Source organism: Notechis scutatus, chromosome 1, assembly GCF_049901735.1.
Source record: "Notechis scutatus isolate UNSWTSFEM ecotype Mainland chromosome 1, rNotScu1.2, whole genome shotgun sequence".
Lineage (NCBI taxonomy): Eukaryota > Metazoa > Chordata > Lepidosauria > Squamata > Elapidae > Notechis > Notechis scutatus.
The window spans coordinates 257,950,557-258,094,735 of NC_142009.1; the positions used below are offsets into that span (position 1 = coordinate 257,950,557).

A 144,179-nucleotide genomic window follows, 5' to 3' on the forward strand; every position below is an offset into this window, starting at 1 on the left:
CCACATCTGCCGTGGGTCACTGTCAGTAAAGTGGCCCTCGACCTTCCTCCTATACATCTCCTTAGCATGTTTGAGGCCCCTTCTCAGCTCAGCTCTGGCAGTGCTGCACTGTGAGGTGTCACCTGCTCTGAAAGCCAGGTCACGGGCCCTGATCAGAGTCTGGACTTCGCTGGTCATCCAGGGTTTCCTGTTTGGGAAGGTCCGTATGCGTTTGTCCACAGTGACATTTTCTACACAGGTCTTCATGTAGAAAAGCACAGTCTCTGTGTATAACTTGAAGTCCTGTTGTTTGAAGATGCTCCAATCTGTGCGGGCAAAACAGTCCTGAATCTGGGAGAGGGCATTTTCAGGTAAATGCCTGTATCTTAGGATAGGAAATAAGAAATTCATTCCATTTGTTCGTCATCAGCTAATCAGCATCCTTAAAATATTTTATACTTTCCCTCAAAAATGCTTTTAATTAGCTGGATAGGATAATTAATAAAGAAGCATATCACTCTATGAACAAGGCGTTAGAATAATCTAGATTGGCTGATTTAGGCTAAAGATTCCCAGTGACGAAAAGCTGTTTGATGTGACTTTGTTTCTTTTTTGCAATATTTATGGAGCATTTATACATATTTAGTCCTAAAGGGGTTAGGGCTATATTTCTAAATAAATAAATATGTGCATTTATAGGTTATTTTATAAAATTGCTCCTTCTCAAAATCATATTAAATCATAATATGATTTTGAGAAGGAGCAATTTTATAAAATAACCTATAAATGCACATATTTATTTATTTAGAAATATACTGAAGAATAAATTAATAAGCATACTAAATAAATTAAAATAGAAGGAAAACAATTCAAAACCTTAAAGCAAAGTTATATTTAAACTTATTGAAATGTCAAATAGGATATATTTGAGCCTTCTAAAACCCCAAAGAAAGGATATAAATTATACTTTTTGGCAGAAAATTCCATAGCAATGATGTGAAAAGGCCCAACCCTATTAATCTTTTCTTTTTGATACACAACAGATCTTAACTACTGGTAGACTCATTCTAGAAAATAAGAATCTATAGTTTTCCTCATGACAAACTACATGTTTTCATAGGTAGCCATGATTATGCATTGTGCCTAAAACAGACTATAAGGCCACACAGTTGATATGCAACTGAATGCTGTGGTTCATATAAGAAGGAACCCGACTCTTCACCTCTGCATAAAATGTATTGCAACTCTGCATAGAGTGTATTGCAATGCTCTAACTGGAAAATGATCACAAATAGATCTCTAATGAGCATGTGTACCTTCACTGGAAATAGATATAACCAGGCAAAGGCATAGGCACTTTTGACCATTGTATCCTCCTGATCCTCCAAGAGGAATAATGACTTCAGAAATAAAGTATCTTCCAGTTTTTTAAAATATGATCCTTCAGAGGAAATACAACCCTTTCCAGATCAGGCTGTAACCTCAAATCTCAGATTACTTTGTCTTTCATGCTTCTGCGTTTTATGTATTGTTCAAGATGAGCACTTCATATCCTCCAGATTTCCTTAGGTTGTGTGGGAGTTTAGCATACTTTGCTTTGTTTATTCACAAATGCTTGGCTAAGTCTAAGGGCTAAGCTCATTAATTATGGACTTGTAACTTAAGGGAATTTATGAATGAATGCGTGTGATCACTCTTCCTTCTAAGCCTTGCCTCACCCAACTTGGTTAAGAAATAGGAAGGAGGAAGCACACAGAGTTGGCAATTGAATTTTCCTCCTGGGTGTTTCTTTAATCAGTGTCTTTCCTCTATTGTTATTTTCTCCAAGTAATTCTTGCTTGGTATGTGTTTAGCAAGTTGGTATTTGTGCTAAATTTTTGGCCTGATGATCTCTTTTCTCTTTTATAGTTTTTTTTTTCAAACTCGTCTATGCTTAAATGCATAGAATTTCCATTGCAGTTCTCTTCTAAATATAACACATACAATAGTAAAATAATTTTCAAATTTTCCACAAGTCTTAAAGTTGCCAAGTTTGGGGACCCTTGTTTTAGATGATAAAATAACTTAATTATCTACAACAAAAAAGTTGTAGATAAAGATTTTGCCTGTAAAGTGATATATATTGTAATTAAATGTCATCTATGTGATTGGTTATGACTTTTCAAAGAGAATGGAGAAAAATCATTCAGACGTACAGTACTGTTTCATCCCAAATCAAGAGAGGGGGACTTCTTGTTGCTTGACAGTGACAACCTTACCGGTATTATTTTTCGTCTCTTAATGGAGACCAGCAAATGGAAGAACTAACAATAAAAGCAGAAATAATTAGAAATCAAGTGAAAAGATTTAAAAACTGGACATGTCCTGGAAATGATGAATTGCGTGGCTGATGGCTCAAATATCTGATGAATAGAATGCTGGCAAGGAAAAGCACTACAGTCAACTTCTACCAAAAAAGGAACAACAAAACAAGGGGAAAGTGGATAAAGATAAAAACCAAGCAAAGGCGTACAACTGTAAGATTAAAAGAAGAAACTGAAAACTTGATTTTGGCTGCTCAAGAGTAAGTTATTTGAACTAATGCAATCCAGGCCGGAATTGAAACATCATCAAATGATTCAGATTATGCACAGAAGCAAAGGGACAGTAGATTATATACAAAGCTCGTGCAAGAATATCACACAAAGTGATTATCAATAACTATATCACACAGACTCTTAAATGAAATATCTGTAAAAATGATCATAGGCCAATAATGAATAATTGGTAGGAACACTGAAAAAAAATAGTTGAAAATGAAGATGTTTCTCATCCAAAAAGTTTCTTCAGGTCCATATGCAAATGTGTTTCCTTAGCAATAGAAGCATTTCCCATTTACCTCCTTGAGTTAAGGTATAAAGAATCTCTGATAATAAAAACAGATGCTGAGGTTTTTCTCTTGAAGACTTCTTAGTGAAAGCTACATTTTAATTTTATTAAACTCATGCCCCATATTTATAGATGCACAAATAAACCTAACTTAGTCCTACTGAAGCCTGCTATGATTAACATGTGCTTTTACTGTAGATCATTTTTACAAAGTACCAGGCCATTGTATTAGCATTTGTCGGTCCATTTTGAAGGATTTGAAAGGTGGATAAGGGGTTAGTAAGTTCAAACATATCTTTTAACTGCAATTTTAGTGGCAATAGAAATGTAAATCATAACTGGAAAAATCTTGGGAAAGAATAGCATATAGAACGTGCTTACTTGAAATAATTATGATTTTTTTTTCTAATCTTCCTTTTGTTTTGGTCCTTTTTTAAATCTTTGGTCTTCCCTTTCTTTCAAGTAAACAATGCTACATTGAGATTTTTCTTCTTCTAATGCCTATACCTTAGCTTTCTTACATCTTTGACCTCTTGTGACTCCTTCCTTCTGGGAGTTTTAATTCCAGACATACTGGCTATATTCACACAACATGGTTGACTGAATCAACTACTTCCTCCCTTTCCAGGTTAAACATTTATTGCTATGTGTCAGCAGTCCATGGTCACCAATATCCCAGTGAAAGAGAGAGAGACAAGTTTTGAGGTCATTCCAGATGCTGCAATAGTTGAGAGGACATGATTATTTGTGGGCCAGCAATGTCCACAGAGTAAAGAAAAAAGAAGCAATAATCTGTAGCAGATTATGTATTATAATCAGAGTTCCTCAAAAGTTGATGAACTGGAGAAGTTTGTTAAATCTCACCCATTGCGTTTCCCATGCGATTAGTGACTAGTGGAATTAGTTTACTTCCAAATAATCCTTGGGCTGTTTTGGACAGAGTTAATTTCATTCTGAGTTCCTGGTTTATTTGCTTGTGCAATACACTTACCATTAAACATTAGCTCTGTGAGGCAGTCCACACAAGAAGCACAACCAGGGCTCAAACTTCATTGTAAGGTTACATTAAGTTGTAAATGTAAAATCAATTGTAGTACGATAACAATTCATCTTGCAAGAGTGACAGTATTTCTCCCCTAGTTTCTATCTGGAAAATTAGAGAGGATCTCTTCTGAAATATTTTCCTCATCTTCCCTCCCTCTGCAAGCTGAGATATCTTTTATACACTAATGGTCCAGTCTATGGCTCTTCATTCTGTCTCCCAAGATCATTCCCACATATCATTACACTAAGTGTTGTCAAGTGAACAAGACCAGTGAGAACTTTTGTCACAATTGTACGTTCCTCATGCAACTGTGAGGAATCTTTGCCAAAACTCAGTCAGTTATTTGTCCTAGACTTTGATGCCATAATAACGAAGTGTTTTTCATTCCTGTTAGTATCATATGATGCAATATAGAATTGGATAAAAAGTATCTTCACATTGTCTTCACATTTTTTTCTCAGTTTGGAAAAACAACTTTGATAGTCTTTCTTTTCACTTTTGTCGTGATTGTTCTTTCTCTACATTTGTAACTTTGTAAGTTATTTGTTGCATATTAAATAGCAAGCATGTGCTCTGTGTCCTTCCAGCTCAATGTAACATTGAAAGAATTTAGCAGATGTATAATCACCAATGCTTAAAACAATTGTTGACTTTGTCCACATTTCACATTTTGTTCTTTGCAGATAAAAATTCTTAACTTGGCTTTTAACAGGAGATATTTAAAAGAGTGTCTTGTTTTCATTTGATAGTGCGGGGAATTGTGGGACTTTATGTAAATATTCTGAAATGAAATGCCTTTACTTTTCTATATTGATAAATGGCCATGCTGAATAATAAATATTGGTCACCTAGTCTTTAAGGATCTAATAAAACTTTAGTTCCTATATTAGAGCAAAGAAACTTGCTCCCTGTTCTCTTTTCACTTTCCCTGAATATGTGAGCCAAAATGTAAGTTAAATGTCCAATTTTCTTATTCTATCAATATTTTTATGCAAATATATTTTCTTTAGTATTAATCTGGCTACTTATTTCTACTAAATTAAAAAAAAAGTTACATACTTTACTGTTTACTAGACTTTATGTATATATTTTGAAAAGGATGGAAAAGTTTTATTAATAGTGAGTAAGAGTAGTAGATTATGACTAACAGCTTATATATATAGTCATACTAATATAGGAATAGTATACATTTTTCTTGTATAGTGTAAAATCTTGTAAAAGCTCTTTTCTCCTTCCACTGTCTTTCTTTAACAAATTGAAGATTACTAAATATGTCGTTGCAGTTTTTTAAAATGTAAAAGAGATTATCAATATAATTAAATAATTGAACTTGGACCAGAGAAACCCAGATTCATCTCAATCATACTGTGCATCATTGAAACTTACTGAGTAACTACCTCACATGGAGTATTAGTCATTCCACTTTTATCTGGGAAAAATGGCAGGATAGAAATCTAACAAATAAAAAAAAAAATAGCAGAGAAGCTATGATGAAATTAATCTTGTGCAGAGATTACTCTTAAGGTCGCAATAGCTGCAACGTTACTGCTGGTCTATAATGGAGAAATATACAAATCTATTTTCATTAAAAAGGGGCAAGTAACTATATAATTTGGACCTGAGTCAGCATCAGAGTGTTCAGAGTTTTTATCCAGATGAGAAAGTGCATCCAGAGTAACAATATGCCCAGATCTGCTTTGATGGATCAGAATAATGATGTAAAACGTGGAGCTATTGCAATTACTGACAAGTTGTGGAAAGACTATAAAGGGCTACTGAAACCTGTGCTTTCCTCTCTAAAAGCAACGAAAACAGATTCAGGAATGTCTCATCCCTTGGATAAATGAGATGACCATAAAAATACAGTATGTATACTGTATATGGTTCTGTTTGTAATGTACATATAGATGTATGTATATTCACAACACACACACACATACACACACACACACACACACACACACACACACACTCCTGATAGCAAAGTGTTTATTGGTTTGTTTGGCTTTCTGTGTAATATCATTTCATTTTTAATTGTAGAAAAATTAGCTTAAATTCTAGGTATCCACAAATATAATTTATTTATTTCAAACATTTTTATACTGATTTCTCAAATGTTCATAGTGATTATAACCTCCTGCATCCTCAGAAAAACTGTTCAATTTGAAGTCTTAATGAAATGATCATGCAGGTGACAATTTTCTTACCTCTTCTTGGGTTTGAGGAATCTTGGCAACAAAACTTCTCCCTCTAGCTTTGGTTTGCACTTGTGAAATAGACATTTAGGCTGATTTGACTTCACTTGGTGGGATATAGTCCTACCTCCTGACTTAGAAGCTCAGAATCACTGACTTTGAAACTAACTTCTCACAATTAACTCTTAGCCTGGAGAGGATGTTTCAAAAAGAGCTATTGCTTGTGTCCTGCAGGGAGTGATATCACTGTAACACCAGCAATACCAGCATCCCATGGCCTTAACTCTTTGCAGAGTGTTTGATGGAATAACAGTTTTTCTTTGGGAGAAACCCTCCAACTGTCAGTTTTAGTTCTACACTGAAGTCTGTCAGCTCTTTCTTGGTAGCCCTGCTATTCCCTGACACCCATGGCATTACTTGATGTGATACAGACCTCACTGTGACTATGTGTGCTGTGACTCAATTCACTGCCAAACTAGGAAATGAGTGTGTTAATATTTACATAAACATTTATTCCTACAGTTCAAGGACAACAAGCATTGGGAGGTAGAGGTACCATGGTAAATCCTATAACTAAGATATCAATTTGTATAGTCTCCCACTTGCTAGAGCAGCTCTGGGTGCTTAAAATGAAATAAAAAAAATAATAGGCAACAAACCATACATAGGAGAACAAACCCACCAGGACTAGATTCAGCAGTCCACCTGCATTTAAAAAACAAAGGCCACTCTTTTGAAGACAGCAAAGTCCACATTTTGGACAGAGAGGACCGCTGGTTTGAAAGAGGGGCCAAAGAGGCCATCTAAGCCAAATTTAACATCCCTCTCTCAACAGAGGGGAAGGGATACAACATCATCTATCAACAGTCTACAACACAGTCCTTTTATCAGTTCCAAGAAGGCTCCGCACCCATTTGCACTACTCAGGTGACCCTGAGGACACAGATAAACCTCCAAGTGGTCTCAATGACTCTCTAAAAGAATGCAAATAACTAGCTGTCTGCAAGGACTATAAATCCTTCCATTCCCTACCATCCAGTCACAGTTGAAGAAGCTTCTTGGACAAGAAGCAAAATGTTTTCAAAGAAAAACAAGTCCAGAAAGAACTGATGAAATAGCTTTGACATCCATCACTATACCATTCTAATCCAAATTTGCTTCAATATTTTGTTTACCTCCAAATAAAGTGTTTAATTGTCTTTACATTTCCTTTAAAATTTATGCAGGTTTGAAGCAGTGTTTATGCCAGTCAAAAATGGTCAAAATCAATTCTCTTTAGGAATGTTTTCTTTTAAACACTTACATAAATCTTTCCCCTCAAACTTGCTTTCACTTAGTATCCCTGAAAGATTTTCTCCTTAAGAGAAAGTGAACAATTTTCTTTCCAAGATTTTAGATTGACATGAGTGTGTGTCTGTGTGTGTTTGCAATTGTGTGTCTGTGTGTGTTCTTGCATGGGGCAGCGTGCTAATTGTTGACCAATGCATTTTGGGAAGTATCTGTGCTCTGATTTTCTTTCCCTTTCTTTTTCCTCCCTCCCTCCCTTTTCAATTTGTCTAGGAAAGGGGAAAAAAAAGGTTTCCAGTGTTGTTTCCTGCAAAGACCATTCTTATGAGTCCATTGGACAGTGTGGGGGGCGACTCATACCTAATTGGCTTAAGAAAGGCTCTGATTGTCTGGAGAGGGCTGGAAAGTGCCGCATGCGCTTTTGAAAAGGAAGAGGGAGAAGGTGCCTGGTTTCGCTAAGCAGCTGCTGTTGGAGATGTTTGGAGATTACATCAGCACTGGAGGAAAAAAGAACTGAAAAAAACAACCCAACTTCAGAGAGAGCGCGAGTGAGTGTTTATGGAGGCCCCCCATTTTTCCCGTTCCAAAGATCTTCTGACAATACTGTTATTGTCAATATAAGAGTTCTTAATTCTGTATGAATAGTGCATGGGGCCTCTTGATTAAATAGTGTATTACATGTTCCAAATCTGTCAGCTGCACTCTTCTCTCACATGCTAGTGAGATCACTTGGAATGGAATGTTATAAGAACAGCTCCATTACATCACCAAATAGGACATTATATAATTAGATCACCAGAAATAGTGTTAAAAAAAAGAGAGAGAATCCAGTGGCTTCTTCATTCTAGCTTCAATATGGAATCAGGCCTTTTGTTGACTGCGCTGATTTTGATAATATTAATGCGATTTATTTTATGGTCCTGCTTCAATGTTTATTTGGATTACAAGCTGGCCCAAAGACGTCCTGAAAAAAGGAAGGACTCTTGAAAGGGTTTATATGCATCTTCAATGATCCAGTGACACCTTTTGGAACAATGTCCTAGAAGAAGATGAATTTTTATCTTTACAATGGGTGATTCGAATAGTCTCTCTCTTTTTGTTTTGGTAGGACCAACTGAATACGTCTGCATGTTCAAATGTGCATGTGGCAGTTTTAAAGAGTTCTAGCCTCTCATGAGACACAAATTGCAAATTAGTCAAATTAAATGATATTCTTTGTAAAATAGTTCGCGAACTTCTTGCTGGAATGAAACTGCAACCACTTGCTACTTAATTGCTTTAGTCTAGCCAAGTGTGACTTTGTTGTTGAAAGCCTGGGCAGCCAATCAGAGAATTCCACAATTTTGACAAGTTATATGGGATCACTTCCTTGTTGCTGGACCAAGCTGTTGACCTGCTGCTTTTGCCTTCAATAATGTCTGCATGTAAACACCAGCACATGTCAACTTGAATCATGAAGACTGGCATCCATCTGAAGAAATGGGTGCCTATCGTTTTCAACAACCTGTTCTTTAAAGTGATTCTTCAGAACTGTTTATATTAAAACAAATTTCAGTATTTGAGTCTAGAAACTTTGCTTGGTACATTCTTTTCCTTTAGTTTCTTAGTTTTGGGGAAAGAATAATATCTCTGAAAATAATAATACAAATTAGGTAACCCTCCTTTGAATGTAATCAAAGGTCTGTTGAGCTCAAGAATTCTAACTGCTGTAGTACATGTGTACCACATTCTTGCCCTACAGTGCTTTGCTAAGACCCTTTAACAATTTATTTCAGAAATGAAAACAGAGAACACAATTGCTGCCATTGTATTAAGATTTAATAAATCAACATTGCACAGAATTTAGCTTTGCCTCTTTTTGAGAATGGGATCTTTTAAAAAAAAAAGGCAATAAAATTTAATGATGAAAATGTTGGGCCCAAATTCATGTTTCATTGACTACCACCAAAAAAACCAATGGATAACTTTAGGTTGGACATTCTGAGCCCAGTCCATCTCACAGAGTTGTTGTTAAGTGATACAAGTCAATAATCTGCCTTAAGCTTTCAAAGAAAAAGCAGGATATAAAAGCAATGAGTGAATTAAGGCATTGTATAAAAGTGTCAAAGCAGAATATCTGCCTATCTTCCATACTTCTCTAAGCTGCAACTTTTCAATTGTATTTGACAATAAGCCTCAGAAACCTGACTGAATTCTTGAAGAAAGTTTTTCTAGATCAGGAGTGTCAAACTCATGTCATCACAGCAGTGTCTTGTGATGTATTGGGATTTCCCCCCCCCCCCTTTGCTAAACTGGGCATTGATTTGTCCAGTGTGTGATGCATCCAGCCCACAGGCCAGGAGTTTGACAGCCCTGTTCTAGATTATCTGTCTCATTGCTCCACTACAGAAGCCAAGCTATGCATTTTTAATGTATTTTCAAGGTTTAGAGCTATCTAATATTAATGCCTCAATTCTTTCTGGACAGTTTGCTTCCAGATTTATCCTATAGCAGCTTTTTCTCTGGGTGAAATAGAATACCCAAGAATTGTAGTTCCAATATACTTTGGAATTATCCAGTTAGAGGGAATGTCCTGGAAGTTGGGAGCCTTATCAGATCTGCAGAACATCTTGTAAAAGGGCAAATTTTTATGTTACCTCAAATGGTTACACTGATTGTAGTGGGAATTAATACCTATGTTAATACCTATGCACCTATGTTCCGGAATGCAATGTCACATTAGCATGTTTTAGTAGTGATAGCACATTGCAATGCCCCTATTACAGTTGTGCTATTTCACATCGTTGGAAAAACATGGTTAAACAGCACAGGGGTTACTCTGTTTGATTTATAGCTATTATTATTTTCTGGCACAGCAGTTTATGTGCTCTGTGAAATTTTCAGTCACAAACCATGATGTTACATAACAGGGCAGTGAGACACATAGGATTCATCTTGAGTGGAAAATTCCCACAGAGGCAACACATGCATAAAAAAATCTGATATGCCACAAATCCCTTGGAATGTAGCTTTGTGTGACAAATGGTCATAAGTTATAGTTATTTAAAACATTGAATTTGTACATATTCTCATGTTGTTCCTTCCATTCCATTTCTAGTTTTCCTGTTTTTGAAATGTAAATAGTAACAAACAAAAATGTTTTGTGCAGACTTTAAGAAATACACTTACTTATTACACATTTGCATTTTTACTTATGACCCCAAACTCTAAAAAACTGGAAGAATACATGTAAAAAGCTATTGATTTTTGATATTATTCCTTTCCTATACAAATATAAAAGACAGAATTGACATCAGTTCCATACTGAAGTAAAGGAGAACTAGCTGCAGCCTACTTGTACACAAACAAATAAATACACAATTATTGTTTCTATTACCAGTTAAAATATAACTATAATTTGCTATTTCATTTTGAAGGCATCTGCTTGAACAATTACTATCAAGACATACTGTATATCCCTACTGAATGGGCTTCCATAAACAACTTTGGCAATGCGGTATGTGGACCAATTATTTTGCATTATGGTAAAGAATTATGAATATTGGGGTGAGAGTGTTATAATTAAATTGACTCAGAAGAAAATTAAAGAACAAGGTCAGGATTGTCTTGTACCCCACTGTACACAATAAACTGCCCCATCACAAATGAGGGATAGTGGCTACAATTGACAAACAGCACCGTCCTTTACACTAATAAAATAATAAAATAAAGGGGAACAAAAGAAAAAAAGAGAGTATAATTTGGATGCTTCTAAAAGCCTTGTAATGAACAATGAGATGCTATTGGTAACTTACCTAATGAAAGAGTACAGTATTAGATGTAGGACTTCTTCTTTTGCCTCTACATTTTATTTAAAACAACAACAACACCCTTTTTGTTATTGTTACACTGTGAATGGATATGAAGGCCTTGTGTGTTTTGGAGAAATGGAGGATGTCAATGAAGCATGTCCAGATCCATGTGCTCCAAAGCATGACTTATTATTCCCTGATGGGATAAAATAGTTAGATACATTAATTTGTGTGAAGCACATTTCATTCCTTTTTTAAAAAAAAGACTTATGTTTTTACATTATATTCCAGCTGTTGGGCTTTTTTTTTTTTTAAGTAGCAACAGGGATGTGTGTGGAAATATGTATTACTTCAAAACCAGAAGTGGGATTCAAATATTTTTACCACCAGTTCGATGGGTATGGCTTGGTGGGCACACTTTGTGTGTGTGTGCAACCCTTTGCATGCACGCACATGCCAAACGCGCACTTTGCACAGGTGCAGAGGCGTTTGCACAGGCACAGAGGTGTTCTAACTCACCTCCTGCAAGCCTGCACAATCCCGGTCGCTTTAGCAGCTGCCGCGAGGAACTCTTCTGTGCTGCGCAAAGCAGCTGCGCTTCAAATTCAGAGGATAAAGGTGAGTATGTGAGCCCAGGTGAGTGGGCAGGCCCAACAACAGAGCAGTGGAGAGAACCGGTTCGGTTTCTGCTGCTCATCTCTGCTACCGGCTCTGCAGAACCAGGCTGAACCGGTAGAATACCACCACTGTTGAAAACCTATTAAACATTTGGAAAATTAACAATTGATTAGAAGATGTGGATGCTAGAGACTGATTCCGATACACATACATAGGGATAGGAGAAGATGCTGCTGCCTTTTTTTTAAAGTGAACCAACCACAATAGTACTCCCAACATTAACATAGAATGCAATAAGTTTCGGTCAGCCATCAACACACCCCAATCAACATCTAAAAAGCTACTTACAACAGGCACTATAAACACCACACACAGCACACGTTCTGCTAGAGAGAAGTTCCCTAAAGATGGGCTGGATGACAAAACCTCAGGTCTTGGTGACTAACCCAGATTGGATCTTGCAAGTTTTGGTGTTTACAATTCTCCAAACTCTCAGCTAGAACAAACAATGTATGCACCTACATTTTTATTTATCAGATGAAAACATTGTGTAGAAAAAAAATGTGATTTATTTTCATATCGAACATTATCAAAACTTCCCATCCTTAAACTTTAAATATTCCTGAATTTCTTCTCTGCCTGCTGTCAAATACATTAAACTATTCTACCATGATCAAAATGACTTTAGCTTCTGCATTTAAAGTATCTTACTATAATAGTTTTTGAATAAAATTTGACAGAAAGTTTAAATTAGCAATGAACTGGCTGTACAAATAATCAAGATGGGTTGAGCAGCAATCATTATCTATGCCAGCAGTGACCGGTGAAAAGTATGAAAAAAGACTGAAAGGAATCTGAACACTGGCAATGTATATCTTCTTGTGCCTGCATTTAAAGTCATAAATATTAGACTCCCTATGTGCCATTTACTTAGGTATTTAACTTCTTAAATCTTAAGAGTTTTTAGGTTGGTCAAATCAAAGCAATAATCAACATATGTATCTGTTTTAGGAACTCATGGGATTTATGTGCCTTAAACTACTGAACTGCAGGTGGAAATGTTTTACAGAAGGACTTCAGTGGTTCTCTCTGTTACAGCTCAGCTTTACTTGAGCTACAGACTGTTTTCCTGAGTCCCTGTTTGCTTCTTCATCTTAGCTTCTAGCTTTGCTTTATGGTACCAAATTCCAGTTTATCTGGCAGGACCTGTCAAGGGCATTGCCAGAATTAAGGAAGCCTTGACCAGATGATCTCTGGATGTCCATGTTTTACTGGGTATTCTGGTTTCCTAGTTTTTCTTCATCAACATAATAACAGATAACAGATAATCAGAGTTGGAAGGGACCTTGTAGGTCATCAAGTCCAACCCCACCGCCCAAGTGGGAGACCCTACACCATTTCTGACAAATGGCAGTCTAATCTCTTCTTGAAGGTCTCAAGTGATGGCGCTCCCACAACTTCCAAGGGCAAGTTGTTCCATTGGTTGATTGTTCTCACTGCCAGAAAGTTTCTCCTTATTTCCAGGTTAAATCTCTCCTTGTTCAGTTTCCATCCATTATTCCTTGTCTGGCCTACAGGCACTTTAGAAAATATCTTGACCCCTTCCTCCCTGTGGCAGCCCTCAAATATTGGAAGACCACTATTATGTCTCTCCTGGCCCTTCTCTTTACTAGACTAGCCAAGCCAGTTCCTGCAACCGTTCATTGTATGTTTTAGCCTCCCTAATCATCCTGGTTGCTCTTCTCTGTACTTTTTCTAGAGTCTCAACATGTTTTTTATAATGTGGTGAACAAAACTGGATGCAGTACTTTAGGTGTGGTCTTACTTTATAGAGTTGTATTAGTACTTCCCTTGATCTTGATTGTATTCCTCTGTTAATACAATTTAGGATTGCATTAGCTTTTTTGGTGGCTGCTGCACACTGCTGGCTCATATTTAGCTGGTTGTCCACTAAGACTCCAAGATCCCTCTCACAGTTACTGCTATTGAGCCTGGTTTCACCCAGTCTATATGTGTACTTTTGGTTTTTCTTGCCTAAGTGTAGGACTTTACTTTTCTCTACATTGAATTTCATTTTGATAGATACGGCCCAGTGTTCTAGTCTATCAAGATCCATCTGGATCTTGAGCCTATCTTCTTGGGTGTTAGCTATTCCTGCCAGCTTAGTATCATCTGCAAATTTGGTAAGTTCCCCTTCTATTCCCTCATCTAATGAAGATATTGAAGAGTACTGGGCCTAAGACGGAACTTGTGGCACCCCACTGTTTATTTCCCTCCATTTAGACTTAGACTCATTAAGGACTACTCGTTGAGTACGGATTGCCAGCCAGTTGTGAGTCCATCTAGTGGTGGTGCTATCTATTCCACTTTTTTCTAGCTTACTAAGAAGTAGGTTGAGGTCTACTTTGTTGAATGCCTTGCTGAAATCTAAATATATTATGTCCACAGTAATTTGCTGGTCTACTAATTTAGTCACTGTGTTGAAGAAAGAAATAAGGTTGGTTTGGCATGATCTGTTTTTAACAAACCTGTGCTGACTGCTAGTTATTACTTTACTTGTTTCTAGATGTTGGCAGATCTGTTTTTTTTAATTATCTTTTCCAGTATCTTCCCGGGTATTGATGTTAGGCTGGTCTATAATTTCCTGGGACTGTTTTTTCCCCCTTTTTTGAAGATGGGAACCACATCAGCTCTCTTGCAGTCCTCAGTTCCCTGGTGCTCCAGGATTTTTGAAAGATATGGTGCAGTGGTTCTGAGATGACCTCTCCTTTAAAACTCTGGGATGTAATCCATCAGGCCCCGGTGATTTGTTTTCATCAAGATCAGACAGGTGTTCTCTTACTATTTGTTTGCTTATTTTAACTTTTATTTCTGGTCTGTCTTTTACAGTTATGTTTTTGGTGGGTTGAGGTATAGTTTCTTTTTGCATGAAGACGGATGCAAGGAATGAGTTAAGCAGTTCTGCTTTCTCTCTGTTGCCTGTTACTTCCTTGCCATCTTCTCTCTTTAGTGGACCGACTGTTTCCTTGATTTTTTTCTTGTTATTTATATGTTGGAAGAAACTTTTTTTATTATCTTTTACTTTTGTTGCAAGTCTTTGTTCATTCTGAGCCTTTGCTTCGTCTTTGCAGATTCTGGCTATCTGCTGATATTCTGCCTTAGTTGTATGTCCTTCTTTCCATTTTTTGTACTTGTCCTTTTTTTCTTTCAATTTGCCAGAGAGATCTTTGTGCAGTCCTGTGGTAAGAGGCCAGTTCCACCACACAATGGCTAACTAGATGTTTTTGGGTAGCTTATCACTGGGAGATGAAAAGATATACTTTTCCTGCATGTATTTCCCTGCATCTGATTTTGGAGATATTTTCCCTCAAGCCAGATATGATATTTATTCTTAACATTATTGGCCACTGATACACTTATTCTTGAATTTATACAGTAACTTTTTTAAAGTCATCCATATTAAAAGCCATGACATATAGTGATGGTTTCCATGTTCTGTATGAAGGGCTTTCTTTTATCTGTTCAAAATCTCCTTCCAATCAGCTTCATCAGATGATCGTGTTTTCGTGTTTTGAGATGTTCCATATGACCGTTCTCACCATGGCATGGATGGTTTTATATACTTTAATCATGTCCTCCTTCTGTACCTTTTTCCCAAGTCAAAGAGCTTGGAATGGGTTCCCCCCCCCTTGTATCGAAGGTGTTCAAGTTCTGTGATCATATTGATTGCCTTCATCTGCACTTTTTCCAAGAAGTATTACAGAAAATCAGCTTTTCAAATATGATGATCTGATCTGTATAAAGCATTTCACAAATCTGAAATACGCAGGTGTATCATACATTTTACCCATTTTTACCCATACATTATTGCCATTTTTATTTCCAGTCCTTTGTTAATAAGCCCTAGCATGAAATTTGCCTTTTTCACAGCTGCTGCATTGAATCAACATCTTCACTGAGCTATCCATTACATCCTGAAGATCTTTTTCCTAGTTAGTTACAACTTAGATGCTGTCAATGTATATGTGAAGTTAGAATTTAAAAAAAAAAAACTTACACAAATTAAACCACATCTCCCATTTAGTTGACCATTAACTCAGATTTAAGAGATCTTTTGAGAGTGCTTCACAATTACTTTGGGTTTTATTATGATATGCAGCTATCTGGGTCCAAAGTGGGAAAGGTATTTTGATATGGCATGGCTATTCTATACTCACTTTGTCAGCAGCTCTTTAAAGCTGCAGCTTTTTCTTCATTTTCTTACTTAAGCTTACAGCAGTACTATTTCATGTTGTACTTCAAAGATGCTATTTCCTCTTTGTGTCTGCTTAGGGACTGATTACAGCTAACTTAAATGGAATTATTACGAGTTCTCTTCTGCTTATTTCAAAAATATACTACTTTGACCTTGTGTGACCACAGGCTGTTATCAATAACAGCATCCAAATTATGTAGTGATATATTGCACTTCTTGTAGTTGCCTGGTTCCAGGAAAATACATATTTGAGTTATGGGGGTGTTAAGGAGGTTTATTTAGAAGACATTGAAATCCATGCCAGATTCAAAACACTTTCCTGCTTTGGATTCAAATAACTGATATCCCTCAATTTTTTTTTACTCTGAATATATTAGTATCTTTCTCAGACTTGGCAAGATCTGGTAATAATCATAATGATGTCATATGTATTGTTACATCATCACAGAAATTACATCAATTATGTACTGGTAACACTTTGCAGAAGGTGATATCACTTGCTGCCTTGCATAAGAATCACCATTTCTTCTTTTTATGATCCTGTAATCATTTATATTAGGGTGGAGTTGGGATGACTGAATGGAGCTGAGCGTTTACTGGCCGGGTGGCTTTCCTGACACCTATCCAGAGTTCACAGCAGACATTTTCTCATTGCACCTTGAGAGAAAAACAGCTGTTGCCGCCTAGGATTGAATTCTTAGCCTCCTGAGTATGAGGCGAGCATCTTAACCTCTAGGTGACTGCACCACACACTGAGAATCCCCAATAATAAACAAATAACTTATGCCCCACTTTTTGACTCACTTTAACTCAGTTGCAAAGGGATACATATTTTCCAAAGCCAGGTAACTCAAACTGTTCATTTGCTATGGTAATCTTCCTCAGCTTAGTACTGTCTGTAATTCCAGGACTTTTTTAGGCATCATATTAAATCGCTAGTCTGCTTGGCAAATTGATGGCTGTACTCTTACAATATCAGAAGGGAAACAAATCAGAACAGGCTGGTCTAAATAGATATACATATATAGACATAGATGAATTATGTTGCACTTATTCAGCTATTCATGAACCAGGGAATTCTGAGAAACGAGGTTTACATTCATATACAGTATTAAGGAGCAGCATATTAGTTTAGAGACATGTACAGTAAAAACAGACAACATGAATATTAAGTTTTTGTTGATTTTTGTTTACTGTTGAGTAATTTATTGTTTGATTTATTATGATGTTTATATTTCACACTAGAATTCTTACTGAAGCCACTAGTAAGCAACACATAACACAAAAACAGAGGAAAACTATAACATCTAACCAATTAAAAATATTAAAAATAGCATGAAAGTAGTCACAACTTGGAGTTTTTTTTCTTAAGTATGCCATGAAACAATGTTCATCCAATTGATTGGTTAGAAATGCAGAATATGACAAAAGGAATATATATTTGATTTTACATGTACTAACTGCAGCCAGAATCGTATTTGCACAACAATGGAAAAGCGAAGAGATCCTGATAGATGAGTGTGTAATTTAAAAAAATATTAAAATGCTTACAATTAAGAAAAAAGAAGGAACTGAATATTTTTTTGACATGGGACTTATTTTACCAATGGTTAGATAATAAAAACAGAAGTTAGAAATATGAGGATACAAAAAGAACTAATGTTATAAAGGAGATGTTAAAGTAGGCAAGTAAAATATTATTATTATTATAAAATTAATATTATTGTGATGAATATGATTGTAAACATTTTGATTATGCATTCCTAAAAATACCCAGACAACCCACTGTTTGACTGAAATTGAATTTTTACATGTTATATAGATAAAACAAATAAAAAAAATTGAAAAAGAAAAGAAATGCAGAAACGTATGTTTTAAACATTTCTAAACACAAGTTTTTCTGTTTCTCATCTGGCTAGTAATGAATAAAGTAAGTTATGGATGAACGTGATGACGTTTGTCACATTGTGAAGCAATTTGAACATTTATTTCATTTGTTAATAAACAGCCACTATGCAAGAACAGGGCTAATTCCTGTTTATTTTTGCCTTTAAGTAAAGGCATCACATGGACATTTAAAAATTGAATTTCTTTTCATACCCAACTATCTAACTTGAATCTTACCATTACAGGAATGTAATTATTAAAAGGGGTACATAATAACTTTAGAACCTAATTTACTAGAACTAGCAATTTAATATCAATCCATCCCAAAGCAGTGGTTTTTTCCTATGCTTTAATGTAATAATGCAACTGAGTTAAAACCACCAATTATTGTAGGAAATATTGTTTTAGTGAGCTAATTGGGTTTCCTGCTTTTCTTATATAATGAGTCATAGTATTCTCCTTTTCCTGTACATTGTAATGTTCTGTGTTCACGTTAAACATCATAAGATTGCCAAGCCTTCAGTATCAATTAATTAAGGATTAAAAACAATAGAAAGTTTGAAATCATACGACTTAAAAATATGGCAGATCTAAAAAGAAACAGATGAGAAATTAGGCACCATTAACTGCAACATGACTATGAGCAGAAAAGGATATTTTAAAAATGGGTAAATATCATGGTCTCTTTTTCTTTTTGAGGTCCTTGTATAATTGCTTGGGAATGATGCATTCCACTAAGAGTACAGCATAAAAAGCTGTTGTTGACCATCAAATAGCAAACAATCAATCAATTTGTATTGCCCATTAGTTGTGCAGCAGCTCTAAATCTTGGTCACAGAGATCACTTTTCAAAGACAGAACAACATTCATTAATTTTTTTTAACTCCTCAATTTCTTTGCTGCTTTTATCCCATTACTTCTTGTTAGCTGAATCAAACTGCAGGCTAATTGGTTGATATAATGCCTATCCTGACCCATTCTTAAGATGTATCCACAAAACCTTTGTTTTAAATATGAACTTTCATGAGCGACAGATTGAAATGTGGGTTTCCAAATAATGTTTGAAATGATCCGTGCTAAGATTGGAAGTATTATGCTGTATGATCCATTTTAACAATGAAGGACAATTTAAAGCCTCTTTTAACTTTCCTCTCAACTTCCCTCATACAAAGATTCCCTCTTCATTTTTGTGAGGTATGAGATGTAACTCAGATATGCAACTGAACATACAGGTCATGATATTTCATGATTTTTTCCAAACAATAAATTGTATGCTTTGGTTTTTGACAACTGTGATACCATTATTATTATTATTATTATTATTATTATTATTATTATTATTATTATTATTATTATTATCATCATCATCATCATCATCATCATCATCATCATCATCATCATCACAGTCAACCAGATGTTCAGATTGGGTTTGGCATTTTTGTTTACCTATGGAGTCCTTACCAAGGACCTGGGATAGGCAAATCTGGATGTTTGATGGAATTACAGATTACAGATGGAATCCCCACGGGATGGAAGCTGTTCCAAGTAAAGCTGCTTTCTGCAATTGACTGATGGCAAATTTGTCAATGCCTATGGTATTCAAGTGGTGCTCCAGTTGTTTTGGGACTGCACCCAAGGCACCTATTACTATTGGTACTACCCTTGTTTGCCTTTGCCATAGTCATCTATTTCTGTTTGTAGGTCTTTGTATTTTGTTATCTCCAGTTGTTCTCTTCTCTTTTTCTGTCTCCAGGCATTGCCACATCCACTAACCAGACTTTTTTGTCTTTCTTATCAACAACTGTTAAGTCCAGGGTAGTAGTAGTAGTAGTAGTAGTAGTAGTAGTAGTAGTAGTAGTAATCCTCCTCCTCCTCATCTACTGTGGGACTTTCATATACAGACTGACAAAGTTTTGGAATGCAATACCCTGGATATCATGATTGTGGAGAAGAAAAAAGTGTGGATTGTTGACATTGCTATACCTGGTGACAGCAGAATTGATGAGAAACAACTTGAAAAAATCACCAGATATCAGGTCTTGAAAATCGGACTGCAGAGCCTCTGGCATAAACCAGTGCAGGTAGTTCCAGTGGTACTCGGCACACTGGGTGCTGTGCCTAAAGACCTAGGCAAACACTTAAAAACAATTGGCACTGACAAAACCACCATTGGTCAGTTGCAGAAGGCCACCTTACTGGGATCTGCTCTCATAATCCGTCGATACATCACACAGTCCTAAACACTTGGGAAGGGTTCAACTAGTGATTTGTGATATGAAACCCAGCATAGTTATCTTGTTTGCTGTGTATACTGTCATTTTTTGTGTAAATAATAATAATAATAATAATAATAATAATAATAATAATAATAATAATAATAATAATAGTAATAATAATAGTAATAATAATAGTAATAATAGAATGACAGTGGCAAAGGCAAGCAAGGATTGTACCAATAGTAATAGGCACTTTGGGTGCAATCCCAAAACAACTGGAGAACCATTGGCATTGACAAATTTGCCATTAGTCAATTGCAAAAGGCAGCTTTACTTGGACAGCTTCCATCCTGCGATTATATCTTTAACACCATCAAACATCTAGATCTGCCTATCCCAGGTCCTTGATAAGGACTCGATAGGTAGATAAAAATGCCAAGTCCAGTCTGAATATCTGGCTGACTGTGCAATGATCATCATCATCAACAATAATGATTGCACACTCCCCACATTACTCTGAATTTTGTTTCATTTGATTGATATTTAAGTTGATGTGACTTTCAGCATTTAAAAACTTGCCTTTCTGTCATATGAACAACTTTTGGAAATATTTTGGGGTTACATCTAAGCTCTACAGAAGCCTCTTATAGTCCTGATCATAAATTTCAGCACTCTTTCTTAATGAGACAAAAGAAAGACTAACTTCATAGCATTAATACATGATAATTTGAAAATAAATTATGGTGGATTCAGTGCATGATAAATCTGTGTTGGCTAAAATCTTGGGTTTGATCATGTTCTTGGTACAGTGAAGAAGTAACAAAATAGCACTGAAATGGAATATTTGAATGGCCACCTGGAACACTCCTCAATAGGAAGCTCCAAGCATTCTACAGAGTTTGTGTCTTTCAAAAGTATGATTTACATCAGAAAAAAAAGAGAGAGAGGAAGTAGTCAGAAAATCTGGCAGGTTTGTAATTGAAAAATAATATGATCTGTAAAATCCTGTAAACATTTGTTCATAGCTTGTATGAATAATTAGTTATCCCTATAATTGTCTTTTGGTAGCTGGGTAAATAGAATTTACTTTGTTTGAGTGGGGATATTTGAAGCAACAGAGACTCTCTTTTCTGCACCCCCAAGTCCTTCATTTTAGCATAGACATGAGACATCCTGTGTGATGTCAACAAGTGCATTTGGCTCTCCAAGGCCTTTTCCCAAGGTGAGGATTAGAAAGCATCAAATGCTGTCGGAGAGAGAAGGAAATCTCATGTAATGCTTTTGTTCTGCTAACAGCTATGTAAAGAGCTGCCTGGGAGTTTTGGAATGGAATCTGTCATCACTTTAATCCTGCTCTAGAAAATTGTGATGGAGACAACACAAAGGATGATGTCATGAACAGACCCACAAGAGAACTGATCCCCCCACCATCACTGTTGTCTTCCAATCAAGTTTTGTCTTTTTCAAATTCCAGCTTCTAATTGGTTAGGGTATAGATTGGCATCTTGGCTTCCCCTCCCATCCAGCTGTGTTAATATCTGAAACCCAGATATATGAGCAGTAAAGCTAATACAGAAGGGAGCCTGTTCAGTGCTATCCACAGACTTCAGAGGCATTTTTGTGCACTCTGTCTTTGGCATCATGCGCAGGAAATTCCTCTCTGGTCTGTACAATGCAATAAACAAGCCTCCTGTGTATCAGTTTAAGCTTTTAGCACTTCCATTTCATCCTAGGGAGAGCAATAAATCTGCAAAGAATATGTCCATTTGCTTTTTCAGTGTCTTGATACATCCTTATGTGAAGTCAGAATGCATTCGGCACCTGTTGCTGTGCAAGGCCTTAAAACCTGACAATCACTGATGATATATGTATATCTACACCATGATAGCTAAGTTTTGAGGTTTGCTGATTGAGGATATACTGTACATGCGGTATTAAAGCTGAACATAAGACTGAGAAATCAGAAATCTTGGGTTTTGATTTTGTTATATAACCAACCTATCTCTGCAAATATTTTGTTCAATATCCACTGACTCTACGGACTTTTCATTTATTCTCGAGGTGGGAGTGGAGAGTTGATTACGGTGTTTGTATGTTGCTGTTCCAAATGTGTTTCAAACTAAACAGTATTTCCTTTCCCGATATGAATGGTATTCCTTGCATGTATGGGCAGAGAGATGTTATTAGGGAAAACAGCATCTTCATTCTATCGATAAAAGGGATTAAAGAAAAAACTGTAAAACAAACAATTACAACAATGCAAGCAATCTTTTGCTGCTGGGAACAGCAAAAGATTGCTTCCATACTTTTCTGGGGGAGGAGAATTAGGGAAGAGGAAAAGAAATTCTGGTTGTGTTGATGTTTCTTAAGACATTTCAAATGCAAAGGAACTGAAAAGCAAAGGAGTGGAGTCTGAATATGCACAAACTGCCTATGGTTATTTAATTTTAAATGTTGGTGTATAATCACAGATGTTACAAGAGATTATAAAGAACTAAGAGATGGAGAGCAACTGGGAATCACAACTGCAATGCTACGGTTGATCAAAAATACAGGCCTTTCTCTTTTTTTCATGGTTATAGGTTTTAAAAAAAGATAGAGTGTTAATTGATAAAGAAACCAAAATAGAAAATTAGAAAACAAAAAAGAATTGGAAAGAAATAAAAGTAAAATGTCAGAAAAGAAAAGAAAAAAGTAAAGAAAATAGGAAAAGAATCACTCACAACTTTCTTTGGTATAGATGTAAGAATATACCAAACTCTTATTCTAAATTTACCATTTGTTTATTTTATCTCAACACTCCATATAATAATCATCAATTTCCAAAATCATTTTTTTTAGTTTCTTGCAAAAAAGCTCATTAATGTTTTTGAAGTAGAAAAAAAATAGGTTTCAAGCACCTCTTACTTTTCCTATAATTATGATGTTACTTAGTTTTTGGTGTGTGGCTTATGTTAATATATTATGTTAAACAATATGGGATTTACTTCACTGTGTGCTTACTAAGCTGCGATTGTAATTTCACACAACAGGGCCTTCAATATAGTTCCTGCTCTGCTGGTCTTTGTTATCCTGACCTCTTAGTCTCTTATCCTAAATTATCATTCCACTCTGAAATCATGTGAGCCAAAGTTATTTTTGGTTTAGTATTTGGGTTTGCTTCTGTTGCCATAAAAACATCGACTGATTATTTTAAGCCATACTAACAACTATTGGTACATCTTATCTTGGGCAGTAAGTTTTGTGAAACTTACTGCCCAAAATAAGATGTACCAATAAGATGTACTCAAAACTATGGGCTGAAAATGGTAAGCCCACCCCCAGTTATTATCCCTATTTCTGCTCTTTTTTGCTGCTATTATGCTGATTAGCTCTGAGATAGTGGAAAGAGAAAAGCAGATTAAAAAAAAAACATAAACCTTTTAGCTATTCGATACAGTTAATCAAGAAGAAGCAAATATATTATAGACCAGTGGTTCTCAACCTTTTCTGCACCATGGCCCCCCTTTAAAAACCCTTTGTGGCCATGGACTATGGGCCATAGACCCCTCCAAGACTTTATTCAAGATTTAAATCATAACATTTATTCTTCATGGAGCACCTGTGATGAAATTGTGCCCTGCCCCCAGAGAGCTGGGTGTTATGAACTAACATAAACGTATTTTAATAAAGCTTAACAACCTTGATAGAAAAGCAGGCTCGTAATCCTGCACTTTTGATTGGTCCGTGGATAGCGAGCTGGGATTGGTCCTTACGGAGCAACCTGATTGGCTATTAGTGGAACGTCTCTCATTGGGTACAATTTAAACATTTTAACGTAAGTCATTGGTTAATGGGACAGCAGCCAGCCCTATAAAAGAGCTGCTGCTGCCCAGGGTTTTTGCTCTCTTCCTGATCGTTAATAAAGAGTTGAAGTTCACTGTTCACAGCCTCGTCTCCGTTCCTTGCGCCCATGCTCAGAACTTAACACTGGGGACCACAGGCTGAGAACCACTGTCATAGACAATTGTATATACCTACCACCACCCACCATCACCCAAAACTACCCACCACCCACCATCACCCAAGACTAGGCACGCACGCCCAACTACCTCAATCCCAACTGCTGCCGGACTTAAATGCAAACTACTCAATGCAAGAAGCCTCGTGAATAAAATACCTGAATTTCTCATCCTCTTAAATATGGCTAACTTGACATTATATTTGTCTGTGAAACATGGCTCAATGCATCTCTCCCGACTCCATTACCACAGTAAGAAACTACCATGTTTACCGATCAGATCGTGAAAATCGTCGAGGAGGTGGTGTTGCTATATTCTATAAAAAATCCTTACATCTAAAAATATCCAAGTTACCCAGGAGCTTGCCCTTCCTGAAACCATCATCTGTGAACTATCCTTAAATATCACAATTCTATTCTTACTATGTTACAGAGCACCTGATTATGACATCGAACATGTAAACAAGCTAAATACACTACTAACATGGGCTACATCCTGCCCATACCCTTTTATCTTTCTTGGAGATTTCAATCTACCTCATATTGACTGGACCCTAAATAATTGTGCAACTGAAATCATACACACAACCTTCTACAATGCTATTACAAATCTAGGTCTTGAACAACTAGTAACCAACAACACTAGACTGAACAACTGCCTCGATCTCATCTTCTGCAATAGTTTGAATTTAATTTACCGAATACAAACCAAAGAACCCTTTTCCAGTAGTGACCACAATATGATTGACTTTTGCCTCAACATACGTCCACACAAAATCACCACAATGATGTCATCCCTAGTTGTAACTTCAAAAAGGCAACTATGATCTTATAGATAACGATCTCTCATCCCTCGATTGGCAATCTCTATTCACTGGATGCAATACTGTTGAAGACCATTACAACATATTTTTACTTGAAGTCAAAAGAGTCATCAAACTATATGTTCCAACAACAACTCCAAAAACAAAACAAAAAAGCAGATTACCCATATCAATAAGGAAACTTCAATCCAAAAAGAGATCACTCTGGCGGAAAAACAAATCTGGTCACGTTGCTAATTTCAAAAATCGATACAAAAATTTATGCCACCAGATAAAGACCGAATGCACCAATTACCACATTAAACAAGAGGAAAACCTTCTAAGCACCAATTCCACCCGTGCTTTTTACAATTTTGTAAACAACAAACTAAAAGACTCAAGGTCCATCCCTCCCTTGATAGGACCTGATGGTAAAGACTGCAGCGACACCATTAAAGCCAACATCTTTAACACATTCTTCGGCTCAGTGTTTGTAAACAGTAATGGATCATGCCCAATGTTTCCTAGCCGTACCACAGATAACAATAATGATCTAATACATATCGATTTTACAGTAGACAACGTTGAAAAAGCACTACGCAACCTAAAACCATCTCTATCTATTGGACCGGATGGAATATGTGCCTACTTCTTAAGAAAACTATCCACTGCCATAGCCAAACCTCTAAGCATAATCTTTGAAAAATCTTTCAGAACCAGCTCCTTGCCCAACCTATGGTTACAAGCCACAGTCATCCCCATCTTCAAAAGGGAGACCCAAGCCTAGTTGAAAATTACAGACCAATCTCCTTATGCTGCGTCACCTGTAAAGTCATGGAATCAATTATTAACCAATCCATCATCCTCCATTTAGAGACAAACAACCTACTCTCCAATAAACAATTTGGTTTCAGAAAAAAACTATCCTGTAATCTGCAACTCTTACACTGCAAAAACATATGGACTACACAACTCGACCAGGGCAAAGCAATAGACGCAATCTACATAGACTTCTGCAAAGCCTTTGATTCAGTGGTACACGACAAACTACTCCTAAAACTAAAATCTTATGGTATCTCTGGACAACTGCATAAGTGGATAGAAGCATTCCTGTCAAACAGACAACAAATGGTCAAAATTGGGAGCGTCCTATCAAATTCTGTACCTGTCAATAGTGGTGTCCCCAAGGCAGTGTTCTAGGACCAACTCTCTTCATAATCTACATAAAGCGACCTTTGTGATCATATCAAGAGCAATTGCGTTCTCTTCGCTGATGATGTAAAGCTGTTCAATACCACAGACAATACTACTACCCTACAAAAGATCTAGACTATGTATCTGAATGGTCTAACATATGGCAACTTCAAATCTCAACAAATAAATGCTCCGTCTTACATATTGGTAAAAAAATCAGAAAATAAAATACAAGCTGAATAGTCAAGATCTTGTTGATGACCCAAGCTCTGTAAAGGACCTGGGAATACTCACCTCTAATGATCTAAGTGCTAGAGCCCACTGCAACTACATAGCCAAAAAGGCATTAAGAGTTGTTAACCTAATCCTACGTTGCTTTTTCTCTGGTAATATCTCACTACTAACCAGAGCATACAAAACATTTGCTAGACCAATACTCGAATACAGTTCATCAGTCTGGAATCCTTATCACGTATGTGATATTAACACAATTGAGAAAGTCCAGAAGTATTTCACAAGAAGAGTTCTCCACTCTTCTACCCGTTGTAGAATACCTTATGCCACCAGACTCGAAATTCTAAAACTAGAAAACCTCGAATTACGCCGTCTTCGGTCCGACTTAAGCATGGTATATAAAATCATACATTGCAATGTCCTACCTGTCAATGAATACTTCAGCTTTAACCATAACAACACAAGAGCACACAACAGATACAAACTCAAAGTAAACCGCACCAAACTTGATTGCAGGAAATACGACTTCAGCAATAGAGTGGTCAATGTCTGGAATACTCTACCCGACTCTGTAGTCTCTTCCCCAAACCCCAAAAACTTCAACCTTAGACTGTCTACTATTGACCTCACCCCTTTCCTAAGAGGTCTGTAGGGCGTGCATAAAGCGCACCAACGTGCCTACCGTCCCTGTCCTATTGTTTCTCTTATTCTTTTATTTTTCTTATATGTACCCATTTCATATATTCACAACTATGTATACACTTGTACTTATTATCTTGTAAACAATTGACAAATCAAATAAATAAATAAATAAATAAATAAAAATAAAAATATAGCATACACCAGCTAGAGTTGCTTTGATCTGAAGGCAAGGAACCATATCTTCTGATGTTATAAACTAAATAGCAATAGCACTTAGTGGTTTACAGAGTCAGCATATTGACCCCAACAATCTGAGTCCTCATTTTACTGATCTGAGTCAATCTTGAGCTGATCAAGATCGAACTCCTGGCAGGTGGCAGAATTAACCAGCAATACTGCATTCTAACCATTGTGCCACCATGACTCTTAGCATGGTATGGTTTATACTCTGAAATAGGCTTATTATGGGTTTAAAACAAAAAGTAGATGGTGAAAAAGACAAACACTTTTGCAAATTAAGTCATGTATTTCCAGTTTTGGAAACAGTGTCAAAATGTCTTGTGTTGAACAATTGTGATGTCTATGTTTACTCTGATTGCAATGCACACCTTGCAATTTTTTTGGGCTAATTGAGGAAGCCAAAAACAAATCGATCCCTCTCAGATCTGCTCCTGCATTGTTTTTTTTTTTTTTGACAAGTTAGAGACATTATGAATTCTTGCCACCAAATAATGTGAAGAAATGTGTATATTTCCAATGTCTGTTTCATCAAGTCTTAAAAAATGGCCCCATAGAAACCCCTGTCAAAAGTGTCTTTCAGGGTAGTGCATGGAAACCAAGTTGGGAGCCAGAAGAAGTACGCCTCCAGTAGTTGGAAAGAAAACTCTTTGCATTGCCCAGAAGTAACTCGACCCTTCCTTCAAAATGGCTTCTTCCTGGGATGCGCTTTAAGATAGGCAATACTGAATCTCTCTGTATGTTTGAAAAAATATTGTGGGCAAAAAATGATAGTTAAAAGGGCCCACTGTTTTGAATATTAGACCAGTCTTCAAATATTTGAAAGCTCCAACCTTTAATAATCCTGCCAGTTGTTTATGGTCCCTCTAATTATTTGCTGAAAAACTCTGTCAATAGCAGATATTTTTCTTAAACAGCATTACAGTAATTCCTTTTTTTTTTTTTTTTGGCTTTGGCTTTGGCTTTCTACATGGATGAAATCCCTTCCACCCACCTCCTCTCTCTCCCAGCCTTCCTCCCAGGGAGACACTGCAGGAGTAAGGCAAAGTTGTTCACTGGGAATTCTCAAGGGGACAATGATTAAGTGGGGAGAATAAATCACTAGAGACCCAACACACAATTTAAAAGCTCTAGCCACCAGTGGTGGCCCAAAAAGGTGCAGGTATTAGTGACAGAAAGCAGGAGGTGTTCAGCATTCCAGAGGCCTGCTCAGGGCACAGAGGTTTGTTTATATTTCTATTCCACTGACTCCTGTGAAATGCCCTCTGTCTGAACAAGGAACACACATCGAGCTTGGGAAAGCATGTCTGGTATTTCTTGAACCTTCAGTGTTCTGATGTTCGAAAAGGTAATTTGTGGTGAGAATTACATGGGATTACAGCGTCACAAGTCCAGGCACTGTTGCTCCAATCAACGTTCTATAATTACACTGTGATCATTATTACCATCCTTTTGGCAGCAGGGGATTAAGGTGTCCTAAAAGGTTGGGAGGTGGAATCAATTCTCTGTCCTCTCCCCCTGTTTCCCTCTCCTGAAGTTGCACAGATCGTCAGGATATCTGACACCCATCTTTTAAGGAACGACTTTGATGTGGTATAAGAAAAAACATGTGTCTAGAAAGACACATGTTGGGAAATGTGATTTAAAAAGATTTGAAAAGTTATATAAAATGTTATAGTAATCTATGTTTCTAATTTCTATTTACTATTTTATGATAACAGCACCAGAAATTTATACAGATGTACATGCAGTATGAAAATAATACTCATTGAACAGCTACATAATTAGAAATGTTCAGTTAGAAATGATCAAAATATACTGTTTTCTAATCTAGGCTATATACATGCTTGTTCTGAAGCTCATGGGATTTTTGACTTAATTACCCATCTGAAATGATTTTGGCACACATGCAAAAGAAGTCTTCCATGGACAAAAATAATCACAATTAACATGGAATTCTGAAGATCACCTTACCATGTAGATATCAATGTATAGTATATATTCATCTATTGAATTATTTCCAACAAAGAAGAGGGCAATAGGAAGATATATTCTACTAACAGTTGTGAAAATGGTAGCAGAATAGCAACCAGAAGCCAGTGTAAAGCATCTAACCCATCTAGAGTCACCTTGCATCAAAGGGGGAAGCAAACACATTTAATAAATAACAACAACAACAACTTTGAGTTGTTGGACTTGACATGTATGCAAGGCTGCTGACAGGATTTTTTTCAAGTGGTAGAAACATTGACTAATTGCATGGCATCATTGGACACTATGATGCACTATATCAAGCACTTTGTTTGCATAGATTTCTTTCTGATTTTGGTTGTAAACAAAAATTATTGCATAGCATCGGGTATACAAAGGCTTTCTCCTATGTGGTCTAAGGATGGGAATATTGTTTCCTGCATACAAATTATAATTTGATGCAATAGTGAACTACAGAATTGAATGAAAGCAATGTATAAATTGTTTCTCATGATGAGAGAAAGCCATTCTCTTCCCTATCATGTGTTCATATGTTTCATTTAATTTGCAAACCTCCAGTAATGTTATCTATCAAAAAGATTTTATAAATTGGCTTTGATTTATCTGCTGACATGACCACAGTTCTTCCCATGACTTTCGGGATTCAAAATAAAAGCATTTTAAAATAAAGTGCAATTCCCAGTCAGAGGAAAAATGCCAGTCCTGTTATAGATAGGGCCAAGGAAACCCACCCATATTTCCCTCTGCTAGTACATGATGACGGAGTCAGTATGCAGGAGATGTGGCTTATTATATATTGTGGCAGTGGTCCACTGGAATGGGATCCTTTCAGAGATCCATGTGGTGCCCACCCTGTTGGCATTCCAGAAGGCCCTGAAGCTGTGGTTTTATCCTAAGTTTTATCTACATATTTGTGTCAAGAAACTATATCCCTGGCTTGCATTATTTCATTTTTATTGAAATAAAAATTATTTACATTTTTACAATTATTACATTGAGAGATGACTAGAGTTGATTTCGAATTTGGCAGTCCCTAAATTGAAGTAAGTAAGTAAGTAAAAGTAAGTAAGTAAGTAAATAAGTAAGTAAGTAAGTAAGTACCGGTAAGTAAGTAGAGATCTACTGATGCAATACAGAACATCTGCTGCCAGTCAGAATAAACAATACTGGCTTGATGATCCAATGGTCATGCTCAATACAAATGTAAGTTTCTCTATTAATATCTTCGTATCTTAGAATTAAGACTCACCTAAGTATCACTGATATGGACCCCTTTTGCATAGCAACATAGTGGGCCATGTTAGACTAATACACTTCAAAAGACAACTACAATACTTCTTTAGGAAAAAGTAACTGATACTGTATAGTAATGTCCAATGCTAGAGGTGGATGTTACTTGTAAAGAGGAGACTCATTAAAAAAGGTAGTTGAAAGGAATTTTGAGAGTGGAAGTCTGATAAGGACCTTTATTCAACTTGCAAGAATTTCAACTAGAGTGATGGTATCCAGATGTATGCTTTTCCAGATGTGAAGACTTCCAATTACTGCCTGTTTTCTGTTCTCTTGACATTGAAGGGGGAAAGTAAAGGGAACAAGGTGCTTTCTATAGCATTGGCTTTTTTTTTAATCTTTCTTCCCTTAGTATTTATTCTAAATATTTTGAAAGCTTTGACAATTAGTGAGCCATCCTGAATGTCTTGGACCTGGAAGGAGTCATAGTTTCTTCACAATTTCAGAATGCTCTGAGTGTATAAAAAGCAGACAAAATGAAATGATAGATAAAGCTGTTGACTTCTACACATTTTTTCTCTATTCTTGGGAACTGAACTTATGATGCCATCAAAATGGCCTGAAAGTTGTGCAGTTGATTATATTTTAATAAAAGATATCATGGTATCTTTCTGAGCATCAATTCGATGTTCATGACATACGAGTTGTACTAGTAAAGCAGCTAAGTATCCTATTCATAAGAGAAGGAGGATCTTTTTAAAATGAGTGGACTCTTCACCCTTAAGTATTACTTAATGTTTCAGTAAAGAAATTTATAGTGACAAGTTTTTTGGGCAAAAATAATCTAAATTATCCACAGCAGGTGGCAGCAACTGGCTAATTTGGGTGATCTAGAAAAAAGGTAAGGGGTGGATCTGGTTAGTTTTGGGGATGGAAAATGTACTATCAGGAAATCCAAGGTCTGTAGGTCAGATGGAGGGAGTTTGTATGTGTAAAAAGTAATTTGGAAAGAAAGAAATGACATATCATTTTCATATTGCTGCTAATAAAACTACAGGGATATATCCATCGAATTACTGGAACTCAAGCTTGATTGGGGGGAGACTTCAAAAAATATTATCTGAATTATATATTGAAATACCAGGAGAAGCCAACGTTAACTACTTCTATAATTATAGCCAGGCATGCCACTGCTTTTTTTTTTTTTAGAATAGTGGAGAGATAAAAATATAGTTTTGGAAAAAACAAAGGAGTCTTCTTCTTCTTCTTCTTCTTCTTCTTCTTCTTCTTCTTCTTCTTCTTCTTCTTCTTCTTCTTCTTCTTCTTCTTCTTCTTCTTCTTCTTCTTCTTCTTCTTCTTCTTCTTCTTCTTCTTCTTCTTCTTCTTCTTCCTCCCCCCTCCTCCTCCTCCCTTTCTTCTTCTCTCCCCCCTCCTTTCCTCCCTCTCATTCCTGGGAGAGACTATGTAATGATACATTTAAGCCTGATGGTACATTATGATTGGGAAAACTGTAGATTTGAAAAGGAATTGGTGATATTGCTTTAAAAAGCACACACACACAAAAAAAATGAGATAGATGCATCTGAAGAAACATGGGAATGATCTGTTGTCCCTTTTCCAGGTTGGCACTCCTGACCTTACAAATCCGAAATGCAGTCTTTCAGGGCAGAGGGCATGACACTCACACAAATTTGTGTCCCAGCAGTCTTTCCCTTTAGAAAACAAGTGCACATGGTACATCCCTGTAGCAAACTGAAGTGTGAGATACAGTACAGACCCACATGTTCTGGCACTGTTATTGATAAAAGCCTGTGGACATACAAGGTCAACAGGAGCCTGGAAATAGAGCAGGGTCATTGCTTAAGGAGGGAGGGAGAAACTCCTAATAGTTCCATTTAATTTAGTTGCCATCAACCCTAAGTAGACAACAAACAGGAAATAGTATCTCTAAAGCATGACATGAAATAGTATTGCTGTCACCTTGGATAAGGAAATCCAACATTTTTAGAAGCGGCTGCTGATTTAAACAGCCTGTGGGGTCAAACTCTGCTTCCTATAGTCCTTTGATAATTCTGCTGATAGGGATGCCTGCGCTATAAATACCCTCAATCAATATATCTCTCCTGCTGCTGAAAGCAGACATGTTCACATATCACAGCAGATGGGAAGGGAGCAAATAATATTTGTCTTGCCTTTCAAATTGATTTCCTGTTGGGGCAAGGCAGAGTGTGTCCATATGTTAATCAGATCACTCAGAGAGATAGCAGAGTTCAGGTCAACAGCCCACCACTCGTCATGCAAGAAAAGCAAGAAGAAAAGCTTTTCATGATCCAAAAGGGATCAGAGAAAGGAAAAAAATATATATAAATGGGCCAAAGTGATGTTCTGGACTAAGGAAGGGCTATCATGGAAGACAGTGAAGAATGTAGAACTGCAAGGGCAACTTACACATTTCAGTCTTTGGGAAGGTCAAAAGTTGGATGGAATTCATTGTGACTTTGAAACAACCACTGTCTCAGACCAATTTTAGAAATCTATGTTTTTCCTTTTTTTTTAAAAAAAAAGGCTATATTTTGTAAGATATTGAATGCCAATAAGCTGAATGTTCTGCTGTCTTTACTTCATTGCAAAGAAGACATGATGATGTCTAATTAGTTATTGAAAGACCTCACTGTTTCTGGTGGGGCAATGATCATTATAGTCCACTGTTAGGGGTCCACCAGTGCTGATACTTTGGATTGGAACCTCTCTTTTATTGATGTCTGCATATATGGCAGAAAGAGATATTAGCAGTGCCATGATTAGGGGAAAAACGATGTTTTGCTCCAGTGCAATGTTACACTGAGACATTGTGCGATATGTCACAATGAAAGGTAGCTCTTACACAGCTGTTCCACCTTATAATAAAAGGATTGCCATTATGGTTTTGAAAGTAAAACTATTGGCAAATCCGGTCACTGCTTGCAATCTGGTTTTCAGATGTCTAGTGCACCATATTTGGCTAGCTTTATCAGGAAGAACCCAAGTTCAGATCTTGCTCCATCTATACATATGCTAAATACTAATATGGAGGTTATAATTATAGCCCAGTGACTTTCCCTTAGCTTTAAGGAGAAGGTACTGGCAAATCACTTTTCAAAAACGTTGCCAGGAAAACTGTGTGGATCGGTCCATATAATTATCAAGAGTAAAGACTGACTTGGAAAACTTACCAATATTGACCTATTGTACAGGTAATGCGTATACATATGAATACTTATATTATATGTAAAAATGTTAAATATCATACTAGTCAGTCAGTATCAGAGGTGGTATTCAGCAGGTTCTGACCAGTTCTGGAGAACCAGTGGCTGAAATTTTGAGTCGTTCGGAGAACTGGCAAATACCACCTCTGACTGGCCCTGTCCCCATCTATTCTCTGCCTCCCGAGTCCCAGCTGATCGGCTGGGTCTTCTTTTGTTGCCCTGCACAGGAGAATGGAGCTGGAAAGCAGGTTATTTGGGTGGGGAGGGAATGGAGATTTTGCAGTAACCTTCCCCCGGAGTGGGATGAGAATGGAGATTTTACAGTATCTTTCCCCTGCCAAGCCCACCAAGCACGGCCACCAAGCCACGCCATGCCCATCAAGCCATGCCCACAGAACCAGTAGTACATTTTTTTGAATCCCATGACTTAGTATATATTTCTCTGTCTGATGTTATGAATTCATGTTAATGCTATGCATTAGATAAACCTTCATCAACCAAGTACACTCCAGGTATATGGTGTTCAGGAAAGGTTTCCTGGACTTTAGGTGAATCTGGAGAACAACCATTCAAGGAGATCTGGCAGCCCCTGGCTTTAGAAGAGGAGATGGAAGTCCCATTTCCTCAAGTGGTTTCTCTATTAGCAGCGTAACTGATTTGTGTAATGTAGTTTGTGACTTTCTATTGCATAGTCTTCAAAACATTTACCTGATTGATCAGAATCCCAAAATTTATCTGGAGAAGTCAAGATTAATAGAAATCTAATTTTCTGTTGAAAAATCATCTGGAAGCATTGTTCTATTTTGTTCACAACATTTACATTTATGAGCATCCCAGAACAAATTTTAAATAACATAGCATCTTTCCATTAATACAGAGAGAACTAGTGCAGAATGGAGTAATTGATTTAACAATATTCTGGTTGGAATTCCTTAATGGGGGGAGGGGGAGGCAAGGGATAGTTAACTATTTATAGTTAAGCCATTCAACTATAAGTAGCTGTGAATTTAGCTTGCAATTGCATAATATATCCTACAGGGTTGTTAAATACACATTTGTTGTTAAATACACAGTTAGGTACAAAGCCCTATTTTCATTCTTCTTGGTGACTACATTTAAATAGCTGATATATATATACAATTCCGTAGGTTGTCAAAAGTCAAAGGTCTGGTAGCACCTTTTCAGACTAACAAATCTGATTAAAGGGTTTGTAGTTATCCTCCTATAATGTCCATAGGTTGAGTATCTCAACATAGATGTGTATATTTTCTTGCTGTCTTACTCAAAGTATCGAAATCTGAGAGAAAACGGGTTTTTCTGCTCCTCAGGCTAGTTGCAATGACTGAAAAATTTCTTATGGCTGTATTGTCATGAGATAAGGTAACACAGGATTGATTGAATGGACAATGCTGAAAAAATATGTCTCCTGAATAATTCTCCCCTAGTTCACTGTTTAGTGGGAGAAAAATTCTTGTCTTATAGTACTGTATATAATATAACACAGCCTTTCCAAACTTGGTGCCAAGCAGATTTGTTGAACTTCAACTACATTAATTTCCAGCTAGCATGACCAATTTGGGATTTCTCAGGGTATAAAAATATGACATAGGTACAATTTCCAGACTTTCTCCCTCCCGTGCATAGTTGCTTGTTTTGATACTCTAAAAATAAAGCACCAAATGATTTGAAATATACAAATGATACCACTTTGGGAGATGACAACAAAGACTTACAAGGGCTCATTATGAAAGCAAAAAGAAAAATAGAAAAGAACAATCTAGATTAATGTTGAATATTAAAAAAGACAAATAAGCATGATAGTGAAGAAATGACGATGCAGTTTTGTTTTCTTGGGTTTAATAACAGATACAGTAAAGATGGACATGCTGGAGAAATAAAGAATTTATTACTCTTGAGAGATAAGGTTCCTGGAAGTACAAATCTTGACAAGATTGTAAAGAATTAAGAATTTCTATGACAACAAAGATCAGAACACTGAAAATAATTGTATTTTCACTGGCAATATGAACAAGAGAAGTAAGGTAGATTCCTTCGAATTATGGATTTAGAAACAGTTACTAACACTAACCATGGACTGGAAGAGGAACCATTTGGCTGGCCCTGGGTTAGAATAAGATTGACTATTCCTTTATAATGAGAGTGGATCATGGACTAGAAAGAATGATTATAGTTTGCAAGAAAGGAGAGACATTCGATAAGAAGGATAGATATGATAGGAAAAAAGAGAGAGGCTGCAATGTCATTGGCGTTAGGAGAAGGGACAAACTGAAATGATGGGGTTTTGTCCGTACAGTTGTTAAATGGTCAGATTTGGCTCAAGGACACTTAACTGTGACCAAAACCAAAAAAATCTGAGAATTAAAATCTGACATGTTTGGAGGTCATCAGGTTTTCTCCTTTCTTCATAATATTAAAGAGAGAGAGGGAGGGAGAGAGGGAGGGAGACACACACACACACACACAGAGAGAGAGAGAGAGAGACAGAGAGAGAGAGAGACAGAGAGAGAGCTTGTGACTCCAAATCAGTGATGAGTTGTGTGGGAAAGCAACATTCAGAATGGGGAAATGCACTATTATTTTGCAGGGATAAAATATCACACACACTGCTGAAATTCATCCATGCGTTTCCCATGGTGCACGGGTATGGTTGCTATAAGATCCGCAAATCAGCTTTCAGCGGCAAGAAAATGACTGAGAATGAGCAAGAAAGGGAGCACCTGCTTGTCATCTGTGGGAAATTCCTAAAAAAAAAAAATGTATTCTGTTCCCAGGGTAATTTGTCTGACTAGCTCTAATAAAGCAGGATAGCCTCAAGAAAAGATACATGGAATTCAAGCACAGTAGGACGTTCCCAAGTGAGCGTGTTTTTGGGAGAATTTTTTTTCTGGTGGACATTCTTTCTCAGATAATATGTATTGATGCAATGGGGGTTATACCAAGGGCATATTTGCATTACAGGAAATCCCTTTACTGTTTTGTGTCATTTTGGAGCACAAGCATTATAGCACATTTTTCTTGTATGTGCCAGTTCTTTGCATTTTAATACACATTTTCCCACTTATATACAGTGCACACATTTTCATTGTGTTGGATTTCTCTTGGGATGAGACTGACCCAAGGGACGGTACAAAATTAGCTGCATAAAATAAGCACAAGGAGAAAAAAACTGAATGGTGAACAATATTTTCATCAGGCCAAATATGAAGTTAGTGTCATGGGATTTCAGGCCACATATATTTCTGTTAGAATGAAAGATGAAGTAATCCTTTCCAAACATATACATGTTTAAATAAAAGTTGGTTCAAAAGTAGTTTCCCAGAGGAATTTATCAGAGAGGGAAAGATAAGGGTATCAGGAATTGCAAGATCTCTCTGTGTTTGTGATGGGTGATAGTCATTTTTTTAAAAAAACATGGGTAATAGTCTTTTCAAAGAAGAAGCCCAACAAGGCGAGATATTCACTTCTAAAGAAGGGAGCGTGAAGAATGTTTTCTTCTAGCAGAGCCTTAATATAATCAATAAGATCCACCCATATTTTGATATGTTCCTAAATTCTTGATTGTCCTTTCTGCCTTCCTCTTTGATTTGATTGGCTGATTTCTCCTTCACAGGCTTGATGTCATAGTTTGCACAAAAACTTTAACTTAGCGGCAATTTGTAACAGAGATATTCAATCATAATATTCCATTATTTTGCAGTGTGAAAACGTTGTTGAACAGTATGCTCAAATGAATGAGATTATAGTAATGCTTTGCATGATAGGAATTTTAATGCTGTCCTAATCCCATTATAAGAACTAATGTTCCAAGGAGCCAAAAGCAGCATGGATATCAAGCATTATCCCTCAGCCAGCTATCAATTCTAGAATTCATATCTTCTTTGTATTCACAATAATGAAATCCATGAGAAAGTACATTTGAGATTCTCTGGTTCAACAATCCTGTAGAATTTGGAGCCTCTCAAATGATGCTGACCTACAATTTTCAGCAGCCCAAATCAACCTGGACAATGATGAGTGCTAACTAGGAATGTAAGGCTAACAAAATCTAGATGGCTGCAAGTTTTCCATCTGTGATCTAGACTTTAGTTTAATTCACTATGCAGGACAAAATTTATAGTGAGAGACACCAAATCAGTATTCTGACAGATGTGTATCCATCCTTTCCTTAATAATTCTTGATAATTAAATAAATTAAAGAAGATAATTACATCTTCTTCATCACATTTTAATCAATATTTGAAGAGTGTAACCACTCTTCACCTTAATCTTCTCTTCTTTATATTAAACAAATACACTTATTTCAGTCATTCTCCACATTTTCCCTGCGATACTGTTTGATGTTTTTCATAGTCACTCAATTTCTTTTATTGCCTGTCTTTTTAAAATTTACATTCTTTTCATGCAATTGAAAATTTATTTTGTTTTTTTCATAGTTGCTTTGCTCTGCTGGGTCGTATTCTATTTCTGCTTGACTAAGGCACGTATCCCTTTTTTATATATACAGTTCCCAAGCTATGTCTTCTGTATCTTATTCTTCGGGTCTTCAATTTTTTTTGTATCCATGGAAAAGACGTCATATTTCTTTCTATGGTAGTTCATTTATAATTGAATTATTCAAAGAACTCCAGTGGTTTAATATTCAAACTCTTAATACTGTTCTGATATTTTTTGCCATACAATTGCTCTTCTGTCAAGTAAAGGTAATATTTAAAGCATGCTGACATACAATTCATCATTATTCATTTGTTGCTTTATTTCTGTGATGATATTCTTAAGATGAATCTTGGTAGACACTCAGATGTTTAAATTCTAAAATAAGAAATTGAATAAATAAGGTTGCTCCAAACATGGCATTATCAATTCACTTCCTGAAATTCTAGATTCATTTTTTTTTTTGATCTGATAAAATTCATTGAAGGACTAAATCTCTGTCTTGTTTTACATGCACAGTTTGAAATACCACATCCAGTACTGTTGAGTGTCTGCTAATACACTTACAAGTACTGGGGCATACATCATTCTCATCAGACAGAAGAATGGCACTTCTCTGCTTGTTATCTGCTACTCATCCTACTCCACTGCCCTGCTGTAGATCTGGTTGTTTGAAAAAAGGAAATTGCAATAATCCAATTACGCTCAGATAATTCTTCCTGGAGCATTATTTCAAAATGTTCAGGTACTGATATTTATCAATTGCTAAAAAAGGATGCATAATGTTGGGACAGGAACCTCACTTTATGGGAGTTGAGAAGTTCCTGCTGTCCACAATCACCGCTATATATCTTAGTTGATGTAAAAAGAGACTGCCAGGGAGATTGACTTAATATTTTATTTACAGCTTCAAGGTTAAGAACAGTGTTCTGAACTGAGGAAAATGGAAGCCAATGCAAATATATTAAGATATATTCCAGGAGTCTTGTGCTAGAGTTAATATAATATCAGCAACACTCCTGACCACTTATAGTTTTGGAACCCTATAAATGTTATATATTATCATAACTAAATGTGTATAGTTTAAACAAATAACACTTTGCGAAGAGGAAATATGTAATTAGTGATAATTGTTAAAATATTGCAAGAAGAATGAATTTTATTAATCCTCCTCGATGACATTAAGTCTTTTGTCATTAATCACTGATCAGAAAGCAGAAACCACATACTTCAGGGCATGTAAAGAAGCTCAATAATGGATTAAGAAAAAAAAAATACTATTAGCAAAGAAAATAGAAGAGGAAAACAGTGGATAAGAGGATTGGATGGGATCATATAAGTTATTAGAATGTTTTGGAAGTGTTAAGAGGCAGGTAGAGATGATGAACATTTAGTTCATGTAATCATCAGGCGTTTAGTCTGACTCTGTGGCAATGAATAACCAAAGTAGCTAAAAAGCATCGGAACCCTATACCCATGATGGCGAACCTATGGCATGTGTGCCAGAGGTGGCACGCAGGGCCCTCTCTGTGGGCACGCGACCCATTGTCCCAGTTCAGCTCTGCCGTGAATGCGTGCATGTACCTCCTGCTGGAAAGCTAATTTTCAAGTCTCTGCAGAGCATGCGCGGTGGGCATGGCGCATGTGGGGATGGGGTGTATGCATGCACAGGGGATGGGGCGCCTCTTCTGGGGTGGAATGCATGCATGGGGATACATTCATATTACATATTTTGGGGATGCGCATGCGCACTTTGGGCACTCATTGTTGAAAAGGTTAACTATCACTGCCCTATACCCTTTTTATTGGTATTAGATTATATGATTTGTTTCAGTTTCCAAATTAGCTAAAACTAATATTTTATGCATTGTCTACTCAGAAGTATGTCCAACAAATTTCATGGAATTAAACCTCTCAGATAAATATATGATTACCATTCAGGAGAAATACATTTAGTAAATATCTGTAGACTAAAAGGCAGTCTTGTCTACTGCAATTACCTGGGTGTACAGAAGCATCAGCAGATCCTTCACTGTCACCACCAATAAGTGTACTTCAGGATAAAGGTAGTTGGGATGTTAATTGCAAAAAGGCACATTTTAAATATATAATTGCCCAAGATACCTGCATAGAGGTGGGAAATACGTTTGGAAATGGGTTCCTGGTGCAAATAGTAGACTGGAAACGTGGGTAGATAGTGAATAAAGTCTGGGTATATGCATATGTGTTTCTGTATTTCTTTCATGTGACATCTCCTTGTTTGTGTTTATGGTGCATTGGGAAGAAAAGGATAGGCTGAATAGGCTCTGTTTTGATGATCAAGAAAGAGGAAACTTAGAACAGAAGTTTCTGAGTTGCCGCCTTACCATCTCTCCCATCATGATGCATTGTGGAACTAATTTTCTGGAATTCCATAAAAAATCTGGATCTGCCTCATTGTTCAACTCCACTTTTTTTCTGGTGGTTTCTCCCAGAATGCTAAATTTGATCCTCTTCTATTCTGTTTTGGATAGTTGTCCTAATGATGGATAGATATATTTTCCCTAACATTCTGTTGGGTAGAAAAGAACAAAAATACCAGCTTACCCTAGTCTACAAGTTGCATGTTTTCCTGGACTAAGAGGTACTAAAGATTTCTTAGATTAGATTATCATGGATTAGAATATCATAATTCATTTTAAATGGGTTTGCCTTTGAATCAGGATCTGTAGCTGGCATGGAATGCAATACCTGCTTGCTGACCAGCATCAACTAATTTAGCAGAGTAACATCAATTTTCCAGGAACTGTACTGATTGCCAGTAGGTTCTCAGGCCCAATTGTTTTATAGCTTGGGGTCCTGTTATCTCTGATACTGTTTTCTTCTATATAAATAAGGTCCAAAATTCTCATCAAGGATGTACCTTAACATCTTAATCCAGACCAAATTGCAAAAGTTCTAGATAGTTAATAGAGTATCAAATTATCTTTCTTTGAAATGACACCCATACAACCCACATACATAAGGAATGGAGACCTTCCTGAAGTTTTTTATGGTGAGGGATCTAAAATAACTTATCTGAAAAATGTATTAATGTGATATATGTAGTTAGCTGAGTAATTATAGTGATGTAAAAAAGCTAGAAAAAAATTGAGCTCAAATTGTTGAGTGATTCAGAGGATTTTAAAGATTTTAAAGATTTTAAAGATTCAGTTGAAACCATAACTTTCCAATTATTTCCTGGGACTGATGGATAAACATTTAGGAAAGAGCCATGGAACACTTTTTTATATGTGATAACTACAGGAAGATTATTTATGCACAAAGATTTGGCAATACTCACAATGGAGGAATGGTTGATAAAGATGACTTTCTAAAATGTCTTATTTGTTAGATTGAAGAAAAGATAATATCTACATTTATTGGTGATTGGAAACTCCTTATGAACATTTTGTGTAAAAAAGAAAAACATGAATTTGTGATTTATGGTTTTAATGTTTAGATAAGATAGATTATAGAAAGAGACCATCATGATGTAATTTTATTTATTTATTTATTTATTGAATTTATATTGCTGCCTATTCACCCATGGGACTCAAGATGGCTTACAGAATATAAAACCACATTTAAAACAATAAAACTAACAAAAAGAATCAAATAAATTAATATAGTACAATATAACAAAATCACCCCCACCTCCCATGGCCCGGCAACAGCAGATCACCTGAACCATTTAATGGGCTCCACCCCCCTCTGAGTCCCCCAGGCCTGCTGGCAGAACCAGGTCTTCAGCACCTTCCAGAAGAGTATTAGAGTGGGGGCCATTCTAATATCTGAGGGAATGATCCAGAGAGAGGGAGCCCCCACAGAGAAGGCTCTTCTGGGTTCCACTAGGTGTATCTCCCTCAGGGATGGGACCCATAGCATTCCCTGCCTCCTTGCTCCGATAGGTTGGGTAGCTGTGACTGGCAAGAGAAAGTCCCTCAGATAATTTTAGAGAGAGAAGTTAAAACATAATTGTACCTGTAAGTGCTATGAAGAAGAGAAGTTACTTCTCTTTATTTTTCTTTATATCCTTTTTTTCCTCTACCTTTCTTGTATTTTTTCTTCTTGCATTTTTAGCTTTTCTTTATTCTTTCTATTTCTTCTTTTTCATTCTATTTTTGTTTGTATCCATTCTTACCATTATTGTTAAAACTTTTAATTCAAGTATATGTATAATTGCATTATTATAACAGTATAATTATGACAGTGCTTATTTGGTTAGATGTTACACTGATATTGAGACACCAATATTTTCTAAATATTATCAAAAGGCTTTTCAAAAATCTAATATTAATCAAATATTATTATTTGATTTTTTTAAATCTCAAGTTTATCAGCACAAAAGGCACAAAAGTCACAAAACAATGTCATAATTGGTGTGAATTTCTTTGGAAAGATGTGATGATGAAATATGAGAACAAATCTGTCTTTGATTCATTTTTTTAGTTTAAATTCAAGGCTAATTCCCTCATAAATGTGACTCTAAAAATATTTAAAACTCCTTGATATAAAGGATAATATTTTAATCAGCCTCTGCAAGGAATAAATAGTGCCATATTTTCCTTCACATCCATTTGCCAGTAGTTGATCATGATGTTATAATGGCTGGCACACTTATTTATTTATTTATTTATTTATTTATTTATTTGATTTGCCAATTGTTTACAAGATAATAAGTATAAGCGTATACATAGTTGTGAATACAAGAAATGGGTACATATAAGAAAAATAAAAGAATAAGAGAAACAATAGGACAGGGACGGTAGGCACGTTGGTGCGCTTATGCACGCCCCTACAGACCTCTTAGGAAGGGGGTGAGGTCAATAGTAGACAGTCTAAGGTTAAAGTTTTTGGGGTTTGGGGAAGAGACTACAGAGTCGGGTAGAGTATTAACCAGATGTTCAGACTGGATGTAGCATTATTGAGTCCTTCCAATAGAATCTGGAATAGGAACAGAGGTGGTATTCAGCAGGTTCTGATCAGTTCTGGAGAACTGGTAGCGGACATTTTGAGTAGTTCAGAGAACCAGCAGAACACTGACTGGCCCCACCCCATCTATTCTCTGCCTCCCAAGTCCCAGCTGATCGGCTGGGTCTTCTTTTGTTGTCCTGCACAGGAGAACGGAGCTGGAAAGCAGGTTAGTGGGGTGGGAAGGCAATGGGATTTTGCAGTAACCTTCCCCCAGGAGTGGGATGGGAATGGAGATTTTGCAGTATCCTTTCCCTACCATGCCCACCAAGCCATGCCACACCCACCAAGCAGCGCCCACAGAACTGGTAGTAAAAATTTTTGAATCCGACCACTGGATAGGAAGATGTTGCTATTTAATAATATTAAAAAATATTATTGCAGGATGTAACTGTAACTGAGTGTTGTTGGCAAACACGTTATGAGTTTGTAGTTTCCAGGTGCATTTTCTTTCTCCTTCTGAATTAGGAATGTCCTTCTAGTTAGCCATTTTTCATTTTCTGGTGTTTCCAAATCCCTACTCATCTGGTCTGGCAAGTCAACTCTAGATTTGTCAATGCAAATATAACAATAACCACAATCCATCTGATCTAGGAGCCCTTTTGTTTTTGACCTTCTCTAATTGCTTTTGGATCCACTCCTCAAATATTCTAATATATTCCATACTGGGTACCTTTATTGAATTTTCAGCTTGCTTGAAATTATTTTCTATTGTTGCGATTCCTATTGTTTTCTCACGAATTTTCACAAAGCTTAGGAAGTTGCAACATACATCAGCCAATTTGTTTGGACCAATGATTCCGCTGGAATAATTTTAACAGCTTCATTAATATTTTTCACTATTTTAGCCAAGGTTTTCTTATTAATTTGATTTAATTTTGGCAAACATTCCTTCAGCTTCTTTAATTTGGTCCTTGATTTTCCAACCTAGTCCTTGATTAACAAATAGTGCTTGCAGTTCTTTAGCAACTTCAATTTCTTCTCCCTGTTCTTCATTAAAAATGAATAAAAATGAAATGAATATTGTTATTATTATATGATGTGAAATCACAGCTGCCAGTTCTTTAGCTGGTATTGGCCTTCATATGTATCATGTACTTCCCAAAAACCTAATGTCTAATGTATTGGTATGATATATGTGTGGATCCAAGTGTGGCCTTTTGTAATTGACAGATGGAAATATTGTCACGATGCAGATTTTCTAAGTGTCGTCCAATATTTTTTTTGAATGGTTTATTTTTTGGTATTATTATTGTCATCTCTTTTATTCATTAAACATGAAACTCAGTCAACTGAACATTTAAAAATGTATCACAAATGTCATAATTATTAAATAATTATTGTTATTGTGATGTATTTTTTAATCATCACCACTGTGGTGGGTTCCCTGTTACCCCTCCACTTCACTCCATATGAGTTAAGAGAAGCACTAGTGGCAGATTGCCTGCAGGACAATACAAACTCTCATGTAGCATAGTTGTTTGTTCAGGCACAAACAATAGAGACATGTTGTCATTACCATTTGCCAGAAACTCAAGGCTTTTGCTCTCCCCCACAGTCCCACTTTTCTTCTTCTCTCCTTCAGTGCCCACAACAAAGGATACATAACCCCCCCCCCAACTCCCATTGAATTGATCTGTGGTGTGGCAGTGTCATTTAGAGGAGAAATTATTGGAGGCAGAGTGGATTGTAACAATGGGGGCCTTGTGCCAGACACATGATGGATCAGTGAGGGCTGTTGGTAGCTTTAAGGAATACAACAGCTCTCTGGCAGGTGCTCTCTTTGTTTACAGACCCCAGTCTTAGACAGTTTTCACAGATGAGTTCATGTCATTTTGCTCAGGCTCTTTTGCATGACATTCTGTGATTGTGACATTGGTCAAGTGTCCAACCCATCTTTTCTGGTACCCCACTAGAGCCCCTTCTGTAACACAACCCTTTCTTGCTGAGATATCTCACTGGGTTTCCAAGCCATATGGCCCCAAGCTAGAGTAACTTTTGAAGGAAACATAATCACATAATGTTTATTCTGCTAATAGAGGTTTGACAGACCCCACTGATTCTGATGTTGCTACTTTAAAGCATTATTCAGAAAAGCCATTAAAGTTTATTGAGAGAACATTTATTTATGAGTGTTATTTCCCCCTTTTTTGGCTGTATACAGAATTTTTGCTGATCAAGTAAGAGCTATCTTTGAATACAGCACTTACGGTTTTGTTTTATTTTTACATCTGTGAATATACAGAGTATTTAATCATAAGTTAGTTGTTAAAGAAAACTCTTTATTATCAGAATAATATTGAAGATATTGTTTAATTAGACATCAAGATTGACAAAAAGGTATGTATTGCTTGATTTAATACTGCTTTAGTTCTTAATAGTGCCACAATAAATATATATTTTACTCATTGTTTCGCTCTAGTTTTCTTGCTTTCCTCTGAGCAAAATCAAGAGTACAGGTAGTCCTCAACTTACAACAGTTCATTCAATGATTGTTTGAAGTCATAATTGTTATGTCTCACCCGTACAAACGAGGTGAGAAGTCCAAATTTCCAACTAAATACAAACAAGCAAGCAAGTCCAGTAATTATGGAGTTAACTCCTTTGAGCTGATAAAGTTCTTGGCAGTCTCACACACACTGTCTGCCAAGTCCAACCAGATAAGAGGAATACAAATCATATAAGCTGTCACCACACACAGGATACTCTGAAGCTTCTCTCCATAAGTAACACGTTGTCCCGAACAAGTTCCCAGAGCAAACACACCCACTTTTATTCCCTGTGGGGCGTGGCAGTCCCTCATCTCAGTCTCTGATTCGTCCCTTCTTTCTGCGTTGCAGCTCGCACTTTGCCTACGGCGCTGCCTCGCATCAAGCCAGCATTCCTCTGCTGGATTTTCAGTCAGAGACTCTGATACGCCCTCCTCCTTTTCCTGATTAGCCTCAGGTCTCCCCTCCCGGTTATCTGCCGACACCTGAGGCACAATCAGGGAGGAAGGCATTGCTGAAGAGGAAGGTCCTGGGGAGGAAGGCATTTCCAAAACCTCCTCTTCCCCATTGTCCGAGTCTTCGTCCTCTAATAAAGCAGGCTCAAACCTCAGAGCCACAACACATAATGATACAGAAAAAAGTGACTCATGGCCATTTTTCATGCTTATGACCATTGCAGCATCCCTATAGTCACGTGTTTTACATTTGTATGCTGGACATCCACCTCACATTTATGATGGTTGCAGTGTCCTGAGGTCATGTGATCACCTTTTGCAACCTTCTGGCAAGCAAAGTCAATGGGGAAACCAGTCATGTAACAACCGTGTTACAACTGAGCAACTGCATTGATTCACTTAACAAATCAAGAAAAGTTGTAAAATGGGGCAAAACTCACTTTAAAAAATTCTCACTTAGCAACATAAATTTTGGGCTCAATTGCGGTCATAAATAGAGGACTATCTGTGTGCTTTTACAAATATTTGTTGGCAAATATATTATATAGAAGCCAGCCAGTTTAAACTGAGTGGAGATTATCCATTTCCAATAAGGATGTATGGACATTTAATGTAATCTGATGAAAATGAAAAGTGTTGAAATGCAATTATTATTTAAACTGTATCTTTTCCAAGGTAGTCTATATCTTAGGGTACATTTTCAGGTTTCAACAAGGCTTCGCCATAACAACTACCCACACCAAAAAACTCTTAGTGCAAAGCTGTAGTTTTGTTGTTGTTTTAAATCAGAATGTTTTAGTTCCATAGAGTGAATTTCTACATAAATGATTCAAACCAGGTTACTGTTAAAAAAACTGGTGATGTAGTTAATTGTCCAAATTTTATGGCAAGTTACAGCATGCTTATTTTAATAGCAAATAAAGAGGCAGGGACCATGTTCAAGTATCAGTAGGCTCATATGTGGCCAATAAGCCAAGGACAAGATATGGTTGCTCTTAAACATGCTTATTTAATATTAAAATCAAGCTTCATTTATTTAATTCTAACTTTATATCAGTCCATTATGCCTTGACTCAATAAAACCATTTACCAGATTGAGGAAAACAAATATTTTCCCTGTGAATTTTGGCAACAATAATTCCAAGCATCCTACAACTGCCTCTGAAGTCAGTACAACATGAAATATTAGTCCTCTTCCATCAGCAAAGAGTTGCTTTTTCTTGAAGTGTGGTGTGATGCATATCTCTTTATATAACTTTCACAGAAGGCTAGTTCAAGCATGGCAGAAGCAGGTTAAAGAACTGAAATTTGGTTCCCAGTTTCCCTGATACAATGCCTGGAAAGTAGCTTACATGTGTATTGACAGGAAGCACAGCTAGTTGGTTTTGTCTTGGTTGGCAGACATAAATTGTTCCCGTAGCACTATTGGTACAAGTCCACATTCCTGCTGCTGCGGCTCTGAAGACCAGGCCTTAGAGGAAAGGAATATACACCACCAAAATATTTGAAACATATATAAGAATAAAAGATTTGAAAGGCTGAGCACTGGGTAAAACGTAGGATGATTTAATGACTCCAAAAGTGTTCCAAGTGCAGCTGGATATGACAAATGCAGTTCAGGAGTTTCCCCCTCCAAATTACAATAATTGTGTAGAAGACTGATGTTACATTAGTGCTAAAACAGTGTCATCTGTAACTGTATTAGCCCTGGCCAATGAACTGTAAAGACCATACTGAGAGTTTGTTTAGATTTTTTGCAAACAGCCATGTTTGTAATGCTTTTAATTATAATATATCCTTGCATAATTAGGACCTGTCACACGAAAAATACAGAGAAATCCAATGATTCAATGGTGAAGCCCCCTCCTCAAGGGGTAAAATGGAGGTACATGGCTAGGGCTAGTTATATTCCATACACATGGAAATTTGCTTGGATTGCTTAATTAGAGCAATAAGATGGTGAACACCTGGTTGGGTGGTCAGGCTCTGATTCATCTCCAGGATCTGAAAGGATCAAAATAGGGAAGAGCATGAAATGAGGTTTATTGACATTTGGCCCAGATAAGCACATTTTTCACTGAAAAGTAAAGCATCAGTCCTAACCCTCTATTATATGCATTGGGCTGAAATGTTGACAATCCTGTCTCTGTTCAGACAGCTATTTGGGACCATTGCCCTGCCACAGGAATATGAAACACAACATTTGAAGGGTTGTCTTTACAGCAGGGGAAGGAAAGGAGTCAAATCATCTCAATTGGCTTATTTTGGCTAAAAGCTGACATGGACCAAGGGGTAAAAAGACAAGGGGAAGAAAACCCCTAGTTAACTGCCATAACCAGCACATTGTAGTTTACACAAACCAGATGATTGAAAGCATCCTTATTGTTCCCGACACTGTTGTGTAGATTGTGTGAATACAATTCAAATTGCAATCTTCCTCAATATAATCTAGAAAAGCAGACTGTAAAAGTGCAACTTTCTGTATGAAAAAATCTCCCTTAACATGAAACATTGCTTCTTTTCTTCCTGAGTTTTGCTAAATCTTGTTTGATTATATTTTTAAATTTTGTGGACCCTTCTCTTGACAATCTATTGCTTATTTAAGAATTATGGGCTTGAATATGTTTGGGTTGATGGAAACAATGAAATATGAAAGTCAAATCATTATTAGAAATTGGACAAACAGAACACAATTACATTATCATTGTTTTCCTTCTACATTTGTTACTAACCTGTTTTTAGGTAAAATAATAATAAAATTTTTGTCTATGGCCCTGTCAGAGCCTGAGTCCATGAAGGAAGACGAGCTGGAGCTGGGGCAGATGGAGGTCGAGGGGGCAGTTTCATTGGCTTTGGAGGAACGTGGGAGGAGCGGGATGAGGCCTGGGATGGCTTGCCAGCAGGGAAGAACAGCGGCAGGACAACTGAGAGAGAGGGGAACAGAGGGCAGGTAGTGGTGATGAGAAGTGACAGAGTTCAGATAATGAGCAAGGACTGTCCCTTCCTGATCCCCGAACACGGAGAAAGGAGAGGAGGCAGGAACAGTGCAGGCCAACCTGGAGACTCAGGAGGAGAGCACCCCGTCCCTCTTCACAAGGCACACCTGGGGACTGAGACTTAAAGAGGTGCTGTGGGGAGGGGTGTTTGTCGGGAACAAGCACTGGATTCGTGGACTTTTGTGTGCCATTGCTGACGTTTGGATTTTGCTGGACTTCTTGCCTTATTGCTGCTTTGTTTCTTTGCCTTGCTGGACTTCCTGCCTTGAAGCCATTGTGCTAAGAGTGTTTTGCTGGACTACTCACAGTCAGAGGCTTATTTTACATATGTAGTTGTAGGGTTGGCTAACACAATCATATACATGCGGAACAGAATAGTAAAATAATTTTATGAGCGGACTTCCATGTGCTTTAGATGGATAATAACTAAGGGAACCATCCCTCCCCAATAAATTATGGATTGTGGAATTAAAAACCATTTCAATCACAAAGATCCTTGGCCAGGCAACTTTTCATTTAGCTGGAATGTATTGGATCATGAGTACATACTTGATCATTTCAAGTCTGCATATTAAAAAGAACCGATACCTTCAAATTAATCCTAATACTTTTTACACTACTATGGAACTTTTTTACTTCCACTTCACAGTTATTAATTTTATGGCGAGAATCAAAAGCAGAGGAACCAAGCGGTGGGTGTGTGAATTAGTGAAAAGTGTCGCAGTTTTGCCAGTTTTGCACGACTATGTTGTACATATAAAAAGTCTATGCCATTAAGGTCTTCTATGCCTAATACAATGGGAGCGTCATCACTTGAGATTTTCAAGAAGAGATTGGACTGCCATTTGTCAGAAATGGTGTAGGGACTCCCGCTTGGGCGGGGGGTTGGACTAGATGACCTACAAGGTCCCTTCCAACTCTGATTATCTGTTATCTGTTACCACTTGAAGTTCCATGGCACATTTTAAAACCCTAACCAGTATAATATAACATAATAATTTGCAATGCTACATAGGCTGGTAAACCTAACCAGTCTAACTTTCTAAGGCACCTAGAATGTGTTTCTCATATTATCTGCTCCATGCTGTCTTGGTTCGTAGGAGAACAAGGAACATCACTTAACTTGCAGATAAAAATAGAATACATTGTACACCATCTTTGCTCTTTGGAACCCTCTACTTTAAGGATACCCCCCCCTTTTTTTTTGCCCCAGCTATATTTGACAAGTTTGCTTTCAGTAGATATGACAGGCACTGGTGGGGGTCACTGGCCCAATTCCACATTTCCACATTTGGCTTGCTCTGGGTTCACTGGCCTGAACTAATATCTCCAAAGGAGGTTGTATTACTGAACATTGTGAGGTGTTTTTTTTTTTTTTTTAAAAAACCACATTAAACATGCATTGGTGGTTCCCCTCTGCTTATCTGACAGCTGTAGAAAAATAAAGAAAATTCGGTTTGAACTTTTAACAAGCAGGGGCTTAATTTATGTCCAGTACTTTTGTTCCCTGTTTTCTTTTCCATTTACCAATTGCGAAGCTTAGGAGAGTTAATAATATGGAGGGATTTCTATTTTATGTGTCCACGTGCCTTCCTGCGCCCGTGTCCAAGGGACGGAGCCAAAGCTACAGAAAGGAAAAGAGTTTTCAGATGGAAATTTGATTAAACAATACAATCATCTGTCTCACAATCTGTTTTTATATCTATCTAACTATCTATCTATCTATCTATCTATCTATCTATCTATCTATCTATCTATCTATCTATCTATCTATCTATCTATCTATCTATCTATCTATCATCTATCTATCTATCTATCTAGAAAGTGTTTTTTTTCTTTTTAGAGAGTTATATACACAATACACAAAGGGTGAGAGATCTCATGAATGCTAAGGGAAAGGGTTTAGCATCTTCTGTCTTTCTTCTTCTTGTTGTTCTTTCTGTGTAAGTTAAGACCAAAAACTCCAATACAATCAGAAAACACAGATGTTGCTTGGAGCATATTTGATGACTTTTTGAAATAATTGAGAACAATGACTTTTATTTTTAGTGCAACAATAGGGGCTCAGGACAGACAAATTGAGCAAGACACCAGAGAGGCCCCCCTCCCCATTTGCCTGCTTTGATGGTTTTTGTTTAGAAGAAAGCTGCAATTATAAATGGAAAATCTTTTTTGCCCCCTTTAGTTGTATATTTCACTGGATCCTATTGCTTTTAAACTCTTAAAATCAAGTTGGAATGGAGAAACAGAAAAGTGCTCTAATAAAACTAAGTGGGTTGGAAAAAATTCAGAGGGAGATTGCATATTTAGGTTCCATTGATTTCAACAAGAAAGAGCCACGTGGTGGCTGCCTGCAATTTGGCAGTTCAAATCTCACCAGGCTTAAGGTTGACTCAGCCTTCCCTCCTTCCTACGTTGGTAAAATGAGGACCCAGATTGTTGAGGGTAATATGCTGACTGTAAACCTTTACACTGATGTAAAGCAGTGTAAAGTGGTATATAAGTCCAAGTGCTATTGCTATAACCCAGTCCTGAGAATGCCATAAAAAAAATAAACCTCTTTAAGCTCATTGTGATAAGGCACTTCCAAACATGCCCTGATTTTGTTTTTATTCCACCTTAAAATTGATCAGGGCTATTTTAACTATATGCAGACACCATAAAGCAGAAATATGGGCATGCTTAAATATTTGCAAGGCTGTGGAGCTCACAGAGATAGGCAATCAATACTTACTCTTGGCTAAGTGTTAATAATGTAGAAGTAGAAACCAAGCTGTGCATTTTTGTCAACGAAGAATTATTGCCTTTTCCTGACCCCTTGGTTTCATACCTAAAGATGTCTCTCCATCACTGTTAAACAAACAAACAGTAATAAATTGCTAGCATAATGGTATTTTCATAACATTCCAATTTTTTGCTAGTAACTTACTGAGATTCGTTTAGGAAAGTCATAATGTTTTAGGGCATCCCAAGAGCTTGGGGGGTGGGTTTAGATGACCCAACCATCCTTTCCAACAAGAAAAAAAAAATCATCTTTTTTGACATGCAAGGAACCAAATTATTGCTACTTCTGTAGAGAATCAGTCACTGGCAGGAAACACTGGAAATTATCACAATAGTAAAGACTCAATGATTACATTATGGTCAGTGGGGGCTTGCTTTAACCCATAGTTATGACAAGGCCTCTCCTTTGGAGGAGTCATTATCCTGTTAGTGTACTAAGACATTAATGCAAGAAACCAAGAAACAAATTATTTGAAAATCCCACTCTGAACAATTTATAAATATGCATTTCAAAAACAAAAAAAGGAAGAGAGAGAGAGAGAGAAGGAAGGAAGGAAGGAAGGAAGGAAAGAAAGAAGGAAGGAAGCTATAGAATTTTCCCATATCCTTGAAAGAAATATTGTGATGTTTCAGTGTATTCAAAGAGGTGGAAAACATGGGCCATGAATCTTGGGCTAACACTTCTGGATGTATGTTTGCATATGTTTTCTATTTCATGTGATGAGTTCTTTTATGAAGCAGAGATACTCACACATCAGGGTTAGTTAATGTCATATATTGAGAAGGAGTAGAAAGTTGTGCTTTTCTCTAGACTATAGTACTAATGGTGTGGATTGTCTTCAAAGAGGCCAGGAGCAGTAGTGAACAAGAAGTAGCTTGCTCAGAAAGGGTCCATTGAAGACATATTACCCAAGACCTTGAAACATCTGCAGCTGGCACTGTAACAAATGATGGCAGAATCTCTAATCAGAGCGGTTTTCCTTCCTTCCTGGCTGTCTGCCTTCCTTCCGTAAAATATTTAATTTTAGTTCATTTTAGCACTGTTAATGTGTACAGTTTGTTGCAGCTGGACAAAAATATTTGCTCAAGTTAATGTTCCTCTTACAGAGATACACTTTATTAAAATAAATATATGTATTTATATTTAAATAAATTTAAATATAAATTTAATTTGTGCTCATTATTTTTGGTTATGAGCAAGGGGAATACAATTTGATTTCTTATTTTGGTTGTCTATTTTAAAGGCTAAAAGTTGTAAATTATATCTTTCTCTCTGGATGGATCACTAGTTTAAAAATAAATAATGTAAAAATTAAATGAACCTGCATTCTGCAAAAAGAAAAAAAAAGGAATATGATTTCATCCTTCCTTACACTGTATTCTTTTGGTGATAAAGAAAATGGGAGTTATAGTCCAACACACTCAGAGGTACTGAGCTGGAAATGCTATTAAACAGTTCACTTGTTTTTCTACATAACTACTCTAGTATGTGTGAACTATGTATGATGCTATTTGGGATTTAGGGAGGGATTACACAAAAGCCAGAATATATGAATTGATTGGCCTCTTGTTTTCCTTCAGTCTACAACCATATGTGGCTGCTTACCAAATGCACAGTTTAACATGCAACAGCTTTTTTCCAGATTTCAGTTTCTTTTTACTTTTTCTGTAGTCAAAGATTATTCATTCCCAGCCACCTGTTTGGCCTTGTAGTCTTCTCCTCCTCCATCTTTGCAACACAAAAGAGTTCCAGAGCCATGAGAGAATAACAAAAGGTAATCAATCCACTCAACTGCCTTAATGACTCTCTGGGTACCATTAATGTGAAGCTCTTAACTTCCCTGTGGGTGATTGTCACACTGATCTCATTGCATTCATGGCTGCCCATTACTTTATTATCATTTATTCATTAGGCTGGCATGATCCAACCCTTAACTTCGACAATAAGAATCAGGAAGGCACAGATTGTCAGTTTGCTGCGACTTGAAATTGTCTGGTCTATTGAAATGCTAAATTTTACAATTTATACTATTATCTGAACAAAGATAAGACTCTCTCTCTCTCTCTCTCTCTCTCTCTCCCTCTCTCCCTCCCCCCCCTCTCTCATCTATCTATCTATCTATCTATCTATCTATCTATCTATCTATCTATCTATCTATCTATCTATCTATCTATCTATCTATCATCTATCATTCTCCATCCTTCCTTCCTCCCATCCATCTATCCATCCATCCATCCATCCATCCATCCATCCATCCATCCATAGAGAACAATTTAATAACAAGGGATTTTCATCAAAATGTTATGATATGGATCTTTTACTAGTCCTTCTACTCTACCCCAAAAGTGTTGCTTTTTCAGCCAAAATAATCTATTTTTTTCTAAAGTTTTTGTTTGTTTGCTAGCAAAAAAAATTGGTTTCCTCAAGACTGCTGATATTTTCTTCTTGCACAAATGGCATTTGTCTACATAAGCACACAGAGGATTGCATTTGTAATGTTTATAAGTAGGACTCAGCAGTAAAATGTAGCAATGTGACCCTCAAGTTCTCAAACAAAACTTTAAACCCTCATTGTTATTTTAGATTCCTCTATATTTTCCTTTTCTTTTGGAGGAAATCTTCAAATTCTACCCCAGAAAATACAACTGAGTGTCCTAAGAACTAGAGATAATTGATATTACTGTAGTAAATGGTATCCCAAGAAGAATAACAATAAACATACAGATTTTCGCTGAAAGAAGAACATTTTCACTGTTTTTAAAGCAAAACTGTTAGCTGGAATAAAAATTTGGTACTTTCTGTGTTTTTATCTCTCTTTTAATTTACTTCTACCAGAGATAAAGGGTATTGGGGTCTTCTTTAACTTTCTTCCAGTTCCATCTCAATTGTGCTTTACTGTCCACTGTCCTACCAAGAAGATTTATTCATTAACACTTTACCCATTGTAGAAACAAACAAGAAGATGAAGGATTTGGTCAACCATCCTACAATTAACCAATCAGCATGGATCATTTAATAGACCCAACTTTTATTCCTGATAGAAATAACAAAAAAGAGGAGATATGAGTGCCAAGCAGCTTCCAATTATCTGATCATAATGGAGTTCGGTAAACAATAATTAGAATGGTAGCTACTTGGTATTTATTGATGAAAATTTGGTTCATCAGAGTGGTCTTCCCAGAGATGGCCTTGGGTAGCAATGCAGTGATGCCACTTGCTATGCCAATATCAAGCTTGAAAAGTATTCTTTTCTATTATGCCTTAGCTTTTTTCTACCAAGGAGACATATTTTGAATCTTGAGAGTATGACATGGGCACTCTCATAAAATGGCTGCCATAATGAAAGAGATAAAATTACTCAAGGCAGTCTCAAACTACCAATTTACCAGGGGACAAACAATCAAGATACTTTGGAAGTTTTGAGGTGGAAAGAGTTGCAAAGGAAGCACTGGGCTGCAATTGTAAATGATGTTTATTTTTTAAAGAATATTAAAAGGCATCAAAGGAGATGTTGTTAATTTTATTTTTTGAAGTGCAGAAAAAATGGTGTTCGGTTGTAAAGTTTAAGAAAGCTTTCAGCAACAAGAAAGTTTTGTAGCAAAATATGTAGCTAGGGTAAGAATCTCTAGATTCATTCTGGCTGCTCAGTTAATGATGATAGTTAATAAACACCATTCTTTTGTCTCTCCCATATAAAATTATCATTCTACACACTTAGCAATAAATGTAGCAGAAGCAACTTATTAGCATGAGACTTGTTTCTTACTGTAGCAAATGTTGCTTTAATAAATTACCAGGAAATGGGAGCAAACATCCCTGATGGTATACATTTTTTTCTTTTCTTTTTTCTTTTGGCAAAGTAAATGGGAAATCATATGATAATGTAAAGTTAACAGATGGGAAAATTGGGGGACAGTTAAAGGATTAACAAAGGAAACAAAAAAGAAATGACAGAAGCAAAACAGAGAAACTCTGGCAAGGAACAGATTTCAGAAGACATTTGCCAAATACACACTTTTGTTTTTCATGGTGAGACATATGTAACTTGATTTTCTCTCAGTTTTGGATGAGAATGTGAACACATGCTGGGCATTAATAAATCTTTTTGCAGTCACAATAGGCAAATACCAAACTTGATGTACATTTGCTCAGTTGATTGAAATTCTTTTTGATGCTTGAAAATAAATATTAGCTGGGCGATTAGGGATTCATGACTAGGGAACTGTTCCAAAGCACATAAACCAAAGTTCATACCAATAGAAGAAGGCTTCCCTGCACTCCTTTCTTCTATAGTCATCAAAGGTTGAGGAACTTCTGAGAACTTTGAAGGACGTGGGGCGTTTCTATGTGTTTATGTGTGAACTGCTAAGGAAGACAGATTGCCAGAACTCGAGTCCGTATGTGGATGGAGCAACAATTTAGTATGCAAGCCAGGGGAATTGCCAAGTTTGGTCAGTTCATCAAATCTATTTTCCAGTAGCAGCTTCTAGGTGGCTCTGGATGCTTATAAGCAGAAAAGGGATTATACCTTCTTTTCCTCTTCTTCCTAGGCTCCAGCAATGTTGTGCTGATGTGTGAAAGCTTATTATGTCTTTGTTCATAATAAGTTATCTAATTGATGACCACCAGCACAATCACAATTCTGCATATTGATATCAAAGATTATGCTCCACTGATTCACTCACTATGGTTTGCTGCTGGATTGCATGGATTAAACAAAGGGTTTTAATTAGAATGGTGTTTGATTAAAGATTTGAGCAGTCTTGCAAGAATGAGAATGTGACAGCATTTTATAAACTAATATTCCTCCAGAAGCTCACTATCTCCCTTTCTAAAAGAATATATGGCTTACTGGTTAGATAAATGGGTTGGAAACTCTTTCTCAAAGTTTTAGATATCTCTTTAGATGAACAGATCCTCCTTTTGGTGGTTGGATAAAACAGCATTCTTCCAGCTAAGACTGCAAGCAAAGATTGATAAAGAAAAAAAGGAGAAGGAGATTACATTATTTGAAATGTAAAGATGGCGAAAGTCTTATTTGCTTTCAAGAGGCTTGTGTATATTAGCAAATTAGCTCTATACCCATGCTTCGCTATGAAACTATGTGATCAGGCTTAGTTTTGGGGGGGAAAATAAGGGGAAAAATGTGCCTCTGCCTACCAGCATCCATTGGTATTCATCTGGCTAGCCTCCTGTCAGTGGGTGAGAGACACGGAAACTGAAATAGTATTTGCTGTATGAGCAAGAAGGAGCAAGGAGCTTGGGAGTGGCTTAGCTCGACTCTTCTGTATTAAAGCTGGTTACTGCTGTGAAACTAAAACTGAAACTCCTCTCCTCTGCTTGTCTTTTGCATTTATTTCTATTCAGGTGGGGAGGGGGAGTAGAACTCCTTAGCATCAGAGCATGTTATTATTAATATACGAAATATCAGTGCTCTGATGGTCATTTCAAAAAATCCTTTCTCAGTGAGCACGTAGAGAAGCCAAGATTTTGGTCAAAACTCTATACTCCAGTTGTTAGAAAACACTTTGTATTTTTGAGCTAAACAATGTACCATTGAATGATGAAGGGGTCTGTTTTAATTTTTTGCTCACAGTTTGTAATGTTTCCATTGGCCCTTCCTTTGGCTATATATATATAAGAATAACAGAGTTGGAAGGGACCCTTGAGGTCTTCTAGTCCTATCCCCCTGCTCAAGCAGGATACCCCATGTCATTTCAGACAAATAGCTGCCCAATCTCTTCTTAAAAATCTCCAGTGTCGAAGCACCCACAACAGTGGTGGGATTCAAATTTTTTTACTACTGATTTTGTGGGCATGGCTTGGTGGGTGTGGCAGGGGAAGGATACTGTAAAATCTCTAGTCAGAGGTGGTATTTGTCAGTCCTCTGAACTACCCAAAATTTCCGCTACCGGTTCTCCAGAACTGGTCAGAACCTGCTGAATACCACCTCTGGCCCACAATTTCTGGAGGCAAGTCGTTCCACTGATTAATAGTTCTAACTGTCAGGAAATTTCTCCTTAGTTGTAGGTTGGTTCCCTCTTTGACTAATTTCCATCAATTGCTTCTTATCCTACCTACATATTTTTGACATATTTTGATATTGATTCTAGTTTTACTTCACTGTATTACAACCCGAGAATCACAAAAATGGGATGAAAGTATATGAATAAATCAGTAAACAAATGGATACTCAAAAGTGAAAGGCATGCAGTATGATAGGACCTACATGATTCAGGGACATGCTATTTGAAGGACCATCTATCCTCCATTACATCAAGTGGTTGATTTGATTTTATTGCTGCTGCCATGGGTAGTGCGGGTGGCATTTTATGGGGTTTTTTTATGTTGTGGATTTTTTTTTAACATTGTAAGCCACTCAGAATCACCTGAGTGGCTTACAACCTGTGCGTAAGTTGGGTGACCATATAAATTTCTGCAATAAATAAAATCAGTGAATAAAATCAAATCTATAAACTTTTAATACTCCCTATTAGGAGAAAACATGAAAAACCAAACTAACCAAAACTAATATAAGTTTTCACAGCACAAAGCCATGAAAATTATAATGATAGGTTGAAGCATTTAAATGCCCTTTACAGCGTGCTTTAATGAACTTGGCATGTTTTTGAAGTACAGATCTTGCCAAACTGTTGTTCTCTTGTTCTTATATACATAATCACATAGCTATAGCTAAATCAAGTAATAAGGTCAAATACAAATAACCCCATAGAAGCTTCAGAGCTTTCCTATTGTACAGTCACATTTCTCTTAGCTCTGCAGCAAGATAATTTGCTAATTTTGGGCCTGCGTTTAATGCCACAGAATTAAAACAATGATAGCATGGAAAATATAAAAGGCATCTTGAGAATTGAGTTTATATTTAAATTTAGATTTCTCAGGAAGCAGTGATGAAGAATAAGGGTGGAAATACTTCTGAAGAATACTGTGCTAAAACTGAAGGGCTCTGAGCCACGGATTAAAAATAAAACAGAAATGAAAACTTACTGCTTTCGGGCTTCCATGTTTCTTCAGTGTCTGAATGTGTATTTTTTAATACTCCTAGAGACTCTGTGTATTTTGAATGGCAATTTATTATCTGTGGGAAAGTAGAAGCCTAGCTTAAACCACTTTTGCACCAAATGAAAATAACAAAAAATATTAATTGGGTAAAAAGGCCCAAACTTCTAGATGAGAGATGAGTGGAAACGTGACAGATGAGCAGGCAAAGGGAAAAAGGGGATGAAGGTTGGAGAGAATGAAGATCTTTCCTACCATTATTAAAAATTATAAAGCCGCTAGAAAATGTCCATAGCTTAAAACGTGTTAGTATGTAGGAGAGCTTCAGAAATCAAGTACTTTGCCAGCCCTGTTTCTTATCGGAGGCTGCTTTGTTTTGCCAACCCTATCCCTATTTTGCCTCTTCTTTCCATTCACCATAAAATCTTGCATCATGCATTTCCTGAGGCAGAAAAAAGGTCAGGCCCACGGTGATGTCTGCCTACCATGCTTGGCCTTCTGTTCTCTCAGATTAGGTGATGTGAGGAGCTAAGGTCAGATCAGAACAGCATGTATTGGCCATTTCAGGCTAACGTGGGTGTACTCCCTCCTGTGCAGTGCTCTGTTAGCTTTGTGTACTCTGTCTAAAGAGCTGAACAGCACGGTGTGAAATGTAAAGAAAGCTACTTGCTGCTGTTTGAAACAGCATAACTGGGAAATAGTGTAATGATGAACTGGTGTTAATAGGAAAATTGTGCAATAGGGAAATATTGTACCAAGTAGAATATCCTAACAAGTTTAAGTAGCTAACACTGAAACAACATGGCTTAGCCCCTCCCTCATTGCCGCCAGAATAAAACCCAAAGGAATCTGGAAGTTGGTATTGCCTATCTAAACAGAGGGGAAGAAACCTCAGGGAGAGCCTCACCTAATTATACCTACTTTTTGTCATTATGTAACTCCAAACACCCAGCTTTTTGTTTTCTGTAGCTAGGAACTGATGTAGCTTTTTGCTGTCTCACATGTCTCAGTTTGTGTCCAAATTAGATCATTTCTCATTCTCCACAAATCAGTGAAAAACCCTCATTTCTTCTTTTTAAGTTTGGCGCGCAAGGAAAGAGAGGCAGAGGCTGTCAGAAAGGTTAACAGGCCTTATTGGCCACAATGTAACCCAGCCGGGCGTATCGCCACTAACTCAGCAGCCGGCTGACAGGCGACAGCTGAGCCAGTTTGACAGCTCCCTTTTATAGCGAGCTATCAAGAGGGCTCAGCCAATCAGCGATGGTTCTGGTTCCCGCTCAAGCAGTGGACCAGAGTGAAGACTGTCACTGGATATAACACTTCTCCCCCCTGGAATTGTGCATGCATAGCGCTCCAGGTAGGTGGGTTGCCGCCTCACTCTCTTGGATCTTCTTAGTCTGGCCGGAGTCACCGACAGGGGATGATCGGCTGGCGTCTTCCACCGGGGCCAATGTTGGCTCTCTCCCCTGGGTGGCCTCTGAGGGTGACCAGTTGGTTTCACGGGGCGGCAGGCAAGCTTCAGCCACTGGTGGTGTGTCTGGCTCGGGTAAGTCCCTTGTGCATGACTGCTGTTTGGGTGTTGGCCTCTTGTCCTTGGTTGGTTCTTCGATCCCCGTGGCCTCGGCGTTGTCTTGGGGTGGACCTGCAGGAGTACTCCAACAACTCCTTAGCTGGTCCACGTGTCGACACCATAGTCTCCCATCAGCCATCCGCACCCTATAGGACTTGGGGCCTGTTATTCTCTCCACCCAGCCTGGCAACCATAGGGGATTGCCCGCATAGTTGCAGCCATAGACCGGGTCCCTTAGTCTAAATTCCCGTGCTTTGCTACTGGAATCCAGAGGTGTGCTAGGAGCATAGGCTGGGTGGAGTCTGTCCATGGTCGTTCTCAACCTCCTGCCTATTAGTAGTTCAGCTGGGGATAGATTAGTCTGGGCATTTGGGGTGGTGTGCTGTGTTAGGTGGTATAAGGCAATTTTAGAAAACCAATTCCCCCCAGTCATCCTCCCCAGGGCTTCCTTGGCTGATCTTACAGCTCTCTCAGCCCTCCCATTAGCAGCAGGGTGGAAAGGGGAGATTAAGGCATGCCTGATTCCCCTTTGGGCCAGGAATAGTTCGAAGGAAGAGGAGGTAAACTGTGGGGCATTTTCTGATGCCAGGGTGTCAGGATACCCATGGGTCCCAACAAAGCATCCAGAATGCCAGACACTTCTTCAGTTGTGGTGGACTTTAGGAGAGCTAGCTCGACCCATTTTGAGTAGGAGTCCACTACCACTAAAAAGGTTTTTCCCTGCACCGGGCCTGCTATATCAATGTGGACTCTAGACCATGGAGACTTTGTGTCTTCCCATTCACTGGTGGCAGCAGCAGGAGGAGCAGGTCTTGATAACTGACATGCCTGACAGCCCTGCACCTTCCTGGTGACTGCCTCATCGAGACCCGGCCACCAGACATAACTTCGTGCTAGGGCCTTCATCCTAGTGATGCCCGGGTGCCTTTCATGCAATACAGCTATGATTCGGGGCTTCAGGTCTTGAAGAATGACCACCCTGTTTCCCCACAACAAGCAGCCTTTCAGTACACTCAGTTCCAGGTGGCGTGCTTTGAAAGGGCGGAGATCCACCAGGACAGGATCTCTAGGCCACCCCCTTCTGACCCAGTCCAAAACTTTATTCAATTGAGGGTCTTTGGAGGAGAAATGGGCAATGTCATTGGCATTCAAAGGCAATTGCAGATACTCAATTAGGAAAATGGCCGTTGTAGGTGCGGGGTCATCAACCAAAATGGGTAAGGGGCATCTGCTTAAAGCATCAGCGTGGGCTACTTGCTTCCCAGGTCTGTAAAGCAATTTGAAATTATAAGCAGACAAAAAAATAGTCCATCTTGTCATTCTGGGTGACATAATTTGGGGGGCTGGGTTTGTCACCAGCCAGTATACCTAGGAGAGGCTTGTGGTGAGTAATGAGCTCGAAATGGTGGCCATATAAGTACTCGTGGAATTTTTTGACTGAAGCCACAGCAGCAAGGGCCTCCTCAATTTGTGCATAGTTTCGTTCCATTTTAGACAGTGTTCTGAAAAAATAAGCAATAGGGGCTTTGTTATGTTTGGAGAGTAATGGAGACCAGACATCTGACCAGTGACTTCAACTCTTTATTAACAGTAATAGAACAGAACAGAACAGAGCAAGGCTATGGGCAGCAGTAACCCTTTTATAGGGTTGGCTGCTACCCCATCAACCAATAATAAGTGCATAAGGTCCAAACCAATAACCAATAGGAAGTGTCCTAAGTGTGGCCAATCAGGGCTTTTATGAACCAATCCTTGTTTGCTGTTCAAGGACCAATCAAATGTGCAGGCTTCCAAAACCTACTTTGCATTTGGGCTTATTTACTTTATTCATTCACAACACCCTCCCCTTGGGTTCCGTTTGAGGGAGCTGTAACAAAATCTTCAAGATAGACAGGCCGTTTGGTCTGTCTGGATGATTTCGTGGCTCCACCGGGCTTGTTCTCAAGTCCGGTTCGGTGAGCGTTTGGATGATCTTTATTAAGTTCCGTTTCGCTGCACGGTGATTCCGTGCTGCTTCCATTGTTGTTGTCTCCGCCAATCAGTGTTTCTTCGGGTTTCACAGTTCGGTTTCCCCGTGTTCAAGTCCCATGGCAAAGTCAACTCCTCCCGCTTCAATCCCGGTACTTCGCTGGGCCGTAGGTTTTCGTTGGCCTGCTATCCGTCATATCAAGTCAATTCCTCGATATTTCCTCCCCTCAGTTGGTGAACCCGGGAGTCATGGGCGCTGGGTAGTAATCTCGAACGGAGTTGGTCTATGTGGCGTTTCCACACCCTCCCATCGTCTGTTAGGAGGCGGTAAGATTTAGGCCCAATGAGGTGGGTAACGGTTGCGGGTATCCATAAAGGGTCGCCGGAGAAGTTTTTGGCAAAGATTAAATCGCTTACCTTAAATTCCCGGCATTTGCTGCTGGAGCCGAAGGCTTTTCGGTGCGTATGCGGGTGGAGCCGGTCGAGGTGCGATCGTAGTTTCCGCCCCATGAGAAGTTCGGCGGGCATTTTGTTGGTAACGCTGTGGGGCGTGATGTGCTGCAGCAATAAAATCCGATTGATTTTCTCATCGATGTTTCGAATTCCATTTTGTGGAGGGTCTTTTTACAAACTGTACCATGCGCTCTGCATGCCCGTTCGCCGCAGGGTGCGCGGGCGAGGTCAGCGCATGGCGGATGCCCTGGTCAGCAAGATATTGTTCAAACGGTATTGCTGTGAACTGTGGGCCGTTATCCGAGATGAGGACGTCCGGAAAACCATGTGTGGCAAATAGCCTGTTTAATTTGTTGATAACTGAGTCCGTTGTAGTTGTGCTCATTCGATGAATCTCGAGCCAATTCGAATAGGCATCGACTGTAATAAGGAAAGTGTGCCCTTTTGTAGGCCCCGCAAAGTCAATATGGATACGGGACCATGGTCCTCTCGGAGTTTCCCATTCAGTTGGGCTTGCTTTAGGTGGGGCGTTGCTGACGTCTTGGCAACGTTGACAAGTAGCGACCCAGGCCTCGATTCGTTTGTCGATTCCCGGCTACCAGGCGTAGCTCGTGCGAGTGCTTTCATCCGCACGATGCCCAGATGTCCGTCGTGCAATACCGCTAAAACAGTTCGTTGCAGTTTGCTCGGGATTACGACTCTATCGCCCCACAAGATGCAGCCCTTTTGAGAAAACAGTTCGGTTTGGCGTGCTTTGAACGGCGCCCATTCAGGTGATAGCTGTTCTGTTGGCCAACCACGCTCAACCCAGCATAGGAGGTGTTGCAGGACCGGATCTCGCTTTTGTCTCGAGGGCAATGTCTCTCGCCATCAATGGCGGCGCGTGTAGAGTCTCAATTTGTAACGTTGTGATGGTTGGGGCTGGATCTTCAACCGATTCGGGAAGCGGTGTTCTGCTCAATGCATCAGCGTGAGAATTGATTTCCCGGGCGGTGTTGCAAGGTGTAATTGTATGCCGCCAAGAATTCAGACCAGCGGGTCATTCTGGGGGACAATATATACGGGTTGGTTTATTACCCGCAATAATCCCCAGTAGTGGTTTATGATCAGTAATTATTGTAAACGCACGCCCATACACATATTCATGAAACCTTTTCACTGCCGCCACAATAGCTAAAGCTTCTTTATCCAGCTGACTATAATTTCTTTCAGCTTTAGCCAAAGTTCGTAAAAAAATGCGACGGGAGCTTCTGCTCCGTTCGGTAATACGTGGGCCAGGATTGCTCCAACCCCAAAAGGCGAGGCGTCACAAGTAATAGTCAACGGCAGAGTCTCGTTGTACTGCATAAGTACAGAATCAGAAGTTAGCAATTTCTTTACTTGTTGGAAAGCGTTTTGTTCACGTTGTCCCCAAACCCACGTTGCTTTTTTGTCTAAGAGTCTATGTAATGGTTCAGCTACGGTTGCTTTATTGGGTAAAAAGACATTATAAAAATTGATAAGTCCAAGGAACGCCTGTAGATCTGCCTTGTTCCTTGGAATGGGGGCCTTCTTAATTGCCTTTAATTTGTCCTCAGTCGGATGGATTCCTTGACTGTCCAGGAGGTATCCCAAAACTCCACCCTTTCGGTACATAACTGGCATTTATTTTTTTAACTTTGAGGCCTGTGTTTTGGAACCTTTGTAAAAATATGCGGAGTCGCTTTTTCTAGAACGTCTCTGTTCGGGGCGGCGATGAGCACATCGTCGAAATATGGTACGACCCCTCTTATTCCTTGTAACAGCCTTTCCATTAAGCTCTGAAAAATTCCTGGAGCGACGCTCACCCGAACTGGAGCGGTTGCATTTAAATGCGCCCCTATGCGTGACGATAGTTTGCGCCTCCGCGGTGGCCGGATCTACAGGCAATTGTTGATATGCCTGGGCTAGGTCTAGTTTAGCGAAAACTTTCCCGCCACCCAGGGAATGGAGCAGGTGTTGCACTACCGGCACCGGATACGCACTTTGCTGAAGTGCGTGGTTTAGGTGGCCCGGTAGTCTCCGCAAATTCTCAGTGACCCATCAGGTTTGATAGGTGTCACTATTGGGGTTTCCCATCGGGCGTGGTCGGTGGGTTCCAGCACGCCCTGTTCTATTAGCTTATCGAGTTGTTCATCGATTTTAGGTTTCAGGGCGAACGGCACCCGCGCGGCTTAAGACGGATGGGTGCTACCTCGGGGTTCAAGTTAAATGAGATCGGGGTCCCCTTGTACTTGCCTAGTCCGTTCGCGAAAAGCGTCTTGGAATTCTTGCATGAGGGCTTCCTCCCAATCGTTGCTCTCGCACGGTGGACTCCGGCTACAGTGATTCCAAGTGGCCTGAACCATTGAAGGCCTAAAAGACTAGGCCGGTCACGGTCCACGACAGTCAGTGGCAGTGCGACGGTGCGGTCCTTGAAAGATACCTGGAATCGGCGGGACCCGACAACGGAATTCGGTTACCCTGGTAATCTTTGAGGATAACCCTTTGAGGGTTTAGGTCTTGATGGCGAATCGTCGGAATGAGCTGTTGAAGCGTCTTCCAGGACACCATCGAGAGGATGATCCTGAGTCCACCTCCATTATACAAGGTTTGTTTTCGATAGCGACCTCTACTCGGATTTTCCCGGCATCAAGGGATGTACCGTGGCCTATGGTAATTGTTTGGTGGGTCTCTTCCGCCTGGTTTCTTCACGCCTGGTGGAAGTGGTGGATGGTTTGTTTCTGTAGGAGTGGCTTCCCCATTGGTGATTCAGTTTGTCTCGGGTGTGCCAAGAATCCTGAAGACTGGTATTCGCCTGTCGGGTTTGGAGTTTTGTTTGCTTCTGCAAACCTTTGCGATGTGACCTCTTTTCGCAAACGCGGCAGAGTGCGCCGAGGAATTTGCAGCTGGATCGGGGTGATTCGCCCCACATCCTGCACAAGGTCGAGATGAGGGTTGTGTGAACTGGTCTCGTTCCGTTCGGAGTCGGTTGACCACTTCCTCATCGCTTTCTGATGGGGATTCTAGGTCTTTGTGGTGAGTCGATACCGGGTGTCTCTCTGAGTGAGGCGAGGTATCTTTGGCGAGTTGACGAGCGGTGCGTTGGTGCGGCGCATTCGGGCTGCCGACTTTTTGGTCGCCTCCGCTGCAGTGGCTTCTTTGAGGGCATCGGTGAGGCTGATGTCCCCCTTAGCCATAATTTTGCTCTGGATCGTGCCGCCTTCTAGGCCCAGAACCAGGCGGTCTCGGAGGGCTTCTTCTAAATCAGAGAATCCGCAGAGGCCTCCAAGGTTGCGGAGATCTGCGATGTAGTTGGCAAGGCTTTCCCCTTTCCATTGGTCCCTCTGGTAATATTCGTGTCTTCTGACTAAGGTTGGTACGGTAGGCGCGTAGTGAGCCCGTAGTAAAGGCTCGAGGACGTCCCAGTCCATCTCTTTTACTTCGGCTGGCTTGGCAAGTGATTTTGCCATTTTAAACACGGTAGGCCCGCAGTGAGTTAGAAATATAGCTCTTTTTTTTGCCGGTTGTTGCGTCTTTCAAATTGTTGGTCTCCAGTAACATCTGGAACCTATCCATGTACGACTCCCAGTCTTCGGTTTCTGGGTTGAATGGAGCGGGTGGTACGGCACCGCTGGCCATGTTGCCGTTGATGGTGCGTGTTTGACCACGTGCTCTGTGTGTTGCTCTGTAGCTCAGTCAGCTCTTCGGTCTCCGGATCCCACCTTCGTCGCCAGTGTTATGTTTGGAGAGTAATGGAGACCAGACATCTGACCAGTGACTTCAACTCTTTATTAACAGTAATAGAACAGAACAGAACAGAGCAAGGCTATGGGCAGCAGTAACCCTTTTATAGGGTTGGCTGCTACCCCATCAACCAATAATAAGTGCATAAGGTCCAAACCAATAACCAATAGGAAGTGTCCTAAGTGTGGCCAATCAGGGCTTTTATGAACCAATCCTTGTTTGCTGTTCAAGGACCAATCAAATGTGCAGGCTTCCAAAACCTACTTTGCATTTGGGCTTATTTACTTTATTCATTCACAACAGGCTTCTTGGCCGTTATGCAGTCTGCGGCCTAAGACTGCCCCAATGCCGAAAGGAGAGGCATCACAAATGAGCACTAAAGGAAGGGCTTTGTTAAATTGCATTAATACAGAATCTGAAGTGAGTAGGGCTTTAACAGCCTTGAAAGAGGCCTGTTCATTTGGTCCAAGTAGTGGTAGAGTCCAAAAGCCTATGTAATGGTTCAGCTATAGTGGCCTTGTGAGGTAAGAATGAGCTGTAAAAGTTAAGTAAGCCTAAAAAGGCTTGCAGCTCTGTCTTATTTGTAGGAGCTGGAGCATCCTGGATGGCTTTAACTTTGGATTCAATGGGGTGAATCCCTGCAGAATCAATATGATAGCCCCAAAAGTCAATTTGGGAAGTGGCAAAAATGCATTTTTTCCTGTTTAGTTTGAGTCCAGTATCTTTAAAACATTGCAGAACTCTTTGTAAGCGCTGTAAATGTTCTTGCGCACTATCTGAGGCAAAGAGAATGTCATCAAAATAGGGGATGACTCCTGGTATGTTGTAAAGTAAGTGCTCCATTATTGATTGGAAAATGCCAGGGGCCACACTAACACCAAATTGGAGACGTTTGCATTTAAAAGTGCCCCTGTGCGTTATGATGGTTTGTGCTTCTGCTGTCTGGTCATCTACAGGGAACTGTTGGTAAGCCTGTGTCATGTCAAGCTTTGTAAAAATGGAGCTTTTGCCCAAGGCATGTAGTAGGTGTTGTATGATGGGTACTGGGTACGCATTGGGTTGTAGACCTCTGTTTATGGTCGATTTATAGTCCGAACAAAGGAAAATTGAACCATCTTGTTTCAGAGGTATTACTATGTGTGTTTCCCATTTGGAGAAATCAATGGGTTCTAGAACTCCTTGGGCTAATAGTTTGTCCAGCTGGGCATCCACTTTTGCAAGTAGGGCTAATTCTCTGCAGCTTGAGCCTTATTGGAGCCACCTATGGGTCTGAATTTAGGGTAATGGGTGTGCCATTATAGCAGCCAAGCTTTTCATCGAAAACTGCTGAAAAGTTTGTAAGCAGTTGTTCTCAGTTGGAAGCATTGATGGAATTGATGCCAGTTACTTGCAACCCTAGGGAATTGAACCAATCTAGCCTTAATAAGCTTGGCAGGTACCCATTATCAATTACCAGAGGTAAAAGTCCATTAAAATGATGGAACTGAATGTGGAACTTGCCTGTCCCGATGACTGGAATAGACTGGCCCTGGTAGTCCCTCAAGGCCAACTTGCAGGGTGTCAGCTGTTGCTTGGTGATGTCTGGAACCAGCTGCTTCAGAGTGTCCCAGGACAGGATGGAGAGGGAGGAGCCAGTGTCCACCTCCATGTGGCATGGTTTCCCTTCTAAAAGAAGATCAACATTAATCTTATTAATATTAAAGCATTGTGGTAGTGACTCAGCTCTGGGATATGCTTTGGTAACTGCAAAGCAATCCTCCTTGAATCTGAAAGCTTTCGTCTGTGTTTGGTTGTGGGGGTGGCTGATTCAGATTTCTGGCAGCTTGGCAAATTCTTGCCAAGTGCCCCTTCCTCTGGCACTTCAGGCAGATCATGTTTCTGAAGTGACAGGTGGCTCTTGGATGGTTTCCCCCACAGCTGAGGCAGATGACTTGCGGCGTGCTTGGTCTTCTCTCAGCTGGGTTGCCTTTTCTTTGGGGTGTCAGAGGCACTCTTAGACGGTTCACTTCTTCTTCCCCCTGGAAGTTCTCGGCTTCAAATGTGTCTTCATAGTGGACTGCTGCGTTTGCCTTGACACCTGGGAGGCTGCCTGAGTTTTGGAGTTCAGCCACGGATAGATTTGACAGTTCTGCAGCTTGAGCCTCTTCGATCGCTTGCTTCAGGTTAAGGTCTGCTTTTGCTAAGAGGTGCCTCTGTAGTCGGAGGTCTCTTACCCCACAGACCAGCTGATCCAGTAGCATGTTGTCAAAGTGGTCTCTGAATCTGCAGTGCAGGGCAGCTGATCTGAGTGCCGCCATGTACTCGCTGACGGATTCTCCCTCCGCTTGGGTTCTCCTCCAAAATGCATGGCGGCGGGCGATGCGGGATAGTCTGGGAGTGTAGTGATTGCTGAGGACCTCCTGCAGCTCTTCCCAGGATACAGCTTTCACCATTTGTGGAGCCAGTAGGGCAGTGGTGGTGTCGAAGACCATAGCTCTGCAGAAGCTTAAGAAATAAGGCTTTCATTCTGTTTGCGGGGATATCTGTCAGGTTGGCGGCGTCCATCATGCACTCAAAACGATTGATATACGATGTCCATGTTTCTGAAGCCGGGTGGAACGATGGGAAGTTGGGAGGTGCCGCCACCATCTGGGGTTAGCTTAGTGGCAGCCTTGTTAACCTTACTAGTGCTTCAGCTCTGTGACTCTTCAGCTCTCTTTGTTGCCTCAGAAAATGCCTCACTTCGCTAAAATCTCACCTTTGTCGCCAGTTTTAAGTTTGGCGCACAAGGAAAGAGAGGCAGAGGCTGTCAGAAAGGTTAACAGGCTTTATTGGCCACAATGTAACCCAGCTGGGCATACCGCCGTTAACTCGGCAGCCGGCTGACAAGCGACAGCTGAGCCAGTTTGACAGCTCCCTTTTATAGCGAGCTATCAAGAGGGCTCAGCCAATCAGCGATGGCTCTGGTTTCCGCTCAAGCAGTGGACCAGAGTGAAGACTGTTGCTGGATATAACACTTCTATTTGTGGATTTTAGAATACTTGATGTCCTCACAGCTCCTTCTGATCTTTGCACAGCTAGATCAGAGGGTTCAGTTCTTCAGGTTCAAAATGAGTTTCTTTTGATAATTCATTTTTTAATCAGCTCTTTAACCTGATGGAAAATTTTAAAGCTGTTGGAGGACCTGTGCAGAACACCTTGATCAGTTTCACTCTATGAAACAAATTTACTCAGAAGTTTGTTCCACCTTAAACCATCTGAGTTTACTTTAAAAAGATGCATAATATGCACAAACACACACACACACATGTATATATTTCATAAAGTATTCTTTCTAGACATGCATGTCTACATTTTTTAAAAACCTCAAAATATCCAGTTTTAAAGCATTTTGCCCTCAGATGTACATTTTTATATGTATTTATTCTTTTTAGTCCATCAACTTCTTTTGGAGCACTCATCACTTTTAAAAATACTCCTGGAAGTAGAAGATGTCTAGTCATCAAAGTCTTCTCCATATCTTGGGCTGTGATTGCCCTTATGCTGCATGTTAGTGGGAAGTAACAGTAAGTCCCTCATCACTATAGCATATTTTCTAGCTATGGTGAGTAAAAGGTCTGTGTGGAGCTATCATAGCATGTGAATGCTGTAGACAAGGGTTAGGCAATCTGGAATTTTAATAATATATTTGGATGCACTGACAAAATGTCACTTATGGAAGACTTGCCTATTCATAAACCACATTATGTCATGATAGTCACTTGATTATCAGAAAGTGAATTAGCTCTTTCCAGCTCCTCTTCCCTACTGCTAAATCTCAACTCAATGGAACCTTTGTAGTGTTTCAAAGGAAAATGTAATCCTTGACACTGGGTGTTGTTTTCTAAAATGCCAGTTGCCCAATTAATTAATTAATTAATTGCAACGTTTCCCCCCTAAAAAGTCAGATGGTTTAAAGAATTTAGTATGTATTAAGGGAGCAGCTTGATGGCATATTTGATGCTTATAGATACCTTGTTAGCTATCCTGCTGTGTTTATAAATATCAATAAACTCAGGTGTGATACTGCATGGATAGAATAATGTGCATGTTGAGTTCAGGGTAGTAAGGTTGTAACTGGAATTAAGTAGAGCTTCCCACTTAATGCAACGCAGTGAGAAGATTGGCATTTAGCCAATTTTAGGTTTTAAATGGTTGACCATTTTCCATAATTTTTCCATAACATACAGTATTGGGAAAACTTTGGATAGGTCTAGATGGCTGTAATTGTTTTATTTTTATTGACTGTATCTTTAGAGATGCACATTTTTTTTTTGGAAATACTTGAATGACTTCACCACTTCAGTAAACCATTTGTGGTCTGAAACTAGATTACAATGCTGTGTATCAGTAGCAGCAAAGAGGAATATTGTCAGGTAAATGTTTTTAGGAATACAGTTTGTGGTTTTATATACAGATATCAGAAAGTAAGTCTCTTTGCTGATACACAATCAGCCTCCAGGAAATGATGCTTGTATATTAAATGACTCAGAGTGAAAGCAAATTGATACAAATAATAAAAAGCAGAGCCTACTACTGTATAAAACATTGACATCAACAGGGTTGATACTGGTTCCAGGTGACAAAGATTTAACAGGGTCTAAATTTCTAAAACATGTGTAATTTGCTGAACTAAGGAGACCCACAGTAGACTGTGATGCTGAAGAATACCACTCTGACAAAATGTGAGAAATTCTGCTAGATTATTTCCAGTTTTGAGAATGTTGTGCTTTGCAGTCTTTTAATTATTTACTGCACAGGCACTTTCTCATGGGGATGGACTTTGTTTACATTCTTCTCTTCCAGGGTGGGCTCTTCAGCCAAAATAACTATCAGTCAGCAAAAGGGAAAAAGCCCATAGCCTGTCCTTGACATGCCCAGTTGGGGCAGGGGAGGAGCACAGCTGGGGAATGAAACCATTTCCTCTGACTTTGTTCTGCAATGAGCTGCTAAACATGAGCCACCAATAGCAGCCAAGCTAGGACAGAACTGCACTCTGTGAAAACACAGCGTCCTGCCATCTTTAAGAAAATATGACTATGACTTCCTGCAGAGTGAATTAAAAAGGACGTGACCTCTGGCTGTTCATTCTATGGGTAGGAGTAACGCCAAAAATACCCTTGGAGCTTGATTTAAAAATAAAACCTAAAGCTAAAGATGTAATTAATGTCTAAAAACATCATATATACTCACACAAATACATGCATACACACATATCACACTCTTCCCTTTCAGGATAAGCAATATTATGAATATGTACTAATGAGCCAAATAAATTAAAGACAAGATAGGAATCCAAATTAAAACATCTCAGACAGATGGACATCCAAGTGTCTGTTTGGATTCACCCACTAAAAAGCACCCCACTGCTTACCGGTTCTATGCTCAAGCTGACTCTTCCAGTAGGAAGTTTCATTTTGACATCTGCCTTTCTGTGATTTAAATTCATTATTTTGTAGTCTTGTACTCTGGAATGATAGAAAACAAGTCTTGACCTTCTGATATCTTTTTAGGCATTTTTTTCTCAAGGATAACTTTTTCCAATCACTTCAAATTCTTCCTTTAGGATTTATTTTTTTAACCCTGTAAGTATCATTACTGATCATTTCTGAATATATTTCAATTTGTGTGGCTCCTTTTAAAAACATGTTTGGAACTGGACAAAATGAGTGGAGTTTGACCAACATAGATATAAATGGAACTATTTCTTCCAGAATGTTGGAAATTAATCTTAATGTAGATTATAACTGTGTTTGGTTTTTTTCCCTCCACTTTATACTGTTGACTCATACTCAATATGCAATCAACCAGTATTCCAAGATATTTTCCACAAACACTATTACTAAGCTATGCTACACCTGTGCATTTGATTTCCATTTCTAAACAAACTTTCATTCTGTTATTTTTAGTCCACTTTCTTAATTAAAAAAGTTGTTTTGAATGTTATTTCCAGTCTTTAGAACACCAAACAATTCATCTATCTGACATTAGTTATTCCATCCAATTTTTGCCACCTGCAGATTTGATAAGCAATTTTTCACCTCTTAAATCATTCATAAAAACATTGGAGAATACAAGATTAATCTTGTGGATTTCACTTAATCCTTCAGATTTAAGAGGAATCATTGATGAACATGACTTTTGAGCTTCTAATTGTCAAGAATTCCAGTAATGTTCTATCTTGTTTATAAGAGTGTAATGCTTTGCTGAAATACTAATAGTTTATTAAATGTATACACTGCCCAGCTTTCAGAGATTGGGTGGTTTGTCTTAAAATTAAGACAAGTTACTTTTACACCATCCCCACAATCTACTAATCCCCCAAGTGAGACCAGGTGAACTTGTCAAGACCTGATGCTTACTTTTGATAATTGCACAAAAATAGTTTGATTATCTGATATAGAATCTTTCCAGATCTCGATGCCAAACTGACTGCTGTAATTTCATGGATTCTCTGTCTCCACTTTTTGAAAATAGGCACATTTGTCTTCTTTCAGTAGTAGGCACCTTACACATTTCACAAAAATAATGTAATAAATTTCAGTTAGACCATCAGTAAATTTCTTTAGCACCCTAGATTCCAACCTAGATCTGGATATTCAAAATAATATGCTATGTGACCAATATTTCTATTAAATTCATGTTTCAATTCTACCCTTGTTTTTCCCAATCTCCTGGTGAATTACTTTTTTTGTTGGAAACCCTGAAACAGAAGAGTGGCTGAGTACTTTGGTTTTCCTTTGTTAACTGCTAGAATTTTGTTCTGAGAATTTTGAGCAACTGATATACTAATAACTTTTCTGAGGCATTCTTTTTTTGGTCAATTTTTTTATTTTTTAAACAACAAACATAAGCAAACACAAACATAAAACAACAAATGAAACCATCTTTTCATTGTACAGTGTGTCGGTTGGTACATATCTTCTGTACACAATATCAACAGTCTTTCCCCTCTACATTTAAATTATAATTCATATTATATCAGCTATGCCTATTATATTATATTGTTATTAACACCTTATTAGACTTTAATTATAAATTCACATCATTCTTTTTGAGCAAATCTCAACTATTACATGACCTAATATGTAATATTTGTTTCATTATAATCAATTATAACATATCATTACCTTATCTTGACATTACTATTATGTTATATGTATATTATAATATATTTTATTTCCCTATTTTCTTATCTAGCCATTGATAAAATAAATCCCAGATTTTATAATATTCTTTATCTTCTTGTTTTCTGAGGCATTCTTGATGCTCTGAGCTTGCTTGTTTTCTTGCAGAGATTTCATTACCCTAACATCATCGGTGCTAGTAATGAGTGCTGTTTGCTGTCAGTTTATATTCTAGTTATTTGCCTGTCTGTGTAGGTGGGGATGGTCTTAGGGATTCTTTGGTTGGGCTGTTTACTGACAGCTCTTTGGCAGTTTCTTGATTGGGGTATTGCTTACTTGATTGTTGGTCTGGAGTTAACCTTGGAGTTAATCTATGCTGATTATTGGTGGAGAGGTGCTGAAGTCGTTTTCTCTTTTGGGCTGGTTGATTATCTTTTGTGCATAGTCTACAGATGTTGTTAAAGTCTATGTGTCTATTGATGGCCGATTTGTTAGAGTGCCATCAGAGTCCCATAGAATTTATAGAGGCTTCTAGAAATTCTCTGGCATTTTTGGACTTCACCTGCTCTAAGACTGTCACATTTTCCCAATTGAAACTATGGTTAAATCTGTCTATATGTTATGAAATTAAAGAAATTTTGTTATGTCTTCAAGACTGGCAGTTGGTGTTCATGGAAGCATTCTGCCAGTCTTCTGCTCCTTTTCTTTTGCTTTTGGAAACATCTTTCAGATCTTCTTGAAATCACTTTTTTTAAGTCACTGATTTTAATTTACCTATGTGCTCTTACCATAGCACCACTTGGATCTTGAAGCGTAGTGAAACTTCTATATTACTATTGAATCTGTTTCTTTTGAAGAAATAATATTTCTCAGTTGCTATATTCCAATTATGGGAGTTATGTCACCAGGTCTCTATTATGTCTGTTAATTTGTATATATCTTCCTGTATTCATAAATCAAGATACTGGTGATTTTATTTCTTTTTCATACTTTCATATTTCTTTTTTCATGCATTTTTGTATAGACAATAAGGGCCATGTGCCAATGTTCTTTATGTTTTTTCATTGTTTCACAAGACTCATTATAAAAACATTTTTGCCTTTTCCTATAATGTACAAGCCCTCTGTGCTGTCCAGTCAGTATATAGTTAATTGGGAATTGGGATAGTTAATTGGGAATTGGGAGATGTCCCCTTAAGGGAATCCATCATGGGAAATGTAGTTCATGTCATGTGGTCACATCTGTAATCCTGATTGGTCACTGAACTGACCCTTGGTTGGGTTGGGGGAGTTTCCTTTACTCTTGCTCAGACCCCAGCATTGTGCGGGTGTCTCATCCTTTGGTCCATCATTATGGGATGAAGATAACTGTATTTTTACTTTTCTATCTTTTAATTGCTGGCTAGAACACTCCCGTATAAGATCCTTACTTCAGAGTTTTGCCTCCAGCACCTATAGGATTCAGATGAAAGCCTTTCTGATCAGGCTTGTCATGTTCAGGCAAACCATAATTTTATAAGATCTTGGGAAGTGCGACCATGCTTGTGACAATGGCCTATTATCCAGATAACCCTGCCCACGGTCATTTGCAGGGTTCTCTTTATTTTTCTGATTGTCTTGAATGGACGTAAGGATAGATAAAAACACCAGTTGAGCCTACAGAGATTTCAGTTTGCTTCTGAGACTCCAGAAGAAGAAGAAGAAGAAACATGATGGAACAGGAGACAGAGTGATGGATCTCACTCTGTCTCCTGGTGAGTTCAACATCTATGCAGTTATTTCCAGGATCATTTGTCCCTGTATGCATTAATAAAAAGGGATATTTGATAAGTAGATTTAGGTACATCTTCAATGGTTTTGTTTACTTCATCTTGTGAAGTATACAATGGCAAATTGTACACTTCACAACATGAGTCCTATTGTCATGTTTATTTTATTTCTTCATACTAGTGAATGACCAGTTAATACACCACTTCCCTTCATCTTCTTGCAAGGAACAACTATAATCTCTTTGCCTTTTAGAGATCCACCACTCTGTCTCCTCTTCCATCATGCTGCTTCTCCTTCTTCTGCGGTCTCAGAATCAATTTCTTCTTTTGAAGAATCAAGACTATTTCTGAATTTCAGAGATACTTTATCATATTCTGCATTTCCTGCTGCTGGATGTCAGTCTTGCCCATTGGGTCTATTCTTTTATTGGATTGTTTTTCTTACAGAAATTTGTTTTTTGTTTTTTGTTTCATTTGTAAGCACACGGCACTTAGATTAGAGGAATCTTCACCAATTTACATGATTGGAAGTACAATAACTTGCTTCTCCAGGTCTCTGATAACTGCTGTCAGGTTGCACTTGCTGCAAATATATGTGTATTTGTTCTGAAGCAGGAACATAGGTATGCAATAACTACTGTAAATCATAAAGCAAACTCTAATCCATTCATTCCATTTTTGCTGCTGAAGGTACTGTTGGAAGAGTGGATCCATTCTCATTCTGAATCAATTCTCCTGCTCATAGATTAGCCATGATTGATTTAGGTGGAATATAGGCGAAGGTCTCTCAGTTTTAGCATTACTCTTCCTTAAATCTCTAGATGGCTGAAAACTGGGTACTATAGGAGAAGCAAAGCCTGGGGGTGGAGTCAAGAGAGGAATCAGTCTGAACTCATTACATTGCTACAAGCAATCCAAGTCCACCATTCCTTGAATTCTGTTAACTCTTACCTAGCACCAACTTAGTGCTGACCATTAGTTGACTTGATTCTTGTGCATAAGTATGAGCAATTCATCCTCTTAACTGGAACTTAATGTGTGGTTCTGATTCTTCATACCTTACACAAACTCCAGGGCACATAAATGAGCAATCATTATACCCATTTTTAGAGCACTCCAAATTCAATAAGCAATGTAAGAATATCATTTCACTTTAGTTTAAGACAGCAGTAGCCAAATAGAAACCTATTTCAGCAGTCCTTTTTCTGTGGCAGCAGCCAATTAAGAATTCAGGATTTCAGACTTGCTTTATTCCAAATGAGTTTTAAATAGAAAATAAAAATGTTCTGTTTCAATAGACCTTGTATAGATGCAACATTGTCCTGACATAGATTTTATGAATATTCTGCTTTATTCAGCAGTTTTATTACATTATTTATTCAAATATAGTAAATTAATTTAAACCATGCTTTATTTCTCCTTGATAGTTTATATGAAGTACTTCTTGAGAGTTGGAGTCCATATTTCAACTTTAGCTAGAACAGTAAAGCAAAACTTTTAGTAGCTTCTGTAAACTACTAAAGCTTGAACTTACAGAGATCCAGCTTCTTTTGGTGCTATTTATTTAATAGTTTTATTTTCCCTGACATGTTTAATGTTGTACAGTTTATATAGCATTTTATATTTTTCGGTGTTATTTGCTTCCCTGGGAGTTTATTGACTTCAAGCTGTGGAAAATAAATAGAACAACTAAACAAACAAATCAAAGACTTAAAAATCTTAAGATGGGAAACATTACAGGTGATGAAATGTTGACCTGTATTAAATGGGTGACCTTAAGTTTTAGCCAGTCATACTGGAAGCATACAGTTGAGTGAATAAAATGCTGCTCATTGGTTGTGATTAACAGAGGCTGTCTTATCTTTGAGAACTTTATGGAAATAGAAGCATAGTGCTTCTTCCATGATGGACCTATATTAGCTCTCATGTACTGGATTTTTGTTTTGTTCTACAGTGGGTGAGATGTGTTTAATTTATTGTAGGAAACTCTTAAATATGCAGGATCTTTTAAGGGCCTGTTACAATAGATGTGAAGCACTTATTTAATCTCATTGAAGGGAGATGAGATTTACTAGCTGAGCCAGACATGATTTTTGTTCAGGAGTCATCCTGGAGTACATCGAAGCTTAAAGGGCTTTTTAGAGAAACTGAGGCGAAACAAAAGAAGTAAATTTTGAGAAAGGACTTTGTCAAGAAGGTTTAGATGTTAAGCAGAAAGAAAAAGCATGGTAACTTGATTAAAATAAATGTTAGGGTTTTGCCACAGTGCTGCCAATCCTGCAAGACATGCTAATGAAGCATTTTAAATGCAAGCTCTGGGTAGAGAAAAAGGGCAGTTTTGCAACAACAGGGTTAGGAAATAAAAAAAGCTACATGACAAAACAGGAGAAAAATGACAAAGGATGGTTGTAAGACTCTTTTCCTCTGGCTCTGAACATGTTTTAGGTGTACTGTTAGTTACGTTGTATGACCTAGATTGCTTCCTGATTAAGAACTGATGACCAGAAACAAACGTGTTGGCCATGGAGATGTTATATGGAGAGAAGAGGGAGGAAAAAAAAGAAAGAAAACCTAGTTAGTTCCCTATAGTGACAGCAGAGCACAGTTTGAATGAACTTAACCTGGGCATCCGGCGGGTATACAATATGTTTTTAAGCTCAGGGGCCTAGCACTTGAGCTCAAATGGAATCTTGTCTTTCAGGAACAATTAAAACAAAAGCAGGGAAAAGAGGGGGGGGGGGGTTGCCAACCATCTGTGACCCATCAACCTGCCACTATACAGGCTGGCTCCTTTGAGATTTAATTTATTCATTTTCTTCTGGATTGTGCCCCAGTTGACCTCGTCAGTGTATAAGCTTCCCCCCTGCCTCCCAAACTCAAATGTATTATATATATATAATTTTTAACTACAGGCATGGTTATAGCTTGCCTGGTCCCAATATTATAGAACCTGGTCTATTATCTCAGATGGGTATATTGCTGGTGAAGTTGTGAATGGAAAACAAAAGCTATTAATACAGCTGGAACTGGTTTCAAAACAGGTCATCCTGCTAACTACCTCGTGTTTCAATTCTCCCCCTGCATGAAGAAGTCAAGTCACAGGGGGACTTTGTGAATAAAATCTTGGATGGTGTGCTTTGTTCTACCCGCCCCTATGGCTTTCTAAGACCTCCCCAGTTATGAGAATTGGGACTGAGCTCATCTCTTTAATTTTAATGGGCCTTCATTTAGGTATGTATGTATGGATAATGCATGCATGCATTACATTCAAGGCAGAGTATATGCTTCTTGCCTACACCCTTTTTAAACTCACAACCCTCAGGGATCATTTGGAATGAACTTCTCTCAGCTTTCTTGCTTCTCTACTTCACCAGTGTTGCTACTAGCTAAATAAAATTTACTTAATTGCCTTATGGTTGTCACTTTGGCATCCACACACAATTAACCTGTGAATTCATTACCACAGGACATAGTGGCAGTTATTACACTAGTGAGCTACAAAGGAAGAGTGGGTAAGTTCACGGACAAAAGGTCTTTCAAGGGCCATCAATCTTGAGGGCTTCATGTTGTCTCTGGGTTGAGGTTAGCTTGGTTTCAAATACCAGTTTCAAGGAACAACACTTACAAAAGGGTTTTGCTCTGTCTCTTGCTTACAAGCACCTCAGAGACATCTGGTTGGCATTTATAAAAAAAATCATGGTAGTCTAGCAAGGCTAATCTTATGTTCTTACACCTGTGGCAAATTAACATGAGAGTGCATAGCTTTCTAAAGGGCAGATAAATTATGAGCTGAATCTGGATTGCCCCACAAATGGTTGGAATTTCCAGATCTGAAATTTTAATTTTAGCTTCCTTTCATCTAAAAACTGCATTCAGCTGCATTTCCCATAGTTGGCTTTCATACTGGTTATGGCCTATAGCTGTTTTATTATGTCAGACATTATCCTTTAAAAAGGTTTATGATGGCACATGCTTGCTCTGTTTATACACGTTACAGAATGTATATGGTATGTGGCTATAATTAGCTTTTCCTTGCTATAGCAATATTTCTTCCTTGAGTTGAAAAAATGGCACGTTGCAGGAGGTTAAAAACAAAGAAATGGAAACTAGATGGCAGTAAAGTCTCTCCTTGATCAGCCTTGGTGATGACTCATGCTTTTGAAAGGAATTTCAAAGGCTATATAACTTTGCATAAATTTTGCATGAGGACTTATGCACTTAAAAAAAAAAGTCAGAGGACCAAAAGTTCATGTTGATTTATTTACTTAGACAAAATCTTACAAAGAGTTCTCCTTCTACAAACTGCAAGAAGGAGTAATAGGATCGGAAATGCAAATCCCAAGAGAATGAAGAAATATAGCTAGAATAATTTAAACAAAACCTCTGAATGCTTAAAACAGTAAGGATTTATTTTCAGCACCCCAGGGGAAGGGAATGGCCCTTCCAGATGAGAATAGGAATATAGAGTTTGAGGGGTTGCATACCTCTGGGTTAACTGTACTATATTTGTTTTATGAAATCCTGGGTCATCAAGTGGCCATTTTGAGAGGAGGAATTGTTACTTGGAACATTTCCATTAGTGCTTCTGTATATTTCAGGAAAATATAGGAACCCTTCTCAAGCAGTCACTAACAGATCAAATTGATCACATTTTTCTCACCAATTCCAAAGAGGGAGGGTATTACAAGAAATATTTCACAAGAAGAGTTCTCCACTCCTCTACTCATTGCAGAATACCTTATGCCACCAGACTTGAAATTCTAGACCTAGAAAACCTAGAACTACGCCGCCTTCGGTCTGATCTAAGTATAGTATATAAAATCATACATTGCAATGAATACTTCAGCTTTAACCATAACAATACAAGAGCACACAATAGATACAAACTCAAGGTAAACCGCACTAAACTTGATTGTAGGAAATATGACTTCAGCAACAGAGTGGTCAATGTCTGGAATACTCTACCTGACTCTGGGGTTTCTTCCCCAAACCCCAAAAACTTTAACCTTAGACTGTCTACTATTGACCTCACCCCTTTCCTAAGAGGTCTGTAGGGGGCGTGCACCATCGTGCCTACCATCCCTGTCCTATTGTTTCTTTTTATTTTTCTTATATGTATCAATTTCATGTATTCATAACTATTTTTATACTTATACGTATTATCTTGTAAGCGATTGACAAATCAAATAAATAAACAAACAAACAAATAAATAAATAAATAAAATAAAATAAAATAAAAGATGACAGAATGAAAGTCGTTCTGTCACAATAACTTTTGGATGGTTTATCTTCACATTGTTAAATAGACATTCCAACAGTTTGTTAAACTTCTTTCTTTTGTTTGGAAGACTGTTTAATAGGTATAGAGTGGAGAAATACTGCATTGTCTATTTGATATGATCTTATTATAGGTCAGATGAGTCCATCCTGGACATACTAGAGATATGTAGCTATCAGAATTAGAACAGATGTTGCATTATGAAAGGTTTCCAAAGTGGGGTTTAACCCAGAGTTTTCTTATTTAGAATAACCCATACTGAATGTTTTTTTTTAAAGGAGAGTATTTAATGTTTGAACACAATGGATGCCCTTTGAAGGCGTTTGGATAACATAGTGGGGGCCTTTGGTGCTGTCTCCTCTGTTTCCTTTATTGGAGCTATGTATGTATAGTATCATCATCATCAGCTATGTCGTTATGACATACCCATATCATATGGAATTTATCAAGATCCATATGAATGCTCATCCTCCCATAGTATAGATGTCATAATCTATCAAAATTCCCTGCTACATCACATTGGGCCAACAAGGCAGTTGCAGTGCAAATGAATAGAGCAATACCCCCTACCAGTTTGAGGAGGAAAGTAAAACATGTTGAGACTACAATTACAAAGTTATTACCTTAACCTGTTGCACTTTAACATTTACTACTTTCACAGCAGGCAATACTGCAATATGAAAAAATTAAAATAATGGAAATTGGTAAATGCATACCCCTCTTTTCTGCAGGGATATCCACATAAGTACTTTAACAACTAAAGTGCAAAGAAGGTAGGTTTTAGAAGGCTATGGAAGTGCTTATGTAAAAGGAGCTCCTGGACTAACCCATTGCTACCAGTAATTTTTGCACTAACAAGAAACAGAATCAGTAGGGTCATACTGGGTGGGAAATTTATAATGAAGTTCCCAGAAATATAAATTCAGACTTGAGCATGCCACCCATGGGAAAATGGAGACTTAAGAGATGTTAAAAAGATCTCATAGAGACATAAATGCCCAGGGAGATGGTATAATCTCTCATGCCTTTTATATTTGTGTTATGAATTACTCACAAATACATAAAGGGCAAAATGGTTGTCATGATATCACAACACATTTAGCCACTTTAATGAAACCTTCAGTTGCTGTGGACACCCATGAATGTGTAAAGTTGCAAGTTTGACTTATGTAGCAAAGAAATCACAGCTTTCAGCTAAATGGTTGAATTCATCACTTGGATGAATTCATCACTTGCTTTCTGTCTTGATTAGTAGACAATAGCCAATACTTGATTTATGAAGAAATATGCACATTTTATACAAGCATGCTCAATGGTTGAAAAACAGCACAACTGCACAATAAGCAAATATGCAAAATCCGGACAAACATTTTCTTTTGTATAAAACAGAAATGCATAGCATTGCTGTACTATTTATCTATGCCGCTTAATCAGGGAGAAATCCTACCCACACTTTTACAATCAAAGAATGGAGTAATAAATAGTTTACCAATACTTTATATCACCCAATGATACCCTTAAACCCTCCGACATATGCTAGCTGTAATCAACCTATATTGCTTAATGGCAGGGACAATTTCAAAATGGCCTGCAATTTATGATGGTATCTAATCTCCTTCACAACCTGTGATTCTGGTTTCACTTTCCTTTGAAATAATTGGAAGGTCATCTTTGATATTATTATTATGTATGGTTCAAATTCATCAGTCCCAACATTCTGCTTTCAGTTTTGCAGGATCTTGGCCCTGGACTTGAATGCAAAGCAACATCAGCAGCAGACTGACAGTTTTTCAACAAACACAGATTTTATTTTATTTTTAAATCCAATCCTAGTATTACTTCCAAAATTTAAAAAGCTACTTGACTAAAACACAATAGTAATGTTTTGAGATACTGAAGAAAAAAGGGAGATGTAATAGTTAATAAATATAAACTAGCAGCCATTTAGTTGGAACCAGTTGGTGATATGTGTTCCCCATATAATCATGAGATACATTAATAATTATGGAAATGTGAATAAGTTTTAACAATCAAATGATTAAATGAGGGGGCATGTTGACTCAGTGAAAAGCTGTCAGACTAGGCTCAAGACCCAGTGATGGGGTAAGCTCCTGTTACTTGCCCTAGTTCCTACCTAGCATACCAATGCGACTAGATAAATGGGTACACTTTAGTTGGAAGGTAACAGCATATAATCATGCTGGCTACATGATCACAGAAGGGTTTTTGGACAATGCTGGCTCCCTCAGCTAAGAAACAGAGATGAGCACCACTCCATGGAGTTGAACACAACTGGATAAGGAAACATTTACTTTTATCCTTCCCTTTATGATTAAATGGGAAAAATATTAATATTATATTGGAGCAATGGGAAATACTGTATGTGGACTAATGGATTAAAAATCTCACTGAATAAATATTTGAAAGGTGTTTTTTTTTAAAAAAAAGATGTATAAGGGAATATCAACTAAATGTTTGAAATGTAATAAATGTGAAGGTTTCTTTTATCATCATTGGTGAAGAAGTAAGAATGCCAAGAGGCATTGGGATTAGGTTGTGACCTGATTAGAAAAATATCAAAAATGGATCTAAAATTTTCTTTTAGATATCATAGATAAGCAGCTTGAAAGAAGACATCTGACTTTGCTTTTACATGTGACAATGGTGGTGAGACTTTTATATGCACAGAGGTGGAAAGATACACAAAGATTCACAAAAAGTCCCACAATTGAAGAATAGATTGTGAAATTGTTAGAAGTGACAGAGGTGGCTAAATTGACTACTTTGATGAAAGTTAAACTTTATCTACTTTTGTTTTTACTTGGAGACCATTTTTGGATGTCTTGCTTAAGAAAAATACAATTGAAATTTTGATTTTAGGATTTGACGATTAGATTTGATATGAATAGAGAAATATTGTGCATTTTAATTGTCATTACTATATATGTATTTTGCATATTTTTAAAGTTTATATTTCAGCTTAGAATAAGTCATTTTGTTATATAGTTTAGTGTTTGGGGTATTGTTTAGTTGATTGTTGTTTATATCATATTTGAGTTTTAATTTAGAGTAAGAAATTTTATTATATATTTGTGTCTGTACTGAAGAAAATTGGAAGTCACTTTTTTGTATCTCTTTCTCCCTTTTTTGTTGTCATTTTTAAAACTTTCCTCCCTTTTGATTCCCTTCCCATTTTTAAACCTTTTCTTTTTTGTTGTTTTGTATTTTATCTTTTTAAAAAACTTAATATTTTTTAAAAAAGAAAGTGTGAATAAGATTGTCAGGACCTAACTATCTTTCTAAAAGTTTCTGCAGAAATTGGGTATGGCTAGTCTAGAGAAAAGAAGGACCAGGGGTGACAGGATAGCAGTATTCCAGTATTTGAGGAGCTGTCACAGAGAGGAGGGGGACAACCTATTTTCCAAAGCACCTGAAGGCAAGGAAAGAAACAATGGAGGGAAATTAATCAAGGAGAGAAGCAACTTGGAATTAAGGAGAAATTTCCTAACAGTGAGGACAATTAACCAGTGGAACAGCTTCCCTTCAGAAGTTACATCACTGGACGGGTTTTAAGAAAAGATTGGACAACCACCTATCTGAATTGGATAGGATCGCCTCCTTGATCAGAGGTTGGACCAGAAGACCTACAAGGTCCCTTCCAGCTCTATTCTGATTGACAGAAGGAAAAGTCATTTTTATTCCTTGTGTATTTTAAATACACAATTTTTAAAATTTAATGTGATTGATCAAAAGTTAACCTTATTGAAAAGCCACACCAGATGCTCATATAAACTCACATTCACTTATTATTTAGTATATAATTATTTTTATTATTCAATGTCTATGGAGATTCTCAGTCATTCAGGTCATATTGTCCTAAAGGTACTTTTTTCAAGAGACAAGTGGACTTTGTTTTTCTTTGAAGATGTCTCGCTTCTCATCCAAGAAGCTTTTTCAGCTATGACTGGATGGAGGGGAGTGGAAACTGATGTACTCCTCCATTTGTGGAAAGAGACCTATCTACAGAGTAAGACTATTGTAGAGATTCCAACCTCTTTTGACATTGACAACTTCAAGTTCTATCATCATCAGCTTCAGATGGATGATGATGATCATATTGATGATAATATCCATTCATTTGTGTTTGACTCTTGGTGATTCTGTGGGCCAGGTCCATCCATGTCTTCCGAACTTGCACTACTTCTTTGAGTTTTTATATGCTCTGGGCGGTACCAGCTTTGATGGTGTCTATCATATCTTTGGCTGCTTAGTTTGCTTTTACCTCAAACCTTCAGTTGGGATAGCAAGCAAAATGATATGTCTCAAGATATACCTCAAGGTGGTTTAAGTGAGATGATAAATCTACTAGACCACAATCTTATTATCATGATATACTCTGTAAAAGGAATTGCAGGACATTTTTAAAATACAGGAAATGAAGACAATTGATTGAAAGAAAACATCATTCACTTTCCAGTTGAACCTCTGCTACAATGGATTTTTCTTAAATTCTGATCTATTGTACTTATGTTTTATTCATTTCAAAATGGGAAGTTAAACATATAGTTAATTTTTTCCTATTAAACTAGGCTCATGAGCCATGCCAACTAAACAATACTTGCAAATCATGCCAACTAAATATTCACAAATATATATTGCTTTGTGAGCATAATTTAGTTGGCATGAATGTACATATATAATCTCTAATAATATGATCTTTAATGAGTACACATATAATCTCTTCTTAGAAGTAGAATCTACTTTATGTGAACTTGCCTACATTATATTGCTTCCTTCTTCAATGCATTTCCAGCAGACCTTTGATTCATAGATGCATTTACAGCCTTTGTGAGACCTTTGTATGGCTTGGTATTTAATATCATAGGCTGAAAGCCTGAAACCTCTTATTTTCTCCTGTTGCGCTGAAATCCGAGGCCATAATTTTTAAGCAGGAAGCTTTTCTTAAACGACAGGAGGAAAATCACACTTGTAGAACCAGATTGCTTTATTTTATTATTTGCTCTTCCTAGATAGTTAGGTTTTGCTTTTCAAACCACCACCACTAGAAAAGATGTAGGGTGGACACAGAAAGAAGGAGAAACAGACGTACACATTTTATCTTTACAAACCTTCTGTCTGGGTGAATGGCTAAGTCCTAAAGAAGCAACCTGGACTGCATAAGCAGGAGGATAGAATATCAGCAAAAGAAAGATATATTATTACTCAGTGTGATATTGGTTGGGCCCCATCTGGAGTGATTTGGTGCGATCCCCATGGAAAACCTGTTAAAAGAACTTTGAAGTCCTTTGGGACAGGTGCTCAGGGTAAAATTGCAATGGCCCTTCTGAAAACCTTATCCTCTGAAAAGACTGTACAGAAGCACACGTTCAGGGATAAAGAAAAGGTAAATGGGGATGCATTGATAGATCTGTGGCTAGTTTGCAGTAGATACCCAAAAGTTGAATGTAAAAAAAAAGTAGGTCTACCATAACTGGCATTGTTCTTACACCTCAAGTTTAGTGAGTCTCATCTATAAAATAGGAAGCCTAATTTCTGAGAAGATCACTCATTTGGGAAGAGGAGAAATCTATTCTTTATTTCCAAAATAATAATAAAAAGAATTTCAATATGTATATGTTATCCATCCTGGTTTCTGTGAAAAGAAAAGTAGACAAACTGACAAATAGTCTGAGCCAAAAATAAATGAACCATGATATGAATTTTGTTGATGTATTTAGATCTAAAAATATGTCATTAATCAAACCTGTTAATTAACTCTTCTCAAGCAAGTTCAAGATAATTAAATTGCCACAGTAAATAAATAACAGTATTTTTTTTTTCAAAGTTGGAAACATATTTCATTATATAAAGTCTAGTTCCTGAAGTGTGGGCAAAACTGTACAAAGGGAGAAAATAAATTCACAAGTAAACATAACCATTTCATACATATCTAAATGGGTAAAAAAGACATCACAGACATCGCCATGAAGTACAAATGAAGTATCAAGAATGAAGTACTTCACAACTCTCATTGCAATTAAACACAATGATTTTTGAAATATCAAGTTCATATGCATTGGCCAGACACTGTGCCATTTAAAATGAATTATGGGAGATAGAGAGTATGATTATTGTGGCAGCTCTCATGTTATAACAATTCAGGTTAATATATGGAGCGATATGACATTTATTGAAATTGTATTTAGAAACTGTCCATGATCAAAAATCAGAAATACGTTTAATATTTAATTTATTTAAAAGAGTTATATGGCCTTCTATCATAACAGACACAACTCTGATGGGATTTCAGCAATGGTACTAAATTGACACATCACAGAAAGAAGAGAAGCAAAAACCTGGAACGATAAACATTATTCTTTGATGCAGCCAATGCCGCTATCTTTAGGCTCCAACTTCATCCCATCCCAGCATCTGAGGGAGGAACAAGTATCTTTTGGCAATAACAAATTTTATTAATTACAGCTAGTCCTTGACTCATGACCACAATTGAGCCCAAAATTTATGTTGCTAAGTGGAACATTTGTTAAGTGAGTTTTGCCCCATTTTACGCTCTTTCTTGCTACAGTTGTTAAGTGGATCATTGCAATTGTTAAATGAATAAGACAGTTGTTAAGTGAATCTGGCTTCCTCAGAATGTCACAAAAACTGATCACATGACCCCGGGACACTGCAATTGTCATAAATATGAATCCGTTGCCGAGCATGAGAATTTTGATCATGTGACCAAGGGGATGCTGCAAATGTTTTAAGTGTGAAAAACAGTCATGAGTAACTTTTTCTGTGCTGTTGTAACTTTGAACGGGCACTAAGAACTGTTGTAAGTTAATGACTACCTATTCTTTCATGCACTCCAGCTCCCTTCATTAGATGCATCTCTTTGAGTATCTCAGATGTAGCTTAGAAAAGCATATGCCTTTTAATAAAAATTGTTAGCCTGAAAATGTGGTGCCAGACTCTTTCTTATTTTTGGCCACTATAGACTAATACATCTCTCCTCCTACAATATATGAGATCCAGAAACCTGCCCCAAACTCAATTGGATAATAAACAGCTGTGCATGTACTGTTAAGTAATCAGAGCAAATTCTTAAGAAATAAAGGTAGTTTGGGCTTACAGAATACTACCTTTAATATGTATGTTCTTATGCCGTTAACTGAATAAACCACCTTAACACTGGGAAAGTTAAGTGCCTACATTTTATTATAGACCAAGATGTATATTTATTATAGACCAAGATGTATATTTAACCTTAAACTGTCTACTATTGACCTCACCCCTTTCCTAAGAGGTCTGTAGGGGGCGTGCATAAGCACACCAAAGTGCCTACCGTCCCTGTCCTATTGTTTCTTTTATTTTTTTATTTTTATTATATGTATCCATGTATTCATAACTATGTTTTTACTTATACCTATTATCTTGTAAGCGATTGACAAAAATAAATAAATAAAAATAAATAAATGTATGCATGGGATAGAAACTTTCACATGTTGCTCCCTATCCTGTGATAATGACATTTCCATCCTCCTTGCCCCAGCCAGGCAAATAAATTGGAAAAAAAAGTTTGTCTGATGATTGCCTCCAAGTTGAACTTCCAATGGTTGAATTAGGTTCCTCTCTTGTGGAAGTCATTCCTTTAATTTCCGGTGTTGAAACCATTTGGCAGATGTTGTGCTTTATTCAGTACTGAAGCAAGAATACACAGCATATCATACATAGGAAGTGCATGAAATATATGACTGTGACTGTAATCACTTCTGGTTTAGAGGAGAGTTGTTTCAGGACCAAATATATTGTGTTCAAAGATTTTCTTCCTGGTTATTCCATTATTCCTTTGCTAATCATGGCCTTGCTCTCAAGGGAGAAAAGTTCTTGTCTAAGCAATCATTGAGTATGTTTTTATCTAGAAAAAAATAATGTAAATTCCTGCCTATGATGTGCATTCTGTAAAATTAAAAATTCAAATAGTTATAGAGCAGTTATAGAGCTGGGGGCCAGATCCAGCCTGCAGGGTGCCTAGATCTGACCTGCGGGGCCAGCATGGAAACAATGAAGGACCAGCCCATGGCGCCTCTGCCAGCAAAAAGTTCATGGAGGCCATGTGCGGCCCTCACAAGCTCCATTTTAGCCTCTAGAGGGTTGCAGGAGGTAGTTGCAGCCGGAAATAGAGCTCACAAGGACCGTTCCAAGCTCCATTTTTACTGGCAGAGGGTTTCAGGATGCCATTGCAGCCTGAAACGGAGCTTGGGAGCCGTTTTTGCTGGCAGAGTGCTTGGGCCACCACAGGTACCCCCAACACGAATGATGTTGAGCTGGCCATGCCCACCCCAGCCACACCCACCCTGGCCCCCCGAGGTCAAACACAACCCTGATGCAGCCCTCAATGAAAACAAGTTTGACGCCCCTGTTATAGAGGGCTTATTTTCTCTCTTAAAGAAATAAAAAAAAAACCTGTATTGAAGGGTGGGTATAAACAGATTGTATTAATGTCAATCATGGTTAGAGAACAGATAATCCGTTCAAAAGGAAAACTCTAGTTGTTTTTCAGTTCCAGTGTTTTAGGGTGGTGGCTCATTTTGCCATTGAGTACTTCTTCAAAAATGCTCTGTTTGAAAGTAGATATTTATGTCTCTGTAAGTGCTTTTTGTGTTAGTAACTCAAAGGATACTATAATCTTTATCTTAGCAGTGCCTAAATCAGATAGAAGTCACAATCAGTTGCACTGATTCTGCTTTATTGTAATGCTATATTGACAGAATCTTGCAAGTCTGAAAATACTTTCCCTGTATCCCACTGTCTCCTTTACAGCCTAGCAAACTAGCCTCTTGTGAGCCTCTTTCCTCTTCCATTATCATGCTGTGAGTTATACTATCTCTTATCTGATCCTTCCCTTGGCAGTATCTCCTTATGCAGTCTCCCAAGGTCTTCCCACATTCCATTATTCTACTATAAATGTGCATAGCAGGACAACAAATGTATAACAAAGGCAATTAAGCAGTGCCTTAAGAATTTCAAATAGATTTGAAGTTCTCTCTCCCCAAACTCCTGCAAAAGAGAGGCAGTTGGGTCTAGTGGTTAAGGCACCAGATCAGAAAGCAGAAGACCATGAATTCAAGTCCTACCATGAATGCCAGCTAGGTGACCTTGGGCCAGTCATTCTCTCTCAGCCCATCTCACCTCACAGGGTTATTGTTGAGGGGAAAATGGGAGGAAGATGTGTTGGATATGTTTGCCACCTTGAGTTATTTGTAAAAGTAATAAAGGTGGAATAAAAATAAATGAATAAAACAAATAAAAATTTCTAAATCTTTGATGCCTTTATAGACTTACCAGAAATCTAAACCAAATTACTGTCCCCAAATTAAGGAGGGCCTGAACCTAAGAACAATTTAATGTGCTTCCATCATTAGTTTTAGGGTGGAGTTACAAGGGCATCTCATCTGAATCTAGACTTTGCCCATGTGGGGAAGGGGCCTTAAAATCACACATTGGTCCGATTATTTTTGGCCCTATGATTCCAAGAGACATTCTAGGGTAAATCCTTTGAGTTCATATCTGTTGTTTCCATAGTGGGAATCACTGTAAGAAAAATTAAAGCAGAAGAAATAAACCTCAAGACAAGTCTGAAAGCAGAGGATTGTATAAGAAGTGAACTATATAAAAGCCTGGTAGAAGATGGTAGAGGACAGGAAGGCCTGGAGGAATGTTGTTCATGGGGTCGCAATAGGTTGGACACGACTTTGCAACTAACAACAACATATAAAAGCCTTCCTTTGAACTCTTCACTGTCTCCTACTTCAGCAGTTCATTGCTCAGCAAAAGGAAACTGAGCCGAGCAAATTAATCATATAATCTTAAGTGGAATAGCTATCACAATGAAGTAGTCTATGATCAGATCAGAGCAATATTTACTATCTTAAAGGATAATTAAGACCCAGTGCTATCTCTCTCTCTCTTCTTATCTTATGGCCTTCAATCTTCCAATATCTTCATTATTAACTTAATTAACTTCGTTATGAGCTCCTGAGCATTTTCTAAAAATGCAATACCCCAATTTATAAGGAATTATATATCTATAAAAGAAAAGGAGCATAATAATCAGCAAGTGCAGTAGCTGCAGTTGCTAAACTTAATAATCGCTAGAGACCCTTATGTATCTGGCTTGTCTAGTTACTCCATTAGTAGACAACTCAAACTCCGACATTTATAATATAAGTTGGAAAATATATCAAGTTTAATTCATGTTGTGAGCTTTAGTACTGTGATGTACTGATACATTATTTTCAAAAGTAAGATTTCATTTAATACATTCACAAGTCAAGATAGATTTTATATCCAGAGCCGTGGTGGTGCACTGGTTAGAATGCAGTACTGCAGGCTACGTCTGCTGACCGCTGGCTGCCAGAAGTTTGGCAGTTTGAATCTCACCAGCTCAAAGTTGATTCAGCCTTCCATCCTTCTGAGGTCAGTAAAATGAGGACCTAGATTGTTGAGGTAATATGCTGCTCTGTAAACTGCTTAAAGTGGGCTATAAAGCACTGTGAAGCAGTATATAAGTCTAAATGCTATTGCTATAATGCTAGTATTTGACAGAAGAATAACAAAATATCATTTATTATTTAAAATAGAACTTTATGATTCATATTTAATACTTTATCATTAGTAAGATCTGTCTTGACTTGAATATATTAAAGAAAATCTTACTTTTGTAAATAGTATTTCATTCAATGTGATTTTTCTGTGGATTTCTTTGTTCAAATGGTCCATTAAGTCTTGTTTGTTTCTGGCCAGTTTTTAAATTAATTATATTCTGAATATTTTTTCTTGTCATTTAAGCATGCGATGAATCACCTTCAACAAATTTTATTTTTTTTCTATCAGTAATAGAAAATGAAAACTTTAGGCAGATCCATATATCGAAAGCATTTATTACAACAAATCTAATATATGAACAACTCTTTTACAACATATCTCTGTTGCTTAGCTTAATTGGAAACATTTTCTGTTTACTCAGAATTAAGCACTGAACTTAAGGGACTTTAGAATCGACATGTAGAGAATTTAGAAATTATTTGGTTCACATTTCTAAGGGAAATATGGTTTGATTTTGAATATACAATATAATTGGGCTGCAAATATACTCAACTTGCATGATTTTGTTAAGTTGGCAATGTAAAATGGGTATTTAAAAAAGTATGTATAAAAATTCATATTTTAGGAGAAATGTGTTCAATTTAAAAATGAACAGCATGGAATAGCCTCAAGACTAAATACGCAAACCTAACACCTACTAGAAATGCATATAAAAATGTCTTCCACAGTATAAATTGCATTGCCCACTTAGATGGCATAAAAGAATGAATTTCTGGTATTTCTGAATATCACTATATCTCACAATGTCATTCCCAGAGTATCCTATGGTAGATGAAAAACAGGCTAGAAAACTTCTACCTTATTTTAAATGTGAGGACACACCTGATCAAAACATTTTTGGAATCTGAAGGGCTAGAGATTTGTATTGTTTCCCCACAACAATGTTCTTAAGAACTGGATAATGATAATATTACATTACTGTAGACTTTGTTCTTGGGTTTCTGTTATTAAATGTATATATAGTGTTGTAAAAATGATTTCCCATTATCATTTTCAATATATTTGAACTGGTTGAACTTGTGTCCAGTAACTATTTTTCTCTATCATAGAGATAAGAAAACAACTCAAGGAAATTCGGGCAGGAGTGGCATTGTTGTAAAATTTTCCAAAGGACATCCTTGGAAAACATTATGTTTCAAGCAGATCAATTCTATTTCTATTAAGCTAAAAAATGTCCAGGATAAGTAATGGAACAAACATGTTATCCAAGGGGATAGGAGTTCACTTTCCTTCTTCCGTAATTCTAATAAAAATCTTATCTTTCAGTGAGAGATTTGGATAGATATTGCTGGACAGGATTTTGAAATCCTCTCCTCTTCCTCTTCCATTGTTACGTTTTTCTTCGCAATATGGTTCTGCAGACACTTTTGCATTGGGTACTGGAAGAGGAAACATTTCCTTGTACCCAGGAAGGTATTTATAGTCATGGGGTTGTCATTGTCCGTGTAGTCAAAGACTATGAATTATTGTATTCCACGTTGTGTTTTCTAATGGTAATGTTTGACTGTGAAAACTGGGTACTGAGAAAAACTCGAAGAAGACAAATGTCTTGAATTGTGGATTTGGAAACAGCTGCTAAGACTACAAGTAGGCATCACTTTGGTGGGAAGGTAAGAGCATTCCGTGTTTCGCTGTAGGTTTTGCACTGTGGCATGATGCCATGCTGGCCACATGACTGCAGAAAAGATTTTGGATAGCTCTGGCTCAATGCCTTAAAAAAACGGAGATGACCACCATCCCCTAAAGTTGGATACAATTAGCAGAATAAAAGCTAATCCTTTTTCCTTTAGTAAGACTACCATGGACTGAAAAAAAAGAGGCAACCAATCACTCTTTGCAGCAATGATCAGTAATCAGAAATGTACATGTGTTGATATATGATGGGAATACATGATAGACAAAGGGAAAAAAGAACTGCGCTTGGCAATATTGAAAGAAGTAGAAGAAGGGGAAGAGTAGTGTTGATGGCTGGGATTAAGGACATTCCTGAAATACCATTGGAAGAAGTAAAGTTCAAGATGGGTTGAGTTAGCAAACATTTGTCATACAATAATCAAGAGTCAAGCTTGACTAGCTATTTCAAGGGAATGGCCTGATTATTCAGCATATGCCTATTATGAACAGCTTCCAGCTATGTTATCTTCTATCTATTGATTCCATGCTGTATAGAATGCTTAGCATTGTGTACTAAGTGATGCTCATTTTTGCATTTTTTTTCTCCACCTGAAGGCCATGGTAGATAGATTGGCTCCTATTGTATCACATCATACCTCCTTCGAATAGTGATATGAGACAGAATTGTGAATGCCTAGGGTACATATGGATGAAGAAGAGACATCATTTGTCAAAATAAAACATCTTGGAAACAGTGAAAAACCTTTCTTTTCTGTTCCCTTGATGTTCTCTCTGTCCATATTGTACACACGTTTATGAATGCATATCATAGAGCTTTTCCTTGATATAATCCATGGTTTCTGAACCATGACTAATATTGTAGGCACCAAACAGTATCAGGAGGGTTTTAATGCACATTGGATCTGGAGAAAATTACAGGTGTGAGTATTGTGCGTAATCATTGCCAGAAATAATTACTACTGACAGCTCTAAAATTACATCTCACTTACAATGCCTGAAATCTGAAGATTTGGTATATATATATATATATTTTATAGACAAAATGGGACACATTTTGGTCAAACATTGAAATCTATGGCATATGCTAAATAAATAAATAACTTAAATATCCATTGTTCTTTTCATTGCTCCTGGGAATCAAAACATATACCTTTGTGAAATGGAATAGAAGATATAGAAGGCTTAGCAAATCTGAACACTATAAAAGAACAAGCTGTGTTTAATTAACTACATAAACCACATATTTCTGGACTTATATTTTCATTGATTAGTAAAAAAATTAAATGATTTCGGTCATCATTATTGCTTTTCATTTACCTGAATGGACAAAGAATTTGCATGTTAAAACAAAGTTGTGTTGGAAGGAAATAAGTAACTGACTCCATACTATGTTTTATTTGCCTATGTGGATTTAAATATCCTGAAGATTCAGATGAGTAAATGAAATTCATTCTCATTCATGTATTCATTCACTTATCCATCCATCCACCCATCCATTCATATAGCTGCCCATTTAATATGTGACTTTGAAGTATACCCAATTAAAAACAACAACCAACAACTGAAAAATGATCAAATATAAGACAACATATTTTGCCAGAAGCAATTCAAGCAAACAGAAATAAATCAAGATGGATTCATAGAAATTGTGTTCCAGCCAAATTTTCAGAGACTTTAGAAAGGCAGACAGAATTGAGGCCATTTGGATCTCAGGGAAAATGCTAGTCCATAAAATGGCCACAGCAATGGAAAACTGATGTTTCCTGTTTAACCAGATGATACTGCTTAAAAGTTGATCCTGTCAGCAAGACAGAAGTAATTGGAGATGGACAGCCATATAATCAGGCTCTCTATCACGAAGGGTGTTATATATGATAATCAACATCTTTAATAGCACCCAGAAGCTTACCGGTAACCAATGAAGCTCTCAAAGAAATGGTTTTACATTGGGACCATGAATTGAACCCATAAGTACCTAGGCTGCTGCATTCTGGTTCCGCTTTAGTTTCTGAGTGGTTTTCAAGAATAACCTGATGTTCAGTATGTTGTGGCAATCCATAGAAGTGACCAAGTTGTAAGTGATGGTGAGTCAGCCAATCCAAAAGTGTATGCCATTGATGCACAACATGAACTTGTACAAAGGTTCTTCAAACCATAGCTGCCATATTCTCTTGCTGTATCTTGGAGAACCTCCCCACTTTCACCCCATTTGTGTCTATTTGGTCACAAACCAAGTTTTAAAATTTCCAGATCCAAGCTTCCCTCAAATCTACAGCTGCTCAGTCTTGCTAGATTGAATTTGAGCCTATTATCCCCGATTCAGACATTCATAGTGTCCACTCATTGAGATAGAACTTCAGCATTGTGACTTGATCTATGAGATATGTAACTGGATGTCAGTATCACACTGATGATACTTAACCTCATGTCAAATGGTTATTTCATGCAGTAGTCTCATACAAATGTTAAACAGAACCAGGAAGAGAATCAAACCCAGAGGCTTCAGATGACCAAAGACCAGAAATGTTTCCCACAATCAACACTGACTGGAACGGGCTCTTGAGAAAGTAGAAGAAACACTGAACCATTGTGCCATTCACTCTCACTTCTGACAGAGCTAGCACCAAAGTGACAAATGGAAAAATATGATTTAAGTTCAAAACAAGAAAAAGGCCTGCATTAAAAGACTCTCCCTAATTCATAAGAGTATAATTGGGGTTGGGGGGGGAACAGACTTTATTACTATTGTATAAACTTAATGAAGGTTTCAAGCCATGTTCTATAATATTCTGTTACTAAACACGATATTAATTAATGTAATTTTAGCTTTCGTGTGTAGTTCATCTTTTTGGCCTACATAGTGGGGCTGACAGTATCAAATGCCAACAAAAAAATCAAGGAAGGCCAGCATGGATGCATCACCTCCATGCCAATCCCACCATAAATCATTCATCAATGAAATCAGTGCTATCTTAGTACTCTGTCCATGGCTGAAACCTGACTGATTTCATTCACAACTCTTCAAAAAAAGGCCTGGCCTCAGCACTTTCTGAAGGTTGGCAGAGCCTGACCATCTTCTCAAAAAGCTCTCAGAGTAAAACTTTAAAGATAGGACATATATTGCTATTTAGCAGTCTAACATTCTTGAGAACCAATGTCTGCTTAAGCATATGCACACACACGCACACACACACCATGCTTAAGAACAAATTCATCACTGCTTGTACCCAACCCAACATCACCCTCTGGAAGGCCTTAATCAACCAAGTAGAGCCTGGATCTAATGAATAGTTCTCAATTCCAAGGACCATGTAGACTTTTTAAAGAGGAACAGGCCCAAATATTTCCCAGGTAACAATTCTAGACTGTACCCCAACCAATTTAAGTACAACTCAGAGTAAATTCAAGCAATGTAATCCAATAGATACCTTAAATAATCATCACAACAATACTTTAAATTATCTTTATTCCTCCCTAAGAGGGACCTGGTCATCTTATACAAGACCATATAGTACAGGGGTGTCAAACTCGCATCGTCATTGTTAAGTTTGGGGAATAATGGAGACCAGACATCTGACCAGTGACTTCAACTCTTTAATAATCGTAAATAGAACAGAACAGAGCAAGGCTATGGGCAACAGCAACCCTTTTATAGGGTTATCTGCTACCTTATTAACCAATGACATGTGCAACAAGTTTAAACTTATAACCAATGAGAAGTGTCAAAATAGTGGCCAATCAGGGACTACTTATGGACCAATCCCTAGTTGTTGTATAAGGGCCAATCAGGTGTGCAGGTTTCCAAACCCTGATTTGCATTTATGCTAGTAACTTTTATTGATTCACAACAGTCATGGCATTGTCACATGATGTATCATGACTTTTCCCCCTACTGTCAAACTGTACAAGAGCATCAGAAGCAAATAGCAGTGGAAGAACTATTATATTTTGCTCTTTTATTACTAATGTTAAACTTTAAACATGTGCCAGATTTTTATTTTATTTATTTACTTGTTTTGTCAACCAACTCAACCAAGTGACTCTGAATGGCTTACAGTTCTAAGATTTGCTCTTTGTGTTTGTCTAGGCAACTCTTCTGCTATCAGTTGGTTTTTTTTTAGAATCACAACAAAGGGGTGGAAGCGTCATTAAATTTTTTTTAAGAGATTGTGAAAAGGGACATTTAGGCACTTCTGTTGCTGTCGTCTTCAGCTTATATCCTATCTTTTCTTCAGCTAGTATTCCATCATCCATTTCAACCTTCCCCATCTTGATGACCTCTACGCATGCTAGCTGAGAATTCTAGTCCTAAAGTATATGGGAGGTCTTCAAAGAAAGACTGATAATCATCTGTTAGAGATGGCCTAGATCAGGGCTATTAAACTTGTGGCCCGGATGCATCACATGCTGGCCATGCCCACGCCCAGTTTAGCGAAGAGGGAAAAAGTCCTGATACATCACGTGATGCTGATGTGATGACATGAGTTTGACACCCCTGCCCTAGATCCTCTTGGACATTTTACATAGACACTAAATTTCCAGTATGAATTAAAATTGAAACAGTGACTCTGAATCCTGCCAATAATCAACACTACAATTTTTCTGATTTTATCCTTTCCAGTATGTGCTAGGATTTAGATTTCTAAGACACAAAGACTAATGAATTGGGAGGAGACAGATAGCTTTTCCAGGTGTTTTTAAATGTGCTGAGCTAATAAAGGATTTCCAGACTAAATACAAATCAGGTTGTAGGGAGTCTGGATATCTGTACTTGAAGAGGCTGGATACAGGAGATTCTGGCACACCAGCAGTGTCTGTAAATATGTTGCTTTATTCATTCTGGAACTTATAGTGAAGCGTGAAGTAATGGTGCTAGCTGAACTCCTGAATATAGTTACGATATGATTACATGAGTCTCCCAAGTACTTAACCTGAGACATTCCCCTGTTCCTATTAATTTTCTTCCTGAAACCAGAAAGAGTTTAATTGAAATTGCCTTTTGGGATTTTTGAAGACAAGGTTACACCCCAGTAAGAACTGGGAGTACAGTACATCCTAGGGTTCAATTCCAGTATTTTAACTGAAACAAGTTTTGACATGGTTGTATTACTAAGCTGGAAAGAGAAAAAGGGACTCATTTATGAAACATGCAGTGTATGAAATGTTCCTGATGCTTAGCGATGAGGAAGTAATTTAGTTGTCTCCAAAGCAAAACAATATAGAAGACTTGACATATAAGCCCACAGCATGGAAGACTTAGGGAGTTTTTACAAGAACATTAAAATAATATTAAAATCTTCCATGCTTAGAATTGAGGTAGCAGCTACAATTGAGAATACATATCATCTATGTCCTGAAAATGGATTTGTCTTTTTTCTCCTTTGTACATATCTTGTGATGCTGATTTTAGCTGGCTTTAACCTATGTAATACTTAATATTGATTTATTCTTCTACGTACTGTTAGAGTTAAAAACAGAGAGACAGCACTCTGTCAATAGAAAAATAGAAAATTGTCTTCAATTGTACATCTACCCAAGTCTTGTTTTATACTTTTCTCTGCCACGTACCTCAGCAAGTACACTATTTCTACTACATTGTTGCAGGATGGATAGGGTAATGTGAGAATTATAGGCCAGAGTATTTTGGAACATGTCAAGTTGATGAAAGCTGGTCTAGCTAGACAGCAAATGTGATCCAAGGTATCAAACTCTAATTGGACGTGAAAGAGACAAACCTGGAAAATATTGTTTCTGTTGCTGAACACTTCTAGGGCAAGCTTTTGGGGAAGTGTTAATATTTCTTTTAACATTTCCAAGCAACTCCAGACATTTGATTTGCTAAGTCTTAAAAGTCTGCATTTATATTTAGTAGAAATGTTTCTATACTTCTCAGAGAGGTGGTTCTCTCTCTCTCTCTCTCTCTCTCTCTCTCTCTCTCTCTCTCTCTCTCTCTCTCTCTCTCTCTCTCTCTCTCACACACACACACACCATAATATATAACTCAACAAAATGTATATGATAGATGTAACAACCAGTCTAGTTGGCATCCTTTCCCCTGCTGAGGATTAATTAATATTTACCTTTAATTTACCTTTAATTTAAATTTTCCTTTCCAGATGACAGAAACAAATATATAGATACAACATTTTTTGGGGTGGAATGGGGAGTTCTGCAGGACCATTGTTGAAAAGACTTTCTCCAAAATGTTGTTAATGGTGAAAACCAGGCCAGTGATGCTAATCTTAAGGCATAGAGAGGTCACGGACAAAGATAGTCTTTAACTTGGCCCTAGGACTTTGAAAGCCAACAACAAATTGGTCTGGCAACAGCAAATTGATGAGACTTACAAGTTTGATATGGGCAGTTATTGTTATAGTGATATAACAATAAGGAAATAAACAGGTAACCAGGAAGATGAATTAATATAATGGGCTAGAGTCATCAAACAAATTACCTTATTCACCCAGGATGCAGTGGTTTAATTTTCAATTGATTTGAAGTTTAGATTAAAATTTGAGGTTGAATAAAGAATGTAGAAATCAATTAACTTGAGATCTATTAGACAATAAGTGACCAAACATACCATTTTGGAACATTATTTTTGTGTTGCATAGGTCAGGTTCTTTTAGCTGAATTCCTTCTGCAGAGGTCTATAACTTACCATGGCCAACTTGCCATGCCATCTTACTGCAGCCAACTCACCACAGGACAACTTGCCATGGCCAACTCACTGTGGGACAAGAGTGACACTAATATCAAAGAAATGACGGAATAGAATCATTAAAGAAAGGATGCAAAAGGACAGAATGAAATGTGAATGAAAAAAAGCAAAATAATTATTTATTTATTTTAAATAATTAAATTGAATTATTAAATTGCCTGTGGCGAATTGTCCTACGGTAAGGTGGCCATGGTGAGTTGGCTGTGATGGGTTTGCCGTGGTGAGTTGAACATGGCAAGTTGGCCGCAGCGAGCTGGCTGTGGCAAGTTGTCCCATTCTGTTCTGCAGGGTAAGGCAATATTTGACATCCTAATGATTTCAGTGGGGCTTTTTCATGCTCTCAATGAACTATTGTAATTTTGAACTTATATTCTGTCCTTAAGGATAAATGTATATCAAAAGATAATGGTAGCAGCAGAAAGTAGAAACAGAGAGAGATTCAAAGCTACAAAAACAGTGTTCTGCTATATTCTTTCCTTTTTTTCAGATGCAATACATGAATCATTATGAAGATGCAGGAAAAATATAAGGTCCTGGAAGCATGATCCTTCACTTCTTAATATTTGGTTTTCATTAATGCTTTCAGTGTTGTCTCCTTGATCCACTCTAAGATTAGAAATGCATAATATTCTCTCCTCTTTAGCTTACGGATGCTCTTTATTGCAGTATTTCCTTTTAGTAACTTAGTCCACATGTTGGATATCCCCTGTTTTAAGCTGCTCTGTCTCAACTCACTTTGTGTTCCCAATTTTCCTAATTTTAGAGTTACATCTGTTAATGCTTGGCCCTATATACTATTTTTTTTCTTTCTGGTTTCCATCAAATCATGGAAATTACAGATGGAGAAATATCAATAAGTCACACTGATTCCATCTAGCCTTAAGACAATTTTCCCTTTCTTCACTTGTTCCTTGCTCCTTTATTCCTTTACTCTTATAGGTGATCCTTGCCTGCATTTAATCACAAGCCTTTATTCCTTTGCTTTTGCTACATTTTAATTTCCATTCTAAATCAACCAAGTTTCAGTAATGACCATTGTATCCATCAACTTGGAAAAGTAATATGATTAAAGTTAAGAAATAATTTCACAAACATTTTCAGATCTTTATTATGATATTGTCCTAGCCCTTTCTTTGGTAGCAGTAAATTTTACTGGTTTTTATTTTTTATTCTTTCAGTCACTTTTGGTCACTGTGAATATTCCTCTTGCCTGCTATTAATTATTTCCCCTACACAAAGCCTTCACATATAGAGAGCCAGTTTGGTGCTGTGGTTAAGGCACCAGGCTAGGAACTGGGAGGCTATGAATTCTAGTCTTACCTTAGGCATAGAACCAACTGGGTAGCCAGTTGTTATCTCTCTCTCTCTCTCTCACCTTAGGAAGCAGGCAATGGCAAACTACTTCTGAAGAACCTTGCCAAGGAAACTGTAGGGATTAGTCTAGGAAGTCTCCAGGAATCAACAAAGGCACCAAACAACAGCAACAAAACCTCTACATATAGAGGCAGAATACTCTTTGAATATTGTATGTATAGATAACCAATAATTTTAGCAAAAATATATCACATTTCCTGCATTCCATCACTATAGCTATATCCCTCTCTCCCATTTAAGTTCAGCTGACATCCTGATATAACCTGATCACAGAATTGACCAAACTGTATAAAATCATCATCATTCACTGGAAGGAATTTATGGGTTATGTCCTATTGTTATGGCTTATTTGATTCCTATATTGGTGATTTTTAAAACTTATATTTTAAGTAATATAAAATAGTAGGAAACAAAGTTAAAACTATAAAACATAGCGGTGAAAAGGGGCTACAAGTAACATGAAAAAATAAATACCAGCAATTAAACCACATAAAAGAATTATAAACGAGATGAAAGGAGAAACCATTCCACAACAATCCCACATAAAAATCACTAAAATAGTGTTAACATGTTCAGAAAGGCTGAGGGATTAAAAGAACTAAATCTGGTGCTGAAAGATCATTCTGATAGCTACCAGGAAGTACATCTTGGAACAGCCCTCCACGAACAATGGCAGGAGCCCCATAAAAAAGGACCTTTTGATTCCCTTTCTCATTTGAGGGTCACAATAGTAAAGAACCTTTGCATTTCTCTAATAGCAAGAGGGTGATGTAAACCCTCAAAAGTCAAAAAGCTAAGTTGCACTCAGAGATGCCTCTGGAATCACTGCTGATTTCCTCCAATAAAGACGATACAAAACTCTGCTCACACAACTTTTGAAAGCAATGATATTTTTGTCATGAAAGAGACTGACAGAAAAACACATTAATGCAGAGTTATGAAATTGGAGTTTTTGATTCGGAAAAGATGAGATTACATGCGATTCCTGAATTGTATCTTCTGCAATACCAGCCGATTCATTTCTTAATGTAATTCAAGGTGTCTGCTGCCACCTCTATTAACTCTCTACGTTTACCTGTTCATTCTTTTCATTTAACTGCCTGTATGTATACAGATGGTATTTTAGGATAAACTGATCAGTAAAAGTCTATGCAGATTCTCATTCATCCAGATCATGGTTGTCCCAAAGGTGCTTTTCAAATGGCAACTGGACTTTCTTTGTTTTTCCTTGAAGACGTTTCTCTTCTCATCTAAGAACCTGTCAGAATTGAAGACACTTCTTGGATGAGAAGCGAAATGTCTTCAAGTCTAGTTTCCTTTTGAAAAAGCGTCTTTGGGACAACTTCATCACTAGTTGCGAGCATCAGTATTATTGTAAATAACATACATACAGATTGTCAGGGTTCCAAGTAATAGACCCATAGCAAGGAAAACTCCGAGGCAGGTAGATTCCTCAAAGAATAGCTTTATTGGATGTATCATATTGGCACAGATCTGATGAAAACCGACTCTGAAGGTTCCCATGGTTTTCACTTAATTAAAAGTAAAAGTTTGTCACTTTCTCCAAACAATCAGTCACATAGTCCAATCACAACATTATATGGTTGCCTGATGACATTACTCTGCCCATCTCCAACCAGTAGTGAGAATGTCCTTGGTTCCCAAGAGAAAATATTTTGTTTTGGCTACAAAATCCCAACTATCTAAAATCCCCCCTCCTTATCCCTCAGTTCCAGTATGGCAACACTGAAGCTGTCAAGATGACTTCAGTCAGGTCAGCTTCAGGGTTGACACAGATACTGTTTAAATATGTATACAATGAAAGAGCATAATCTGTTTGATTTTTCCAATAAGTGTATTTTTTTTTTGTTTCTCACTCATAGCTATTACTTGGAAGGGCAGGGAAAATCTGCTTTTATAACCAGTCAAAATAACCAAGCATTTTTAAAATATTCAAAGTATTTGTTTCCCATCCTTTTTTGTTGTTGTTTGTTTGAGACTTTTCCAGGAGCAGGAATATTGTTAAGGAAATCCCCTCCAATGTTTCTGCTAATAAGAAAATAAAATCTGATCCTTTAAATGCTAGAATATAAATTGATAATCCTTGTTTTCTTCTTTCTGATAACAGTAATGTTAAAGTGCAACTATGCTGCTTTCCAAGATGGTAATAACTACAAATGAGCACGCTCAGACTCTGTGATTACATTTTTTGTTGGAAAGAATTGCAGTGATACAAGAAGAAAAATGTTAAAAACTAAAATAGTTACAAATATCAATGTTCAAATACAGTAAAAATGAAACAAAATTTTAAAAAGTTATGATATTGATGTAGTTACTTACCAAGCACATTTAAATTATATTAAAGTAACCAAAGTATCTTTACAATCCCTAAGGCATATCACAACTTTTGAGCAGCCCTAATGTTTGGTAATTGAAAGTTGAAAAATTTGACAAGCCAATACTATAATATAGGATCTACAATACCCCTGAATAGATAAATAGCTATTATGAGTGCTGAATGAAAATTCTCTCCTTATTTGTTTTTTTCCAATTTAGATGAACATGGATCGTCTAAAGTCATCATGAAATTCTCTGAGGAGCAAAATTCTCATTTATTTCTCTTCATTCTTGCCTGTTCGGGATGCAATTTTGACTAACCAGAATTCCCTACAAATTCCTGAATAATCTAGATTGGAATAATCTAGATTCTAGCTCATTTCTTTTGCACAGAAATACAGTTATGTATATAAATGAGAAGATAGAACCAGCTAGAAAAAAATGGGAAGAGAGGGACAATAGAGGAGAAGGAGACATTGAACGAAGACTTGAGTGAAGATCTTAGCCTTTATTTACCAAAAGAACCTTGCCAGGAGGCATTTGTTGCTGTATCTGAGTACCAGAATTCATATCAAAGACCTTGCATTTAATTCTTGTGAAAACTATAGGGGGAAAGCTAACACCTGCCAGCATTACACCTGGCTGGTTCAGCTTCTGCTTATCAGCAGTGTGCTTTTTATAAGCAGAGTGTTATATAAAACACACAAAACTGTGTTTCCTTTGACTTTGCATTGGGAAGTATTTCTGGATTTTCCAGCAATGTCTAACAGAAGGGTGTGAAAGCTTGGCCGGATGACATAAGCCAAATTTTCCATGCAGGGCTCTAAGGGGAAAAAATAAGTAAAAGTATAAAGCTAGCTCTTAGATGCAAATACCAACAGACTGCTAAGCCATTATTTGCATAAACATAAAGGCTGATCATGTCTTTTCTCCTCTGGAGAAAGAAAAATAGGCCCAATTTAAAAACAGATGGCTTATAAAACAATTCAAAGAAATTGGGTAAAGTCACTTAAGAAACCTTCATCTGTCATCAGCAACACTATTGCCCACTGCTTGCAAAATTCATTGAACATGGGACAAAAGCCTGAAAACAAGCAACAGCTTGGAGAGGCTGGGCTATCTGCAGAGGAGGACTAAATGGGGTGTGGATCTTTTCAATACTGTAAGAAGCAGCCACAGCTGATTGCTGATGCCATGTGGTAGCTGGCTGTTCAGTGCTCTGCCTGAAGAAGTCTGAGAAGGAAAGATCTTGGTGGGCATCACTTTTAGGATCATGATGGCATAAAGTTTGAATATTAATTTAAAGGAGAGTAATAAAATTCTTTTTCTAACTGATTCTAACTAATCATGATATTTCCCTTTTGTTGTATTGTGTTCTATTTTTATATTGAAGGATAATAGCAATAGCACTTAGATTTAGACTTTACAGTACTCTCTGGGTGGTTTACAATGTCAGCAATGCATATTGTCTCCAATAATCATTTTAACAACCTTGAAAGGATGGGAAATCTTGTCAGGATCGAACTACAAACTGTGGGCAGAGTTTGTCTGCAATACTGCATTCTGTGCCATCAGGGCTCCTAAGATTGTCAATAGCTACTGGTTATGTTCTTTTTGGTAAGTATGCAAAACCTGTAGCCTCAAAGACACAAACAGTATTAAAGGCATTGGGTATGTTCTTCAAATTCCTCCAGTTTGACAAGGAGTACCATTACTGATTATAGTTCTGAAGAGTAATTGCATAAATTAAGTTATCTTAAATGAAGTGTAAATGAAAACCAATGGAACTCATTTGTTTTAGGAATACAGGTTGTCCTCCCTTAATGACCACAATTGGGAGCCACAACTATGATGCTAAGTGACATGGCCATTAAATGAGACACCCAGTGACTGCAACAGGGTTATTATCTCACTTCTGTCATGGTTGCTAAGTGACTCACCACAGGTCATAGAGTGAGACATCATATGATTGCAGCTTGAGATTTTACCATTGGCTTCTCCATTGACTCTGTTTATTGGAAGCTGTGCAGTGCAGCATGTTGAAACAGCTGTAAACATTTGTAAGAGCCATGGTGGTGCAGTGGTTAGAATGCAGTATTGCAGGCTACTTCTGTGAACTGCTGGCTGCCTATAGTTAAGCAGTTCAAATCTCACCAGGGTCAAAGATAATTCAGCCTTCCATCCTTCCAAGGTTGGTAAAATGAGGGCCCAGATTGTTGGGGGCCATATGCTGAATATGTAAACCACTTAGAGAGGGCTGTAAAGCACAATGAAGTGGGATATAAGTCTAAGTGCAATTGCTATTGTTGGTTGCAAAGCATCCAAAAATCAATAATATGAGTACAGGGATGCTGTGACAGTTGTAAATATGAGGATTGGTCATAAACTTTTTCAGCACCATTGCAACTTCATCCTAACAGTCACTAAACAGGGCAATTATTAAATGGGGACTAACTCGATGGCCTTGGCAATCTAGTCAAAGGCCAAATAGGGTTCTAGGCCCAGGAAATGGGTACGGTTTGGGACTACAAGAGAACAAATCTCTTCCACTCACACATTTGTTCATGGTTTAGGTAGGTGTTGGAGGTTTTTAAAAAGAGATTGGACAATGATTTGTCTGAAATAGTATAGGGTTTCTTGCTTGAGCAAGGGCTTGGACTAGAAGACCTCCAAAACCCCTTCCAATTCTTTTATTCTGCTACTCTGTTATTCTGTTTAATCAGTCTGTGAATCTGCAAAAGGAAAGCCCATCTGAATTGCGACTCTAGCCTGTAGGTGGGAAGAATTTGCTTCTACTACAATCCCAATCCAGATGGAAGCCTTCAATTTGTTTTGCCAAAGGAAGCACCCTTTGAAATGAATGGCTCCTTTCATGAGGTGTAAATGGAAGACACAGGGAAATTGGTGATGTGATCACAACTATAAAATGAGGAGGAATAGTTAAAGTCTCCTGTAATTCACACTAGCATCACAGGAAGAAGGTGATAGCAAATCATGCCATTTTAAAAAAAACAAAAACAAGAAAACGGCATACATGTATTTATTTAGTTACTAAGAGTGGTGCACAGCTTGTTAGAATCTTTACCTTTTTAGGGAGGGGGTACTGGAAGAATTTAAAGTAACATGTTACTTGACTTTTAGTGTTTCACTCAGGTTTCTTGAAAATTTATCTCTCGTTTTTAAAACTGAATCTATGCTGCTGCTTCTGGATGTTTCCTTAGAGTGGAGACCTTTGCACTGAAATGTTGGGGAATGAGTTCTATGACTCCTTTCTTCCCCCTTCAGACTTGTCCAAACGAATCACTCATCCCACACAAGAGCATCTATTATGACAGTTTTAAGAAAGTATCAAAAGAAAGACATCTCTTTCAAAGGCAGCCTTCTCTTGCCCTGCATATTTCTAAACTCTGTTCTTCTCTTCCTCCTCCTGGAAAATGATAGAGATTAATTTATGGTTTGTGGAGATCATGTGATCCTACACTGATCCAAGGAAAGGGGGCACATTCCCACCAACAAGAAAACCAAGGAGGTCATCTTTAGGATTTGTAATCCATTGAATAGGAATATAGGGTACCTTACTGGATCAGGGAAGTTGTGACATACAGGTAGCCTTGCATGCTCTAATCTGTTGTTCTAATGCTTGCTAGTGATGCTTTCTGGAGTTTAACATGATACCACTTCAAATAAAGGAAACCCTCACACAGAAACATTTTGGAAGTTCTTCAGATCAACATGAAGTTCTTCAAATCAATCGTCAATTTTTGGAAAGGTTTCCTCCCTTGCAAACTGGGGTCTCTCTCTCTCCTTTCTCTTCCTTCCTTCCTTTCAATTTCCTTGTTTTCTTTGTTATTTAACAGTGTGTTTCAATTTTATATTTATTTTTAGCTTGATTTTAATTGTTACCCATTGCTCTTGCTCTATTTCACATTTCTCCACCCATCTGCAACTTCCCTGGCTGCTTCTGCTTCCTGATCTAAAAGAAAGCACCATAATTAAGAAGCTTTCCCTTATGATTTCTTCACTTGGAATTTAATTGGTGTGTGTGTGTGTGTGGGTGCACAGGAAATAGGGCGGCTGCAGAATGATGCTACCATAAAACACAAGGTTCTTCATTCCTTATTTAAGATGATTGCAGGAATTCTGCATCATGCTTGGGAGAATTTCAAAAAATAATTTCTTTTCCATGAGATTCAAGAACAAGGTTGGACCAAATAAAGAAAAAATGTTCTAGCACAGCACTACTTTAAATATGGGACTATCCTCAGCAAAGTTGATCCCAGGAACAACATTACTTTACATGGTATATACCAGGAGTCTCCAACCTTGACCAACTTTATGACTTGTGGACTTCAACTCCCAGAATTCCTCAGCCAGCTTGCACTGGCTGAGGAATTCTGGGAGTTGAAGTCCGCAAGTCGTAAAGTTGCCAGGGTTGGAGATCCCTGGATAGGCTATATTTGTTTTATGGTCACACGGAAGCTATTAATGGCATAAGTTTGATATTTTAATGAAGGCTGTTCTTGTTCTGCTCTCCTTTAACCTTAGAATGTATATTTGTTCTCATAGTCATGAGCCAAGTTTTCATATTTTGTAAGGTATGTTCATTCTCTTTATTTTTTGAGACTGCTTCAACCTTAGCATTCATCAGTGATTTCCTCTCAAAATGATGGAAATGGAAACACCAACAATTCTTAGCTAATAATAGAAATAACATTGTTTTAAGAGTTCCAATTTTAAAAGAAATGTATTAATAGGTTTTTCATCAGTGTCAGCGCTTTTATTTCAAAGGTTTCTGCTTTATTGTTTAATGTACTATATGACTCACAGGAAAAGTATTAATCTTTTCAAAATCTTGAGGATTAGAACATAATCATGTATTTGTGCAAAATCTCTAAAGCCAAACCTGAAACCTAAACTCGTTTGGGACATAATTTTGTGGGCAGTTGGAAATAAAACTTTGAACAGAATGTTTCTGCTTAATTCCTGGTTGTAAATTCCAAGCCCAATAATTTATTTTGAAGAAAAAAGAAATGTGATTTGTTAGTACACAGTGCAAAAAACATGAACAGAAAGTGAAAATTTGATGGCACTTGTGAAAGTGATGTCCCACAAAGTGCTAGGCACAGTCAAAATTGTAGCCAGTGGAATGAGATCTTGCTACAAATTTTCTTCCATGGCTTTAAACTATGGAGGCATTCAGAGAAGATGGAAAAGAAAGAAGCGAATAGGGTGTGTGTTGTCTCTGTCTGTGTGTCTCTCTTTGTGTATGTGGCAGCATGTGTGTCAGATATTTCTGTATGTGTGTATTTGTGAACACGTATGTGGAAGAGATTATTTCTGAATATAAATCCAAACTTCATTAAGTGAGCTGGCCAATTACTTTTCAATATTTTTTGTTCATACTGATAAAATTTTCAGTGGGTTGTAGATATACATAACATCTTTTCTTATAATAAATCCAATGCCAACTTAATACGGTGTCTGATAGGAAATAATGGAGCACTGATGCTTCTTTGACTTTGGCAAGTCTCAAAACTAGAAAAGGAATGAAGGAATGAAGGCAGGAAGGCAGGCAGGAAGGCTTATCCACTCTAGATATAAAAGTTTCTACTTATGATCTGCTAAGCCATGGCTGGCAATCCAGATTTGTAATTCAATTAGTTTTCTGGTTTATACATAATCATAGGAGACCTGGAGATAAGTCCAAGAGCAAAGGAGGGAGGAAGGAAGGAAGAAGTAGGAATATGCAGTCCTTGGTCTAATAAATCATGATTAGTCTTCTTCAGCAAGGCTCAAAGGTCACATTTTGTCATTTTGGAAATCAGTGTCTCACAAACCATACTTAACTAGCCAGATAAAATTATTACACTTATGTTGATTCCTCTGTCAAGGGAGTTTTTGGAAGATAGGCAATAACTGAATGAGGCTGAAATGAATTGGATGAAGTATCCAAAATCTATTAGGATAATATCAAGTGTACAGGAAGCATGTGTTAAACCTGGAATGGGGACTGAATGGGGGCAGGAAGAGATTTAGACTGGTTTCTTTCCCCCCACAGCCTTGAGGTAAATGAGGGAGGGAAGAGAAAACTCAGGCAGATTTGCAAGACTCTTGTTATTTCTGTGTACTTTAATAAAGTACATTTCTGATGATCTTGTGTAATCACTTTCCTGAATTACTTACTTTGTAGGGCTGATACTAGTATACTAATATCTAACTTATAAAGAGGCAGAGGTGGCATTCAGCAGGTTTTGACCAGTTTGGTTTTGGGGGATGGACTTAACTGGACTGTTTGTGTGGCATATATTTTGATTTCTATAATGCTTAAAAGATGCTAATAGCATCAATGGTGGGATTTAAACAATTTAACAACCGGTTCTCTGCCCTAATGATTTCTTCCAACAACCAGTTCACCAAACTGCTCAGAAAGTTAACAACCGGTTCTCCTGAAGTGGTAACGAACTGGCTGAATCCCACCACTGAATAGCATGTAATCTTGGTTTATTATTAGATAATTCGAAATATATATCCAGTTATGAATAGTCAAGTTCCAAAGTGATTTTGTGAGCCTGCTGAATTTCTACCTGAACTTAAACTTGGTGGGAATGAAATGCCATAATCTGGCGAGATCTATTTATTCCAAAACTTGTTTTTTTGGTGGGTGGGCATCTATTTTATGTGTATTTAGTTTCATGAGTTAAAATGTACAAATATTATTATATGTGCAATAATAAAATAGAATATTGAAAATTTCCCTTTAAAAAGCCAAATAGTAAGAGCACAAAAATACTTACATAGACACACACACACATGTAGATATATGTAAACATATATACACACATACACATATGTTTACATATACATATATACTGTATTTACATATACATACACTTGTACACACACTCTAACATAGAAATACTTTCTTTTGTGCACAAACTGCTTTTAAAACTATGTGAAGGAGGCTCAAATTTGTCTTATAAGGGTGAAAATCAACACAACTACTTTAGTGAATACCTTTCCTAGAAAGGAAGATTCAACAGTGTTGCTTCCTGTGTATCTACAAGGAGATTCACAAAAGCTATCTGCTTTTTTTCAATAAGAAATTGTTAACATATCCTGTCACCTTCTTTACATTGAACATTTAAACTTTGTTGCTTATATAGGCTGTATGTTAACTAATGACCATGCTTAACTGCTTGTGCCAACCAAAGTACTTCTTAGTCAAAGATTTTGCCACAAAATGAGAAAATGAGCTGAGGTCAGAAGCACCCTGCAAAAATCATTTGGATTTTTGCAAGGTGTTTATAATCTCGACCTCATTTTGGTCCTCATTTTGTGCCAAATTGGCTCTCTGATTTGGAGCATCTTTATAGCACCAAGCAGCACTGCTGACTATGGTGCCATTTTTGAGGGTTTGTTGTTAAAATTTGTTTACTTGGGAGACCTTTCAGTTTCAACGAATGGATTGTCAGGAGAAGGTAGGACCAGTTCTTGGCATAGTACATGCAGAATCTCATCTACAGCATGAATCTTAGTTTTTTTTTTCATGCTTCCTGGAGTCCTGCTCTATGCTGGGGCTGTGCAATTTCTTTAAATATATATTTTTAAAATATTTTTTAAATATTTTGTGGTAAGTTTGATATTGTTAGTTTTTGGTTATCAAGGATCATGTTTGTTTCATTATGTATATTTTATTTATTTTTGTAGCCATTCATCTCACATATGTAACTCATATACACTGTACTTTCAGTGTCTTTTTGAAATGGGACGTCAATAACTGTATACATTCTAACTGTGTAAGCACATCTAACGACTTAAATAATTGCACACAGTTTATTTTAGATCTTTTCTGTAATAATTCCTAGCATTCCACTTGTCTGCCTCTTTGCTACAATAGAATATGGTATACTGTGAGCTTCGTTGCCATGGTGAAAGGAAAACTTTCTTTTTTAAATTGCTAACTAATTAGAAAAATCAAAAGTAAAGAGTTATCAGTACTTCATTGAGGAGAAATAAGAAGTGTATACATCATTGCAATTAGTGCTTCCTAAATTATTTTTATTTAGGGATAAGTGTTTGCCAACTGGTATCTCCTTATAATCCATAGTGTTCTTCAAAGGTGGTTGTTTCCTTGCAGATGTTTAATTACTGACTAGGTAACATCATCAATGCTAGTGAGAATAGGATTTACTTCTTATTTATATATAGTACCTTGCCCAGTCAATGTTGGTGGGGGTGTGGTTTTCTCCTTGGTAGATCCTTGATTCTTCTTATTGTTGTTGTGCCATATCCATCATTGGACGTTGACGATTAGGTTGGCGATCCTATTTTTATCAACAACCGCATGAAATCCTTGATTAGGGTATGGTAATAATGTTATATAAAATGGTGGTACGGCTACACCTGAAGTACCATGTATACTTCTGACCACCATACTTGAAAAAGAGCTGGGAAGAATTGCAGATGGGGCTTAAAAATCTTTTTCACAAGAAAATACTAGAATATTTTGCACTTCTTAGAAAAAAATAGATTGAATAGGATCATAATTTAAATATATAAAAGGAAGCATCCAATGAAATTAATTGAGATAAATTCTAAAACAGGCAAAAGTAGGGATATGCTGAGCTTGTACAAGGTCAATACAAGTCATTCTCTGTCGCTATTCCACATTGATTATACTGCATGAAGACTACTTCATTCAGTTTTGGGAACGATCCTTTAAGAAGCACATTGACCAAAGAGAATGTGTTCAAAGGAGAGCAGCCAAGTTGGATATGGAATATTAAAAGAAAAAAAAACTTAGTTGGAAGCATTGGGTGTATATACCCTGGAGAAGAGAGAATGAGGAGATATCCAATAGAACCAGAATCAAATTTTTCCAAGAAATAATTTTGAAGGTGAAATTCCAACATCTTTCTGCACTCTATATGTACCTAATCAGAAATCCAATTGATAGCAATCCATCTTTTAAAAAAAAAACCATTTTCTTAGTAATAGGCCAAGATATAAGATGATCTGCTTCACTGATCAAAATATAGCTCAATTTTTTTTATTTCCAACAATGCATTATTTTGAAATTGTAGCTTATATTTATAAAGAACAGAAAACAAAGTATCTTTTTGCATTTTTATGATTGTACAAGGAGACAAATTAAAATTTTGACTATTATGTGACCTTATAGTCATGAAAATTTTTCCTTTTCTTGAAAAAGTATCTTTTGTTCAGTAATAAGAAGCAAACTTATTTGGATCACTTCTCTTTCTGACCTGAGGCTGTGTCCATAGCATTATCTAGAGCAGTGTTTCTCAACCATGGCAACTTTAGGATATATGGGCTCAACTCCCAAAATTCACACACACATTCATAAAATTGTAAACCAAAGTACTTCTTAGTCAAAGGTTTAGAAATAGTCAAAGGTTTAGAAATACTTGTCTATAACAATGTTATAGACAAGTATTTCTAATATATCAAAACAGAAGAGCTGATATTCAATGGGAAAAGAGACTAGTCTATAGGTCTGACACTGCAGCAATAGCTTGAAGTAAAGGGCTGCCCATTTTCATCTGAAATCACATTCCTTCCAAATGTGCTAATTCTGGTGGATAATTATGGGCAAATTCTCCATATCATAGCTGGGACTGGGCTCAGGAAATGAAACTAGTTTCCCAAACCTTAGAAAATCACTGGGTCAGTGCAGAGCTGAATTAAATTGTTTTGCTTCCCTGCAATTTCCCTGCTTAGGTATTCACCTGTTGTTCACTTCACCAACATACTCTCCTTTCCTTCCATTCATTCATTTTTCATTCTTGCTGTTCCAGTGACAGTACAAGTAGGAGAACAATGAGGTATTTCTCCTCCTCTACTTTGAAAGGTTCTTGGCTTGATGTAGAGACCAGGTGTACTGGCATATGTTGTTTTCCCAGCATTACTGATAGCTGCTACTGTCTTCATCCCTTTCTGTCAGATTGTACCTGACTTCAGCTCAAAGCTGTAGTGACTTTTAAGTTATGAGCACAATGTTCTAGGTGTGTTGGCTTTTCCGTTCCCTTTGGGCTTGAAACCACAGTGGGAAAAAGCCTTCACCTGAAGTAGTGAATATGCCAAAAACCCATGACCTGAACTTAAGCCACTATATTATAAATTGTAATTGTGTGTGGAAATGACCTTGGGAGACAGAAGGAACAGCTGCAAACCAGACAATAGTCAGACAAGCAACACCTGAGTCAGCAAATGGAATAGGGGCATGGCAAACATCTTTGAAGAGACTCTTCCTAGTTCCTTGGACTGTAAAGGCAAGAGACGAGAGGTGCACTTTCAGACTAAATTCTGTTACTCTTACCTTACAATAAAGTTAGAGCTTGTAGTTTGGTGTGTGTTCCTTGTCTGGACTGCCTCTCAAGGTTAACATCAATCTTGCAGGCCTGAAAATATAGCTCTTCACTCCCACCTTTACTGTCGAACAGCTTTTCTTGAAGCCACAGTGCCTTCAAATTAATTACCATTTCCTTAGCAAGAGGTAGCACCAACTGGTTGTTCCTCTTTATTTCATCACAGCTAGAAGAGTCTCTCTCTTGCCTTGAATAATTTCTGTGGACTTTCCAAACCCATGTCATCAGAACCTGCACTGTTTGATGATGACTTTGCTAATTCAGATCAAGGAGAACAATCCATAAGACAAATGCCCTTTCCTTGCAGGCATTTCTTCATGTCTTCTTCCACAGAATGTTTCAGGACAGAATTGAAACACATGATTCTTTCCTACAGTATGACATTTGACATTCAGTTCATATTTCAGTGAAAACCTTTTCATGTTATGTGGCAGTTTATCTTAGAACTATATATTTTACTTCCAACAAGTTTATTTTTTTTTCCAGGAGGTAATCTATCAGGCTTTGTAGGCACATTCTCTCCCAAGCTATTAACAGGGAAGCTGGTGGACAGTCTCCTTTGCATGGCACTGGATACTAAATCTCCCATTTGACTGCCATTTGTCAGCCTGGGATCTCATTGACTGAAACCTGTCAAGCAATTTAACATGATGTATATGACCCATTTAGATCATAATACATTTATCACCTGGCTTGGATCAAAGCACAGCGCAGCTTCAAGGGCATCAGCTCAATTGTGAAGCAAGAAACTGACTTTATCTGTTCTTTATGATGTATCTTTTGCTTTTATAGCTGGCATTCTTGTGGTTTTTTTTTCTTTGCAGGAAATTATATAGTATCCAAACGTTCCCATGATTTCTTTCCTTGTTGGCAAGTCATAGCACAAAAACTAGTCATATTTTTATATTCACCTATGGCCAAGCTTTCGCTTTCAAAGATCATTCAAATGCGTAGTACAAATGGCTGATTGTTTCTCAGTGTTTGCAAGCTATGCTGCTGACTTAACATGGACAAACAAAAGCCCCTATCTTTATTCTTTCATTGAGGTTTTTTATGACTTTACTTCAATTCTACAACTAATATCAGAAATTATCATATATGTACAATGTATGTATGAATGAATGAATGAATGAATGTATGTATGTATGTATGTATGTATGTATGTATGTATGTATTGATAACTCTCAAAAGCTTCCATGGACTGAATGAACAGAATTCATTCTTAGCTTCAAAACAGCACAGAGAAATACTCTTCTACAAAGTGGAAAAATGGCCAAAATACAGGAGTCTAGTCTAAATATGAACCTGTACACCACAAGTATTCCTTATCCATTTATTGGTAAATGCATTAATAACCAAAGGAAACATCACACAGTTTGGTTTTACACTTTGCCCAATGTACATTAAAGAATTCCATTTATTCTCATGCATGAACTGCTTTATCATGTACTGCTGCTGAAACATTTAGCAACCTATCTTTAACTCTATATTCATACAAACATTCCACAATTCCACCTTATTCATTTTATCATGCATTTTCTCTAAATCGGGGTATGAAACTCAACACCCACAGACCGAATCTGGCCTGTGGGGAGCCTAGATAGGGCCCATGGGGCCGCCCAAAAAACAGTGAAGGACTAACCCTCAATGCCTCTGCAAGCAGGGCCCTCTGAGCTCCTTTTTCGCTGGCAGAGGGCTAGCAAAATAAACTAAAAGCAAAACAAAACAAAAAGAGATTGCATTTGAGCATCCAAGAAGGGACAGAAAAAGAGAAAGGGAAAGAGGAAAGACAAAGAAAAAGAAGGAAAGATGGGAAGGAAGAAGAAAGGAGAAGGAATAGGGAAGGAAAAAAGAGAAGGAGGGAAGGAAGGAAGGAAGGACCCCCAGCCCTGCCCAGGCCACCACAAGTTCCCCCAACATAAGTGACATTGAGCTGGTCATGCCCACCAAGGTCAAACACAACCCTGATGGGCCCTCAATGAAATCGAGTTTGACATTCCTGCTCTAAATCAATAAGTATTTACTGTGCAACAGTTTTTCTTGCATTCACATTTCTCAATGACCTGATCTTTTTCTCCCTAGAGTCACCTGTGATACTACCAAAAGATTATATTTTACCATCCTTGTATCCTTCACCTTTGACTTCATTTAATTCAGCAATAAGAAAATGCAACTATAATCTGAATACTATTAACCAAATGAAGTATATATTCATCCTGAATCCTAGTTTCCGAGGTCAAGTTTTATTTTTTAAACTTCAAGTAGGGGCAATTATTTTAGATAATCCAGCAGAGATTGCATTGCATTACTATGGCATTATGGTATTTAAAACCTTACCAACTGTTACTTATTTCTGAATAACTAACTGATAAGATTGTTACAAAGAATACACCCTTCCTTATTTATGATATGGATGCAAATATTTTTATAGAAAAAAAAATCTGTTAATGTGTATTAGTCATCTTATGTGTTGCCATGGCTGTGTTTTATTTAGTTTTGAAGCAGAAGTTCAAGAGTTTACGATTTGAAGTGAAAGCCAAACACTTAATTTTTATGGAAAAAAAAAATCCCCCCCAAAGAATGCATCTTAAGTGCATACCTAGTAAATACAACAGAATTATCACTATGCTATTTAATGGAAATTTCCCTGATTTTGAGCACATATTATCTTATCATAAAATTGCCACTTCTAATTCACAAACACAGCAAGTGGAGAAAGCATGACTTTGAAGAAGATATGAAGAGAGAGTTCCCGCAACCACTGATAATTTTTATGTAGGCAGTGACATTCTGGTGGAAAAATATCAGGAGAAAAGTGTGCAAGTGGAACTACTCAAGTTTGATGGAGGGATCAAATCAAGTTGGAGGATAAAAATGTAAGGGAAATGTAATTCTATGGAGTCATCATGTCCAATGAGTCATATTGAATGAGATTTTTCTGAGACTCAAACTTAGCTTGGCCAAGCTTGGCCATTGAGTGATGTTGGTATGCATATATGCATGAATAAATCAAGCTTTATAGCCCACTTAGAGAGGGCCGAAAAGCACTGTGAAGTGCTATATTAGTGCTATTGCTATTGCTATTTTAGTTGTGTGAACAATAAAAATGGCAAATTCGCATTCATTTCAATGTGTCTCAGTGTCTGAATAAAAGAATAACAAGTAGCACCGAAGGCCTTTCTGGCCCTCAATATGTCAGTAGAATCCACTGCTTTGATGAAAGGCCTTTCTCTCCTGGTTTCAGTTAGCTTTCTGTCTTAGTGTCATTTGTGATCAAGCAATGGTCATAATCCTTGGAATGTTGTTGAGTATTTGAATGAATGCATTTTAACATTTCATGTTTTTAATATTGATAGAGCTACAGGTAGGACAAGTTACTTGCTCATAATTGAAAGAGTCCTCTTAAAGATCCCATTTGCTAAAAATATATATGGATAGGGATGGAATAATTAATACATCCAGAATGATTTATTCTATCTTTAGGTTCAAGGCTTCTTTGTAAATGTAATTAAACTCAGTATCGTGCGGTAGCCATCTCTTTAAAAAAATATTCCCTCTCTCCTTGAGGTGGTGTGATGGACTACAGTGAAGTAGCAGTTTCCAAAAAAAGGAAGGGGGACATTTCAAGGAGCTGGAGATGAGACAAGCTTGGTCAGAGAAAGAGGAAGCTGTGTAGGTCAGGGGTCCCCAACCACCGGTCCACGGACCGGTACCGGTCCGCGGAACAAGTCCTACCGGGCCGCTGGCTTGCTGGCGCCGCCATCTTTTTTTGATGAAAAAGTGCTTCGGTGAGCTTTTCGGGTAGAAAGCTCACTGGAAGCACGTTTTCATCAAAAGATGGCGGCGCTTAGCGCCCGGTGAGCTTTTCCGGTTCTACCCAGAAAAGCTCACCGGAAGCGCTCGCCGCCATTATCTTTTTTGATGAAAACGTGCTTCCGTGAGGTCACCGGAAGCACTTTTTCATCAAAAAAAAGATGGCGGCGCCCAGCTGATGCCGGTACCGGGCCGCGGCGCCCAGCTGATGCCGGTACCAGGCCGCGGCGTAAAAAAGGTTGGGGATCACTGGTGTAGGTGACTCACCCACTAGACTCTCTCAGGGTAGGATTAGAGTAATGTAGGTTTAGTCTGGCAAAATACTGTCTATATGCAGGGGTGGGATCCAACAGGTTTAACTACCAGTTCAGTTATTTACGATGTGCTTCCCTGAACGCTGCGTGTGCATGTAAATCTTCATCAGCTTGCTGCCTGGACAGCTGAGCAGCACTGTGTGCAGGGAAGCAGCATTTGAAAAAGCACGTTTTTTCCTGCTTTTTCAACCACAGCTGTGCCTCGAATGGCAGCTGAGGTTGAAAAAGCAGGAAATAAAGGTCAGGTAAGAGCCCAGGCAGGTGAGTGGGCCAAAACAGCAGCAGACATAGAACCAGTTCTATGTCTGCTGCTCTTCAGAGCTACCAGTTCTACAGAGGTGGACAGAACCGGTAGAATCCTGGGGTGAGCAAATAAAGAACAGGCTGGAATTTTCTATGTCCTTCTTGGGCTGGGCCCTGAATAATATAACTTTCTGCTATGATTAAAGCTATTGATTTAATATATGAACTTTTTTCTCTTCCCAATAAAATTTATACAGTAATTCAAGTTTTAACATTTTAACTTCCCAAAATATGGATATTTAACATAGTTTGAAAAATGTGGGGAATGATTTCCCTTTTTTGACATACAACACAAGAATAAATTTGAAAGCTAACGTTCTAGATTTTCAAATATTTGTTTGACTACCAATCAACAGTCAAAAGTTTAGTTTCATGGGGAAAACATTATTCCATATTACTGTGGCCCCCCCAACACTCAAATAAAATATTTTCTGAAGTCTCCTAGTTTATTGAATCTGAGATCAAAGAGAAACAAGGTGGTGCAAATTTCCTCAATTTGATAAAATGTTAAGATAATGAACTGAAATTGAACTTATATGTTAGTTTATTAAGCCTTTTATTATCATACACTGTACTTATGATATCCAACTGAAAACATACTAAGATAATTGCTGTATTTATGAGCAATAAAAAGTCCACATGCATTCTTTTAGTAACTGCTTTCAACAGCCCATCTTAATATAAATAAAAGTTGAAACAGCTGAAATATCTAACTTCCTTATATCAGCAACCATACACAAAAGTTGTATTATTACTGGCTTCTCCTAGCCTTATTAGTGATTTGATAGAATTGGATTTTAGCCCATTTAACTGCTGGGTAGAAATGCATTGCATAGTGGTAAAGGCATCTGCTTTCTTTAGTTCAAAGTATCTGCTGTGCTTTGTTTGATTTAAAGTTACAAGGGAAAAGTTTTAGTTATTCATGTCCTTGTCATTTTGGAATCAGTGGACTTCAGTTATAGGCTCCTTTTTATGGCTCTGTCAATGAATTGTAGCAAAAACACCTGGGTGGTTGTGTCAAATGAGTTGGCATTTAATTAATAAAACTAGATCTAACTTCATAGTTTTGAAGAAGTACATTCACCAATTTCCACCTACTTTTCCAAAGAAGAAAAAGTATGAATAGATGAGTCACCACCATTCTGATTAGGATAGCCAAAGGAAGCACTAGACATGTACAAATATTTAATTTGCTTCTACCACCTTAGCCTACACCTGGTGGATTTAAGCAAACAGAGAACTATGCTAGTCATAAAGAAACATGGACTGCTGTACCTTCTTACGCAATATAAAGAATTTCATGGTGTCTTTGGGTAAAGAACATGATACACTTTTACATATATTCTTGCAAAGATTCCAGTTTATTTATATATTTTATTTCATCTTATTTATTTATTACATTGCTCATCTCAAATACACGACTTTGGATGACTAACAATTAAACAATTATATTAAAAACAATATAGCAAAAAACAACAACAACCCCACAAATTGCAGCCCCCCAAAACCAACCAACAGCAATACTAGTAATCATTTATAATAGTTAATACAGCCAAGAAACAGGCCCATCCACATAATATGTGCCTACTTCTTAAGAAAGCTATCCCACTGCCATAGCCAAACCTCTAAGCATAATCTTTGAAAAATCTTTCAGAACCAGCTCCTTGCCTAACCTAGTGGTCACAAGCCACAGTCATCCCCATCTTCAAAGAGACCCAAGCCTAGTTGAAAGGTACAGGCCAATCTCCTTATGCTGCGTCACCTGTGTAAAGTCATGGAATATTATTAACCAATCCATCATCCTTCACTTGAGACAAATAACCTACTCTCCAATAAACAATTTGGTTTCAGAAAAAAACTATCCTGTAATCTGCAACTCTTACACTGCAAAAACATATGGACTGACACGACCCAAGCTCGACCAGGGCAAAGCAATAAAGCAATCTACATAGACTTCTGTAAAGCCTTTGATTCAGTGGTACTGCGACAAACTACTCCTAAAAATAAAATCCTATGGTATCTCTGGACAACTGAATAACTGGATAGAAGCATTCCTGTCAAACAGTCAACAAAATGGTCAAAATCGGGAGCGTACTATCAAATCCAGAATCCAGGCCCAGTTTAATTTAACAGCAAATGCAACTGTTTAAGGCCTTGTGAAAAACAAATAGGGTTCAGGAGGGTCTGATCTCTAGGGAGATGATGTTACAGAGGTTGGGTACCTCTGCAGAAAAGACTTTCTTCTTAGATCCTGCAGATGGCACTGCATGATGGATGGGATTTAGAATATGCCTCATCAGTTCTAATAGGCTAGGTAAAAAGGCACATATATCATGAACAAAACAACAACACCACACAATATCATTATTATAAAATAATAATTCTCCCTTGAAAAAAAACATTGAAAAAGCTTCAGATCATCTCTAGCAAAACAGAGTGGCTCTATGTTCTAGATCCTGCGGTTCCATTTCTTGTTCTGGTTGGGATTGCGCTGCCGGAACATTACATAATTTGAGGGGCCGCCTGGACTCACAGCTCCTGCACGTGGCAATCATGGCCAGGAGGGTCTTTGCACAGATTCTTGTGAAATCTGAATTGTTCCTGGCCCGGACCTGGAGATTTGGCTGATAGTCACTCATTACTGCAACATGATCTATGTGGGACTGCCCTTAAAGAGTATTTAGAATGAAAAATGCAAACTACAGAGGCAGTTATGGGGACGTGTCATTCAGCGCAAAGAGTCTTCTGTTTCACAAGCTGCACTGGTAGTCAGAATGTTACCAGGTATAAGTCAAAGTGCTGGTACTTACCTTTAGAGCCCTTCGTGTTTTGAGAAAGTTCAGAGTTTTGACAAAAAAAAAGTCCAGAAACAGTTTCCAAGGAGAAACAAAACTAAATAAGTTATTTTGTTTAATTAAAGCAATTAATTATACCATCTCTGTTAACTTTAACACCTTTACCAACCACTCTTCCATTGTGGGAATTAGTGTGTCTCCCCATCTTTGTGCATTTTTCAGATATTTCTAAGGAAGAAGGATTGTTGTTTCCTTTTTATGTATAAGATATATGTAAGGGTTTTCTTTTCTTCTTTGTCTATTTATTGGATTTTGATGCTGCCTGACTCCAAAAAGACTCAGGTCAGCTTATAATATTTAAAATGTATAATTTAAAAACATGACATGGCCTGAATAAACTGAATAAACTGCATTTTATTTTTTTAAATTTTTATTTATTTGATTTGTCAATCGCTTACCAGATAATAGATATAAGTATAAACATGAGTAAGAATACAGGAAATAGGTTTGAATAAATGTGAACAATAGGACAGGGATGGTAGGCATGATTGTGCACTTATGCACGCCCACCTCTTAGGAATGGGGTGAGGTCAATAGTGGATAGTTTGAAGTTAAAGGAGTGGGGGTTTGAGGATGTAACTACAGAGTCAGGTAGTGTATTCCAGGCATTGACCACTCTGTTGTTGAAGTCGTACTTTCTGCAATCAAGTTTGGAGTGGTTTACATTGAGTTTGTATCTGTTGTGTGCTCTTGTATCGTTGAGGTTGAAACTGAAGTAGTCATTGACTGGTAGGACATTATAGCAGATAATTTTGTGTGCTACGCTTAAGTCCAACCGTAGGTGGCATAGTTCAAGGTTGTCCAAGCCCAAAATCTCAAGCCTGGTGATATAGGGTATTTTGTTGCGAGCAGAGTAGTGTAGTACTCTTCTCATGAAATACTTCTGGACTCGCTCAATTGTATTAATGCCCAATATAAAATGCAGATTCCAGACTGATGAGCTGTATTCTAGTATTGGTCTAGCAAAAGTTTTGTATGCTTTAGTTAGCAATTCAATATTTCCAGAGGAGAAGCTTTGTAAGATTAGATTTCAACTCTTAATGCCTTTTTGGCAATGCTGTTACAGTGAGCTCTGGTGCTTAGGTCATTTGATAAGAGTACTCCAAGGTCCTTGACAGAGTGAGGATTGTCAATGAAGTCATATCTGCCTAGTTTGTATTTTGTGTACTGATTTTTTTTTTACCAATGTGTAGGACAGAGCATTTGTTGGTCGAGATTTGGAGTTACCAATTGTTTGACCATTCAGACACATAATCAAGGTTGCTTTGAAGGACAGTAGCATTGTTGGTGGTGTTGAATAGTTTTACGTCATCTGTGAAGAGGACGCAGTTGCTTATAAAGTGATCGCAAAGGTCGTTTATATAGAGTATAAAGAATGTGGTCCTAGAATGCTGCCTTGGGGGACACCACTGTTAACTGGAGCAGGGTTTGATATAGCGCACCCTATTTTTACTATTTGTTGCCTGTTTGACAGGAACGCAGTAATCCACTTATGAAGGGATCTGGAAATGGTGCAAGAGTTTAGTTTTAACAGTAGTTTGTCATGAACCACAGAATCAAAGGCTTTGCAGAAGTCTATGTAAATTGTGTCTATAGCTTTACCCTGGTCAAGTAGAGTAGTCCATATGTTTTTGCAGTGTAGGAGTTGAAGATTGTTTGACCATTCAGACACATAATCAAGGTTGCTTTGAAGGACAGTAGCATTGTTGGTGGTGTTGAATAGTTTTACGTCATCTGTGAAGAGGACGCAGTTGCTTATAAAGTGATCGCAAAGGTCGTTTATATAGAGTATAAAGAATGTGGTCCTAGAATGCTGCCTTGGGGGACACCACTGTTAACTGGAGCAGGGTTTGATATAGCGCACCCTATTTTTACTATTTGTTGCCTGTTTGACAGGAACGCAGTAATCCACTTATGAAGGGATCTGGAAATGGTGCAAGAGTTTAGTTTTAACAGTAGTTTGTCATGAACCACAGAATCAAAGGCTTTGCAGAAGTCTATGTAAATTGTGTCTATAGCTTTACCCTGGTCAAGTAGAGTAGTCCATATGTTTTTGCAGTGTAGGAGTTGAAGATTGCAGGGTAATTTTTTCCTGAAACCAAATTATTCTTTGGAGAGAAGGTTGTTTGACTCTAAGTGAAGGGTGATGAATTGGTTAATGATTGATTCCATTACTTTGCATATGACATAACACAGCAAAATGACCTCCAGCAGGCCACAAATGTGCATGTGGCTGCTCAAATGTTCAGAAACAGACTCCATGAGGGTGGTATGAGGGCCCAACGTCCACAGGTGGGGGTTGTGCTTACAGCCCAACACCGTGCAGGATGTTTGGCATTTGCCAGAGAACACCAAGATTGGCAAATTCACCACTGGCACCCTGTGCTCTTCACAGATGAAAGCAGGTTCACACTGAACACATGTGACAGACGTGACAGGGTCTGGAGACACCGTGGAGAATGTTCTGCTGCCTGCAACATCCTCCAGCATGACCGGTTTGGCAGTGGGTCAGTAATGGTGTGGGGTGGCATTTCTTTAGGGGCCGCACAGCCCTCTATGTGCTTGCCAGAGGGAGTCTGACTGCCATTAGGTACTGAGATGAGATCCTCAGATCCTCCCCCTTGTGAGACCATATGCTGGTGCGGTTGGCCCTGGGTTCCTCCTAATGCATGACAATGCTAGACCTCATGTGGCTGGAGTGTGTCAGCAGTTCCTGCAAGACAAAGGCATTGATGCTATGGACTGGCCTGCCCGTTCCCCATACCTGAATTCAATTGAGCACATCTGGGATATCATGTCTCGCTCCATCCACCAATGCCACGTTGCACCACAGACTGTCCAGGAATTGGGGGATGCTTTAGTCCAGATGTGGGAGGAGATCCCTCAGGAGACCATCCGCCACCTCATCAGGAGCATGCCCAGACATTGTAGGGAGGTCATACAGGCACTTGGAGGCCACACACACTACTGACCCTCATTTTGACTTGTTTTAAGGACATTACATCAAAGCTGGATCAGCCTGTAGTGTTTTTTTCCACTTTAATTTTGAGTGTAATTCCAAATCCAGACCTCCATGGGTTGCTAAATTTGATTTCCATTGATAATTTTAGTGTGATTTTGTTGTCAGCACATTCAACTATGTAATGAACAAAGTATTTAAGAAGAATATTTCATTCATTCAGATCTAGGATGTCTTATTTTTGTGTTCCCTTTATTTTTTTGAGCAGTGTATAATGCTTAGGGTTCCGCTATGGCAGAGGAGAGCTTTTTAAAGAAGTACACACATAATCCATAGGGGCCAATAGATAGGGATAGTTTAGGTTACGTAGTGCCTTTTCTACATCTTATGCATCTTATTCAATATATAATATTCAAGTAGTGATGTAATGGGAGCTTCATACACACATACACTCTAACTCCAAAGAATTAGTGACAGCAAAACTTTAGTTGACTAAAAATAAAAAGACCTATCTCCAAACTTTTCATTTTCTGCAGTTTCTTGAATTGGAGAAAAGGTCAGTATGTCTTCTTGCCCATCTACTTATTAACACAAAAATGAAGATTGCCAAAAACCACTTGATACCAGTGTCTTCCTAATGTGAACAAAAATGTGAACTTTTAAAAAAAATGCAGTTACTAAATGCTAAGCTGCATTGTTGGCAAAATAACACAGTTCTCATTTCTATGATTTTACTGTTTGTTTCTGCCTCTATTGGCATCATGGAAGCTGCTGTAAAGAACTGGTCATTCTGTCGTAGTAATTTTTTTTTTGAGATTTCTTAGAACAAAATGCAATGTTTCCAATGTATTATCTATGACTAAAGGACAACATTAGCATTATTCATCTAGACATTTCTCTTTAGCAAAAAAGCTAGCCTTTCTTCAAACCCAAATAATCAAAAGGGCAAACCGATAAAAAAGGATGGAATGAAGAAAAATTAAAAACATCTTCAAGATTTTGAAGCCCCCATCATGGCTAGAGATAGATTGCTTAAGTCCTTCTGAAATCAATGGGATTTAAAGATAAGACTCAAGGACAGCTGGGAAAATAAAGAACAGAAAGCATAACTAGAACGTTTATGCAGAGTAGCAGCCAATCTATAACTCTTGTAGCGGACAGAGAAAAGAAATAGATTTTCCTAAGGCTCTACATTAGGAGAGAAATCTGAAAGCATATCTGATGGGCTGTTCTATGGTCTATTTTCCAACCCTGACCTTCTGCTTTAAACTTTTTCCAAAAGTAAATGACAATTCTTTTTCTTCTTCTTTTTTAAATAGGGAAGGCAGTCTAATTTCTTGTACCATTTTTGCTCCTTTTTTCTGAACCGTTCCCAAACTGATTCCTCCCCCCCAAGTAAGAATCGTTCGTCCATCCATCCACTTTTTAGGCTTCCCAACTTGAATGAAATGCTTAGCAAATCGATCAACTTTGAACTCTGGATATATTTTGCCCTTTTAATTGTTGATGGTATTATGATTGGATTAACAATACATTTATTTCTAGGGTTTATTTTCTAAAAATAAAAAAAATATTTTGCCTTATTTTCCCACTGCTATTGTAAATGTGACAGGGACTTAGTAATTTTCAACATTTATATAATCTAGAAAGCCTAAAGTTTGCTCCTGTCCCTCAAAATATCACCCATGATTGAAAGAAAACATCTAGAAAGATTATCTCTCTTTTCTTCTCTATCACTCTTTTTTCCCAATATGCAGCTCAATGTCATCAGATCACCTGAGTAGTGCAAATGGATGTGGAGCCTTCTTGGAACTGTTGAAAGGACTGGACTGAGGACATAGATAAACCTCCAGGTGGCCTTAACAGCTCTTTAAAAGAATGTAAATGACCAGCTGTCTGCAAGGAATATAAATCCTTCCATTCCCCATCATCCAGTCACAGCTGAAGAAGCGTCTTGGATGAGAAGTGACATATCTTCAAAGAAAAACAAGAATGTCCAGTTGCCTCTTGAAAAAAATACTTTTGGGACAGCTATTACCTGGATGACTGAGAATCTCCACAGACATGCAACCCAATGATAATTGTATTTATAAATCTAGTCATTCTCCTTTTTGTGGTTGGCTAGATTCATCTTCATTAACAGTAATGATTTAGACACATTATTGAATGGATGATTTCCCTGTTGTCATTAGATTGGTCTTTTTTATAATTACTTTTAGCCTCATTTTTCATTGGGCCCAAATTTGCTCCCCAATTTCCAGATCATTTGCATTTTCAGCTATCAGAGTAGTGTCCTCAGTATAGTACAGGCTATCAAACTTTTTCTTTCAATTTTAGAACTACTCTTGTTCTAAAATAAGAGAAGTGCTTTTATTAAAGTCTGGGATCTCCTTATGCAATTTTGTGTGTGTGCTGAAAATAGAAAAAAATGAACTGATGATTTATGGCCTTGTTGATTAAAAAAAAGTTGAATATGAGAAGAAGGGAATTATAACTTTAAGAAATGGCTTTATTCTAAAATCCATTTGTACAATGGGTCTTGTTCCACAGTGCCCCCTACCCTTGACAATAATTTAACAATAAATGTGAACAATTCCTTGCTTATTGTAGAATATATTCTTTTGAATTATGTATCAGTGGCAAGGTAAATAGCTAGATGAAAAAGTAAATGGATGCTAATGTTCTTATGAATATAAAGTTGGTATTACAAATATGACTGAGTACCTACTATCTAACAGGAGTGTCAAACTGGTGGCCTCCGGGACAGATGCATCACATGCAGGCCACGCCCATCACAACTCCACGGAGGGAAAAACATCACGAAATGTCACGTGACAGCAATGTGATGTGGCGAGTTTGACACCTGTGCTCTCTTAGTTATATAATAATCTAAAAAATTTACCTTTGTGTAATTCCAAATTCTTTAAATCCTTAATTATAAAACGTATTAGTCAAGTGTTTGAAGCATATTTTATATATAATGCAATCCGTGTAAAATAAAATATATTCATTTATATATTATCTCATTTTCCCTTTATTTATTATATTTTGTACAAGAAAAACATATTTTTTTCTTCTTCTTCTTCTTCTTCTTCTTCTTCTTCTTCTTCTTCTTCTTCTTCTTCTTCTTCTTCTTCTTCTTCTTCTTCTTCTTCTTCTTCTTCTTCTTCTTCTTCTTCTCCTTCTCCTTCTCCTTCTCCTTCTCCTTCTCCTTCTCCTTCTCCTTCTCCTTCTCCTTCTTCTTCTTCTCACAGCAACAACAACCTGTGAGTTAGGTTAGGATATGAGAAGAAGGTTAGCCCAAAATCTGTGGCTGAACATAGATTAAAGTTTTACCAGACCTAATCTGATACCTTAATCACTATACTATCCTGGATTTTTTTCATTCTTGCAAATTGAAAACATGTATCCTGTATGGATAGCTTTTTAATCTGTTCTTTCCTTTTCAGTATATTAGGATTCTACAAGTTTCTCCTTGCATTATTAAAAAGGGACAGATGGTTTGATCTTTTGATCTTTTGCTTATGGGCCTTTGGATCTAGCAGTTGCCTTGACAACTGAATATTTTTTTCTCAAGTAATTTAAAACAAAAAACCTGCAGCAGCAAAAGCAAATGGTATAATATCCCAGTCTGGAATGAGCAATTCTTAAAATATGTTACATTTGGTAATTAACTACTGTTCAGAGAGTTAACATGTGTGGTGTGAGAAGGATAATAAAAACCAGAAAATTGTTGATTCCATTGGTAGGACATTTGATAAACATTTCTAATACTTTTGGGTGCCAGACAAAATGCCAGAAGAAAATAAAAGTTACTAAATGAGAATGGTAGCAAATACCACACAATAAACTTTTTATAATTGTTTTAAGTCAAACTATATAAACTACAATGAAGGAGAGGGTGAAGAGCAATATTCCTTGAAATTACAATCCTTTAACCCTTTTATTTATATCATCAAATTGATTTTTAAATGGTTAAATCAACTGTTACTTAAAGAAAAGCAAGGTAAAAACCCTATATTGATAGATGTATTAATTGTTACAGTAATTACTCCTGTTCTTCTAAAAAAATATTGCTAATTCCTGAATTTTATTGCATTCACATTTCAGTTGGTATTGATAGATTTGGGATGTTTGCATTATTTATTGTTTTGGTAATACAATTTCAAAATATAAAACATTTATATGCAGAAAAAAAGAAAATACCAAAACTAATTTGAAAGTAAGATACTGAAAACTTTTTAAACATGAGAAGTTAACACAGAGTTAAGTTAAACTCTTCACTAAAAAGCTGAGCAGAAGAAAAATGATACTTTAAAAGGAAATGTTTTGAGTGAGATAGTTCACAAGTGATTAAGGATAGGTGCCCAATGATCAAATCTCCAGGACTTACTAAAACTTCCCCATGACCAAACAGAAAAACTTCCTTGCAGTCATGTCTTGCACCAGAGATTATTCCAAGTGGAAGGAATGTGTAGTGAAAGCAAAGTCTAGCTTGAAGCTTGAATAAAATTAGCTATATTCTACTTTCTTACTTTTCTTTTTTATCTGCTTCCTTCTACTGTTCACAACTCAAAGGGCATTCTACAAACACTTCCAGTATCTTATTAAGAGAATGACTGTCCAAAAATATATTTATTCTATCATAAATCAGCAAATGTTTGAGATACGACAAGATTTATAAGAAGGCATGTGTGAATGAGAGGATGTTCTCCTACTACACACTAGGCATAGTCCATGTTAAGTTTGGAGAATAATGGAGACCAGACATCTGACCAGTGACTTCAACTCTTTAATAATAGTAAATAGAACAGAACAGAGCAAGGCTATGGGCAGCAGCAACCCTTTTATAGGGTTAGCTGCTACCTTATTAACCAATGACATGTGCAACAAGTTCAAACTAATAACCAATGAGAAGTGTCAAAATAGTGGCCAATCAGGGACTAGTTATGGACCAATCCCTAGTTGTTGTATAAGGACCAATCAGGTGTGCAGGTTTCCAAACCCTGATTTGCATTTATGCTAGTAACTTTTATTGATTCACAACACCCTCCCCTTGGGTTCCGTTTGAGGAGCTGTAATAAAATCCTCAAGATAGACAGGCCGTTTGGTCTGTCTGGATGATTCCGTGGCTCCACGGTTTGGTCTAAGGTCCGGGTCTGGTGGAGCGTTTGGATGATCTTTATTAAATTCTGTTTCGCTGCACGGTGATTCCGTGCTGCTTTCACTGTGGTTGTCTCCGCTACTCCGTGTTTCTTCGGGGTTTTGCAGTTCGGTTTCCCCGTATTAAAGTTCCCTGAAAAAGTCAACTCCCTCCCGCTTCAAGTTCGGTGTTTCGCTGGGCCGTAGGGTTTCCGTTGGCCTGCTATTTGTCATATCAAAGTCAATTTCCTCGATATTTCCTCCCCTTGAGATGGTGAACCCGGGAGTCATGGGCGCTGGGTGGTAATCTCGATCGGAGTTGGTCTATGTGGCGTTTCCACACCCTCCCATCGTCTGTTAGCAGGCGGTAAGATAGGCCGGTAAGGTGGGTAACGGTTGCGGGTATCCATAACGGGTCGCGGAAAAGTTTTTGGCAAAGATTAAATCGCCTACCTTAAATTCCCGGCATTTGCTGCTGGAGCCGAAGGGCTTTTCGGTGCGAATGCGGGGTGGAGCCGGTCAAGGTGCGATCGTAGTTTCGCCCCAGAAGTTCAGCGGGCGTTTTGTTGGTCACGCTGTGGGGCATGATGTGCTGCAACAAGAGAATTCGATTGATTTTCTTGTCGATGTTGCCAAATTCCATTTTGTGAAGGGTCTTTTTTACAAATTGTACCATGCGTTCTGCCGTCCATTCGCCGCAGGGTGCAAGGGTGAGGTTAGCGCATGGCGGATGCCTCGATCAGCAAGATATTGTTCAAAGGGTAATGCAGTAAACTATGGGCCATTGTCCGAGACCAACACGTCCGGAAACCCGTGTGTGGCAAATAGTCTGTTTAATTTATTGATAACTGAGTCCGTTGTAGTTGTGTTCATTCGATGGATCTCGAGCCAATTTGAATAGGCGTCGACAGTAATAATTAAAGTGTGTCCTTTGGTAGGTCCCGAAAAGTCAATATGAATACGGGACCAAGGTCCCTTCGGACTTTCCCATTCGGTTGGGCTTGCTTTAGGCGGGGTGTTGCTGGCGTCTGCTGCGTTGACAAGTAGCGACCCAGGCCTCGATTCTTTTTGTCGATTCCCGGCCACCAAGCGTAGCTGTGCGTGCGAGTGCTTTCATCCGCACGATACCGGATGTCCTTCATGCAATACCGCCAAAACAGTTTGTTGCAATTTGCCAGGGATTACGACTCGATCGCCCCACAAGATACAGCCTTTTTGGGAAAACAGTTCGGTTTGGCGGGCTTTGAAAGGCGCCCATTCCGGTGCTATTTGGTCCATCGGCCACCCCGTTCAACCCAGCATAGTATGTGTTGCAGAACTGGGTCACGTTTTGTTTCAAAGGCAATGTCTCTAGCCGTCAATGGTGGTACATGTAGAGCTTCGATCTGTAGTGTTGAGATGGTTGGGGCTGGATCTACAACAGAGTCTGGGAGCAGCGTTCTGCTCAATGCATCAGCGTGGAGAATTGATTTCCCCGGGCGATGTTGCAAGGTGTAGTTGTAGGCGCCAAGAATTCAGACCAACGGGTCATTCTGGGGGACAATATATACGGGGTTGGTTTATTACCCGCAATGATCCCCAGTAATTATGATCAGTAATTATCCGTAAACGCAGCGGCCATAAACATATTGATCAGTAATTATAGTAAAGCGTACTGATCATAATGATCAGTAATTATCGTAACGCATACGGCCATAAACATATTCATGAAATCTTTTAACTGCAGCCACAATAGCTAAAGCTTCTTTGTCCAGCTGACTATAATTTCTTTCAGCTTTAGCTAAGGTTCGCGAAAAAAAAGCGATGGGGCTTCTGCTCCATTTGGTAATACGTGGGCCAGAATTGCCCCAACCCCAAAAGGTGATGCGTCACACGTGATAGTGAGCGGAAGAGTCTCGTTGTACTGCATAAGTACAGAATCAGAAGTTAGCAATTTCTTTACTTGTTGGAAAGCATATTGTTCCCGTTGTCCCCAAACCCACGTTGCTTTTTTGTCTAATAGTCTATGCAATGGTTCAGCTACCATTGCTTTGTGGAAATAAAAGACATTATAGAAATTGATAAGTCCAGAAACGCCTGTGGGTCTGCCTTGTTCCTTGGAGTGGGGCCTTTTAATCGCCCTTAATTTGTCTTCAGTGGGATGGATTCCTTGGCTGTCCAGGAGGTATCCCAAAAATTCTACTTTTCGGTACATAACTGGCATTTATCTTTTTTTAACTCTGAGGCCTGCGTTTTGGAATCTTCGTAAAACCTCTCTGAGTCGTTTTTCTAGAATGTCTTTGTATGGGGCGGCGATGAGTACATCGTCGAAATAGTACGACCCCTCTTATCCCTTGTAACAACCTTTCCATTAAGCTCTGAAAGATTCCGGGGGCAACGCTTACCCGAACTGGAGCAGTTGCATTTAAATGCGCCCCTATCCGTTACGATAGTTTGCGCCTCTGCCGTGGTCGGATCTACAGGCAATTGTTGATACGCCTGGGCTAGATCTAGTTTAGCGAAAACTTTCCGCCACCCAGGAATGGAGCAAGTGTTGCACTACCGGCACTGGATATGCACTTTGCTGCAGTGCGTGGTTTAAGGTGGCCCGGTAGTCTCCGCAAATTCTTAGTGACCCATCAGGCTTGATAGGCGTCACTATAGGGGTTTCCCAGCGGGCGTGGTTGGTGGGCTCCAGCACGCCCTGCGCTATTAGCTTATCGAGTTGTTCGTCGATTTTAGGCTTCAAGGTGACGGCACCCGACGCGGCTTAAGGCGGATGGGTGCTACCTCAGGGTTCAAGTTAAGCGAGATCGGGGTCCCCTTGTACTTGCCTAGTCCGTTCGTGAAAATGTCTTGGAATTCTTGCAGTGCTTCCTCCCAATCGCTGCTCTCGGCCGGTGGACTCTGGCTACAGTGATTCTGGCGGCCTGAACCATTGAAGGCCTAAAAGACTAGGCCTGTCGCGGTTCCACGACAGTCAGTGGTAGTGCGGCGGTGCGGTCCTTGAAAGAGACCTAGAATCTGCGGGACCCAACGGCGGGAAGTCGGTTACCCTGATAGTCTTTGAGTATAACCCTTTGAGGTTAAGGTCTTGGCGGAATCGTTGGAATGAGCTGTTGGAGCGTTTTCCACGACACCATCGAGAGGAAGATCCCGAGTCCACCTCCATCACACAAGGTTTGTTTCGATGGCGACCTTTACTCGGATTTTCCGGCATCAAGGGATGTAGCGTGGCCTATGGTGATTGTTTGGTGGGTCTCTTCCCGCCTGGTTTCTTCACGCCTGGTGGAAGTGGTGGGCGGTTTGTTTCTGTAGGAGTGGTTTCCCCATTGGTGGTTCAGTTTTTCTCGGTGTGTGCGAAGAATCCGGAAGACTGGCATTCGGCCTGTCGGGGTTTGGAGTTTTGTTTGCTTCTGCAAACCTGCGATGTGACCTCGTTTCCCGCAAATGCGGCAGAGTGCGTCGAGGAATTTGCAGCTGGATCGTGGGTGATTCGCCCCACATCCTGCACACGGTCGGGATGAGGTTGTGTGAACTGGTCTCGTTCCGTTCGAGTCGGTTGACCTCTTCCTCATCGCTTTCTGATGGGGATTCTGGAGTCTTCGTGGTGAGTCGATACCGGTGTCTCTCTGAGCGGGCGGTATCTTTGGCGAGTTGAGCGTGGCGGTGTGTTGGTGCGGCGCATTCGGGCTGCCGACTTCTTGGTCGCCTCCACTGCCGTGGCTTCTTTAAGGGCATCGGTGAGGCTGATGTCCCCCTTAGCCATAATTTTGCTCTGGATCGTGCCGTCTTCTAGGCCCAGAACCAGGCGGTCCCGGAGGAGCTTCTTCTAAGTCGGAGAATCCGCAGAGGCCTCCAAGGTTGCGGAGGTCCGCGATGTAATTGGCAAGGCTTTCGCCCTTCCGTTGGTCCCTCTGGTAATATTCGTGTCTTCTGACTAAGGTTGGCACGGTGGGCGTAGTGAGCCCGTAGTAAAGGCTCGAGGGCGTCCCAGTCCATCTCTTTTACTTGGCTGGCTTGGCAAGTGATTTTGCCATTTAAACACGGTAGGCCCGCAGTGAGTTAGAAAGATAGCTCTTTTTTTGCGGTTGTTGCATCTTTCAAATTGTTGGTCTCCAGAAACATCTGGAACCTATCCATGTACGATTCCCAGTCTTCAGTTTCTGGGTTGAATGGAGGCGGGTGGTGCGGCACCGCTGGCCATGTTGCCGTTGATGGTGCGTGTTCGACCACGTGCTCTGTTGGTTGCTCTGTAACTCAGTCAGCTCTTCGGTCTCCGCATCCCACCTTCGTCGCCAGTGTTAAGTTTGGAGAATAATGGAGACCAGACATCTGACCAGTGACTTCAACTCTTTAATAATAGTAAATAGAACAGAACAGAGCAAGGCTATGGGCAGCAGCAACCCTTTTATAGGGTTAGCTGCTACCTTATTAACCAATGACATGTGCAACAAGTTCAAACTAATAACCAATGAGAAGTGTCAAAATAGTGGCCAATCAGGGACTAGTTATGGACCAATCCCTAGTTGTTGTATAAGGACCAATCAGGTGTGCAAGTTTCCAAACCCTGATTTGCATTTATGCTAGTAACTTTTATTGATTCACAACAGTCCATACAAGTGGATCTTTTCATAATTAGCTCATTGTTTAAAACTGTTTGAAGACCTTTTGAAAACATGGGAGGAAATACTTTGTTGTGCTTCAACGTTTTGTCTGTTTTCTTGTCTGTCTCATTTTGCCCACCTCCTATCCTTTAGCATCTGCATAGATACTATCTAAAATATTTCCTAGATAGCCATTTTCCTTTATCATTATGGACATTAATATTATAAGGCTTACGTTTCATAATAAGGGAAGAATTCAAAGTATTTTCCTGGACCAGCTAATTTAAATTCTCTCTCTTTCTCTGCATGCCTGCATATCTGTGGCACTTGCACGTAATTTGATAAAACTAGTGTGGCATTCTGAAATTCAGCTTTCTCTGTAAAACCTCAATATAATGATCTGCCCCAGTTCTTAAATACTTTCTCATGCTCCTACTTCCTCTTTTCATGGTTTCTCCCACATGGAATTCCTTGTGAAGGTATTTTAAATAGTTATGTAATGGCCCACTTGTGCAGTAAAAAAAAAAAAAGCCAGTTCACAGGCTGTACTTGGTATGTTTACCTGTCACCTGTAAAGAGACTTTCATTCAAAAGAAATTGCCATTGTTTCTTTGTCTTCCCATGGGAAAGCTTCAGTTTGGAAACCAGTCAATAAATGCAAGGTATGTAAAGTGAAGTGTAAAGACCATGACTGATATTTGCCAAAACCTTTGTTTACAGAGAATAGTTTCCAGTCATGTTATCTCTTTCAGATAAAAAGCTCGGAGATTTTAAAACATTTTTTCTGGAACCCAGGACTTGATTTCTTGACAACCCAAGCTATTGTTAGTCTCCCTTATTTGTTGTATCAGAGTTCTCAATTTCCTCCTAGATTTCAGCAGGGCCTTGAAAAGGATATCAGGGACACACCTTAGTTAATGCATTATAACATGCCAGTTTGGCTATTCGGAATAAGAATAATGACTGAGCTTGCACAGGCATGTACAAAAGGGGGAAATGTCACTCTGTGATGGGACTGTTCACCAAGAAAGTCGGTGGAATCAAGGTTATGAGGTGGAGCTGTTGGGCAATAACCTCCTGAGCATTTCCATTGGAAGTAATTTATAAAGAAATCAAGGGTGGTGGTTTCTAGGCAAATGTGCATAGGATTAAGTTGTTGGAAAATAAAGATGAATATAATATTATTGTGTGCATTCCAGCCAAAACTAAATCCTCCCAGTATTTAAGTTTCTGCTTCAGTTGCTTATTCTCCCCCACCCAAAAAGGCCCCAAACCATGCTGTCTACAATTATATTTCCTCCAATTAGCAATAGCACTTAAAATTATATATTACTTCACAGTGCTTTACAGCCCTCTCTAAGCGGTTTACAGAGTCATCATATTGCCCCAACAATCTGGGCCCTCATTTTACCCACCTTGGAAGGATGGAAGGCTGAGTCAACCTTGAGCTGATGAGAATCAAAGTGCCAAATTACAGGCAACCGGGAGTCAGCAGAAGTAGCCTGCAGCACTGCATTCTAACCACTGTACCACCGGGGCTCGTATTTCTGAGGTCTGTCCTTTTCTTTTTCTGTATTCTTTTTCTGATTGTTCACAGATTAGTTACTACCCTTCCTGCTTTGATATAAAATGTCCTGGAGTCTTTTCTGGGTTCCTGGACTGACTATTCACAATGACAAGTGGATGGTTTGAATCTGAGAAGAAATAGTTGCATGTTTTGTATGTTTCTAAACTATACCATGCCTATTTTAGGCCTAGGCCACATATTTTCATCAATTTCCCATCTGAAAATGGCATGAAATTGTAGTTTCCAGCTGTCACAATTAGAAGGGGCTTTTAGGGCAGCAAAAATATTGTGTTGGGATACATACAACCTCAGACCTAGAATTTGCTATCCTACTGTTCACAGTAAAAATATTTTCTGCTCTGAAATTTGGACTATTTCATGTCCATGCTGCTCATCTAGGCCACTTTCATCCTCCTTTTCCTTGACCAAGACAGTCTGTATCTTTTAAATTGTCTATGTCATTCTAGACAAGATTTACTCTATACTTTTTATTAATTTGTGCAGGTGAAGAATCCTTCAGTCCTAATGACAAAATTAAAGATAATAATCAAAATTAGGATTTTGCTTGGCCAAAATGAATGTGTGCAAGATTTGTTTCATTACTGGTAAGAAGAGAATAAGGGCTATTTCCCACTCCTCACGATTATTTTAGAAGCTTCAGGATTTGCTCTCCTTTGGGATGGATTAGAACAAGAAAGGTGACCCCAGGGCTTTCTTATGTGGAAGTTAGATATGATATTGGACTCACCAACTTATTTTCTATGTGATACATACTGTGAGCCATCTAGTTGTCTATTAGAATAGATGAGAGAGGTCTGTTATAAACATAAAGCCATTCAGTAAAGTTATGGTTCAGTTCAGGGTGAATATCATCAATTTGCCAGCAAGTCTCACTTATATGTGTCCATTATGGGCTTCTTAGGAGGATAGAATCTCTGATTAGGTATTGGGTGCTGTTAGGGTCTGGATGAAGAAAAATAGGCCCAAGTACAACATAAAGTGTTGTTTGTCCTAAAGCTTCTCATTAACTTTTAAAGTAATAATTTTTACTAGACACAGCAGATTCATAATTTAAAGATCCTCTTGGACAAAAAGACCCTGATTAGGTGGAAGCTGTGATGAGAATATCTTTGCCCATCTTTCATTGGTATACCCATTGGGATCTTAACTACAAGAGGATGCTCTGAGAATGGCTGCTAATATCCTAGCAGTTGTTTGATTATATTATTTTGCTATACATTGGGCTGTCCTTCAAGGTCATCCAGAGCTACAGCTAATAAATTGTATTTATTTAGTGTATGGCAAATGCATGGACTTATAGTGGCTCAAATGTTAATGTCTAGTCCACCCAGCCATTCAAGCTAGTAAAGCTAGCTTGTGAAGCTAGTTAAGAATGTGGGAGACGTGAACTTACTTGTCAGTCATAATGCTGCCACATTATATAATTGTGATTTTGAGTGCAGTTCTGGTGCACTCTTCAATATATATTACTTGGAATATATAAGATACTGTATTAGATGAGCCCAGACTTTTAGATTCTAATCTAAATGGTAAAGTAATACTTACTAAGGCTCTTTAACTACCAAGAGATTAAGTGGAATGGAGTCTGCTGGCATTGAGTCTCAGTGGATGTTGTCTCCTATGGAACAAGTTACCCCACAAAACAAGACTGTTTTTCAATCTCATGACTTTCTAGAAGCTGGTTTAAACTGGCTTTTCTGTGAGTCCTTTAGAGATTAGCTGTGGAGCTCCCAACATTCACATTGATCTAATTTTTTAGTCATTAGGAAACTTTGAGTTATTTATTATAGTTAAAATTATTGTTTTATTTTATTTTTACTATCTGTAATAACCAACAATGCCTCTGGAATAAGGCAGCAATAAATAAATAAATGTTGAAAATTTTATTCCTAGAACATTGTAGTAATTTGCACTATGTATAAAGTTTAAGTCTGACAAGAGTTTAAACCCCCATTTTATTCAGTAGTCTTTCACAGTAGACTTATATTTGTTCAGGGCCCTCATTACCAAAGTCTTTAAAAACAGGACCAGGCTGCAGGCCAAAATTGTCCTCAAACAAATATACATGGCTTTTTAAAGGTTAAGGAAATAGTTCCTTGTTCCTCTTAAAAATGTTAATGCCTGCTACCTTCCGAATCATGAAAGCTTCAACTTGACAGATGAGGGATTTAGGAAATCAGCCAGCATTGAATGGCAGTGTCTGAGCAAGCATAAACTTCATCACTGGTACCCACGCCAGGAGAAATAATAAAACCTAGCACACAGGAAACTTTTTTTTAAAGTGACAAACAAGCAAATATAAAAGATACATACAAGGAAATTCTATGCACATTCTTGTGCAGTATTGAAATACTTTGCCAAGCAGAGTAAATATGACAGATGTCGGTTCTCAAGGAAAAGTTTCAAAAGCAGGTATCTAGACAGAAATGAAGGAAGACAAGATTCCTTTGAGAAAAGCCCCAAGGGCCTTTTCCCATGTTTTGCAGTTTGCCTTCTTCTAGATGACCTCTAGAGCAGAATCTTGTCAAGAAACAAAGGAAGTATATAAACAAGAGAGGCTCCTTCTGGTGTGGTGGCTTTCTAGCCAATAGCTAAAATTTAACTAGCAATTATTTCCTTCACCTTATTCTTATCAGGAAGTGAGCTGCTAAATTTTGTGCTGTTGCAGTTTCTAAATTGGCTTCAAAGATAGACTCCTCTATTCAACTTCTGTACAGTAAACCAACTTGTACCCAAATGCCTTTTTGCTATGTTCCCCCAAAGACGCTCTGATCCTATATAGGCATAAAATACAAAAAGACTCTAATTTAAGCTCTAAAATAAATTCAATGTACTCTGAGGGGGAAATCAGCAAAATAATAATACTCAATGGGTGGATAAAAAAATCAAATGAAGTCTGAACATCTGACTGACTGCAATGAACTATAGTAATAATGACAACAATAATCCTAAACTATTTTTTAAAAAGAAAATCCTAAGATTTGGGATCCTATTTTGGATGTGTGACATTCCATTTTATATCTTTCATAAACCTGCCCATCCACAGTCTTTCTTACATTTTGTCCAAAATATTAATTTTATTCTGATCTAAAGATTAAACACTGAATAATTCATTCATGGCAAGTTGAAAAGAATATCATTGTTGTATTATGAAGCATTATTACGTCTTCGCTATTGTTTACATTCCTGTGCATTAAAAGTTGGAAAGGAAATTTGAAAAGATTGCAAAGATAACTATTATTCCTTTGCATTATTTGCAAAGATGACTACTATTCCTTGAAAGCAGGCAGACTATAGGTGCTTCCACATGAAGCTTTTATCGTGCATTTGCAATCTCAATCGCAAAACTGGACCAGGGATCCAGATAGTAGCATTCTCCACTGACAACATCTCACTCTTTTCTCATCACATTCCTCACAATCTGTCTTTTCAGAGAATCTCTTTTAAGAGAGTTAGGCTGACAAGAGATGCACAAAGCCCTTTGATTGGTACTGGTGGGTTTGGCCATCTGGAAATACTAACATCTTTAAAAAGAATAATATTTAAATTTTATTATAGATTTCTGTCATGCTGAGACACCTCAGGCTACACTACATATTACATACAAATGGGTAGAGCCAATCCCTGTTATCTTTTCTGCAGCTTTGGGGGAAGGCTCTAGCAAAATAATTTTGAACCTATAATTTACTTAACTGTGCAGTAAGGGTGTACAAATCAGAGAATGACACGTATTTTATTATTTTGTTATTTGATTTACATAGATAGAAGAGACAGGGGGGAGGGAGGGAGGGAGATTGATTTCTGGACAAAATCAAATTACTTTGATATATGTTTAAAGTAGTTGGCATTGTTATGGCAAAATGACCATGTATTCAAAGCTTGGTGATCTCTGCACAGACTGCTAATTTGCACAAAACCTTATGGAATAAACATAATATTGCAAAGCCAATCTAGGAAGTTATATAGAAGAGAAGCAGTTTTTATAAATCTGTGGAGTAGAATAAAAAAGGAAATAAGAATCCTTAATATTTTTCTGAGTTTTCAAAAATAAATGTTCTCCTTGCTCCCTGCCTCAAAGAAAGATAAACGTTAGGCAGATTTTGCACCTGCCAACTTTAATCCAACCTTGAATTGTCTGGGAATAAAAATCCCAATTTCACTTGCAACATGAGCCATGTCAAATTGTTTTGCAGTCTTACTTAGCAATGTCTTGTCTCTCATTATTCATCTAACTGATACAGATGTAAAAGGGTTATATAATGCTATACAAATACCTTTTATCTAAAGATGCTCTTAGATTGCTAGTTTTGTCATCAGAAAGAAATATCTAACTCATATTTAACAAAATTACTTTCCTCCTAAATTTTATATGTATGATAACTGCCCAAATAACGTTTTTGTTGTTAAACAGAAAAGAAATGCCATAAAAATTGGTGTTTAAGACCTGATTTTCTAAATATAATCCTTGGTTTCATATTTTTTGTCATACACAGCATTTATATTTATGTTGATTCTACATGGATTTTTTTATTAATAGCCACTTTGTAATCTGGTAAAGCTGAATAGGACAAAGAGGAGTTGATATTTCTGTATGAGATTAATATTATTGATCAATTGATCATTGATTTGTTTATGATGAAAGATTAAGAGAAGTAATGAAGGATGTAAAGATGACAAGATATCCTGAATATGAGAGAGACTATTTTTGGTAGTAAAAAAGTGGGTTTGAGGAAAAAAATGTACATTGAGGGAAAATGAAGACAGTACAAATAAAACAACTGCAAAAAAACAAAACAAAACAAATCCTATATACAGATAGTCCTCAGACAATGACAGCAGTTGGGACAGGAAATGCCATTGCTAAACAATATGTTCATAAAGTGCAATGTCACATGACTCCATTGCTTAATGACAGAAATTCTGGCACTGAGGACCACACTGGACATCAGGTGGTTGCACGTTCTGATTTCCTGCTGGTTTCCCCATTGACTTTGCTTGTGGAAATCAGTAGGATATAAGTTGTATTCATTGGGCTGTGGCTTGCTGCAATATTATAATACGAATCAGCCAGTGAGTTCCTGGATCATCACCATATGACAATGGCCAGAACTCTGAAGACCAATTGTAGGTCCCTCTCATTCAGAGCTGTTGCAAGTTTGAATAGTTACTAAACAAGTGATTGTAACTCGAGGGCCACCTGTAAGTTATTATAGTTAACTTTGAACAGAATTAATGGAAAGTGAAAGAAATGAAAAAAGATGTAGAAACTGAATAGAACAGAATAAAAAAATTACATCAAAGAGTATGGCAGTTAGCCCTAGTGGGAAATGTAGAAAAGGATGCTTGATAGAAATGTGAAGTGAAAGAGCTGTGGATGAAGATGATTAACATGTGGATGAAAGAAAAGGTAGCAAAAGTGATGCAGAAACTTCAAGAGGATACTTTTTAAAAGTGTACCTGGAAAGGTAATTGGCAAAAATCTGATTGGAAAGATACAAAAGATGAAACAGAAAATTTGGGAGGTGCAGTGTTGTTTGATTATGTATCGTTAAGTTCTTGTTGTGTCTATGTAGTCACTAAGATTCAACAATAACTTGATGGCACATAATCAATCAATCAATGGGGTTTTACACCAGAAAGGGAATGCTGAACAGATTTTGTTTCCCATCATTAAAATTAAGATAAAATGTATGTTCTTCTATCCCTTTGAGGCACTTGTACAGCAACTTCAGAGTAATGAAAGATTGGTTTATCTGGTAATCCTTCACTTAGGATCTTTTCACATTGTCATACTTTAAAGAAGTTGCTTGCTTGCTTGCTATTGTAAGTTAAGGTAAGTTAGGCTTTAAGAAAGATATGGGTTAGCCTTCTGAATATCATTTGATAGAGAATCAATATCACTAAGCTTCATAGGACTTATTTCTGAGTAGAAGATATATTTATGTGTGTAGGTAAGATATAGATATTCTACCTGAATCTCTTCCTCTTCCTATGGATCAATAAGGGAGGATATAATACGTGACTATGTGGTGTGAGAAAAAAATCAAAATACTTTCTTTCTTCAGAGACAATACAAAGTATGGGTGTAAGGATAAATTTGGAAACAGATCTCATCTTGGTGAAATTATATCACAGTTCCTTCGTGGTAATTTATTTGTGGCAACTGCTTCCAACAACCTCTTATATATCTTAAGGGACAGCCTTTTCTAGTTTGCTACTGAAGTTCTCGCTATCTATTTTGTTATCTAAAGCCATTTTTATTCCCATCCCAATAACTCTACGAAGGGGGTGGGGGTGGGGGGTAGGCATTCTTACATAATTAAAATCCTTAACAACATGAAACAAAGCAATCCAACCAAATCTTATAGTGATCACATTCCTTACCTCCCACTAAACTCCCACATCTGGGAGTGGACCAAAATAACACATAAAGACATACCTTCATGTCCCAAGGTGGACATCATAATCATGTTTATTTTCATTCCAAGGAAGCATGAACATTTTTACATTATGTCTGCCTGAGAATTCCTGGTGGCATGGTGGTGTTGAGAGGGAGCGGAATTACTTACAAGCTTGTAATTCTGCTATGGGCCAATGGCAACATAGCAAGCATCCTTTCTCCCCAGTATCCAGGAGGAAATATTTTGTCATAAGTGGCAAAGAGCAGGAAATGGTCAGTCCAGCAAGCCTATGATCCTGTGAAGTTTACACATATAGAAACTACTTGTTGCTGGCCTTCAGGGAGCTCTTGAATGGTAACCTAGATGTAATAGTTTCCAGCCATTAAGGGATCTTACATTCAAATTTGTTTTGTTACCCTGGGTTGCAGTGGTTGGCTTTTATTCATGCTGTCCCTTGTGTGCCCAAAGGAATGAGATATTATATGCTTTGCCTCTTATTCATATTCATATGAAGCTATATTCAAATGGATAATGTGAGTAATTTTAAGCATGCCTACCCCCACCAATGTGCAAATTAACATAACCATGCAGTTTTTATACTGTAAAAAGCATAGAGAGATTTCCTTTCCTTTGCTACTGCCTCTCAATTGCTTCCTGTTCTTTTCATCTCTTAGAGCAGTGATCCCCAACCTTTCTTATGCCACGGCCCGGTATCCCCAACCTTTTTATGGCGCGGCCCGGTACCGGCATTAGCTGGGTGCCGCCATCTTTTTGATGAAAAGTGCTTCCGGTGACCTCACCGGAAGCACTTTTCATCAAAAAGATGGGCGCGCTTCGGTGAGCTTTTCCGGGTAGAAATGGCTTTCTACCCAGAAAAGCTCACCGGAGCTAGCGCCGCCATCTTTTGATGAAAAAGTGCTTCCAGTGAGCTTTCTACCGGAAAAGCTCACCGGAAGCACTTTTTCATCAAAAAGATGGCGCGCAGCAAACCAGCGCCCGGTAGGACTTGTTCCACGGACCGGTACCGGTCCACGGACCGGTGGTTGGGGACCCCTGTCTTAGAGGATTTGGTACATAAGGTAAGTTCAAGTCACACTTCATGAGGAGTGAGGACTCTCAGCAAGACCTTTGAACAGGTTTGTCTTGGATGGGCAAAGCCATGTAGCACTTCAAAGGTGATCATCAGTATCTTTGAATTCTTTTTGGAAACCAATGTAGCTCATGTAATATTGATGCTATATGATGGTCCCTTCTCTCCCTGAGATACTTGAAATTTCTCTCTCAAGACAAATATAGAATATTTTAAAATATAGAAATCTTTCAATCCCTCTGAATTCAATCCTCTTCTTAATCATGCATTATCTGCTTAGATTGGCTTGATGGGAAAGCCTACCTACAGTACTCCTAATCATAAACAAAATCTGTACATCAACCATTATACTGACAACATCTACATAATAAATAGAAATATCCTTGGGGTCCTTTAAGAAAACTAATTGCATAAATGACAGTTTCATGGCAATATATGAGGTATAATAGAGAAATTAATCAAAGGTTTTAATAAAGGGAGAGCCACACCCAATTTAGGAATTATTCTCATATGAAACATAAATGCTGTATATAGCATTAATCCTAGCATTGTTGAATAGCTAAGTACTTGCATTCAATTTCTCTGCAATATTGCAAAGCTTTCATATCTCAGATATTACTTTCATAACCAGTTTTTTAGTATTTCAATTGTTATAATAAAATTGTGTAACATAGTTATTAATTCCCCCATGCTAAAAGCATATTAACTTAATCTCTGTTTCAAATACAATAAATATTGCAGTATAATATATATTGTTGATACATTGCACTGAAATTATATTATACATGTCAATGTGCCCCTCTTTCTTTCCTTGAAATGCCAGTTTCTTTCACAATGAAGTTGACATTATAAAACACACATACACATACACACCTGTAACATAAATTAAGTTTGATTGTGACTACTAGTCCAGATAATTTGAATGGAAATAACTGAATATGTGCTTGGGCTTTTGGGGAATATATAGCAGAAAACTCTAAAACATAATTATATATATATAGTGGAAACTGCTGCTTATTATTTACCAGTGCCAGGTAAAGACATATTTTAGGGTCTGTTCAAAGTGCAGAATTCACACACTGTTTCTCTTTAATAGACCAAACAAGATGGAAAGCTAAATATCTAAGTGAAGAATGGAAAACTGGAGGCCACAAGGGCTAGTGAAGAGA

At 37.9% G+C, this 144,179-nt stretch overlaps 1 protein-coding gene and 1 long non-coding RNA gene across 2 annotated transcripts; one reads left to right on the plus strand and one right to left on the minus strand.

The window, feature by feature from the left end:
* Window positions 1-8,229: 8,229 nt before the first annotated feature.
* On the plus strand, window positions 8,230-8,361 carry SMIM38 (small integral membrane protein 38). Its single transcript, XM_087954093.1, has one exon. The coding sequence runs from the start codon at window positions 8,230-8,232 to the stop codon at window positions 8,359-8,361; it is 132 nt and encodes a 43-aa protein (XP_087810219.1).
* Window positions 8,362-48,090: 39,729 nt separating this feature from the next.
* LOC148133336 (uncharacterized) lies at window positions 48,091-114,006 on the minus strand. The gene is made up of 4 exons (XR_015747333.1): window positions 113,911-114,006; window positions 111,783-111,895; window positions 72,035-72,128; window positions 48,091-48,110 (listed from the first exon to the last, which is right to left on the minus strand). It is a non-coding gene; the product is annotated as an uncharacterized LOC148133336 (long non-coding RNA).
* Window positions 114,007-144,179: the final 30,173 nt, after the last annotated feature.

Coding starts and splice junctions, on each gene's coding strand:
- SMIM38 (XM_087954093.1), top strand. CDS start 8,230: ATGGAATCAGGCCTTTTGTTGACTGCGCTGATTTTGATAATATTAATG.